Below are 121896 nucleotides of genomic sequence, written 5' to 3' on the forward strand. Positions count from 1 at the left end.
GCGTTGTCCCTGAAACCAACTCCGCAGCTGGGGTTGACTCACTATCGGCGTCAGCGGCATCAGTTAGTGGCTGCTATCTCTTCCCTCCTCCCTTTATCGTGTTGTCCGCTTGCTGCGCGCGCTTCTGCCCCCATCGTTTGCCGCTGGGTGTACACGCCGCCCCCCTCCCCCCTCTTCCTGCGAGTCTCCGGTTGTCAAAGCGCCGGCTCGAACTTAATTCCTTTCTTCGCTCCTCCTCCAATGCAACCCCTGTGCGGTGGCAATCAGAGAGCCAGATCGGTGGCGGCGGATCTGTATATGTGCACCGCCCGAGCCGAAATTGCCGCTGCCGTTCGCCACTGCGAAATTATCTGCCAGTTCTTTCTGAGCCATGAGCGAGACGACCGATGGAAGTCCTCCGTCTGCTGCTACTGCTGCTGCTGCTAAACGAGCTGCCAGAGCAGAGGCCCAGCGCCGTCGCCGTCAGAATCCAGAGGTGCGTGCCGCCGAAGCAGAAGCTTACCTAGTGGAGTCTTTGTTAAAGGAATACATGTGAAAAATAAAAAAAAAATTCTGTGATAGCGCATACATGTGTTGCTCGATTTCTTTGCCTCAATCTATCGAAAAGGTGAAACAGCTCATTTGCTGCGCTCAAATTTCGCATTAGGAAGTAACGTAATCGTCGGTAATTTTTTTTTCTGCCTTTTAATATTGAACGCTGACTATTATAGAAAAATGCATGACAGTATAGTTGAAATCATTTTGCGATGATGTCTTTAATCGAAATGTGTACATTAATTAACGCATAAGACAACTTTCTTTCATATCTTTGCAAGTTAAACGCACTGTTTAGTAAGATTTGATATATTTCAATTGTTTTTAGTTTAATTTTTTAAAGTGACGTCACTTCCGTGCGTTGCAGGAGTCGATTCTGCGTGGGGTCGTCTGGGGAGCACCGCGTCGCACGAGACGCTGCCTTGTCTGATTGAGCTCTACAACACCAGGCGGCTGCACCACACCAGCCTATCACGTTTACGCCCCCGACCATCCGGTAATCCGCCCAAACCGCCCGGTTTGCCGGAATAGCGGACAGACTAGCCCTTCGCCGTCCTATTTTCCGGACTTTTTGCCGCAACCGCAGGTCCAAAACGCCATTAATCAGAGCCACCACTGCCGCCGTTTTGATTAGAGAGTTTTAGAATAGAGGCCCCAAAAAAATAGCGTCGAAGCCACTGCGCATGCGCGAGACGCAAACTGCGTTTGCGCTATTTCCCCGATTTAGCGGGAGCCTTAATAGCGGCCCCAAAAGCTTTGCGGCAGCATACATGGCGGCACCCATTGGAGCGACGGCTCTAACCTAGCACCAAACTAGGTTCGATTTGTGGTAACGCGCAAAATTCACAACCTAGGAGAAGTGACTGCGGTTACCGCTTCCTCTCAACTAGCGCGTGTTATGAATATTGGTTCATTAGACGCCGCTGACTCCGAATTCGATTGTGGATTTTATTGCTCGTAGGCCTAACATGGCTAAGCTTGGCTGGTGAAGGCACGTAAAGTTGGTTTGCTCGAAACTAAGCGTGACTAATTGATTGCTGCTTACAGAATAACCTCTAAATTGTAATTAAACGCGAATACACGCAAGTCAAACCAGCGCTGGATTAAGGGGGGGGGGAGGGCTAAGGAGGCCGCAGCCCAGGGCCTCACCTCGAACAGTAGAAGGGGGCCCATTTATTCTAACCTTAGTATAGGAACCATGGGCAACGGAACTTCGAGCGACATGTATGAAGCGAAAAAAAAAAACAGAACGAGCAGACGGGGCCCCCTGCCTAATGTAACAGCATGCGTTTAAAGGGACACTAAAGGTTACTATTAAGTCAACGTAAACTGTTGAAATACCATCACAGAAACCTCGAAACGCTTGTTTCGTGCCAAGGAGAGACTTATTTTAAGAGAAAATGCGTTCTGAAGCGTCCGCGTACCTCTAGCGCAGTTCAAATCGCCCGCCCTCCGATCGAGGAGTACTGACATCATGGTCTCATAGTGACGTTGCGCCATCGGTGAGTAGAACGGCGTCCGCAGACGGCGCTACGGCTTTTCTGCGCAAAACGCGAACGCGCGGCCAGAAACAGAGCCAAGACAGAGCCGACAGCAGAGCGAAAGCGGGAGTATATGGTGGCTAGCGGAAGGAGAAACGAAATACGTCCCACATTACCTCCCACGGCACACGGAGAGTCCGTTTTCGTTAAACTATAGGCTGCGGCGAGCTCGCAGTGTGGTCGGCGTGGTCTATGAGAAGCGACGAGCGGCTGGATGGTTCGGGGCTGGCGGAGAGTGGTGTGTCCCCCGGGAGCTCCTCAGCGGGCGGGCCTATGCAAGCTTAACCGGCGGCTCAGGTCTGAATCGCAGCCCGCGATCAACTTCCTCTTACAGACGCGCGCCGCGTCTGTCTGTTACTAGCGCCAAAGTAGGCGTTCACATACGCATAGAGTTTATTGTACAAATTCCCCCCTTCTCCGTACAAACTCACTCCTCCCGTTCAGGTCTCGTCTTCCTATTGGCTAGGAGCAATCGTCTGTTCTGGGAGGATCTCGATTTTTCTTTCGCCCCGTCGAGACCGAGCGCGAGAACGAAGGGGAGAGGGCGACTCCTAGCGCGGGCGAAGTTCGCGCCCTCTGTCGCCTCTGAGTCATCTTTTTCTACTTCTTTCTGGAAAGTTCGGTGGCCAGTCTGACCTACTTTTTTTGACGAGCGCGCGCGAGGGTGCGCAGCCACTAGGCAGGAATGGGCCCTGGAGTCAGGCCTTTGTGTCCAGCTCTCCAACTTCCCCCTTCACTCTTCCACAACCCTAGCGCGAACAGTGAACATTGGATCCATGCCCCTCGGCACGTGGACAAAAACACCGTGTGACGTCTTCTTTCCTTTCCTGTCTAGACTCTGCCATCAGACTCATCATCATCTGCTATCGGACTCATCCTCCCCTGCCCAAATTACCATCACGGTAAAGAAAAGTCAAATGGGAGGCACTGTTGGGTACTGCAGCACATCCTTTCTTGAAAAGGACAGCGGCGGAACTATTTGAGAGGTGGAGGGTGGCGTGGTGGTGACGAGGGGCAAGGAAGATTTAGGTCCTCATCCCACATTACATGTTTTAGGTGTTTCCCCCTTGCCCCTCCTCTCCAGACAGCACTGAACAGGAAACCAAGAAAACTCTTCCAAGCAAACGCACCTCGCTTCGTAAGAAAGAGGGCCCCGCCGGGTTGGCGGGGGATTCCTGTTTTTGCTGTTCGACAAGCTCTCCCCAAATGATCAGGTTAAAGGGACACTAAAGGTTACCAGAAACTCAAGTTAAAGTGGTAGAGCAATGTTCTAGAACGTCTAAGGCGTCAATATAATCGCGAACAGAGCTTTAGTAACCGAGAAATTGAGGTAAGTGCATGACACGATTTGAGACCCCCCAGCGACATTCCGGTACTAGCCCGATGACGAAAGGACTCCTCATAATTTGTGTTACTAATACTCAACTACTCGTATTAAAAATATCATTTCATTCGATTATAAGACGGAAAAAAAATGCTACTTGTCTATGTCTATTCGATTCTAAGAAAAAATAACATTTTGACGTTACCCTTCAGTAATATGAGTGTTCGAAAGGTTTCGTTTTCGCTCGACTCTGCGCGCTCGACTCTGCGCCGCGCACGCTTTGGAGTTTCAGTAGTTTCGTTATCGCGTCGTGCTGTGAGGGTTCTGCTGGCTCGCGAAACTTTCATTTGGAGCAAGCAGCGAAAATGCCACGTCCATGTGATGTCGCGGGAAGCCCTCGTTGCTTTCCCGCTCCGGAGAGCCGGTGTCGAGGCCGCCGTCGTAGTACGCAACGACGCCGGCAGTGCGAGCCCTCAGCAGCAGGTCGCGCTCGTCGGTGCTCAAATCGCTGAAGTTGAGCCCACCATCGCGAGCCAATCTGTAGGTGTCAGGGTCCATTGCGACGAGCGTCGAAGTTAGCGTCATAGAATGAAGTACCAGCTTATGGGCGTCTTGCGCTGGAGTTTGAGGTATAGTAGCGGCGCCTGGTGGCGGTGCGGGAAACGACATCTGGGTCGTGCCAGCTTGGGTCGTATTGAGCCCTGGCTGTGGCGAAGCACGTTTCTAGGCCGAGTTTTGCGTCGATTCGCACATTTTTATGCCCTGTTGCGAGTGCGAAAAGGCTCGTCGCTTCTCATAGACCACGCCGACCACACTGCGAGCTCGCCGCAGCCTATAGTTTAACGAAAACGGACTCTCCGTGTGCCGTGGGAGGTAATTTGGGACGTATTTCGTTTCTCCTTCCGCTAGCCACCATATACTCCCGCTTTCGCTCTGCTGTCGGCTCTGTCTTGGCTCTGTTTCTGGCCGCGCGTTCGCGTTTTGCGCAGAAAAGCCGTAGCGCCGTCTGCGGACGCCGTTCTACTCACCGATGGCGCAACGTCACTATGAGACCATGATGTCAGTACTCCTCGATCGGAGGGCGGGCGATTTGAACTGCGCTAGAGGTACGCGGACGCTTCAGAACGCATTTTCTCTTAAAATAAGTCTCTCCTTGGCACGAAACAAGCGTTTCGAGGTTTCTGTGATGGTATTTCAACAGTTTACGTTGACTTAATAGTAACCTTTAGTGTCCCTTTAAGCGTCTTGTCACTGAGGCGTGCGTCTGCTTGTCCAATGCCGCGTGCGTCTATTTGTCGTACAAAAATCCCTCACGTGACCTGATCCTAGGTGCCTAGGGACAGCATCGTTTAGGGATTTTTGAGAAGGCGCGATGCTGGCACCGAGTGACGCCGTGTCGTGTTCGTCCTCGGCGTGATCGTTCTCTGGACCGCGCATTGTTCAACATTGCTCATGTGATCGTGCGTGCGTTGCTTGTGTGGTGGTTGTAGGTTCTGTGTTACTTGGCTGAAAGCCGTGAGTAGTGGCGGTGCGGCAGTGCGGCTTTGGCCTCGGTGAGCTCTGGAACTACAGAATCTGCGTTGTGTGTGTGACCCGTGCTTTCTTGAGAAAACCGGCGGTGGTGACAATTGAAATATCGAAGTGGCCTAGCGCCTCGGCAAAAAGTTCTGCGAACCGCGATGTGGCGTCGCCGTGTCCGACTTTGCTTAACGGACATCGAGGGATGTGCTGCTCGTTGCAAGTCATGTAAATGCAACTGCGTCGACCGCCCACTGTTCAGCGCTGAATGTGTGTTTGGTGCGCTGTGCTTGAAACGAGTGGTGCAGCCTGGCAGCTGGGGTGGCGGAGGAGCAGAGTGGCTTAGAGGCTCCATTTGCGAGCTCAGACATGTGCTCCCGTCTTGGTCTCAGTAGCGGCTCTCGCGGGATTGTGGTGTGCTATAGCTCCTTGCTAGTATGAAGTTTACGACGCTAACACACAGCATGTTCACGTTTTTCCGTGCTATATGTCATTTGCATGACGGCCGAGTTGAAAACGAGACATGTGTCTGTGTTCTTTGCGTTTGTGTGTTGTAAATCACTTTCTATTGTGGAAGTTCTGGGAGTCTTATTGCGCAAGGAGTGCGAACGTAAACATAAACACATATGCGTGTCTGAAATTTTGAATTACCCATAATACCCTTTACGACTGATAAGTCGGCCACACGGCCTGTGTGAATCAGCTACCGTATGTTGCGACGCTCTTCCGTGTGGTAAACTGATGCATGGTGGGCGTTTATTTCTGTACTGTTGTAAAAACCATTTGTTTATTCACATAATACAAATGTACGGCTTCTTCGCCGCAGTACATTTTAGTTACGCGGTGAAGCATACTAAAAGTGGGAGGGGGCCGTTATCAGCCAGCATAGTATATCCACTTAGGTGACCTGAGACGCGGCGGGTGCGCGAGTGTATAATTAAAGAACTCTTATTATGTCCAGTGACAGTGGCCCCTTTTCACTTTTAATATGCTTCACCGCAGTACATTGCTTAGGCTTCACCGCGAAATATTAGTGTATTGCGAGATAGATAATCGTAAAAAGCCTAATTATGCAACGTTTTTTTTTGTAGCTTGCTACACCGCAATACAGGGGTGTAAATAAGCATCAGGCAGTAAAGCGTACTAAGAGTGGAAAGGGCACATAGGTTTACACTGTGCTCATTATTTTCAATTGTGACATAATTTGCAAGTGCATCTGTGCTCGTGGTAAGCTTCATTGACAATTCTTTGTACACTACAAATTCATATTGCAGGGAAGCTTACTAAAGCACATTCGCCATTATGGTACGTGTTATTCACCTTCAATGCAGGAGCACAATGCGGATTCTTGCCCCTGCTTTCGGCTGGACTGCACATGCTCTTTGAGAATTGATTCATTGCTCATAAGTGCACTGGTACTTTACACTAAACTGGAGGGCTCAAGTTGATATTGTCACAGTCGGTAATGTGGAAAGAAGACGACGCTGATGGTGGTCTTGGAGACGACGAAGAAGTGTTTTAGCAAGATCGATGCTCTACGCTTGTTGGCTCAGCCATTAAAAGCTACCTGTAAATAGACGAACGCTTCTTCCTTCCCGTAACATCATTGGTGGACGTGCGGGGTAATCGAGCAAGACGGAGCTCCGCAGCGGACGTAACCTGGCCGCCATGTCTTCCGAAGGAGACAGTTCAACCGCGGCCCCGTCGTCGCCCCCGACAGTCATCCTGGCCCAGCCTCGCGACCCTGGCATGTTTTCCGGGATTGACAACGTTGACGTCGATGACTGGTTACAGAATTATGAACGGGTCAGCGCATACAACAGGTGGGATAACACGCTTATGCTGGCTAATGTAATATTCTACCTCAAGAAAACAGCACGGGTCTGGTTCGAAACACATGAAGAAGAGATTACGAGTTGGGACCAGTGCAAACAGAAGCTTAGGGATTTGTTCGGCAAACCCGTCGGCCGCCAACGTGCTGCAAAGAAGGACCTTGGGACCCGTGTACAGACGTCCACTGAATCGTACGTGGCCTATATCCAGGACGTCCTCGCTCTTTGCCGCAAAGTAGATAACAATATGGCAGAGGCAGACAAGGTCAGCCACGTCTTAAAGGGCATCGCGGATGACGCGTTTAACCTGCTTGTTTATAAGAACATCACAACGGTCAATGAGATCATTAACGAATGTCGCCGCTTTGAAGACGCGAAGAGTCGCCGCATAGTCCAACAGTTTACGCGCCTACCTAATACCGCAGCTTCGTCGACGTGCGAAGACATTTGTCCACCGCGTGAGCCCACCTCCTCCGAGAACGTCGTCCGTATCGTTCGGCGAGAAATCGAAGCAGCGTCTCCTGCCACGCCTGTGACGCAGTGCTTTGACGATTCCCGGCCGCTTGTGTCACTCATTCAGTCGGTCATTCGCCAAGAACTTGCGAATGTAGGTCTTCCATCCATCTGCTCCGCCAGCCGCCCTGACTTTGCTTCGTCTGCTGCCTCTGCCCCTGTTCACCGGAGCCAATACGGTCCGTATCCGAGCTATCGCAACCCGGCCGAATGGCGCACCCATGACGATAGACCCATCTGTTTTTACTGTGGACGTGTGGGCCACATCTCTCGCCACTGTCGAAGTTCCTGGCCAGCCCACTCACGACCAAGCTTTCCCGCCTACCGCCGCTCCCCACTGAATCCTCGCCCGCCATCACTCTCCACCGAGGTTGAAGACGCACCTGACAACGCTCGAGCCACCGCGACCAGCCGATCGCCATCACCACATAGTCGCCGCTCCCGTTCGCCCCAGCTGCGTCGCTCTCCATCCCCAGCTTACCGTCGCCGCTCTCCGACGGGAAACTAACTGGGGCAGCTCCTGGAGGTGACGCTGCTCTAGAACACCGGCCTGAAATTCCTCTGCTGACCCTGCCTACTAATCGGAACCTTCTGGACGTGGACGTGGATGGTTTGCCCGTTACAGCACTCATCGACACTGGAGCCCAAATTTCCATCATGAGTGCGGAGCTTCGAACGCGCTTGAAAAAGGTACTTACCCCTGCTCCGACTCGACTGCTCCAGGTCGCCGATGGTGGAACTCCGGCTGTGCTTGGAATGTGTACTGCTCGTGTCAGTGTCGCCGGTCGCCACACGTCCGTTTTGTTTAGTGTGCTTGAACGTTGCCCTCACAATGTGATCCTCGGACTCGACTTTTTGTCCGCCCATTCTGCTCTGATTGACTGTTCCGCCGGTGTCGTACAACTTGACTTACCCCTACCTGTTCCCATTGACCTTCCTGCTCAAGCTCCAGCTCAGCTTTGTTCCGCGGATTTTATACGCCTGCCATCTCTTGCAGCAACCTTCATCCCTGTTTTAGCCAGCCCACCTGTACCTGATGGAGACTATGTCCTCACTCCCGCGACGTCAGTCCTGCTTTCTCACAATGTCTCCTTCCCACACACCATCGTTTCTGTTGCGGACAATCAGACATGTCTTCCGATCCTAAATTTCGGACAGTGCCCGCAAGTAGTTCCTCGAGGCATGTCTCTTGCCACGTTGTCACCAACGCACGAGTGCCACATTTCTGCTCTATCTGTTGCGCCGTCTTCGACCACTGCTCATTCTGCGCCTTCTGCATCAGCCCCGACCGATGACTTTACAAAGATGATTGCACCGGACCTCTCCACCCAACAAGCCGCACAGCTCCGTGGCCTCCTCCAGTCCTACTCCGACATTTTCGATCTGAACGATCGCCCTTTGCGTCAAACTACGGTCGTGACGCATCGGATAAATACCGGCGATGCAGCACCTGTTCGCAGACGCCCATACCGGGTGTCGCCCTCTGAACGACAAGTTATCCAGAGCGAGGTTGACAAGATGCTTGCCAAAGGGATTATTGAACACTCTTCCAGTCCGTGGGCGTCCCCTGTTGTTCTCGTCAAAAAGAAGGATAACAGCTGGCGATTCTGCGTTGACTATCGTCATCTACACACGATCACCAAGAAAGATGTGTATCCACTTCCCCGCATTGACGATGCTCTGGATTGTCTCCACGGTGCCACTTATTTTTCATCTATAGACCTTCGCTCTGGATATTGGCAAATTGCCGTGGATGACATGGACCGTGAAAAGACCGCATTTGTCACACCAGACGGCCTATATCAGTTCCGAGTAATGCCATTTGGCTTGTGCAATGCCCCGGCGACCTTTGAACGGATGATGGACATGCTCTTGCGTGGTTTGAAATGGTCCATCTGTTTGTGCTACTTGGATGACGTCATCGTCTTCTCTTCAACTTTTGCGACACATCTTGAAAGACTTTCATCTGTTCTTTCTGTTTTTCGCACCGCTGGCTTACAGCTCAACTCGTCCAAGTGCCACTTCGGTCACCGCCAAATAACTATGCTCGGACACCTTGTCGATTCGTCCGGCATTCGCCCCGACCCCGCTAAAGTTCATGCTGTGCAGCATTTCCCTGTACCAACTTGTGCCAAAGATGTTCGCAGCTTTATGGGCCTTTGCTCTTACTTCCGCAGGTTTGTGGAAAATTTCGCCCATGTTGCCCGTCCCCTGACTGACCTCCTGAGGAAAGACGTTCCTTTCTATTGGGGCTCTGAACAAGCGTCTGCTTTCTCGCAGCTCATCACGCTGCTTACTACACCTCCTGTTCTCGCCCATTTTGACCCCTCCGCTCCGACAGAAATCCGCACTGACGCCAGTGGCTACGGAATCGGTGCAGTTTTAGCTCAACGCCAATGTGGGCACGACCGCGTTATCGCCTACGCCAGTCGCCTCCTCTCTCCCGCCGAGCGCAATTATTCGATTACTGAGCGCGAGTGCCTCGCCCTCATTTGGGCGGTGGGCAAGTTCCGACCCTACATATATGGACGTCCATTTACAGTTACAACCGACCACCACGCCCTTTGTTGGCTTTCCTCCCTCAAGGATCCCACCGGCCGCCTCGGTCGCTGGGCCCTACGGCTGCAAGAATACACCTACACTGTGGTCTACAAGTCGGGTCGTCTACATCAGGACGCCGACTGCCTGTCTCGTCATCCCGTCGATGTACCGGACGGTTTAGTGGATGTCGCACCGATCTGCGTTCTTTCCCTCTCAGCCTTGCAAGACATTGGCGCTGAACAACGACGCGACGAGTCGTTACGCCCCATTATCGAACGCCTGCTCTCTGCTCCGTCTGACCCATCCCTTCACATGTTCGTACTACAAAATGGCATCCTGTATCGCCGCAACATGCACCCCGCTGGGCCCGAGCTCCTAACCGTCATTCCGTCTCATCTGCAAACGATTGTACTGCAGCAACTGCACGACGTTCCCACCGCTGGACACCTTGGCGTCACGCGGACCTATGACCGAATTCGGCGACGTTTTTTCTGGCCGCGTCTCAACCGCTCCGTCCGGCGCTATGTTGCCGCGTGTGAGTCGTGTCAACGCCGAAAAAGACCAGCTGTGCCTCCTGCCGGACTGCTGCAGCCTTTGGATATACCGGCCGACCCTTTTTTTCGCGTTGGCCTTGATCTCCTTGGACCATTCCCTATATCCGAGGACGGAAATAGGTGGATTGCCGTCGCTACGGACTATACAACTCGCTATGCCATTACTAGAGCCCTACCGACCAGCTGCGCTACAGACGTCGCTGATTTCTTGCTTCACGACGTTATCTTGCACCACGGTGCACCTCGTCAACTTCTCACCGATCGTGGCAGATACTTTCTTGCCAAAGTCATAGACGACCTACTTCGATCATGTGCTACTAAACATAAACTTACTACCGCTTACCATCCTCAAACTAACGGTCTTACCGAACGCCTGAACCGCACATTAACGGACATGCTCGCAATGTATGTTTCCTCCGATCACCGGGACTGGGATATTGCTCTACCATTTGTCACGTTCGCCTACAATTCTTCGCGCCACGACACAGCTGGCTATTCACCCTTCTATCTCCTCTTCGGCCGTGAGCCGACTTTGCCTTTCGAGACACTCCTCTCGACCACGCTCGACTCGCCGACAGAGTACACTCGGGATGTAATAGCCACAGCGACCCAAGCACGCCAGATTGCCCGCATTCGTCTGTCTGCTTCCCAGACACGCCAGAAGTACCGTTACGACAAGCGCCATCACGACGTGAACTACGAACCAGGCGCTCTTGTGCTAGTATGGTATCCAGCTCGGCATGTTGGTCTTTCCGAGAAATTACTCTCGCGATACTATGGCCCTTACCGCATCCTTCGCCAGGTGACCCCTGTCACATATGAAGTGTCTCCGCTGAATGCCACGGTGCCTTCACCCCTCTCTGACATCATCCACGTCAGCCGTCTCAAACCTTACCTTTCTTCGACCGATGAGCCGCACCAATCAGGTGCTTTTTCCGACGGGGGTGATGTCACAGTCGGTAATGTGGAAAGAAGACGACGCTGATGGTGGTCTTGGAGACGACGAAGAAGTGTTTTAGCAAGATCGATGCTCTACGCTTGTTGGCTCAGCCATTAAAAGCTACCTGTAAATAGACGAACGCTTCTTCCTTCCCGTAACAATATGAAAGCACAATTTTTATTAAGGGGACAAGGTGTTGCCGAGATAGTTGCAGCACAGCTTTTTTTTTCTTCCAGGCACCTTTTCTACTTGAAGCTTCCATTGCAGTGTTTTGAGCCTCTTTGAACCAGCACATATTGTATATAAAAATTAGACTGATTGGGAACATCGCCTAAGTTGATGCCTATTTATAGTAAAAAGATGTAGCACGACCAGACAAAATAAAAGAAGGGGGTGGGCTGCAGCAATACTAAGTGTTAAATGGTGCTTTATCCTTTCCCTTGAGTTTTCTGTTTTTGTGCTTTTTGTGGATCTTCCGCAGTAACCACGCAAGTGCTGAACTTGAGCTTGTTGGTTTCAAGTCTCATGGTTGTTACTAACAGAACAGTGTGATAAACGAACAAGGGCTTGGAGGCATCCGTTCACCTTGCTTGCCTCATGGTGCTGCTTCATAAGCACCGTGAGCATCCAGGCCAACTAGGAGGGGAGGTTTGTTGCAATCGCTTCTGAACTGTATTGCCACCAAACCGACAGTGCTCTCAATGTCAGCTTTTGGACAGTAGAATGCTTGCACCCAGCAAAGTCGTAAGAAGGGAGCATTCAGGATGTGCAAAGTGGGCTTTTGAAGCTGGCAGCATTACTGAAGGGGCTTTGCCCATCTGCCCTCTTTATGGATACACAATGATTTCCTCTTTAAGAGGGATTGTTTCAGAGGTCATTACATGGCAACAGTGTTGGGTGTTTAGTAGCTTGTCTTTGCCCACTGTTAATAATCTGTTCCCTCTCGAGTGCCCCTGTGAAGTGCCTACTTTTTGGGCACAATGTGCTCTCCATGCATGCGTGCGTTTTTAGCTTGTAAAGACGTCTATTACCCCTTGCCTCAGGCTGGTCCTTGCTGATGTCACCCGAGGCATTGGGGAGCATGCCAATGTACACTTACAAAATACTGTTGATACCAGTGGCACCAAATTAACGGAGCTGCTGTTCTTTTTTTGTCCACACCATACTGGTTAGTTACAATGAGCAATGTCCGAAAAGAAGGCATATGTAGTTGGTCGTGCATAGCCTGCACACTAAGACTTGTTGGCATGTTATGACCTTAGTACAGTGTTTATATGTAAAAACCTTCTCATATATTGATGACTTCCTTCTCTTTATCATACTTTGCCTGATGGAGCCAGCAAGTGGGTCAACCAGATGTTCAACAGGCTTCCCACTAGTTTTCCCAGAGTCTCCTTTACCAGGGTTCTGCTCATAGATATCTGTTTTCTTGACCTTGCACTGCACTTCAACCATGGCCACACCTGCTAAACCTATAGCATGCAATCAAAAAAGTGCTATACATCATGTTGCTCCAAACTCGTGACATGTGCTACAAGGCCTTGAGGAACACCCTCATTTATTTACGCCCACATCATACTGTACGAAGCTTCGCATGATAAATGCGACAATTAACATCTGCTGGTTTTTCATTGTTATTCCTGCCCAGCTTGCTGAAAGCTATCCTGAGTGTTTCAAAAGCAAACGACCGCTGCTGGACAAGAAGTGCTTAAAACAAGGGTCGCTATAACCACATATGTCACACGAAATGAAGAAGGCCACTGAGTATACAGGCGGTTTACTTCATATCCAACAAGCTTGGTTCTGCCTTTGCTAGTGAGTAAACTCAACTTGCCGCGAATACATCGCCTGTGACAAACTATGTGCCAGATGATGTGTCCCCTGCAAAGCTGGAGATGTGTATGAGATCCTGACACCCTGCAGCGGCTTTTACACTGGGCAAACAGGCTACTATAAAAACGACTGCCTTTACTAATATGCTAATAACATGAAAATGGGCAGAAATTTGGCTATTCATTGGACCCAACTGCAGGTGCAAGCCCCTCTTCCACCAGGTGTGTGTTGTTCATAGAAACTGGAGCTGTACAAATGCATATAAAAACTATGATGTTTGAAAGTAGTAGAGTTGAACTATATTCTGCACAAGCAGTGCTACCTGCAGCGCTGGTACCGTATAGCCACAATTCATGGCTGCACCACCATGCAAAGGCACTATTCTTGAATTATTTACTTCTATTATATGTATGGTGGCCCCCATATATTGCTATTACATATCCGCATTGTGTGCAATATGGTTAAATGTCAATTATGATAGCCATTCCTAATCTGAAATGCAACAAAAGAGCAAATATAGGCAACAAATTGCAATTCAAAGAGACAAAAGACAACCAGTGCACAGGATAAGTGAGACTTCCTTTTATTGAAAAAGAAATGTCACACGTGTCAATGCACCAGCAGTGGGTAGTAATCTTTCAAGCTTGGGTGGCAGGGGTAAAACTTGGCAAAATGCTGCAATCACGCTGTATAACGGCCTTCGACACAAACAACCGACATCATATTGTACAGAACGAAAGGGCAAGACCATCTAAGAACAGTCTATGGCACCACATACTTGACATGGTGTAAAAAAGTTGACATGCCCGACCAATAAAGAAAAAGCAACTAACACAGAAAACACACCTTAAAATGCAATGTGCAGAGTCTGAAACCAAGAATAAACAACCCGAAAAAGGTTTCGCTAAGTCTTTCAACGATTAAAACTGTCAAACTGTCTCATCACTTCTTAATGAACCGGCACAGCAGAAAAGGAAGGAAAGCCCAATAGCAGGGCTGCAGAAAATGTCACCAAATAAATATACTTTGCTTACCAACGATACCTGTGGTTTAGTTGTCGTCTGTGTATAAACTTTTCTTGTTTAGAATGGTTTAGCAGATAGGGGAAAAGTGACCATAAGAGCACCAGGTGTATGCATAGTCTACGCACAAAAAGCGACTGCTTTCTTCTATTTTTTTTCTCTCTACTACTATTAATGAGTATTTAAGTGCCTTAATAGCTCTGCTAACATGCTACTGCAAAACACAATATTGGGCAAGTTGTGGCATAAAGAAAATTGCAGTTTCACTCATAATGTGAAACAATGATGCAGTAGCTGGTGAAATATGTGCAGGAAGCTTACTTCATGCAGTGTTTGTTGAAGTGAACACTTGCCAATGCAAGTCGGTAATCTCCTTAAAAAAGTCAAATAAGTAAGAGTCATATTTATTTGTGGGAGTTGTGCCTCCCAGTGTTGAAGTGGAAAGACTCGGCTTTTCTTCCTCCTCTTTCATATCCAGACTTGGCCACTGGTCTGCACCAAAACAACCCTTTAGCTTATTACTGCTGAATTCGATTTGGTTTTCTAAAATCTATACTTGGGCTACCCATTGCTAGGTCTCACGCTTAATCAAAGAATGAATCAATGAAATGAATCAATTCTCAAAGAGCATGTGCAGTCCAGCCAAAAGCATGAGCAAGAATCCGCATTGTGCTCCTGCATTGAAGGTGAGTAACACGTACCATAATGGCGAATGTGCTTTAGTAAGCTTCCCTGCAATATGAATTTGTAATGTACAAAAAATTGTCAATGATGCTTACCACGAGCACAGATGCACTTGCAAATTATGTCACAATTGAAAATAATGAGCACAGTGTAAACCAATGTGCCATTTCCCCTCTTAGTATGCTTTACTGCACGATTCTTATTTACACCCCTGTATTGCGGTGTAGCAAGCTACAAAAGAAACGTTGCATAATTGGGCTTTTTACGATTATCTTTCTCGCAATACACTAATATTCCGCGGTGAAGCCTAAGCAATGCACTGCGGTCAAGCATATTAAAAGTGAAAAGGGGCCACTGTCACTGGACGTAATAAGAGTTTGTTAATTATACACTCGCGCACCCGCCGCCTCTCAGGTCGCCCAAGTGGATATACTATGCTGGCTGATAGTGGCGCCCTCCCACTTTTAGTATGCTTCACCGCGTAACTAAAATGTACTGCGGCGAAGAAGCCGTACATTTATATTAAGTGAATAAACAAATGGTTTTTACAACAGTACAGAAATAGACGCGCACCATGCATCAGTCTACCACACGGAAGAGCGTCGCAACATACGGTAGCTGATTCACACAGGCCGTGTAGCCGACTTATCAGTCGTAAAGGGTATTATGGGTAATTCAAAATTTCAGACACGCATATGTGTTTATGTTTACGTTCGCACTCCTTGCGTAATAAGACTCCCAGAACTTCCACAATAGAAAGTTTTTTACAACACACAAACGCAAAGAACATAGACACATGTCTCGTTTTCAACTCGACCGTCATGCAAATGACATATAGCGCGGAAAAACGTGAACATGCTGTGTGTTAGCGTCGTAAACTTCATACTAGGCAAGGAGCTAGCGCACCACAGTCCCGCGACAGCCGCTAATGAGACCAAGACGGGAACACATGTCTGTGAACGCGCAAACGGAGCCCCTAAGCCACTCTGCTCTCCGCCATCCCAGCTGCACGGCTGCACCACTCGTTTCAAGCACAGCGCACCAAACACACATTCAGCGCTGAACAGTGGGCGGTCGACGCAGTTGCATTTACATGACTTGCAGCGAGCATGACATCCCTCGATGTCCGTTAACAAGCAAAGTAGGACACGACGACGCCACATCGCGGTTCGCAGAACTTCGCTGCCGAGGCGCTAGGCCACTTCGATATTTCAATTGTCACCACCGCCGGGTTCTCAAGAAAGCACGGGTCACACAACGCAGATTCTGTACTGCCAGAGCTCACCGAGGCCAAAGCCGCACTGCCGCACCGCCACTACTCACGGCTTTCCGCCAAGTAACACAGAACCCACAACCAACACACAAGCAACGCACGCACAATCACATGAGCAATGTTGAACAACGCGCGGTGCAGAGAACGATCACGCCGAGGACGAACACGCCGCGGCGTCGCGCGGCGCCAGCATCGCGCCATAGAATAAAGAAGATCGCGCCTTCTCAAAAATCCCTAAACGATGCTGTCCTTAGGCACCTAGGATCAGGTCACGTGAGGGATTTTTGTACGACAAATAGACGCACGCCTCACTGAGACCGCTTACTGGACAGAGGTGTTGAAGCGCGTAGTCGTTGTAGTTAAGCTTCTAGCTGAGCGCAACCTAGCGTTTAGGGGCAGTGAGGAGATTTTTGGTTCACCAAGAAATGGCAATTATATGGGAGTGCTTGAGGCTATTGCCAAGTTTGATCCTTTTCTAGAGGAGCACATCAAACGCTACGGGAACAAAGGAAAAGGTCATCCATCGTATCTGTCAAAAATCATTTGTGATAAATTTATCGAGCATATGGCAAAGGCTGTCAAGGAACGTCTCGTTGATGAAGTTAAATACGCAAAATACTTCTCTTTAATTGGTGATTCAACTCCAGACCTTACTCACGTCGATCAGCTGTCAGTTGTTTTACGATACTAATTAAATGGGGTGTACGAACGCTTTCTTGCATTTGTTCCAATGGAATCGCATGCCTGCTTGTATCTTTTCGATACTGTGATGTCCCTCTTGACAACCAAATTATCGCAATTGATGATTGTAGCGGCCAAGCTTATGATTATGCGATAATATGTCAGGAAAATACAAAGGACTGCAAGCTCAAAGCAAACACTGAACGAATTGGCAGTTTATATACGTCCCGTGTGCTGGTCATTGTCTGAACTTAGTTGGCGCATGTAGCGTTGACAGTTGCCTTGAGGCAGTCAAATTTTTCACTGCAATTCAGAGACTGTATATGTTCTTTGCTGCCTCACCTAAGCGAGAGATGTATCTTTTGGACAGCATGGGCGTAACTGGCCAGCAGCTTGTTTTGAAAAGTCGTTCTGAGACCAGGTGGTCAAGACACGCTGAATCATGTAAGGTCGTTCTGAAAATTTTCAATGCAATCTTGTGTTGCCTTGAAGCCTTATCAAAGAACGAGGAAGCAAACGGTGACACTAGGAACGAAGCGCACTTTCTCTTCAAGAAAATGACAAACTAGGGACTGCATTCATGGCGATTTTCTGGAGTGAAATCTTGGAGCGCTTTGACAAAACGAGCGTAGGACTTCAGAAACCAGGCCTAGACATTGCAACTGCTGTAGACCTGCTGAGCTCTCTAGAAGGCTTTGTTAATTCTTTGCGGCCTCTCTTTGATACCTTCGAAGAGAGAGCACGCACGCTGAGTACCAATCAATGTTATCAGGATGAGGGCAAACGCATCGTTTTGAGTAAGCACTCGGACGGAAAGAGCGATACCCAGGTAGCACACAAAGTCTTGAAAACGTCGTATTAAGGGATTCAACGTCTGAAACGGATTTTTGACCAAAATCGACGCATCAAAGACGTTCCAAACAAGATAGCTTAAAAACAAGGGGTGAATACGTTTTGATAACGTTGGAAGCCAGACAGCTTAAAAACGAGGGGTGAATACGTTTTGCAAACGACTCAAAACGCCACCGCCACGCCACGGCGCGTCAGCCTCTTTAGCGGCTTCTACAATATTCAACAACCCATCAACGCGATCCAACCTTGCGCAAGGTGGCGATACCGTCGTCAAATCATGTGACCAAGGTGGCCACGTGATTCGTGATGCCGGGCAGCCGGGCGAGCCGGGGCATAGTCGCGTCGTCATGGCGTCGTCGCGTCACCGCACTCGCATTGCGCTGTGGTGTGTTTGCGGCTGTTCTGAACGTGCTGCCGCTGCCCTTTGCTATGTAAGTGTTGCAGTGTTTTGCTGTCAAGAAAACGATATTCTGTGATCAGTTTGGGTTGTGCGATATGTTTGTGTGGTTTTAATTTGGAAATCAGTAGTGTTTTCAATTGTTATGTGATCAAGGCGGCCACGTTATTCGTGAAGCCGGGCATAGTTATGTTATCGCACTCGCATGGCACTATGGTCTGTTTGCGACTGTTCTGAATGTGCTGCCGCTGTCCTTTGTCATGTAAGTGTTGCAGTGCTTTGCTGTCAAGAAAACGACATTCTGTGATTAGTTTGGGTTGTGCGATCTGTTTGAGCCGGGCATAATAACGTTATCGCACTTGCATTGCGCTGTGGTATGATAGCGGCTGTTCTGAATGTGCTGCCGCTGCCCTTTGTCATGTAAGTGTTGCAGGGTTTTGCCGTCAAGAAAACGACGTTCTGTGATTAGTTTAGGTTGTGCGATCTGTTTGTGTAGTTTAATTTGGAAAGCAGTAGTGTTTTCAATTGGACGGCGCGGAGTGGAGGGCACTAATCAGCTCTTCAAGTTCATTGTCATGTTATGTGAGGCGCCTTTTCACTGACGCTGTAATTAAGGCGTTAAGGGCAGTATAAGGACGAAAGTTAGAGGGACGAAATCGTGCCTGTGTGTCCCTAGCGTCGGGGTCGGCCGCTATGCGTGATCCTAACAAGAAAACATTTTGCAGAATGCGAAGAAAGGCGGCAAAATTTCTGTCTGTGCGCACCTTGCCGATCTCCGCAATAGAGCCATCATCGCGGTATTTTAGTCTCCCGTTTACCAAGAGTGTTGCAGACAAGGGAACTGGTTCAAACAGGCTCTTTTTTTAATGATTCACTACTAGTGCGGTATCCCAAAAGGTGAGGTCAAGTGCTCGCCCCATTTTCTTCCCTCGCGCTACAGCGCACTGACAGAATTTTGCGTGCACCATACCGTGCTTTTATCGTTTGCGCTTCAGGTTCTCGATTGTGTTTTCGCCCCTTTACCCACGTGATGGGTATTTCATGGTATTACCGGGTACCACATGTGTCCATATATTGTGTCCAATATATGAAACGGCCAAATTCGATTTTATTTGACGCCTAAAATGGTAGTAATGTATTGAGTCCCTTGTAGCTTTGTGCTTGTTATCAATTTTACTATTTGGCGAATGGATACAGCATGTACGCTGCATAACTCGCTTGTGCATACTGCATACGTGAGTCGAGTATGCCCTTGGTATAAAATAACTTGTATGCTTTAGGTAGTACGATTGTTTGCAGTTTGGGACATGTGTCGGAATGTACGCTGTGCGCCCTTCGCGCTTTACGGCGGCCTGCCGAGTTCGTGCGGGTGCCATGTGTGCGCATGGAGTTCGCGAAGCGCTCTCGCAGTTTTTTTTAATATATATATACATGTGTTCTGTTCGCGCGCTTCGCACAACAGGGCATGTCGCAGTTCTTTGTCCTTGTGCAACACATTTTCCTAGCGTACGTCTGTGCATTATTTGATACCGGTTTCACACGGGGCTCTTTTAGCCGCTATCCAGTCCGTTACAAATCGAATTTCTCGGTCGTGATGGCTCCTCTGCGCAAGCTACGAGAGTGAGCCAGTCGCATCGATAATTTCGATCCGGATCGGGCTTGATCGCGATCGAGAGTGGTCGTGTGACACCGGTTTTACACATGGCTTCCACATAGGGAACACTTTAAGTTCAATGCTACTGAGTGAAGAGCAAGTGCATATATATGCCAGTGGTGGTATGTGGGCAAGTCTTTCTGGTGAAGCCAATACTTGTGCATTCAAAACATTTCAATTACCAGCGTAGTGCATCAATGTGTCTACTTCGACAAAATGGAGCACCAGTGCAGATATCTGAACATACCTGTCCAGGGCAGCAAGTGTGTCTAGATTGAAACCACTACCAGCATGTGCGGCAGTTCTATTTCCAGCAGCGGGACTGCACAATAATCAGTAGGGTGCTCTCAAGCTGTTTATCTATGAAGCTCTGCCTGGACTGTGTGCCAAATATTTTTTGACGTGAAAGTGGGGGTGAATTAGTAAACATCAGTGGAACTGTGCCTGGACTTTGTGGCAAATGTTTTTGGATGTGAAAGTGTGAGTGAACTGGCAAAGAATTTGCTCTGGGCTACATGTGTTAAACGTTTTTCTCATTCAGAGTGCTTTTTTTTACTTTAGGAGACTGGAGATGTGCCCAAAGTGTGACATGTGAGTGTGCTAATTAATGTATTTGCTGGTTTGAAAATTATTCGTTGCAACTTTATTTTTGCCAGAGAGGTACAACTTTGCCTCTTGTAAAGGGCTTTTTAGATAAAACACTTACTATTTATTATGACCATTGCTTCCTTTGTTACACAAATGCAGCTTCCAATGCATTCCAGTTTATTTCCATGCATGTTTATGTAAGTTTCTAATATGAGGCTTGCATATTCATTTCTCACGTTCTGGAGTGGCAAGATGCAGCATTACTGTCTCATCGTTCGCTGTACTACAGTAGTGTTCACTTGTTACACTGAATCCCCCGTTTAAGTATTCTGTAATAATTTCACTTTATTGCTTTTTTGTTGTATGGTTATTTTTTCTCGCCATTACCTTCTTTGATATATCCTAAAGGCAATATTTCGAATTTTGCATTGTTCCATTTTTTTTTTATTTCTGTCACAGGATTGTTTTATGATGGTATGCGGTGGTATTTCTTTTTGTGCTCTTTTCAAGCTTCTAGATGATTGGTAACATTGCTTGGAGGCAGTTACCATCCAATTCATACTCTTGCATTTTTCAGTCTACTTCTTCCATTCGCTCCGATGTCACTTCTGCATAACTCTAGTCCATCTAATAGCACGCGCACTTTACTATGATAAATTAGACACTTTAGTACACTCCAGGTTTTTCTGTTCATTTTTGTATGTGTACTTGGAATTTTGTTTATGTGCTAGTGAATGTTCAGTTTCGAGTTCATTACGAATCCTTTCTGCGATTTTTGTCACTGTTGATGTACTTTTATTTCTATTTGCATTTCTCACACAGTTTGTTCGAACCTTGCATAAGCATTACATTTTAATAAAGTGTTCTTGCTTTGTCACAATGTTCTCATTTCATGCACTCTTGGCATGAAGGGCTTGGTCTGGCCACCCGCCAAGACGTGGCCATTTGTTCTTTGCAGGATGTCATTCCCATTGTGGTTGTAAGCATCGTAGCTTACTAAAGGCGGTATTAAGGATTTATTATTCCTAACAGGCTCATTTCCGTGCGACTTGGTAGACGATGCGCCGACCATGCGGGGAACAGTGCTTGGCACTGCGCCATGGCTCTTACAGTGAACACCGACGCTTCTACTAATCTGGGGCGCGATTGGATATCGTTGTTCGAAACGCCCGATCAGTTTCACCTCACGCGATTGGCCTAGGCCGTGCCAACGGGTGCCGCCGACGACGTCTGCGCGGCATAGGCCAGTCGCGTGAGGCGAAACTAAACGAGTGTTTTGAACAACGATGTCTGATCGCGCCCGTCACCCGCGAAAATTAGCTTCAGATGATCGTAAACCTTTCAAGACCGCTTCTAGACCAGCTTTTTGATAACGTCCTAAAAACGTTTAGAAAGTGGTTACGAATAGTTTTGGCAAAGGGATTACTTGTGTCTTTCCCAATCCTATTTCTAGACCAGCTTTTCGAATACGCCTTGCAGACCTGTTCTAGATCGTCTCAAGAAAGTAATTAAGCCGGACATTAGCAGAGATATCCGACGTTTTCCCGCCGAAGTTCTCTCATTCGTGTCTTCTTTAACCCGTTTTTATCGTCTTGGATAAACGCTACGAAAACGTTACGTATCTCTTTTGTGCTACCTGGGTAGTGCGCTACAAGGTAGAAAAAAATTTATCGTAGAGACCTAGAATGTTGTACTTGACAGCCTAGGCTCTGCTTTGCGAGTGTGAAAGGCTGCCTACACTGAACTCTGCGAAAGTTCGCATTCTTAAAATTGCTGACAGAAGTTGGGAGCGAGGCCTCTCTGGCACAGCAGGCTGAGAAGTTGGTGAAAACCTACAAAAATCATTTGGAGCCAGCATTTCCCGCTCAAATCATTCAGTTTGCGAACTTTCTGCACAACTCTGTGTACCAGGAACGAGTCCCCTGGGAATAATGAAGTTGTTGCACGAAAGAATACTTATTGATGTGTTTCCGAACCTTTATTGCTTTGCGAATGTACTTAAGCATACCCGTGGCAAACTGTGAGACCGAACGATCGTTTTCCAAGTTGTCGCTGACAAAAAATCACCTTGACGACAAGGTGAACTCGCTTGCTATCATGTCCATTGAAAGTGACCTCCTCCACAATCTATCCTTCGAACAGACTATATCTGATTTCGCCAAAGCGAAGGCGCGAAAGATGCCTTTTTAAAAGAGGACTGTTTGCGCTATGCACGAATAGTTCCAATAAGTTCGTTGTGTCGCCTCCACGTTGCCAATGAAACGCTGAGCAGTGCAATTCAAGATATGCAAATCTTCGTTGTTCGTCTCTTGTTTGTTCTTCTTGCGATATTTAGCGTGCTTATAAAGAACTGTATTTTTGTTGTTTTTCGTAGTGCCACGTTTATTTGGTGTCGTCCTTGCTTCCCTTACCTTTAACGAAAATATATTCAAATAATGTTTTGTAATTACAGTTGATAAAATTTTCATCTGTATTCTAGTGCATTCTTATGGCGATTGTATGCCTTAAGTATTGTATATATTTATTGCATATTTATAGCGTAACATGTATAACGATTACTACGTCTGATGCTTGAATTTTAAAAAAAGAATGTTTTGGATACAACCATGCGTCACCTCAGGGAATTAAACTTAGTGATGCAAACAAAGCCTACCTTCGGAAGGATCGACGTCTGAGCTGTGTTGTCTTTTCTACGTTCTTGTTCGTCTTGAGTGCACTAAACCTTTCCTTAAAGCCTATAGCTTTTGCTGAAAACAGAATGCAGATTAATCACAAAGTGAACAAATGTGTTGGCGTTTACAACAGCACGCATATTTCAAGCAAGTTTTGTTGTTTTCCTCATAATAATCACAATAATAATAATCCCGTTGATCGCACTTCGTTCTTTTTAATTTGGTAGAATTAAAATGAAACAGGCATATTTCCAGTAGCGTAGCAGGCGACAGGGGGTCAGTATAGGGAAAAGGGGCCTCATGCGCATTAGCCCAGGGCCTCCATTTTTCCTAATACGGCCCTGGTAAAGATTACTGTTCCTATCATCAAATGGTATATTTTATTTATTTCTAATAGCTATTCTCTGACGCCGTAGTGTCGCTGTCAGCGCAAGACGCTATCCGCGAACGCAAAGCCCTATTCGAAAACTCTTCACTCCTGCATGCCCCAACGTTAACACCCGCAAAGATCTTTGGGGCCCCTAACTATTGGGGCCCCTATTCTAAAACTCTCTATTACCTCGCCACCGTGGTAATTAAACGCTAGGCCTAGCTGCTTCGACATTCATTATAAAGCTTCTTGCCATTCGGCGCCGTGTTTTTCATTGAAAGAAGTCACCGCTGTAAGCAGTGGCACTGACTCAGTCTTTGTGGTCCTCGCGATTGGCTTCGAACCTCGGAAAGTACGGCGCGTTGCACAATGCTGGTTCCCAAGTCAGCTTTGCCTCCATACAAAAGTGTTATGCGGTGAAGTATAACAAGCGTGGGCCTTAATAATACACGCGTCCATCCACCATCTCCTGTCACAGTACAGGCACCGATATGCTTAATAAGCATGCTGGTAGGCGTTTTTGGATGTGCCTGCGGCGAATTGAACCTTTAATGGCAGTAAAAGACATGCATTCCTTTTTACGGACTGCCCGATTTTACGGACTTTTTCGCGGCTCTTAGGGAGTCCGAAAAATCGGACGTTGACTGTACAGCAGACGAAGAGGATGCTTCAAATGGCCCGTGGCGCGAACGCGCGGTAGAAAGAGGACGAGAACAGAAAGGACCTACGCATTGAGGAATGAACGGGAAATGAAGCCTGCCGCCGCTTTTTTTTCAAGGAGCTTCAGCTAAATAAACAATGTGTTGGCTGACGCTTGAATGCAGGTGTTCCTCATCCAAACCGAAATAAACTCGCTAAAGAAGTGAAATGCAACATTGATTTGTTGTGCATGGGCTGAGAGTATGTCAGGAGAGTTGAGGTTGACACACCAGCTGTTGAGAATCTCAGTTGTGACAAAGTTCACACCTCACACCAATGAGCTTGTTATAAATTGCTAAAAGTAGCTCATATCACCTTCAGTCACGGCGTCCACATTTGTAGACGCGACCAGTTTTTGCCATTTCTGTGCAATGATAACAAGGAATAGAGCATGAACATTAAGTTAATGGCAAATTGAAGGTTCTGATAACCTAAATTACTTCCATTTTGCTTCTGAGTGATATGTATCGTTACAGAGTGAAGTTACAGGTGAAGGCACTACCAGCATGTTGATCATCTCCAATCAATATTGTCATCTGCCATTGGTGTCATTGTTAGTCTGCGTCGCTTAATTAATCCCAACCAAGGTAAAAATAATGCTATACAATGCTCTGGTGGTATCTGTCATGCAGTACTGCATCATGGTGTGGGGCACAACTGGTGTGACAAACTTGCAGAAACTACATTTGCTACAAAAAAAAAGTTGTGCGTTACTTAGGTGCTGTCCATTACACATACTCCACAGAACCATATACTTTTTTTCTAAATATCAAATTCTTCCTGTGTTTTGTTTTTACAATTATAGGTTGATGTGCTACAAAGGTTTAGTAAAATTTGGCATTTATGATACAATTCATCTGGCAAAACTTTGAGAGAATACAAATATTCGTCAGACCCGACATAAAGAAATGTGGTTCGTACCCACCCCGAGAACTTCCTATGATGAGCAATTTTTATTTTATACATTACCTTCACTGTTAAACTTATTAGACTGACAAAATTTTTATCCCTCCAGAAACCGAAACTCTTGCTTTAAACGTTTTAGTCAACTTATTTATTTGCAAGACTAGACCATGCCTTCTTATTCTCCTATTTTTGTTCCCCACTGTTGTTCATGTGTGTTGATTATTTCTTGCCGTCTTGTTTCACTCTGTATAACCTGTTGCTTTGTGATGCTTTGTTCATTTGTTTTGTATGACGGGCTGTCATCTTTCTGTTATGCCACCTTGCAAGGGGGCGGGACCTGGTCAAGCCATCCGAGCTTTTAGTCCCGTACTCCTCCTTTTTTAAGGAAATAAAATGATTGATTGATGTGTTATGTTACGCTTGATGGGGGCTTGTCGTTAGCAATCTTTATAAATATATATATATATTTTTTTTCCTAAAATGCTTGAGGCTAATGAATAACTTGTGCACGTAATTCGAGAGGGGACTTAATCCTTTTTATGAAGAAGCATAGCATGACTGACTTTACAATATTCAAATATTTATTTACTCTGTAAGGAAAACCTGTAAAACTCGGGGATTTTGCAAATGTCAACTTGGTAGACACCCTGTTTTAGGATTGCACTCAACTAAAGTCCTGTGATATCCATCCGAACTAGTATAACAAAAGGTGTATAGTACTATCTGTACTGACATGAACAAATAGAGACTACTTATAAACTATACTGGGTGTTAAAACAATTTTATGTGGCTAATACATCTTTTCTGAGATAATTGGATTCAAGTATTATTAGTGCCAGTAAATTATAGACACACATCTTCAAATTCTTAATGGACATGCTAACAAAATTTACTGCATTTTTTTTTTTAATTTGGAATCATGCCATTGCCAAACTGCTCCTACCTCATGCAGGAAGAATATCTATTTGACAGAAGCTTCACAAGTGGCACCAGTTTAAAAATATTCCAGATGCACTGGCATCCTGCTGTCTATTCTCCTGCATAACTATGTTTGTTCAGTGGAAAAATTTTGCATGCAACTTTTAATTCCAATACACATTTCTTGAAGCTGCTGCCAGTTAAGATACCTACTAACGAATACTTTCCCGACTGGCTAGCTTTGACTTTTGTTACTACATGGCCTCTAAAACTAATAGGTAAAAATCTTTAGCAAGCTGTTTGCATGTTCATAAGCAATTTCAAGATATGCGCCTGATGTCCACCACAGCAAATAATGGATTAGTGAAACAAATGTACAAATATATCTATCCAACTCTTTCTTTATGTCTACTTGACTGAAACGCACCGTAGGTATGAAAGATACTGCAGTGTTGCGACGTCCTGAGAGCCAGAGGGATTGGCATCCAATCGCAAGTTGCAGCACTCCTTGCGAAGCTATTGTTTCCACCAGAGCGAGAGGCCTGGACGCAAGTGAAGACAGACCCAGGTGCCTCCATCACGCCAAACAGCTCAAGTGCTGACCAGTAAGAGAAGCCCATGGATTGAAATGTATAAATCTGTTGCCATTGCAAAAGGTGCACCTTTCCTTGTGCAGTAATTCATTTATTTATTCACTGTATCTTGCACTCTCTCCAATGAAGCATTGCATAAGGGGGGTTACATGACCAATAATACATAACACTACATAACTTTCGTCACAAGCTTGACGTGAATTTTTTGCAATAGCGCTGTATCATGGATTAGTTGTTTAAGTCCATAATTTGTATATTTTGTGATGTGTTGCATTTCCTCCATCACTTGCAGTCAAATGCTCTTTTAGTGCTTAATTCACAAACATATTTTGTTGTGTTGCATTTTGTTTTTTGTTCACTTGCATTGGAACCTTGTTTTGTATTTTGCAATTTACTTTGTTGCGTTATGTTTCGATGTTCACTTGCTTACTAACTCTGTTCCTTACTCATTTGCTTGTACAGAAGACAGCAATCCGATCTGAGCAGGTCCATCGATTTGCTGGAATGCTGCTGCTTGGTCTGGTCAGAGTTGTCCAAAACAAGCACATGAGAAGGAGCAGTGACACATGACACATCACTTTTCCTTCATTTTTAATATGTTACGTACTGGATGCACTAGGTATTTGAGGACATGATGAAGACTTCAGGAACAGCAATGATATTTAGGCAAGGTTCAACATATTTGTTCCAAAGCTTTGCATTGTTTCTTTGACCACTGATTTCTAAGAGCTATCTCCGGCTTCGACTATAGACAAAATCTGGCTTTGATAACTGCTGCATGTTTGGATCAAATAGTGTGTGCTGATGTTGGGCAGTGTTTTCAAAATAGCAGCATTTAGGGAACCTTAAGAATTGCATGGCTGTTTGTTATCCTTTCTCTCAGCAACGCCTCTAATAAATAGCAGCATAGCAGTTTTCAATATAGGTCAGTGGGATGTAAACATTGAGGCTGACACGGCCATAGAGGGCGACAGGCTGCTGATTTTGGGTCGCACCGGCAAACAAACCAATAGTTTGCAGTGGTGCTTAATGACATTGGGCACAGAAATCTTGGCTGTTGACTTTGCCAGCAGAACCTGCTAGGCAATTACCATAACTGGCTTTACTGCGTTCACACCCACGATAACCCCCTCCTGGTGGAGAAACCCAACCACCTGAATGGTGCCTGACTACTGGCAGCACCCATTTCTTTGTCACAGATGAACATTGGCCATGACCTCTCGTTTCAATCTCTTGTTTCACCCAGAAAACAAAAGATTCCTGATATTCAAGAAGGTGCTGATCTCGAAAGTCGATGTGGTCGGTGCATAAGGTGACTAGGACAGTTCATGGCTTCATCTCCTGTGTCCGACTTGAAGTTGCTACCCTGGAATAAATATGCTAGATAGGTTACAGAGAAGCTGGTGAATGCAAAGTGTCTAGGCAGAATGTTAACATCTAAGGTTATTCGAAGCCGCATCCTCAAATACCTTGTGCACTCGGTGCTCTTACATTTATGATGTCATCTGTTATGCTAGACCTCCTTGCTCACCCACAAGCACGATGTGCTTATATAGTGTGGCAGCACATGTATGTGGATGCTTTTCTGCAGTTATCACTGTTAGTACAGTCGACTCTCCTTACGACGGACCCTGATAATCCAACAAAAAATGTGTTTTACCCGAAGTCCGTGATATCCAAAATGCCCCACTACCGAAACTTTGGTTGCGAAGTGCAACATTATTGCAAATAGTGAGTGATGAACATCCAAACAAACAAAAGTCACAGTTTCACCCGAAAGGCGATCGAAGAATCGATTGCAATAGCAAATTAGTACACAGCTATGCAAAGTAAGAATAGTAGTTTAATTGCCCGTGAATTGATCTTTGCGCTGTCTCTTGCTTCAAGGCAAACAAAATGTCGAAAGCACAGTGCATACAAAGCTACCAGCACTGTGCGCGATTTGTCCACATCGCAGGTCGCCTTGAAGATTAGGCCCGTGCGGGCACTTACTTTGTCCACAGTCCAGATATCTTTCAAGATACGGCGCCCGCGCGGCTGTGCCAATAACAGCAGCCACCAGAGTAGAGCTCCCCCTCCCCCTGTGCCTTGCACGTGACACACAGCTTGCTTTCACCCCACTCTCCTCCCTCGCACGCGCAATATTGAGCTGCGATCGTCAGCCGACTCTTGCAAGCCAGTTGCCAGCCCGTGTCGGCATGGCAAAAGTTTGTTTTACACGCCCTATCTCGACAAAAATGACCTCTAATTTTGTCTGTTGTAGCGCGGTCCACTAAAAGCAAACTTTGCATTAATAAAATAGGTAGAGCAAACAAAGGTTTCAATATGGTCCGTTATATCAAAGTCTGTTGTACACAGGTCTGTTGTAACAAGCGTAGACTAATTTACATAGAGGCGCAGTTTCAGATGCACAATTCAGTACAAAACACCTTGCCTGACAAGCCTCAAACTTTGTTACTTTAATGCAATAGCATTAAGGGCCCCGTCCTTCAGAAAATCCGGCGTCGGGCATCCCGCGTCCAGCGTTGGATGTCGCTTCGGCAAAAAGAATTTCAAACCACACATACCCAACCACACAGGCCCTTCATGTGGCGCAAGGAAATTACTGAACTAATTGAATTTCTCAAGGTAAAATATGTAAAAAGATCGTAACGTACGACTTGCACAACCTACAGGCATGATAGCATCGGACTAAAATTTGAATATACAAGACAACGTAATTCTGTTAGCGAGAAGTAAAAAAAAGACCACAAGCCCTTTTTCAGCCTTCCTACAATTCATAGAACGGTCATGGTCTCCCAGATTTGCGCATGCAAATATCAAAGACTATAAATCAGCGCGCCCAGTTTCTTGCAACATCTCTAGATGACGCTCGCCTCCGCCGTATCGTGGCCCACGCCAGAAAGCGTTTCTACCAGAAAGCTCGCCTTCATGCATAGCGTTCGCTGCCAGCATTTCTCGGTAAACATTACAGTTACATAAGCTGCGGTCGCCAGGAAGCGCAAGAAGCACTAGAGGATCTTTTAATGCTATCGCGTTCCACTCTTAAAGGTGAAGCTTAAGCATCCTCTAAATTTTTCCCTGCATAGCTGTTTTTCTCAAATTGCTCCCTAGCAATATTAGTTACCAGTTAGTCCCAAGCAGACACTGTCCAAATTTCAAGCTGTCACAATAAGCTAGTACAAACACTTGAATGCAGTCTTTTATGGCTTACCAATACTCGACTCACTGCGAACATCCCACTTTCGCATTAGGTCATAGGGCAAACAAAATAAACACTGAACTCCTCCTTCTACTCACTGTGCGATGGATCTTTCAGCGGCCATGTGATCAAGGTGTTGGTGATGAGTCGATAACAACAGCCTGCAAACAGCTTTACGGTCTTTGACGTATCATCTGCTTACATCGACATATATATCTGCAAAGGGCATTTGGCATTCCAGAATGGAAATTTATTACTCCAGCTGACAATAAAGCTGTTAGTGATCTCTGCCCTGATGTAGCTGTACTGAGAAGTGGCAACTATGGAATGAGCCTTCTGGTGGCAGACACTATTGTCATATTGTACTACTGCCTTTATGGGCATCAGGATTGACCAGAGAAATGTCCAAGACACAAAGAGCTGGAGAAGAAAAAGAAAGCAATGAAAAAAACGAAAGCATGCTTTATTAGGCAGAATGAAACATTTAATGATGTTCCACACTCCCAGCTCACTAGACACATGGAGCTTTTCATTGAATGCAGTGGGTAGTCATCACTACCCATAAAACAAACTTCCTAGTTTGATCTTGCAGCACCCCTTTAATTTTTATAATGTGTGCAACATAACCCAAAAGAAAATGTATTTTCGACTCAATATTCTTTCCACTTGTGCAATGCAAAAGCCACCACGCTGACAACTGCTTCAGTGCTTGAGGAATCAGTAAGCTCGATTGACAAGCACATTATTGAGGAACTGCAGTCATTATCTGCTCAGTGTGACCAGTCCGCTTGAACACCGCCAGCAAATGTTGGTTTACGTAATGCGAAAAGAACCTTACTAATTAGTGACAAGATGTGCAGTGTTGGTAGCATGAAATCATGCCAAAGCAAAAAAGTGTGACACAATTTCCACAAGAAACTACAACAAGAAGAGGTAAACTTGGCATGAGCAACTGTGAAAATGAAAACTGTGAGAAAAAAGAATGAAAAAGAACACATATGATACTAGCAACTAAATCAATGTTGCTGGCAGTAAAAGTAAATTTACGTATAAACTTGCCGAGATTCATACATGCAATGTGTCACAAAAGAGGGACTGCTAGACACTACACAGTTATTATCAATCACAACCTCCATGATTTGTGGAATGTATTGCTGCACTCAAACTGCAGTTGTCGATTACATGTACACACACAGCTAGCTTAATTCTCCAGGGGGTCAAAATGCATTCTCTCGAAAATCTGTTGGATGGGCGAATTCAGTGTCATGTTGAGAGAGTGTCACTTGATCAAGGGCTGCAGTCCGAAGTGAGTGGTGGTTCTCATTGTGGAGACCATCAGAACAATGAGTGTTCTACAAAGTATGTTGTCTTAACAGTAGCACTTGTAAAAGGTAAAAAAATAAAACAGGAAAAGCAACTGAAGAGCTTGGCACTTTTGTGCTAGCACAATTCCAATCGACAAAAAGAACAGTCTTGCACTTCCTATTGCTGAACTTCAGCAGTGGCTGCATTTTGCAGTACACTGTCATGCTTTATGAAAGGGAACACGCGAGCGCGTGACCTGCGCTCTGCAGCGGCTGCCTACAGCGCCCTCAACCGACAGCTAAAGAAAGCACGCCAGCTTTTGGCATCATCTATTGGCAAACAAAATAAAGAGCCATGGCCGGCAGACAAGCACTGCTAGATTGCGCTTCCTCTCCGCTCGCACGAGCGATGCCTGCAGCGCGTTGTCTGCTACCAACAAATCGAGCGTGGTACGTGAGCACAGTCATTATTTTGTTTGCGAATAGATGACGCCAAAAGCGGACATTCTTTCTTTGATGGCGCTGTAGGCAGCCGCCGCAGAGTGCAGGCCACGCACTCGCGTGTTCCCTTTCATAAAGGACGACAGTGTACGTGTACTACTGCAGAAATGCATCCCAGGCACGCAAAGGCGTTGCCTGTCTCAGCAGTTTCTTTCAGCGCCAGTTGAGATGCATATTTTATAATGAAAAAAAAAAGCAAAATTAAGGACAAATAAGAACAATTTTGAGTGCTTTTTGTACCACCAAACTGCTACTGCCATTACCTCCGAATGACAGTGTTTTGCTGTGTACCACCTTGACATCAAAGTGGCATTCAGCGAAGCAAACTACGCTAGCTCAAAGTGACCCTAAAATTGCCAGTCCAGGTGTAACATTCCAGCTTAAGGCTTGTAGCATGCCAGCAGATATTGATATGTATGCAGCTGACAAGCATTAAACATGAGAACCTGTCCATGTAATTTGTGAAACAGCCCTATATCGCATACAACGTTTGAACAATGTGTTGTTGCATTTTGACCCAGCACACTGCTGATAATGTAGCCCTTCGACCCTTGATGGGCTGGTTGAAATTGTGTGTGCATGCTAAAGAGTCACCACAAAACAGCTGAGTCCTGAGAAAACTACTTGCGAACACCAGTAAAAAGCTTTCTTTACAAGCAAGGGCGCAAAATAACCATACAAATGCATTAGCATAGACACTATACATTCAAGTTGCTATGTACACAGGCGCAATAAAATGGAGGTATTATAATTCTCAAGTGCATTCCCTTCAATATGTGCTGCAACATTCATGATTACCACACATATTAATAGTGAATCACAGACTTGAAATGCAATAGCCAAGCTTGGCTGATAGTTCATGCACCACTTTCATGCTAACCCCTAACTTCAGCTGTATGTTAATTAATAATATCCACATTGAACGATCTGCATGCCAAAACACTGGTACCGACAATTCGGAGTTGTGTGTGCCTGCTGATTAGTTTAGGGAGCACGTCACAACACACTTGCACCACAGAGAACAGAAGCATGACTTTTAAGTGATGCTAAGTAATTACAGCCCCAAATTCAGAACAGTGATGTAGAAGAAGCACTTGGCAAAGTCACGTGACTGAGCGAAATTTGTGACGAGAAAATGGATCACATGCATCAAAAGTTTCACACCACAATAGCCATTATTATACATGGGTGTAAGACAAAGATGCTGCACTGTTGCTACCCCTAACATCCTCATAGTCATGTGCTCAAGGCATGTAAAGGATCTGTCAAAAGTCGCCACAGGCATTCCTAGAGCGCCTGTACGGGCACTACAGCATGACGAGAAAACTCCAGTGACAAAGCCAGGAGTGAATATTCTTTCAACAAAATCAGAACGCTAGCACGGCAGCAGTTGCACATACATGTCAAAAACAATGCTGATCACTAACTGCTAAGCTATACTAAATTTGGTGTCACTACACACTACCAGCCATTTCTGAAATACATAGATTTAAAGCTGTATATACTGAATTCTATACTGCACTCGATTTCTGGATTGTTATCTCGTCACTGCAATTTATTAGTGCTGGTGTTATAAAAAAAAAGTGAAGGCCATTTAACTCAATATGTTTGCTGTTTTGACACTGAAAACAATGCCACCACTGGGTGGCACTGCCTTCACTCCGAATGGAGCTTTGAATGAAACAAGGTTTTCTAAAACTAAAGAGCACAGACTTTTGGGCTAGTTTGTTACCCATAGCAGATCACGGTCAAGCGCGCTTGACCGTGATCTGCTTTGTAAAACTAGTACAATGGGACTTTGCTGTAGTGCTTGAAGCCTTCTTTCAAGCTAGCATTGAGTGTAGTTAATTCTAGGCCAATAGATTAAAGCAGTTGCATATAGAACTGTTCCTCGTTGAATAGTCTGCCACTATCAATGCACGGGTGAACAGATCCTACTTTGTAAAACAGTGACTCTTCAACATCCAAGCACCTGCGATTTTACGCCACAAAGCTTTCAATGCAAAACCAATTCTGTTCCCACCCCCATTCCGCAGTAAGCACGAGGATTTTAACGTGTTGAACATAGCTCCAGCAGTGCCATCGTCACTATGCTCTACCAACATTATTTCATATTTATGAAGAGAATGCTAGAAGCAACAAGCAGATACAAATAAAAATCAAGTTAATTAGGCAGTCTTAATTGAACTGCAGGAAATATTCAAGGACATGGCAGAAAATGACTCTTCACCCCTTCAAGTGAATTAACATGAAAAAAAAAATGTGCTGATCGACATTCTCGATTCAGAAATCTGGATGTGGTATAATGTGAAGGATGCTTACAACAAACCGATAAAGCTGAGGTTACACATTGCAGGGTTTGTCACACGTTACTCAAAACAGCATTCATTCCATGAGCTAAGAACAGTCTTGGAACGTATTAAACAGTGGAGACACCGGTCATTAGTGACACGCACAGCCTAAACATTCACACATGCGTTTCCTGGGTGCAAGACAGGATGATAAGCCTTCAGTAGAGTAAACCACACTGTGGTTTAGATAACACTCCCTGTGGAGGGCAACACTAGTTTTGCTGCCCATCTCTCGGTACTACTCGACTATGCATACAAACAACATCACAGTTGCCTCAATGGCATGCCATCTGCCAGTGCAATGACCTGAATTTTTGTTCCAACTCTGAAAGGATTTTGTTAGCAGTATGTAAATACTTCAAATTTCGATACCAGGACACTAGTATGCCCAGTGAGCAGCTCTTTTTGGTGTCTGAAGGAATTGGAGAATGCAGGAGTGTGTCGCTGCTGAAATTATAAATTTCAGCTCACTGTGAAATTGATAATTTTATATTCACACACCCCTAGATTTCGTGCTTACAGCTGCCCTGTTTTCATTTAATTTTTAAAGATAAGGGTACATTTCTCGCTGCACATCATACAATAGAACACTTGGCGCTGCTGTTTGCCTGGAGTGTTAGTTGCCAAGAGGCATTAAACCCAGTCTCTATTGTGGCAGAAACACATGTGCATACAATGATGCTTTCATTTTCTTTTTCCACCAAAAGCAGCCAAGCCAAGTGTTCTGTTAAAGAACGGGAGAGCGCAAAATGCCACCTTGTAGTGAAATGTTAGGGAAAACAAAACAGCAGCAATTGCAAAGCCGTTAGAATGAAAATGCAGGTTACTGTCTGTGCTCATCAGAAGTGCGAAAGTCAGAAATGCAAGAACAGTTCTCAACAAATGTACACAACGAACGCTTAGCAAGAGTTTACCTGCTTACGGCCATGATGGTCAAAGTGATGCTCATGTTATGTGCCATGCCTTGACAGTTGCCATGGCCGGCACACATTGGCAAATTGTGAGCAGTGTCAAAGCAACTTGCATAGCAAATGTGCCATGGCTAGTTACCACATTTTCCCTGCAGTTCTGCAGCTCCTAATGCAAACTTGACGATAAAGCAGTGCAAGACTTGTCCACTCAAGTGCAACAGGACATCACCGAGACTTCAGGATAAGAATCATAGCTCAAGAAAAAAAAAAAAAAGATACGGTGCCAAATTCACAAAGCAATGGTACGAGATTTGTCAACTAAAGTGCACAAGCTTGTGGTGCACAAGACACCTGGAAGAGAATCATGGCTACAGCCGTGCAAAAAATGAGGCAACAGCATAAGGGGGACCACCCTAACTGCTCTGTCGATCCTGTCCCACTCATCATGTCACCCCAACGTCCTGCACTCTGCACACTATGACACATCCCGGCTTTCAGGAAGTTAATTGTGGGAGGTGTGCTTAGAATCCACGGGACTTCTGTGCAGCCACAAACTCGGGGTAGTCGATGAAGCCGTCGCGGTTGCGGTCGTCCATCTGGAGGATGGGGTCAATCATGGACTGCAGCTCGGCGTCAGTGAACAGTTTGGTGGTGCCGTGAGGTGTGGGCTGCTGCTGGCCTTGCTGGGCCAAGTGCTTGCTCTCCTCGACTGCGTAAGAAAGACAGCGCAAGAAACGAATGCTCACTGAACATCAAAACTGCGTTGGTTCATTTATGGCACACGCCATTTATTTATTTCAATACCCTAAAGGCCCAATGCGGGCATTACATGGGGGGGATTCATCAAAGAAAACTTATAGATATACAACACTGGTTATAAATGGCTGAAGACAGAAATAAACACGTGAAGAAGCCAGGTACAAGTTATTAAGAAAAAAAATGGCTAGGAACAGGAACGGGAAAATTGCACTTGTAGCAAATTCCACAAGAAAAAAAAAGCACCTTCAGAAGTTGCAAAACATGGCATCTAACATTTCACGGAACGATACAGCCGGCACGCACAAAAAAAAAGAAAGGAAAAAACAATGACGCACATCATTTTACGTTAGAATTTTCTAAGTATGCCAAAGAGCTGTTTGAGCTCGTTGGTTATACATGAAGAGCAGCGTCATCATTACATGAAGAGCAGCATGCTACTTGGGAATCGAACACAGGGACAACAAAGCATGAAAGAAAAACAAGACATGAAAAGCGTGTGATGTCAACTTAAAAATCACTTGAACTCCATGGTGGAGCAAGCGTGCCTGTTGCAAGATGTAGTCATGCACGTGACTGGCGGTGAACAGCCAGCCATTTTAAGACATTTTAGGTGGCAGTGCTCAGCCCCCAATCCCAGGCAAGCCAATGAACACAACTGTACCAGTACTGGGCAAGTGCTCCAAATTCTAATCCACCGAGCGAGAAGTCCCGCAGTCCGGAGGGGCTCAACAGAACCCCTCCATAAACATTTTCACTGACCAGGTTAAGTATTTGTTAAACCTATGCTTTCTCCTATGTTCTCCTCTCGAACTTGTCTCCTCAGCTTCTGCTTCTGAGCAGAAGCAACACCAAACTGTATTTATTCGATTACGAGTAGGGGTGTGCAAATAGCGATTTTTGTGATCGAGTAGAATACGAATCAAATAGCGCCAGAAGTGAATCAAATCATATACTGAATAGTTTTCCAATAATGAACAGCCGCCATCACAAGCAGTACAAAATGATGTGCACATTCTAGTATTCATAAATTCAGCTATTTCAACGGCGGCAACGTCAGCAGCGACAGTGACAATGAGATTGACAGTGGCTCCTTGACCTCGACCTCGATGTTCAAGCAAAGTGCACTGTCGTCTGTCGACTCCTTAATTGATTTTATGCATGCTAAAGGATTGCCGCCAGTGTTCGCCCAGCAGCTGGAATCCATGCACACCGCGGTTGTGAAGCTGAAGCTGCTGCAAAAGCAAGTGCAGATTTCGGACTATTTCGGTGCGCCTAACCCTTGACATGGTCATTGGCACTAGAAATAAAGTTTGTTTTTCACAGCCTGCGTTCTACATCATCTATTTATTAGAGCAAGTAGCGAATTCGAGTTCGGAGCTGCAAAAATATGTTCCGTGTGTTATTTTTTTAATAACTGCAGCCCAGATATAGCAATCATCGGTTATAACGATCATATTTTTCATCTTTCTCGATATCGTTATAAGTGGACTGCACTGTATTCCCAAGGAATGCATCTACAGAAGTAACAAGCAAGCATGGAAGACTGCTGCTATTTTTTAAGACTATGTGCGCCTTGTGGATAGACAGTTTGACGCAAAGAATTGGCAAGTGCTTTTCACAATTAACAACTGTCCGAGCCACGGGAAGATCGACAACCTCAAGACGATGGCTGTGGAATTTTTGCCTGCAAACACAACCGCGGTACTGCAACCGATGGATCCAGGCATCATTGAGACCACCCGGAAGCTGTACTGCAAGGCTCTTTTGCAGCGCATGCTCATAGTGTACGATGCCAGCAAGAGGTACAACATTGATTTGCTTGGTGCGATCCATTTGCTGAACTTTTCACGGAAAGAACTCGCATCTTCAAAGATCGCCAAATGCTTTGCGCACGCTGGCTTTTCCCGCGCCGTCGTCAGCGACCCTGACGATGACTAGCCTGCCGATGACCAGACCTGCAGCAATCTGTACGAGGCTGTTCATAAGATTGCCGGCCAAGAGGTAGAAGGCGACTTCGAGAAATTTGCGTTGGCTGACGCTGCTGCTCCCATGGTCGCCCCAGCGATGGATGCGGAGATACTATTGACACTGTTGGTGGCCCTGATGAGGACGAAGAGCCACGTGAAGTGCCAACTATAGGGCAGATGCGGCAGTACCTATGCCTGCCGTGAAACAAGATTCAATGCATGGGCGGCGACCACGGCCTCATGCGATGCTTGACCAAATTAGAGCAGGGGTTGCTCACACCCGGAACTTGAAACAGCTAAAGCTCACTGCCTTTTTTTGCACCTGAATAAAGTTTTGCTTCACTGAATACAATAGATTTTGACTTCATTGCAGTTGTGGTGCAATTAAAGCTTGACTGCTTTAGCTTTTCTCGAGTGGTCACTTATATCGAATTACCACTTATAACGAATTATTTCACCATCCTGCTGACTACGTTATAACGAGGGGTTGCTGCAGTTCGGTTCTTACGTTTTCCTGGTCGGTACGTTTTTCTCACGTTTTTTTTCCCAATACATATGAACGTGGTTCTATTGTAATTTATTTGCATGCACAGGACACTTCACAGAGTGCGAATGACTGCTGTATAGCCTGTAAAGTATGGCTACTTAAGCGACATAGCCTCTTCCAGTATGCAAGCTCCCATTTTGTCCATACTATGCCCATGGGAATGAAAATTCACCATAAGTATACTCTAATTCTATGGTTAATTGGGCATAGCTGACATTTCGAGATATTAAAAAAAGCATTTAAGAAATATCTGCATTGACAAATAGAGACTATAAAATTTGCTATTCAAAAGTTCTGAATATTTGCACACTTTTAATTATAAGCCTGTCATGTTTATAAGGTGAAGGGGCAGTTGGGGGACGGAGGAAAACTAAAATAAATATGCACATTAAGATAATGTGATGTACAGTAGCAGCCGAAGTATTCAGACTTGGCAGGGATTGCCTGAAAGGTTGAATGATCGGTAGTCCAAAAAAACAGTGGGTAAAGGTGCGAATTCCACAAGTAGCCACGTTTGCAAATACGGTACTGAGTTTCACTTTCGTGCGACTTGGAAGTGGATGTGTCAGCATTTACGACTAACAGCGTTTCTGATGCTGTGCCAAGCTCTTTATCATTGCACAGCGTGAAGAGTGTTGTCGGTCACATACTTCACCTTGTCCAGTGCTGATTCAGTTCAGTGCAAAAGTAAGACTATCTTCCAAAGTGATAGCCCAAAAATACCGCCCTACAACCCTTGGTGCAGCTATCTACTAATGTACCAAGCAATCCTGCATCAATGGTTACTTCAAGTAGGTTTGCTACATAGAAATGCGACATGCTTGTGTCGCACTGGTTTTCCCTTCTTCTGGGGTAATTCAAAAATCTGACTAACCTGAAGATTTTTTGCTGTCCAGCAAACTTCAAACTATAGAGGCTTTACTGTATTAGTTTCCAGCTCGGCAGGCTACTCACCAGCAAGCTAGTGAGAACATCTCCCATGATGCACACCCACTGCAATGCCCATGGGCAAAGTGTTCCAAGTTCAGCATACAAGTGAGCAGTTGTTCACAGACGAGTCTTCAAAGACTGCATTGCCATCTGCTGCTGCTGTGCAGATGTGCGAGCGTGCAACAGCGAGCAGCAGTGCAAGCAGAAATATTTGAAGCAGGACTGGTGCAAATCCATCACTTTGCAAAAATCAGCAGCATGTGGTTGGAGAGGCTTAGCTAGAATAAGCTTCAGCAGTTCGAGACACCTCTGTCCGTTGCCTGCTGCAGTCATCAAGTCCATGCTGTTGAGCAAGCCATAAACACATCCTATCCCACTGCTGTAGAATCAGGGTTTAAAAAAAATTAAATTATGGGGTTTTACGTGCCAAAACCACTTTCTGATTATGAGGCACACCGTAGTGGAGGACTCTGGAAATTTGGCCACCTGGGGTTCTTTAACGTGCACCTAAATCTAAGTACACGGGTGTTTTCTCATTTTGCCCCCATCAAAACGCGGCCCCCATGGCCAGGATTTGATCCCGCGACCTCGTGCTCAGCAGCCCAACACCATGGCCACTGAGCGACCACGGCAGCTGTAGAAGCAGGGTGTCTATCAACCAGGAAAATTGAGAAAACTGGGAATTATCAGAGATTTTGAGTAGTTTGGAAATACTCACGGAAAACTCGGGGGAATATATGCTTCTATCAGAGAAAATTTGCTGTAATTTCACTGAAAGGGAATGAAAGTCGTGGTAATGCTGACTTGAGTAACAGAGAGGAATAGTAACGAATGGTCTTTGACGCCATGTCACCAGCTGGAGGAGTTGCCAGTGTACAATCAACGACCACCAACTTTCCGGACGCCCGATAATTCGGACGACTTCTCGGCACCACCCCGTACCCCACAGGGTCAATGTATAAGAACGTCTGAAATTTCGGATGTAAGAACACTTTGCTGCCCGATTTTCCGGTATTTTTGCTATGACTGCAGGTCCGAAACGGCATTAATCAAAGCCACCACCGCCGCCATTTTGATTACCTTGCCCCCTCAAACCGGCGCTCTTGCATACAGATCCGCTGGCAGCCGTAGCCACCACCACGACAACGCTAGTCCTAGTTGCTTCGACATTCGCTATTAAGCTTCTTGCCATTCAGTACTGCGTTTTTATTGAAAGAATTTGCTGCTGTCGGCAATGGCACTGACTCCGCCTTTGTGGTCCTCACGACTGGCTTTAAAGCTCAGAAAGCACAGCATGTTACGTAATTCAGGACTTCAGGGATAAAACTAAAAATTTGAATTTTGAGCAACTGCAGCAAGCTCAAAGGTACACAGTTTAGCATTAATGAAGACTTCTCCAGGCAAGTCGTTGACATACGCAAGAAACTTTGGAAATCATCGGAAGAAGAAAGAAGTAAAGATGCCAAGGTTAAATTATTTTTTGACAAGCTCCAAGTTGATAAAGCTATGTAACTTGGAATGACGTAACAAATGAGCGGAGCAAGTGGCACGCCCCTCCCAATAAAACTACGGCATGAACTTATCACCCAGAACCCTCTGCTTTTAAGATCATAAATTTAAATGCCATAAGCCTGGTGAACAAGGCTGATGCTTTGGAACGTGCTGTTTTTACATTCAGGTCATTACAGAAACATGGTTACACACGGACATATACGGAAATAACACCTTCCAGGTACATAGTAATAAAAGATCGAGGGAGAAGGGGTGGTGGTGTTGCCATTATGATTAAAAGCAACATTTCATTTGCAATTCTGCCAGGTAAGAGTGATATTGTAACAGCCTGGATTAAAACTAACTTAGGCAGTCGTACAGTTTTCATATGTGGTGTGTACCGTCCCCCCGGTTGTCCCATAGACGCGTTGTTTCAACTTGGGAACTTTATGGATTCGAATCTGCACCAAGACGATAACATTCTGATCCTAAGGGACTTACCAGGGATTGATTGGCTGTCCCATTCCCCTGGACCGGTAGAAGTCGCCAGTTGTGAACATGTTACGAGCTAACCCAGGTTGTAATGGATTACACACAAGTATGCGGAACAACGTCCTCAATTCTTGATTTGGTTTTTGTATCGCCAGGCTTGATATCTTCTCTTGTTTGCTGTGAAGTTGCAGAGGGTCTATCCGACCATAATATGGTTATGTTATCTTTAAACGTTACTGTGAAAATACCTAGTACTGATTCAAAGAAGTTCATTCTAGATTTTCAAGCTGCTGATGATGTTGGTGCACTTGACTTCTTAAAACAGTCCCTCAACCAGTTTTTAGTACATTAGCGTTCCGGAGCCGGTACAGACCTGCTGTGGAACATTTTATCGAACATTGTACGACAGTGCATCGAACGTCTTGTCCCCAAACGCCGCAAAATTGTCAGGAAGAAAACTCCTTGGATGACAAGGGAAATTATACATATTAAAAGGAAACTGAAAAGGAAACGAAAAGCCCGTTCGCAAAACCCCACCTCACCCCCCCCAATATAAGGGACCCATTCGGCAACTAAGTAAACAGTTAAAACAACTAGTTCGGGAGAGCAAGGACAGGTTTTATAGCATCACACTTAAAGTATCTCTTGCAGAAGACCCCGGAAAATTTTGGCACCACATTAATCTTAAGGGTAAGCGACCACACGTGAATGCGAGCCAAAGTAACGATAAACAGGTTGACAGCTTTAGTGATTTTTTCTCGTCTGTTTTTACGTGAGATAACGGTACGTTTCCACACTTTGTAGATACATCCGATAGGGCCCCAATAGAGGATATAGTAATTAGGCAAAAAGGAATTCTTAACTTGTTGCTCAACATTAATATAAAGAAATCACCCGGACCAGATGAAATACCCAACGAATTCTTATACAGGTATGCGAAGTGGGTTTCAAAGTATCTTGCCATTATATTTCACTCATCTATTACTACCGGCTGTTTCCGCAGTCCTTGGAAGTGTGCCAAAGTCATACCCATACACAAAGGCAGTGCAACAGCAGACGTCAGCAACTACCGGCCAATTTCCCTTACCAACACGTATTCAAAATTACTAGAGCATATTGTATCAAAACATTTAATTAAATATCTGGATTACCATAAGATGCTATACAGCCGTCAACATGGATTCAGAAGGAAACTCTCTACGACAACTCAACCTATAGAAATTGTACATGACCTCTCCCAAACCATTAATTCGCGTAGCTAAACCGACATAGTGTACCTAGACATGGCGAAGGCATTTGATAAAGTTTCTCATCTTAAGTTACTACACAAAATAGATGCCATATTTAAAAATCCAGCAATCACGGAATGGTTCACGTCTTACCTTTGTTGCAGAGAACAGTACGTTCAAATTGGAAACTGCCAGTCTGTACCCTCACTTTTAGAGTCTGGTGTACTTCAGGGTACGGTACTAAGAACACTCTTATTTCTCGTATTTATTAATGATATGCATACCGATATCACTGTACCGTTGCGCTTGTTTGCCGACGACTGCGTCATTTATAACAAAATTCAATCGAGGCAAGACCAAGAACTCAAATCTACAAAAAATTTTAAAATGGTGCAACGATTGGCAAATGGCCACAAACCCACAAAAATAAGTCTTTGTGTCTATTTCATGCAAAACGCATACCCTTAGTTACTCACACTACATTGCTGACAACAAATTTGAGAACTTTGGAAAACACAACTGCTTGGGTTTAGCTTTTACATAAAATTTATGCTGGAATACGCACACAGAAAATGTGTGCATCAAATCGTTTAAAGCCCTGTGGTCTTTGAGGCAGAACCTCAATCGGGCAACCCCTGAAATTAAATGTCTTGCTTACAAAACTCTAGTTAGACCAATTATTGAATATGCTAAAACTGTTTGGGACCCACAGGCCATAACTAAATGTTCTAAACTTGACCGAATACAGAGGCTAGCTGCCAGGCTTATATTCATAAATATTGTTGCATCCATTCACCAATAGAGTTATGTCAATTAGCTGATCTAGCACCACTTGAGCTCAGAACTCGAAGAGTTCTGAAATTCCTCTTTGAAGTTATTCACAATCAAGTAGATATTAAACTAGATGATTATTTTGAGCTTCCTATGGATGCGTCAACGAGGCATCATCATAGTATGTACATTCCTCCTCCACTTGCCCGCAGTGCTTGCTTCAAGTTCAGTTTCTTTTCTAGGGCGATAAGAAAATGGAATTCGTTACCCGACTCTCTTGTAACCTCGATGTCTTCAGCTGCCTTTTTGGAAAGTCTTAAAAGCACAATTTTTTGTAATAAAACGTAGTGTAGTGAATTGCCCAATATGTATGCATTTACTTTTACATGTGTGACTCTTCTTGTGTCTATGACAAGGCGGCGCCAAATTCTGAATGGTTTCTTTATTATTTTCCCATGTATATTGTATTTCATACGTCTTTTCCATTCTAAGGCAAGCTTTGTGAGTCAAAGCTTGTAACTTGGTCACATTCTATGTTTCTTTTTGTTGTTTTTATTCTCCACTCCTGCAATAGCCCTAAGAGGGCTGACAGTATAAATAAATGAATGAACAAATGAATGAATGAATGCCGGTTCCCGAAAGTCAGCTTCACCTCAAAACAGCGATGTTACGCTGTGAAGCATATGAGAAACTATTTGTGGTGAAGCACAACAAGTGTGGGAACAGGCAGTTGCCACTGCACACAGTATGTACTGTATTTACTCAATTCTAACACGCCTTCGATTGTAATGCGCACCTGTTTTCAATGAGCAAAAAAAAAAAAAGAGTACAATACCGCACACCTGTTGCTTTCATATAGAAATACTATTTTATCTCATTTGGAAAAGACAGATTTATTCCCAATACACTAAAGTTGCGATGAATACAGCACAAATGGAAGCGGCGTACCTTGCCACCAAGATTTTCACTGCACCGATACAACTCACGTGGGGCAGTAGATATCACGTCTTCGCTATCAGACAACTCCTTATCGCTATTAACAGACCAAAGCATTTGATCCTTGGTGCCATCCATGGCATTCGAAATCCCGCACTTTATTAAAAGCCATGTTGACCATGGCAAGTGGGATCGTGCATCATGCATCTTTCACCCATCCAGCAAAGTCCTGCAGCAAGGCATGCTTCATTTTATTGGCGAGCATGAATTCATGGCAGCCACTGACAAGCCATTCGGTGTAGAGCGCCCGAATTCTATCTTTCACTGGCTTGTTCAAACATCGAGCGGCTGGAGCTGTGATGTCATGCCGCCGGGTATCGCAACAAGGTCGGAGTTACATGCAGCCAGGTATCGCAACAAGGTCGGTGTTACATGCAGCCAGCTTGTCCTTGATGTGCTGGTCAAGGTGGAACCTGAACTTGTAGAGCACAAGCATCCCATGCAGACCCAAACTGCCGCCGGGTCTCTCGCGCCACACGTTACCAATCCACTCAGCGACCAAGTCCGTGGTCCATCCTACCTTTCTCATTTGCGTGCACATTCACGCTACTCGGAAACACGATTCCTTTCGGGAGCGTCTTCCGTCTGAAAATAAGATACGGAGGCAGCTTGTGCCTATCCGCAGTGCAACAAAGCATTGCGGTGACTCTAGTTTTCTCGTGGCCGGAAGACAAAACGCGCACTTGCTTCGCCCCCTTCTTTTCAATGGTTGTGGTGGCAGGTATGTCAAAGTAGAGCGGCATCTGACTGGCATTTCCAATCTGTCCGAAGTGGTAGCCGTTTCTGTGGTGCAACTTCAAAACGTACTGCTGAAAACCCTGCAATTTCTCTTCGGGAAATTTTTGGAATATCCCTGTTCGCCTTCAAAGAGAAAAGCCTTTTCTTTTCATAAAATTTGATAGCCAGCACCTCCTTGCTTTGAAGTCATTCCGCATTAGCCCTTTCTGTAGGGCTAACTGCATCGGTCCACAGAAACCCTTTCTTGTTGTTTTGCTAGCGAAAATATTCTCTTTCTGTTTGCACCAGACCCGCACGCAAGTATCAGGAACTCCGAACGCCCGTGATGCGGCCTGATTTTAACTTTCCTTATAAATGCGGCCTCATGGTGACTTGGCATCTCTTCGCAGTCGACGCTTCCATGCTCACTGAATAAACGCAGAAAACGAAAAGACAGGCGGTAGACTACACCAGCGCCTGGTTACACATACAACATGGAGGTGTGCACATGGAGGAAGCTAAGGCAACTAGGCTAGTAGTGCGTATGAGCTGGCCATTTTTTTTAATGCCGATGGCGATATGGTAACGCCGATTTAGGGTTAAAAAAAATTAAATTATGGGGTTTTACGTGCCAAAACCACTTTCTGATTATGAGACACGCCATAGTAGGGGACTCCGGAAATTTCGACTACCTGGGGTTCTTTAACGTGTACCTACATCTAAGTACACGAGTGTTTTCACATTTTGCCCCCATCAAAATGCGGCCGCCCTAGCCGGGATTCGATCTGCAACCTCATGCTCAGCAGCCCAACACCATAGCCACTGAGCAACCACGGCGGGTTCCGATTTAGAGTTGTACTCGATTCTAACGTGCATGCAATTTTTGGACCCATTTTATCGGAACAAAGGTGCGCGGTGGAATCGAGTAAATATGGTACTTCTTAATTATACGCCCGTGCACATGCCATCTTCTGTCGCATCACAAGCGTCGATATGCCTGATAAATGCACTGGCAGGCCTCCAGAGCATTTTCGGATGTGCATGTGGCGATTTTAGCCCCTAAGGGCAGTAAAAGATATGCATTCATATTTTTTAACTGCCCGATTTTTGGATGTTTTTGCGGCCCAGAGGTAGTTTGAAAAATCGGACGTTGACTGTACAACTGCCGAAAAGGATGCTTCAAATGGCCCGTGGGGTGAATGCGTGGCGGAAGGAGGACGAGAACAGAAGGGGCCATTGCTCTAAGGAATGAACAGGAAAGGAAGCGTGCCGCCATTTCTTTGAAGGAGCTTCAGCGCAAGAAAAACAGTGTTGGCTGACGCAGAGATACAGCTGTCCCTCATCCAAACCAAAATAATCTCTTTAAAGCAGTGAAATGCAACACTGAGGGCTGAAAGTATGTCAGGACAGTTGAGGCTAACTTACTAGCTGTTGTGAATCTTCATTGTGACAAAGTTCGGGCCTCATACCAATGAGCTAGCTATCAGCTGATAAAAACAGCTCATCTTCGAACATATTTGATTCTGTAAGCATATTCTGTAAGAACATATTTGATTCTTATTCGTATTTGAGAATGTTCGACTTGATTTGCAAAAGGCAATACTATTTTTTTCAAAGATATTTTATTCGCTGTGCATTTTACTAAACCCTCCCTTGTGTTCTTTTTTTGAATATAATAAACACTACCATATTTACACGATTGTAAGTCGACTTGAATGTAAGTCGACCCCCCCATATCACGTGACAGAAAAAAAAAAGCATACCCGAGGGCGCATTCGATAACGAAAATTTACTAGTAGCTGACATGGTCACTGGACTACTTGTCTTCACTAGTGCTGCCATAGTCATTGTTGCTGCGGTCCCACAGCGCGTCGTCGTCCAGCGAAATTTCACATTTGGCAAACGACCGCACCACGACATCTTGTGGAACAGCAGCCCACGCCAAATGCACCCAATCACACGCAGCCGTCAGGGAGGCTCTTTTGACAGGTCCGGTTGGCGTAATTTCGCTATCTTCGGCCGCCAGCCACTCGTACTCACGGCGAGGTCCTTAATGACCATGTCGCACTTCACTGGCAGGGACCAATGACGCATGTCAGCGACATACGCCGCAAGCTCAGCCTACAGCTCCGGAAAGCATGCAAACTTCGGCATGTGGGAAATTTCTCACTTGCCGTCACAGGTGAAAATTTTGCTTTGCTGCAGTCGCCACTCTCGCACCACCCGTTCAAAACATCGAACTTTCGGCCCGCTGTGCAGTGATTTGTTTCTTTGGCGTAAAGGATGGCAGCCCCCTTAACGCTGCTGTGAACGAGTGCCGAATGATTAGTGGGCCTGGAGCACTCATGACGACTGAGGAAGCATAGAAGTAGCACGTAGCCGGCAGTCAAGTGGAACGCGTCAAACCCACGACCTACTGTATAAAGGGGCGACCTGCGCATCCCGTGGACGCCTACGGCAGCGCGCGGCCGAAGAAATACCACGTGATCATTGAGTAGGAACCAAGTGTGCCGGTAGAGGCCGCCAGTGCTCACCCTCACAGCAACGCCCGAAACGCTCCGGCCCTGCCTTTAGGAGTATGGCGATGACGGTAAAAATTCACAGAGAAGCTGCAGTAAACTCGGCATTTCACATTATTGACAGGGTGCAGCTAGAAAAAATGCGCGTCGATACATGCGATACATGCCCCAGATATTTGCTATCTTCACTGTGCAGTGCAATGAAATTTTAAACTACTTTGAAGGCACAGCCGCGCGGCTGCTAGGATGGAAATAGTGTAATCCCTTAGAGCTTCTTTTTCCCCTCATGGTCTGCTAAAATGTTGGTTAGTGCTGTGGTGCCAATAAGGTCTGGTGCGCACTTTCCGCGCTAACCAAGGTCTGAGTGCGCCCGCACTTCATTCTCCTGTAGGTTTCGCTAGTCCCGAGCCGGACGCAATGAACGCACTACGTACCGCTTTGCAGGGCCCACGCATTCCTTTGCTGCATTCGGCATGTTCACTGAAGTGACGTGCCGTTGAGAGCACGGCAGAACATGAGTAGTTTTAATTGCAGTGCATGCCACAATCGTAAAAATGTGCTGTTATTGACGTATTTATTTACGCCACTTTACCAAATGATAACGAAAGTCTAGCTTGAAAAATTCCAAGGGCGCTTCATTGTGCCATCACACAGATAGTCACTACACTTTAGGCACTTTTCTGGGGTTGGGCTTTTGAAACGAAAAGCTTCGCTACGCTAGTCAACACCGCGCTTCGCGCGAGTCTGCGTATGTCGGAATTGGCTCCGTAAGCGTGTTCGGAGTCTGCGCAGGTGGCCACTGCCGCGCGCTATGCGTCGTCGTTTGACGTTCGCCGCAAGCGCGTGTTTATCACGGAGGCCGACTATATAACTGCTTGCCAGAGAACAGGCATGCGCATTCAACATGGAAGGAGAAGAGAGTGATACTACCAATACAGAGAGCTGTGTTTATGGCTGTACAGAAATCGCAAGACAATGTGCCCAAGAACGATGAATAAAGAAGATTAATAATACTTCATAACTTATGGTATATATCATTCATAAGCAATTTGCATCACTACACAATAAGGCACACATATAGCATAACCATAAGCTTACCAAAGCATATCCATAAGTGAAACCGTAAGCAAATATAACCATAGGCTAAATCATAAAGCATAAGCTAAACCGTAAGAATAATCATAGGCTAAATCATAAAGCATAACTATAAGCTAAACCATAAGCATCATCGAACCTTTTCGCTTCGAGATATCCAGGCTTAACCTTAGCTAAGCCCCAGCCATTTTTTTTTTTGTTCAGGTTTCAACCATTGGTTTCTAATATCGGTCACGGGGAACTCGTGAAATGAAATTCCTCTTGATGCTCGGCGGCTTGACTTTCACAACGGTATGCCGAAGTAAACCATCGTGCATGAAGAAGCCGCAAACGCGAAAGCCGGCGCCCACGGAGCTGAGAATCAGTGTCACTGAAATAGAATCTGGTAATCAAGATCTAGCGACACCAACAGATCACCAAGCACTCAGCTAATCGATTGTTTCGCGCGCGTGCGTTTGCGTCCTTCTGTGCTCTCGCTGAAAATGCTTGCTGCCCGTGCGTGCGGCCGGCCACAGGATTGGGGTAGGTGGGGGTGAGCACTAGCGCCACTGTTCGCGGCGGCGGTTTGGAAAACTAAAAAAAAAACACACACATGCAAAAGCAAATCAGCGGCGCTGGCGCAGCGCCACACGCGCAGGTCGCCCCTTATACAGTAGGTCGTGGTCAAACCAATGCCTTTCAACAGAGAAAGAGAAACGCGCACGCGGTGTCTGCTCTTCCATGAACTACCGATACTCCCAGCAAGCACCGCTGTTCTGACGGTGCCGCTGCAAATGGGAACAGCGGCGCTTCCATCAACTATCGACCCCCCCCCCCCTTTAGTGTTGCGTGCACTGTAAAACTCTCAAAAATGTTGAAAAACCCTTCCAAAAAGAGAACAAACATGCGGGATAGTGAAAAGATGCGGGTAGGGCCATAGAGCAAGCATTAAATTGTAACGACGTTGTAGCTCCTGTTGGTGTCGCATTTTTGGTGGTGCCATGTTTCGGTTTCGATTGTAAGTCAACCCCCCTCCACTTCCAATTTTCAAATTTAGAAAAAGTGGTCGACTTACAATCGTGTAAATACGGTACTCCTTGCTATTCAAACTGGATTTAGTCGTTTTTCATCTATAGAGAGTGACAGCATCGGGAGACATGGTGTGAGCCCGTCTTGACATAAAACGAAGTTGTGTGTCACTCAGGCAATTTTGCAAAGGCACAGGGAAAACCTGGAAAACTATGGAAATTTGAAAATGTCAACTTGGTAGACACCCTGAGAATGTAAGCTTGTGCGGGACAATAGCTGCCATGCAAACTTTCTTCACTTGTTGGTTTGTCCCACCGAGTGTACGGGCCAGTTTTATTGCCCTCTCCCTTCCCCATGAAATCTACAACTCCTCATCTTCATTCATTTAACCATTGGTGTGTTTCTAACAGGGTGTCTACCAAGTTGACATTTCCAAATTCCCTGAGTTTTCCAGGTTTTCCCTGAGCACCTTTGCGAAATTCCCTGAATGAGCCAGAACTTTGTTTTATGTCAAGACAGGCTGACACCACGTTGCCCGATGCTGTCACTCTCTAGTAAGCATGCTGAAACAAAAAAAATGACTTAATCCAGTTTGAATAGTAAGGAGTAATATCTATTTTATTTAAAAGGAAAACAGAAGGAAGGTGTTAGTAAAATGCACAGCGAAAGAAATGGTAAAGCCCATTCCAAATTGAGTCAAACATTTTCAAATACGAATTAAAAGGAGATGCATACATAAGTAAATATTTTTTAATATCAGCTATTTCTATCAACTGATAGCAAGCTCATCTGTATGAGGTCCTGAACTTTGTCACAACTAAGGTTCTCACTCAGCAGCTGAGAAGTCAACCTCAACTGTCCTGACATACTCTCAGCCCGTACACAACATCTCAGTGTTGGGTTTCACTGCTTAAACAATTTATTTTGGTTTGGATGAGGGACACCTGTGTCTCAGCGTCAGCCAACACTTAGTTTTTTTAGCTCAAGCTCCTTCAAAAAGGCGGCGGCACCCTTCCTTTCCCGTTAATTCCTCAGTGCGTCGGTCCTTTCTGTTCTCATCCTCCTTCTACCACGATTTCACCACATGGATCATCTGAAGCATCCTCTTGGTCAGTTGTACAGTCAACATTTGATTTTTCGGACTTCCGAGGGGCCGCAAAAAAAAAATTGAAAAAAAAAAACGGGCAGTCTGAAAAAAATTAATGCATGTCTTTAACTGCCTTTAAGGGCTAAAATTACCACAGGCACGTCTGAAAAAGCTCTGAAGGCCTGCCAGTACGCTTATTAGGCATATCAGGGCTTGAACTGTGACAGGAGACGGGGTGCACGCATGTGTAATTAAGGAATACATACTGTGTCCCGCGACAATTGCCCCCTTCCCACGCTTGTTATGCTTCACCGCCTAACAATAATGTACTGAGGCGAAGCTAACTTTCGGAGACTGGCATTACGCAACGCGCTGTGCTCTGCGAGCTTCAAAGCCAATCGCGAGGATTACAAAGGCGGAGTCGGTGCCATTGGTGATAGCGGCGAATTCTTTCAATGAAAAACACAGCACCGCACGGCAAGAAGCTTAATAGCGAACATAGAAGCAGCTAGGCCTAACGTTGCCGCGGTGGTGGTTACGGCTGCCAGCGGATCTGCCTGCGAGAGTGCCGGTTCGAGGCGGCGAGGTAATCGAAATAGCGGCGTTGGCGGCTTTGATTAATGCCATTTCAGACCTGCAGTCAGGGCAATATACATTGACTATATGGAGTACGTGGTGGTGCCGCAAAACCGTGCAAATTATCGGGCATGTCCGAGAAATCGGGCGTCTAGAAAATCGGTCGTTAACTACTCTGGCAATACATCGTGCCGATGACACGGCGTCAATGACGATTCGTTGCTGGAGCCTCTGTTACTGGAGCCAGCATTAACACGACTTTCGTTCCCTTTCAATAAAGTTACAGCTAATTTTCCCTGATAGAAGCACAAATTCCCTGAGTTTTCCCTGAGTTTTTTCAGACTGTTCAAATTCCCTGAGAATTCCCGGTTTTCCCGTTTTTCCCGGTTGGTAGACACCCTGTTCTAAAGACTGGACCCACAAGTTGATCATAAGCACTCATTTGTGTCCGTTCTACACGTGTCGTTGTCTAAGCAGTCTGTCCACCTGTAATTAAGAACCAAAACCCAATTATCCATCCAATGACAGCTTACACAGCCTTGAGAGCCTTTGAACAGTGCACAATCAGTGCGTATGGACTGAATCTTTCCTTGCACATGAATTGCACATTTATTTTTTATTCTGTTAGCGGTGCCACACTGTGGAGATATGCAGCGGAGAATAATAACACAGTGGCTTACTTACCATCACACAATTAAATATGAGACACTCATGCAGAGAAATTTCTAGCATGCCCTTGCTAGGCTAGCAGTGCCGTCATTCAGCACCAACGCGGTGGCAGGGATGATAAGCTCCAGAAAAGGTGGCCAACCCGAACTGAAAACCACCATTTTCTCTTTTTCGTTTCCTTACGGAGTGAAAATATAATGCTCCAAGGGTGGAAATTTGGGCAAGCTGGTATATATACTAGACATCTGTGTATATATACTGCTCGTCTCAAAAATAAAAATCAGTTCAACTCCATGTTCTTTCTCCTCTGTACTTTTCCTAAAGCTATTCATGCGCTACACAGAACACCGCCATGCTATCATATTCCAGTCAGGTTCTGGTTTGCACAAAAAATGTTTCTTTGTAAGGCTTTCGTTTCAGTTACAGTTCAACATTTTGCACAAAGGAAAGTAACCTGCAGAACTGTATAAACATCTCACCATGCCAGTGAATGAGGGACTTGATAAGCTCGAGGCCATCCAGCTTGTTGTTGTCGTCATTGTCATGCAGCTTAAAGTAGTGGAACTGCAACTCCTCCTCGCTCATCTTGCTCATGTCCTGGTTGGGGCCCAGCATCTCGCTCAGGTGCTCCTGGATGTGGCTGCATGCATTACAGTTTCTGTGCTTCAAACACCCTGGCCAAGACAACTCGTTATAGTCTGCACTCTGCCTCGAGAGGGCAGGTGGTGCCACCTTCTGGTGAGTGGGAACAACGGGGGCACTAGTGGCAAGGAAGGCTTCTCAAAGAATGCAAACTGTGCCAGTGATACCCATGTCAAACAGGAACACCAGCCAGAGCAAGCATCGCTTGGAGTTAGCATCATTTGTAAGCTGTCACATGAGAAAGTTTATAACACTTGTTGCATGAGAATTCAGTGACCTTGTTTAATCTTACCAAGATCCCTTCAGGTACAGTCTTGACAACAGCAGCTGCAAGAGCTAGCAAAACCAGAAAAAAAAGAATACATGAACGAAAAGTTTGGTACTGTCATGAAAGTACTTTTCAAACTGCATTTCTTTCCCCTACCAACACAATACAGAAGTTTTGCGCTTGCAAGTCTCAGTTTCAGTGGATGATGCTACTGCTTCTTGGTGACACTTGAGAGAAACTTGTCACCTTCTTGCGGCTTAATGCTTTTAATGACACGATATTGATTGGTTGATATGCCTGGCAAATTTCTTGTTAATTGGATGAAGTTTCTTGCCAGTAGGCGAATTTACCCCGAAGGAAAGTGTAGGGAATGGCGAATATTCTAAATTTTTAAAATGAGTAGAACATGACTTTTAATATTCATATTGACACATGTGCTTGTTTGTCTTTGTTGGGAGACCACTTTTCACTGTTTAACTAATACTACTCAGTGCGGCATGTGCAGGCATGTATCGGAAGTTTCTCGAATGTTTCTTGGAAGCAGCTACCTATATGCACGACTGGTCCGATGTCCTTTTCAAACTGTTTTTTCCAACTTGGCTATCGAGTGGTATGTGGTACATCAACAATAAGTTTAAGTGTGTACATGCGTGGGCTGAGTAAAGCAGAAAAATCACACTATGAAAACAAAGAGTGCTTGCAGGACTGTCAATCCGCTCGAATGCAAAGATGATGAGCTTCGGCTCGATGTCGAACTACTTCCTCGTGTGAATCTCGCAGACATCAAGGACTACTTCGTTAATGCAACGAGCTTCATGACTCGTGAGCAACTGAAAGCCTACAAGTCAATGGAAGGCCACAATTACCGTATTTATTCGCATAATGATCGCACCATTTCGTCAAAAACATTGACACAAATTCAGGGGTGCGATCATTATGCGGGTTAAATTTCCCGCGAAAAAAAAAAAAATTTTGTTTCATCCCGCGTTTGCTGCAGGATGACAACGGGTCAACAAATAGGCGGCTGTCGTTGCATGTAGTGCGGGACACCAAAACAAAAATGGCGGCCAGCGAAGCAAGCTGAACGTGATTTTTTTCTTCTTCTCGTGAGTACATTACGAATCATTACGTAATGTTACGCAATTACATTACGTATCATTAGGTTACGCAAGTACATTACGTATCGTGAGTTTCTTCCGTATCAGTTATGAATCATATTGTTAATATCGGCAACTCTGCGGCAATAACGTAGCCATGTTCACTTTGAGGGGACAGAAACAGATGGGCGCGCTTAGCTGCCAATGACATAGAAACGCATGGCAGGCATGTAGCGGAAACTGCGGCATTTGTCTTCACTACTACCCTAATACGACACGTTTCCACTAAGGGTGGACAAATATCTTAGCTGTGCTACAAGCGTTGGCGTATGAATAGGGTACGCTTCTGACGTACCAGTGTAAACGTGGCTACTATCACAGCCGCTCGCGATTCGTTGCGTGCCCACGAGTGCAGATGAGAAGAATCGAAAGGCGCCTTTGTTGTTGTTGTTGACCACGACCATTATAAAGCCTACATATAATAAAGGCAAGTTTGGTTGGAGCTTTTTCTTGTCATGGAAGTGCGAAAAAGTGAGGAAAGGAATGAAATGGTGCGTCTGCTTAAGAATGTTTGGCACGTGCAGACCGCTTGGTTTGTTTTGAAGAGTCATTCGCGTAGCACTCGGCAGATGGTAGGCACGATCATTATTAGCAAGACTTGGCACACGACATATCGCTGCGGCAAGTTCGGGGTGCGATCATTACATGGGAAATTAAAAAAAATTGAATTTTGACGACAAAATTCAGGGGTGCGATCATTGTGCGAGTAAATACGGTATCTGATCAGTAGCTGGGTGCAGCAGCCATGTGTCAAAATGCTCCCATAACATGATCGCCTTCATTACGGAATTAACTGTGTTTTGTCCACCTGAATCATTAAAGGTAGTGTACTGAAAAAGGTAGCTTCACTGAAAAAAAAGATGAGAACTAAGCACTGTGATCCTACAGCCTTCGTCATTTTTATGTTGCGTCAATTCTGCTGGTCCTGCAAAAACAGTTTCTTTTGCCCTCCCAGGTGCGTCAACCACAATAATTTAATGAAAAGCCACTCACACCATGACTTCTCATAAAAGAAGATGGCAAGGTGCTGGTTGCACACTGCACCAGCAAGGCATGCTCGCACACAGCTGCTATGCTCTTTTATGCTGAGGCTGTAGCAAAGAAGAGCGATAACCAGGTACCGAGAACTACCCCATCTGGGCAACATTCCTATCACCGGGCTTCTTTCTCGTGCGATTGCTGCAGCCAAACACAGCACAGTTCAACATGACACCAAAGCTCTGTTGACACACGGCCACGGCGCATAGCCTGTCTGGATACACAAACATATTATGTAGGCCTATTCAATAAACAAATACTAATTTAAGTCCATGAGGCGAACGGCGGGCCCAAAGATCATACGAGAATGACCGCTAGCATTTTCCTCACGCTCTGTGACCGACGCAACCATAAACATGGCACGGCTGCCCTGGCGACGCTGTCGCCCCCTTACGGAATGAGCTCAGTGCAGAGCCCTGCACAGGCCTGATTTTTCAGCCCAGGCCCGCTTTATGAAGCCTTGAGCCCAGCCCCAACCCGCGATACCAAGCCCGGGGCTGGCCGTAGGTGACAGAGCCCAGGCCTGTGTTACTAAGCCTGGGCCCAAGCAAGGCCTTCGTTACTAAGCTTAGCCAGGGCTCGCATGTGCACAACCAGGCTCGGCTTGTATATAAAGAAATATAATTATTTTTGCTTATAGATTGTACCGTATGTGTCAGCCTCACCTTCTCAGTGTCTAATCAACTGCAGTGTATAAGCAATAAAAGACCAAACTCTCTGTTTCTCCCATGGCAACGTCAGTGATCTGGCCCATTGCCTGTGCTGTTATTTTTCCGCTGGTGCGCGTGCATTTGATCATATGATTTGGTCCTATGAGCTCATTCAGCATGCGAATATATATGTATGTGTATATACAAACAGGCAAATTCACGAGCACACAGCATAAAATAAACACACAAGTAGAAAGAGCTAACGCACCCTTGCGTTAGCTCTAAAATAATGTAACAGTATCGAGAGTTGTAATAGTGCAATCGCAAAAGCGATAACAGAAAAATGGTTTGTATAGCGGTATTCTGGGTAATTTATTTTTCCTTGCATGGAAACAATGTTTGTATTGTGGAAAAGGAAAGAAATTAAAACTTGAACTGTTTTTTTATTTCCTTTGCTAAGGCACACAAGAGCCAGCTCCTTCCTCGTGTCACTTGAGCTCGGCACAGGATGCCTTGGACCATGCAATGCATAATGTTCACGTGTTCGAAAGCACGACTTAGGCCCTTTAACCAGCGGGCCTGAGCCTGGCCTGGGCCCGCGGCTTCAAGTCTAGGCCCGGACCAGAGCTACCGAGAAACACTTCGGACGGCCCGGCCCCATGCAGTACTCTAGCTCAGTGCATACACCCTATAATGTCTTACTGACCCACATTTACAGTAAGAATAGTTATGTTTACAGTAAAAAGAAAGAATGCAATTGCATGTGAATACTTCATATAAATTTTGTATTTGTATTTTGTATTTATATAAATTTTTTATTTTGTACTAAAATGCTACACGAAAGCAGCCCCAGATATTTACCCATTTACTCGAATGTAACGCAACCACTATTGTAATGCGATGGTCGACTTCTCCACCCGCAAAATAACAAAAATTAAAAAAATAAAGGCGAAAATTTAACGCACTATGAATGAAAAGAGAAATGGTACCTTTATTCAAAGAATCAATTCGGAAATGACTACTCTTCGCTTATTACTGTTGTCCGAGAAGGAGACGGAGCTTTTCTTAGGCAATACTCTCAAGCAATCACTTCGGGAGATAGTTTTACTTCCTCGAAATTTCACGCAACCTGGCAACAAAAGCGCCCCCAACAAGTGTTTCTGGCGCTGTGCCAAGCTCGTTATCAGTGCCAAAAGCGCTGTCAGTCACATTCTTCGAGTGGTTCGATGCCAAAACGAGCCAAGTCTCACGAAAATGACGCTATTTCCAAAAGTGATCGCCCGAGAATCAAGTCATCCATGCTGTCGAGCTCGCTTGACATTAAGTACTTCTTAAAGGACTGCATTGGGGACAGTTCCAGGCCATGAAGGGGCCCTTCCGACTGGCCCTGCATTTACAAAGGGCACAAAGGGCCTCCCCATTGGCGGCACTATCCGAGATTCATCAACTCAGACATGGAGCCACCGAGGTGTTTAGCAACTCGAACAAAAAAAGAATTTGGCTTCAGTCGACTTGTCTATGGATTGAATCAAGAGGTAAAGGTACAGGATGCCAACTTAACATTAAAATCCGTGGAATTTAGAATATTTGTTTTAGGATCATAAATGTTGCTGTCATTCAAATGTCAGGCAAGGGTCAAGTTCAGGCAACGAAAGTCATTAAAAAAATTGTGTTACAATAGAGTAAATACAGTATTTAGAGTAGACTCAAAGTCAAAAGACATTACAGAGGGGAATGGTTACAGAAAATATTTGCAGAAATAGAAAACAGAATGTGTTATAAACGTGAAACAAAATGTTGCTACACATCAAGGAAAATTATTGTAGAAAGAATCAGAATGACCAAAAATAAAGGAAAAAAGAAAAGACAAGCTTAATAACTACACAGTCGCCGACTGATTTTTCGGACTCCAAAAATTCGGACATGCTCGATTATTCGGTCTGCTTCACGGCACCACCCTCCATTCTCCCCATAGACCATAATGTATAACAACTGCCGCAAGTTCAGACACCTTGCAACCTTTTGTCTTATTTTTTGGACACTCCTTGAGCCAACTCGATCGAGAGCATCGTGCACCGACTCTGACCGGTGCATGGTTCGGATTGCTGAACGCCATTTTTGTTTTGAACGGAGCCTCCTTGCTGCTCCACGAAGTGGCACTACTGCGAATCCCCGCTCATCATCATCGTTTCTGCCTGGTTCGTAGCTACAGTAGTTCCAGTTTCAGCTTAGTAAGCCACATCAAGACAATCCAGCAGCTGATTTGTTCCTTTCTTCGTGCACGACGCTGCGACTAGGCCGCGTTTTTCGTATGTGCGACTGGTGACGGCGTGACGGCTTGGTGATATTTGCTTTGTGTGCTTTGTCGAGGTTGCGGTGGTGCAACGCGGCATACGGAAACATCGCGCCGAGTGTCTAATGGCGCTGACAGTGCCCGCACAGACTGCGCTGGGCAATGCCGGCAAGCGGGTGCTGGGAGGCCTAGGATTTATCGCCTTCCGATGTGCTCCCTACTGACGCCGAAAATGTTCTGCCGAGACCTGCGCAGTGGTTGCATTGCGATTCCGGACACCGTCTCATTTGACAGTTTCACAGGTGCTGATACTGCTCTACTGACATGCGCAGACTCGACGATGGCGAGATCCTTCGTCAGGTTTCTGCTGCGCCGCCGGACGATGACTCCGAGTCGGAAGATAACGCTCCATGTGCTATGCTGCCATCGCATGCGGAGCGTGTACAAGCAGTGACTGTGCTTTCAGCCGCCTATAGTGACCGTACGACCCTATCCGAGATTGAGACTCATCTGATTGCGTGTAAACGAAACAGCGTGCGCCGGCGCATTCACGATTTCTTCAAGCCTACTGCCTAGCCCGAATAAATGCGTGAAAATAAAGGATTTATTTTTTTTTCTTAATCTGCTTTTTCGGACACCTGTTTATTCGGACATTTCCGCAGTCCCCGTGAGGTTCGAATAAACGGTCGGCAACTCTACAATGTTTGGCTATGTAAACAGCACACACACACACACACACACACACACACACACACACACTAGTACAAGTTACAAAAAGTAGTTTTCTTATCATACAATGTTAGCTAATACTTTTATGAATGGGTTGCAATGTTCAGTGGTGACTAGTGATGTGGAAAGATGATTACACTCTTTGGATACACGCAAATGAACATGAAAATGTGTGGAGATATGAATGTGAATATTGTCACAGTCTGTAATGTGGGAAGAAGAGGACACTGATGGTGGCCTTGGAGACGGCGAAGAAGAGTAAGTTTTTCACTGCTCTACGTTTGTTGGCTCCGCCATTAAAAGCCATCTGTGAATAGACGTATGCTTCTTCCTTCCTGTAACGTGTCCGGTGAAGGTGCGGGGACTTGCGCAAGACGGAGCTCCGCAGCGAATGTAACCTGGCCGCCATGTCATCCTATGGAGAGTCTTCAACCATGGCTCCGTCGTTACCAACCATGGTCCTCCTGGCCCAGCCTCGCGACTCTGGCATGTTTTACAGGATTGACAATGTTCACGTCGATGACGGGTTGCAGAATTACAAATGGGTCAGCACACACAACAGGTGGGATAACATGCTTATGCTGGCTAATATAATATTCCACCTAAAGAAAACAGCACGGGTCTGATTCAAGACACATGAAGAAGAGATTACAAGTTGGGACCAGTGCAACCAGAAGCTTAGAAATTTGTTCAGGAAGCCTGTCGGCCGCCAACGTGCTGCTAAGAAGGACCTTGCAACCCGTGCACAGGCGTCCATTTAATCTTACCGCATTTACACGATTGTAGGTCAACCCATTTTTTTTTTCAAATTTGACAATCTAATGTTGGGGGGTCGACTTAGAGTTGAAACAGAACCGTGAACCGCTAGTAACGGAAAGAGAAACAAGAAATCAGGGGCGCTACGGTGCGGTTACAACTTTGCACCTATGTTTCCATGGTTAAGGTAGAAGCGTAGCGCATTAATTTACCATATTGCATACATTTTGATGTCAACACAGGCGACCCCACTTTGAAAGTTGGCGCTCCCAATCTGTGCCCATTAGCCACCGTACCTAGAGCGACAAACCTCGCACCATCGAGTTCAGAAGCGTATTGAACAATGTGATACGATCGTGGCTACGTTAGCGCCGTGAATTGAACCAAGGAATTCGCTAATACTCATTTTGCTTATTAGAGACCAGCAAAACACTCCTTGAATGCGAGTAATGTACTCACAAGGTAAAGGAAATCGCATACGACTGCTTTCGTCAGCCGCATGTCGTTTATTTTGGTATCGCGCAGTGTGGCAGTGGCCACTTACGGTAGCTTAGATGGTCGTCATCTCGCAGCAAATGTGTTCTTCTTGCTAATAAAGTTTCATGCTCAACCCACAGTGTATGGTTATTCAACAAGCTTGTACAGAAGATTTTCTTTTTTTTAAGAAACATTTACTGCGCACACCGTGAGCACAAGGCTCTTGTGGGAGCATCGATCATTGAAGGAAGAGTCGCTGTTTGGGGGGTATTGGTAGTTGACAGAAGAGCTTCTCTTTGAGATACGATTTTTTTCGACGGCCACGCAATTCTGTCACTTCTATTGTGCCGGTTGTGCTGAATCATCGTGCCTGTCACGAGTGCCCTAGGTCCAAAGAACTTTCGGCGCTCGTTCAGAGCAGCATTCAAACGGGCTGCTGTCCTCCATGCCGAGGAAACTGCGCTGCAGGACGCAAGTTTTGAGTCAGTGAATAAGCGGTGTGGCAGTGGCGGCTTCAGCACGAGAAAATTTTCTCAAGCGACTCTAAGCACCGTGGTTTTCGTGGGCCTAAGTCGGGATGCTTTCTAGGGCTGGAGACAAAGCTTGCAGCATATGCGACTGATCTACGCGATCGATCCCTGTTGGTCACATCTGAAATGATCATGCAACAAGCATGCACCTTCGCTTCGGAAGCAGGGTACCAAGGACTCAATTCAAAGCTAGCCGGGCCTGGCATCTTAATTTATGAAAGAGGGCTGGCTTGTCCCTACGTAGACGCACCAGCGTGTGCCAGAAGTTGCCGGCCGCATACGAGGAGAAGGTCCTCACCTTCCATAGGCACTTCCCAAAACTTCACGACTCCCAATGATATTTGCTTGGCCAGATCGGCGATGCCGACCAGACTCCCGTATACTTTAACATGACCAGCAATATGACAGTGAGTGTTAAGGGAGCATGCGATATGAATCTACTAAGAACAGGCAATGAAAAGCTGCGTTTTACTGTCATGTTGTCATGCTTGACGGATAGCACCAAGCTTCGCCCATACATCGTGTTCAAAAGGAAGATGATGCCTAAAGAAGTACTTCCTAAAGGCATTAGTCATATCATGAGAAGCCAACAAACACTGACACCAAGGACAACATAGGGGAAATTAGTTGTGCTTAATAAATGGAATGAAGAAACGATAAATTAATGGAAATTAAAGTGGATGAAAAAACAACTTGCCGCAGGTGGGAACCGAACCCACAACCTTCGCATTTCGCGTGCAATGCTCTACCAATTGAGCTACCGTGGCGCTGTTTCCCCATCCACTTTCTTTGGGTATTTATGTGTACTAGTAAACCCTGGGAGTGTTAGCCAGTGTTAAACCCCTTTATTCTCGTTTATTACATAACGAGGGTCTCGAATCCGGCAACATTGATGCCTTCAGGTAGCACATGTGGGTTTATTGACTAGTTGCCTTCACGCAAAAAGATCACGTTCTCGTGACGCCTGCGGTAACAAGGACGTTCCACGTCCACCGCCAAGGTCTGTCAATGGTGGCGCTGGCTAACACTCCCAGGGTTTACTAGTACACATAAATACCCAAAGAAAGTGGACGGGGAAACAGCGCCGCGGTAGCTCAATTGGTAGAGCATCGCACGCGAAATGCAAAGGTTGTGGGTTCAGTTCCCACCTGCGGCAAGTTGTTTTTTCATCCACTTTAATTTCCATTAATTTATCGTTTATTCATTCCATTTATTAAGCACAACTAATTTCCCCTATGTTGTCCTTGGTGTCAGTGTTTGTTGGCTTTTCATGATATGACTAATAAAAAAAATCGGACCCGTCGGTTAACCCCCTTTCTTCTCGTTTATTCCTAAAGGCATTGTGGTACGGGCGAATGCGAAGGGCTTTATGACAGATGACATGGTATTGGAGCGGTACCGTCTAGTGTGGCTCCTGAAGCTGGGGGCATCCCTCAATGGAGACATCCCCAACCTGCTAGCGTAGGACTCATCCTGGGGCCACCTCACCGACAAAGTGAAAGCGGTGCTTCCCAAGGAGCACACCGACATACTCGTAATCTCGGTGGCTTGATGGGGCAGCTTCAGCCTCTCGATGTGGGGGTCAACAAGCCTTTTAAGGACCTGCTGCACTGCAAATGCAACGAGTGGATATCCAGAGAAAACCACAAACTTACTCCAAGCGGGCGTGTGAGGAGGGCCTCCTTGGCTACTGTGTACGGCTCTCTGCGTGGGCGGCGGTACCGCGCAATGTTGTGGTGCGGTCGTTCTCCAAATGTGGACTAACATTTCATGACGACGTGCTGTGGGACCGCAGCAGCTATGACGGCAGCAGCACCAGAGAGGATGACTCCAGTGACGATGAGTAGTCTTCATCAACCGCGTCAATAAACTTCTCTTGTGTGAAATGCGTTCGCACGTCTTTTTTTTTTTCCTTTGAGGCATGCGATTTTGGGGAGGGTCGACCTACATTCGAGTCAATTTCCAATCATGTAAATACGGTACTTGGCGTACATCCGGGACGTCCTCGCTCTTTGCCGCAAGGTGGATAATAATATGGCAGAGGCAGACAAGGTCAGCCACGTTTTAAAAGGCATCGCGGGAGGACGCTTGGCGCGTTGAGTCGTGCGGATGTGCTCCGTATGGGCTCCCGAGTTATTGGCCTTTTCCGAGTGACTTTCTGTACCAGCAGACCCGGACCTGCTCCCACAAGGTCACAGAGAGTGCCTGGAACCCTGCTGCTGTTTTTCGAGGCGCAGGACCCCTTTTTACCCCTTTAGGGGCACTTTCGTTCACCGGCCGCAACTAGCCGAGCTGGGCCTACTTCAGGCCTAGCGCGATTAGGGGCACTATCGGCGTCGCCGCCGGCCCCTCGAGCCGTCACCGACGCTGTCGCGATGGAGTAGGCCGTAGATGGAGAAGAAATCTCCCCGGAGGAATATGAAGACCGAAGCCTATGGATACAGGCTGCCATCAAAGCCCAATGATCGAGCTCGCCCCAAGCATGGGGACGCCAGTGCCCAACAGGATGCAGCTATGACACCGACGGACGCCACCGGCAAGGCCGCCCAGACCAGTGGGGTGAACGCATCGATAAGATGCCGCCCATATAAAAAGAAGCCGCTCCCGCGTCTGCCAGAGAGCGACTACAAGATCGTACACCGGCCGAGAGGCGGACTTCGGCTCCGTGACCACACGGCCACTACACTACTGTACGCCTTGTGCCTGGACATCGGAGTGAACTTTTGGGAAATCAAGCAACACGACCAAGTAAGGATCAATCCTTTTAACTCCTTTACCGTGAGCACCCCTTCTATGGAACGCGCAGGGAAATATGCAGAAGTACAGCATATCAAAATCCTAGACCAAGTCTATTCGACGTGTGCATACGTAGCGGCACCGGACAACAGCATCAAGGGGATTGCGTATCACATTCTAGAAGACCAAAGCCCCGCCGAGATCATGGACGACATCGTGAAAGTCAACTCACAGCTAGAGATTGTGGACGCAAGAAGGATGGGAAAATCATCAAAAGCCCTGCTCATCACTTTCGCAAACACCAAGAGAGTCCCGGACTCCATTCGATTCGGCGGAGGAATCCACAACTGCTACCTCTTCAGACCCAAAGTGGAAGCATGCTACAACTGTAGATGACCGGGACATCGCTCGGACGTGTGTCCGGAAGAACGAAGAAATCTCTGCTACTGGTGCGGCGATGAGCATCCGGTCCAAGACGAGCCCACGTGCACGCCGAGGTGCATCCTGTGCAAGGGAGAACACTTCACGGGATCCAACCAATGCAAGATCAGATATGACAGACCGCCCGCCAAGGGAAACAAGAAACGAAGTGGCAAGGCTCAAGTGGAATTTCAGCGACCGGAGGGACAGGGAGCACAACCTGCGCACCCGACACAGCAGCAGCAACAGCGAGGCAGAAGCAGATCGAGAAACCGAGCCCAGGGTAACGACCGAGGAAAACGAGACCGCTCGGAGTCCTACCCAGCGCTACCGAACGCCTGGCGGGAAGGAGCACCACATCAGGTGAGCGGGACACCGCAATCCTCCCACGAGAGTAATGAAATTAAGGAACTTAAAGCAATCATACAAAAACAGGAAAGAATAATTCAGGAACTAATGAAGGCAATAACACAACAGCAGCAAGAAAGTAAAACACATATTGCTCAACAACCCGCGATCTTAACACAGGAACCGCGGAGGGCATCCCTCCCTCCGTCAAACGCATCCTGTAGGGCACCCTCACCTGCAAGAGGGCCACCGGCAAAAAAGAGGTTGATGGAAGACTCAGAGAATCACGAAAAACGGAATCACGAGGAAGTAATGAGCCTATTAAGAACAGTGGCAACGAGATTAGATAAAACTGAGGAAAGGCAAAACAATATTGAAGCAAACATAGAAGCACGCTTCACAGCTATCAGAAACGAGACCAGGGAACAATATAAAGCCTTAGCAGAACAAGTAAGAGTCCTTACAAACACAGCAAAAGGCTACAAACGAGCTAGTACAGAAACATGACAATCAACTGGTTAAGGTGATGGGCAAACTCTTTCCGGCCCCAGGACCCATGGCCTCCATCACAGCGCAATCCATCTCCCTCCCTAAAGCCAATCATGGGGAAGGGCCAGACGGAGATAAGAATATGGCAATGGAACTGTAGGAGCTTCCGCGGAAAGCGGGGAACCTAGAGCTCCACATTCAAAACCTTGAAAAAGAAAAAATTCCCAATGTCATAGCCCTACAAGAAACCAAGAAAAAAGTAAAGGTTCGGGATTATAAAACATATGAAAATGGCAAGGAAGAAAAACCACTCACGGCCTTCTTGGTCCATAGAAATCTAACTGCAATAGAGCACGAAATTCAATCGAACGGTGCAGACTGCCTCCTGATAGAGGTCATACCCCTAAAAAGAAGCGAGGCCCCGCTCTTCATTCTAAACATATATAGCACCCCCAAGGCGGAATCCTCCCCCATAATAACAGCCATGAACGAAGCCAGAAAAATCAGTAAAACGAATGCCCTAATAGTAGTTGGAGATATGAATGCACAACACATGGCATGGGGTTACAGAACAAATTTAAAGAAGGGTACTAGCCTCTGGCAATATGTTCAGGACGAAGGATACACGCTCCTGACAGATCCGCTGGTGCCAACTAGGATAGGGAACAGTGTGCAAGCTAACACATGCCCTGACCTGACCCTATGCAAAAACATAGTAGATGCACAATGGCACAACACGAACGAAAACCTAGGGAGCGACCATTACATTATAGAGACCGCTATACCCAGCAGTACGCTCAAGAAGGAAAGAAGAAGGGTGACACGAGTGGTAGACTGGGATAAATTCAGAGAAAGGAGACAGGGTAACGCAGATGGCAAGAAGATTGAAAACCTAAATGAATGGATTCACAAACTATTGAACGACGCAGAGCACACCACTAAGACGATAGAGATAGCAGCCGAAAAGAAAGCCGCTGATAGCAGATTATTACACATGTGGCAGGCACATAATAGCTTACAAAAAAGATGGATGAAACAAAAACACAACAGAAAACTTAGAATTAGAATAGCCAAACTAGAAAGAGAAATCGAAAATCATTCTCAAAACTTAGTTAAACAACAATGGGGACAAACATGTGATCAAATGAGCGGAAAATTGGGGCTCAAAGACACATGGCACCTTCTGAGAAATCTTTTAGACCCAGAAAACAGCAGAGCCGCTCACCAGAAGGATGTAGCACGCATAATTCATGCAAGCCCACTTAATGACGAAGAAATGATAACAGAATTACAAAACCGATACCTATGCACAACGAAAAACCTGACGCTTCCCAACTACAACGGCAACCCCAACCCTGAACTTGACGAAAACATAACGGTAGCAGAGGTAAAGGCGGCCATGCAGAAACTTAGAACATCCTCCGCTCCAGGAGCGGATGGGGTGACGAACAAAATACTAAGAAATCTAGACGAGGACTCTATTCAAGGGATCACGGAGTACTTTAACAAGTGCTGGAAGTATGGGTGGCTGCCAGAGACGTGGAAACACGCCAAGGTAACTCTCATACCCAAGCCAGGCAAGAAACTCGAACTAAGCAACCTCAGACCCATATCCCTAACATCATGCTTAGGGAAGCCATTGGAGCACGTGGCGTTATCTAGATTACAAGACCACATGGACAAGCACAATCTCTTTGCGCACACGATGATAGGCTTCCGGCCCAACCTGTCTACGCAAGATATAATGCTCAGGCTTTCGGTAGAGGTAATAAACACACCGAATAACACCAACACTAAAGCAATAATGGCACTGGACCTCACCAAAGCCTTTGATAATGTCACCCACAATGCCATCATGAATGCCCTCTCCGACTTAAACGTGGGGGAGAGAATATACTCATACATCAAGGCTTTTCTAACCGACAGAACGGCTCAAATAACATTCGGAAGCATCAAGTCGGATACACTACAATTATGAAGCAAAGGCACACCGCAGGGGTCAGTGCTGTCACCCTTTCTGTTCAACATAACCCTCATACCCATGGCCAAGCTTCTTGCCGCCATACCAAACTTACCGTCGGCACTCTACGCAGACGACATCACCCTCTGGACAGTCAAGGGAAGCGAAGGTGATATTGAGAACACGCTACAGACGGGAGCGAATATAGTGACCGGATGCGCCAGGAGAGTTGGGCTAACGTGCTCGCCACAAAAATCCGAACTCCTAGTTATCAGACACAGACCTAAGAAAAACGATCCCCCGGCACAATTGGATGTTAGGGTTGATGGTACAAAAGTTCCAGAAGTACAAACCTTGAGAATTCTGGGAATGCACATTCAAAGCAACGGGAAAAACACAACTACACTAAACCAACTAGTCGCATGCGTTGGACAAACGAACAGGCTCATAAGACGAATAGCTAACAAACACCAGAGAATGAAAGAAACAGATTTGAGGAGGCTAGTGCAGGCTTTCGTGCTCAGTCGTATAGTATATTCTCTCCCCTATCTCAAACTTCAGGCAGCGGAAAAGAACAAGGTTGAATGCCTCATCAGACAATCGTACAAGGCAGCCCTTCATCTCCCTAAGTATACATCAACAGAAAGGCTGCTAATGTTAGGCATACACAACACGCTTCCCGAGCTTGTCGAGGCGCACAGAATCGCACAGTAAGACAGGCTAACAAAAACACCCACGGGAAGACACATTCTAAGGACCTTGGATATCAGGCAAGAATGCATAGGGACGGCTGCCGTGCAAATGCCTAGAGACATACACAAGTATCTGAGAATAGATACAATCCCGAAAAACATGCATCCCGAACATTGGAAGGCGAGAGCCAAAGCCCTTCACAGGCAATATTCAAACCATAAGGAGGCAGTCTGTACGGACGTTGCAGAGCTCTGTAATCACCATGCCTTTTCGATAGGCGTCGTGGGCATGGACCTAAAACCAATCTAAGCCACCTCTGTGCGGAGCAAAAAGGCACACGAGGCGGAGGAAGCGGCCATCGCCCTAGCCATTATAAGCACTAAAGCAAACACGATCTTTAGCGACTCGAAGACAGCCGTTCGAAACTTTGCAAAAGGGAGGGTCCACAAACCCGCCAAACAAATCCTAAAACCGCAAAATTTCAACGCCAGACCCATTAGAATCATATGGGTTCCGGCCCACGCGTCGCATCCTGGGAACGAGGCGGCCCACAACTTAGCCCGAGGTTTCGTCAACCGGGCAGTGGGCGAGCCGGTCCTGAGGTCGGCCAGAGAGACCTTGACCACCTACCACGAGATCACATTACTACAGAAACAACGGAAGGACACTCCCGCCGCCGGACAAAAGCCTTAGTAAACATCAACAAGTGGCCTGGCGGAAGCTACAAACTAACACCTTCCCCAACCCCTATATATACTCCAAGGCCTACCCAGGAGTCTACACCCCCGAATGTAAGCTCTGCAGGGTCACAAAGGCAGATTTAAAACACATTTTATTCGATTGCGACAATCTAAAACCGAAAAGAGAATGGCATCTCTCTAACGAGCAAGAGTGGGAGGATGCGGTGCCCAGCTCGGACCCAGCGGTTCAACTGCAGGCTGTCAGCTGGGCTTTGGAAGTCGCCGACAGACAGCGCCTCACTACCATAACAGGTGGCACTAGAGGAACTGATCGGACGGCCACCTCACGCACCCTGGAAGCCCACTAAAGTTAACCAAATCTTTTCTGTTGACGAAATAAAGTTGTTACCACCACCAAAAGGCATCGCGGACAAAGTGTTTAACCTTCTTGTTTACAATATAACGACGGTCAACGAGATCATTAATGAATGTCGCCACTTTGAAGTCGCAAAAACCCGCCACATAGTTCAACAGTTTACGCGTCTACCCAATACCGTAGCTTCATCAATGTGCGAATACATTTGTCTACCGCATGAGCCCATGTCCTCCGAGAATGTCGTATGTATCGTTCGACAAGAAATCGAAGCAGCATCTCCTGCCACGCCAGTGACGCAATGCTTTGACGTTTCTCGGCCGCTCGTGTCACTCATTCAATTGGTCATTTGCCAAGAACTTGCCAATGCGGGTCTTCTGCCCATCTGCTCCGCCAAACATCCTGACTTTACTTCGTCTGCTGCCTGTCCCCTTGTTCACCGGTACCAATTAAGTCTATATCCGAGCTATCACAACCCAGCCAAATGGCACACACATGACGATAGACCCATCTGCTTTTATTGTGAACGTGTGGGCCACATCTCTCGCCACTGCCAAAGTACCTGGCCAGCACATTCTCGACCAAGCTTTCCCGCCTACAGCCGCTCCTCACTGAATCCTCGCCCACCTGCACTACTCTACCGAGGTTGAACATGCACCTGACAATGCTCGAACCACTGCGACTAGCCACTCGCCATCACCAAACAGTCGCCGCTCCCGTTCGCCCCAGCTGCATCGCTTCCCGTCCCCAGCTTACCATCGCCGCTCTCCAACGGGGAACTAACTGGGGCAGCTCCTGGAGGTGACGCTGCTCTATCACCCCGGCCTGAAATTCCTCTGCTGACCGTGCCTACTGATCGGAACCTTCTGCATGTGGACGTGGATGGTTTGCTCGTTACAGCACTCATCAACACTGGAGCGCAAATTTCCATCATGAGTGCGGAGCTTCGAATGCGCTTGAAGAAAGTACTCCTGCTCCGACTCTACTGCTCCAGGTTGCCGATGGTGGAACTCCAGCTGTGCTAGGAATGTGTACTTCACGTGTGAGAGTCGCCACACGTCCATTTTGTTTATTGCGCTCAAACGTTGCCCTCACGATGTGATCCTCGGACTTGACTTTTTGACTGCCCATTGTGCTCCAATTGACTGTTCAGCTGGTGTTGTACAACTTGGCCTACCCCTTCCCATTGACCTTCCTGCTCAAGCTCCAACTCAGTTTTCTTCTGCAGATTTTATTTGCCTCCCGTCTCTAGTAGCAACATGCATCACTGTTTTAGCCTGCCCACCTGTACTTGACGGAGACTACATCCCTACTCCCGCGACTTCAGTCCTGCTTTCCCATAATGTGTCCTTGCCACACACCATTGCTTCTGTAGCGGACAATCAGACATGTCTTCCCATCCTAAATTTCTGACAGTGCCCTGATGTACTTCCTCGAGGCATGTCTCTTGCCACGTTGTCACAGTCGCACGAGTGCCACATTTCTGCTCTATCTGTCGCGTCGTCTTCGACCAGTGCTCACACTACGCCTTCTGCATCTGCCCCACCTCACGAATTTGCAAAGATGATTGCACCGGACCTCTAAACCTAACAACCAGCAGGCTCCATGGCCTCCTCAAGTTGTACTAAGACATTTTTGACCTGAACGATCGCCCTTTAGGTCAAACTGCGGTCGTGAAGCATTGTATAAATACCGGTGATGCAACACCTGTTCGCTGAGACCCTACCAGGTGTTGCCCTCTGAGCGACAAGTTATCCTGAGCGAGGTTGGCAAAGCGCTTGCAAAAGGGATTATTGAGCACTCTTCCAGTCCATGGGCTTCCCCTGTTGTTCTTGCGAAAAAGAAGGATAACAGCTGGCGATTCTGCATTGACTATCGCCATTTAAACATGATCACCAAGAAAGATGTACACTACAATCTCGTTACAATGAACTTCGGGGGACTGCAGAATTTAATTGGTTAATTTGAATTATCGTAGTACTTAAAAACCAATATTTTCATGTCGGTAATGTAACACAGCGAAAATTACATACCTTTGCAGCAGATGCTCGTTTTTGCACGTAAATAATAAACGAGAACACTGTGCACAGTTTAACTATAATTCATTGCTTGAAGAAGCCTGTAATCATCTTCTGGCGAGTAGACAGCAAGCGCTGCAGGATGAACGCCTCCACATTCTCAACCTTCCTCTAAACGTCACTGGGGACACCTTTACAGCGCCTGAGGAATGATCACATCTTTTCTAGAAAAACTAAAACATCCAAGCTGGAAACAGTCTCTTCCTCTTCATGTGTTGATCCAGTGTCGGCATCGTCTTCGTAACTACTGCAATCTTCTTGCTCACGCACTTTATTCACGATGTCTTCGTTAGCGAGTTCCACGGATGTAGCCGCCGTGCTGTCGCTGTAATGTAATCATGAAAGGTCACCGCGGTGTCGACGGAGAGCTTTTTGGTAAGCTCATTCCACAGTTCTGGGTTGAGCTCCTCTGTGTCCTCGCAATCTTGTGGCATAGGTGAAGCCTTTAAAAGGCCTGCCTTTCGCAAGCAGTTGCTGATCGGGCTTGCCTTCACGTTCCACCACAACCCTGTAAGCATTTCTGCAGCTTGATGGATGTTTACCTGTGTGGGCAGCTTCAGTCGAATATTGATCAGGAGGCGCTGCACAAGACGCTTTCGAAATTCGGCCTTCACACATCTGATGATGCCCTGGTCCAAAGGTTGGAGCAAAGAAGTACAATTCGGGGGCATAAATTCAAGTTGCACATTGCTCAATCGCACGTTCACGATAAGTGCCAAGCAATTGTCAACGATGAGGAGAATTTTTCTGTCTTTCTTCTTCATTGTGTCGTCGAGCTGCAGCAGCCACTGAGTCTCGCGTCATCCACGCTTTTTTGTTGGCTCTGCAGTCGCAAGGCAACGAGACGTTTTTCAAGCAGCGCGGTTTAGCAGACTTGCCAACAACTAGCGGCTTGTGCCCGTGGAATTACAGCAGAACAGAACCAATACGCGGAGAGGCAATTTCTTTCCGCCCTTGCACCTGTCACCTTTGAAGTTCATTGTTTAATCAGGCAACAAATGATAAAAGAACGCCGTTTCATCGCCGCTGAAAACGTCGTCTGGAGAGAGACTCGATCTCTTGAAAGCGCTTGTTCCGCCAGGCAACCGCACTCTCGGCATCTGCTGCCTTTTCTTTGCCACAAGCAACCTGCCACGCAATGCCTTTCCTTTGCTGGAAGTGGTAAAGCCATCCGGCACTTGCATCATAACCAGAGATGTCCAAGGCGGTCTCGAACTGTAGCCCCTTCTTTTGAATAATTGGGCCTGACAATGGCACATCGTTTTGTCTGGCATCCTTAAACCATGTGAGGATGGCGTCGTCAACGTACTGGTAGTTGCCAAGCCACAAGCGTTTTCTTGAGGGAGCCAGCTGTGACTCTCGACGCAATTTCATGATCTTTTCCCGATCCTTGAGCATCGTTGCCATTGTTGATGGGGAATATCATGCTCCTTGCCCAGGTTGACTTGCTTTCTTCCAGCATTCAGCTGCGTCAAAATGTCCACTTTTTCTTTGAGCAACAACTGGCATCGCACCTTTTTAAGGCGGGGACCAGGAGAACTCTTGTCAGCAAAGCGAACGCACCAACACAATCACAGCGCCGATACCTTCACAGCTCCTGCCGATTGCTATCAATGTGGCGACACTAGGCCTGCGCAGTAGTAGGAGAGTCCAAACATGACCATACGTTACCATTGGCTAATGCCGATGCTGCTGGGGCTGTACCCGTTGAAACAGGTTCCCCAGCACATGGCTGCTGCTGCTGCGGATGACGATAATAGGTGTAAGCCTCAGGGATTTGGTACCAAAACTTCAACAGAACTTCGTAATAACGAAGCATTTTGGTGATTACGGGATTAAATTATGTACGTTATTCTGAAATATTCGGTAATCTGAAATTCTCAGTACTAAAAAGTCTTTTGCATTGAAAATATAGGCATTTTGGCGGGGATTAAAAAAATTTTTAAATCTGAAAAGTTCGTTAATGTGGTGTTTGTAGTAACATAATTTTACTGTATATCCACTTCCCCACATTGATGATGCTCTGGATTGCCTCTACAGTGCCACTTATTTTTCATCAATAGACCTTCGCTCTCGATATTGGCAAATTGCCGTGCATGAAATGGACCGTGAAAAGACCACATTCGTCACGCCAGACGGCCTATAGCAGTTCAGGGTAATGCCTTTTGGCTTGCGCAATGCCCCGGTGACCTTTGAACGGATGATGGACATGCTCTTGCGTAGCTTGAAATGGTCCATCTGTTTATGCTACTTGGATGACGTCATCATATTCTCTTCAACATTTGTGATCTACCTTGAAAGACTCATCTGTTCTTTCTGTTTTTCGCACTGCTGGCTTGCAGCTCAACTCGTCCAAGTACCACTTTGATCACTGCCAAATAACCATGCTCGGACATCTCGTCGATTCGTCAGGCATTCGCCCAGACCCCACTAAAGTTCATGCTGTGCAGAATTTCCCTGTACCAACTTGCGCCAAAGATGTTCGAAGCTTTATTGGCCTTTGCTCTTACTTCCGCAGGTTTGTGGACAATTTCGCCCATGTTGCCCGTCCCCTGACTGACCTCCTCAAGAAAGACATTTGTTTCTGCTGGGGCTCTGAACAAGCATCTGCTTTCTTGCAGCTCATCATGCTGCTCACCATGCCTCCTGCTCTGGCCCCATTTTGATGCCTCCGCTCCGACAGAAATCTGCATTGATGCCAGTGGCTACGGCATCGGTGCAATTTTAGCTCAACGCCAATGTGGGCACAAACGCATTATCGTATATGCCAGCCGCCTCCTCTCCCCCTCCAGCCGAGTGCAATTACTTGATTACCGAGCGCAAGTGTCTCCCCTTTATTTGGGCGGTGGGCTAGTTCCGACCCTACATATATGGTTGACCATTTACAGTTACAACCGATCACACTCTTTGTTGGCTTTCTTCCCTCAAGGATCCCACCAGACGTCTCTGTCGCTGGGCCCTACAGCTACAGGAATACACATATACTGTAGTCTATAATTCGGGTCATCTACATCAGGATGCTGACTGCCTGTCTCGTCATCCCATCAATGCACCGAACGGTTTAGTGGATGTCACACCGATCTGCGTTCCTTCACTTTCTGCCTTGAAAGACATTGGTGCTGAATGATGCAATGAATCGTTATGGCAGCTTATCGTACACCTGCTCTCTGATCCATCCGACTCATTCCTTTACATGTTTGTGCTACAAAATGGCATTCTGTATCGCTGCAACATAAACCCCGACGGGCCCGAGCTCCTAACCGTCATTACGTCTCATCTTCGACAGATTGTACTCCAGCAACATGACATTCCCACCGCTGGACACCTTGTCGTCTCTCAGACCTATGACCGAATTCGGCGACAGTTTTTCTGGCCCCGTCTCAACCACTCCCCGTCTGGCGCTATGTTGCCACGTGTGAGTCATGTCAACGCCGGGAAAGACCAGCTGTGCATCCTGCTGGTCTGCTGCAGCCTTTGGATATACCAACCGGCCCTTTCTTTCACGTTAGCGTTGATCTTCTCGGACCATTCCCTATATCAAATGACGGAAATAGGTGGATTACCATCACTACGGACTACACAACCCGCTATGCCACTACTAGAGCCGTACTAACCAGTTGGGCTACAGACGTCACCGACTTCTTGCTTCGCGACATTATCTTACGCCTTGGAGCACATCGTCAACTTCTCAACGATCGCGGAAGATACTTTCTTGCCAAAGTCAATTTACATCGATCACCTGCTACTAAACACAAGCTTACTACCACTTACCATCCTCAAACTAACGGTCTTACCGATCACCTGAACCACACATTAACTGACATGCTAGCAATGTATGTTTCCTCCGATCATCGCGACTGCGACACTGCTCTACCAATTGTCACGTTCGCTTACAATTCCTTGCACCACGACACAGCTGGCTAGTCACCCTGCTATCTCCTCTTCCGCCGTGAGCTGACTTTGCCTTTCGAGACTCTGCTTTCGGCCACACTCGACTCACAAACACGTCAGCCATCTCAAACTGTACCTTTCTCGAACCAATGAGCCGCACCAATAAGGTGCTTTTTCTGCCGGGGGTGACATCATAGTCTGTAATGTGGGAAGAAGAGGACACTGATGGTGGCCTTGGAGACGGTGAAGAAGAGTTTAGGTTTTTCATTGTTCTACGCTTGTTGGCTCCGTTATGAAAAGCCGTCTGTAAGTAGACGTATGCTCCTTCTTTCCTGTAACAATATTCCCAAGAATGTGTTGTACATAGTGACAGAGCATCTAAAAACAGCAGCATGCCTAGAACTGCCACTGCACAACATGCAGTGAGTACAGAACTCACGCCCGGTCCTGGACATGCGCTTTCTCGCGCATCAAATTGCTGCCTGCTGGCGCCTGGGGGACCATGCCTGGCTGCTGGGAGACCATGCCTGGCTGCTGGGGGACCATGCCTGGCTGCTGGGGGACCATCCCTTGCTGCGGCGCCCCATAGCTGTGAGAAACGAAAGAAATAAAAGAAGAAATAAAATGCATGTTTGTATAAACACGACACTATCAAAACATGTGACAATGTCTTGTGATGTGTCTAGTACTAGATGTTGTACTAGTACGGCTAAAAAACACCTCTATTACTCATTAGTACGCTCCCACATTCATTACTAGGGCTATTTCTTTTTTACCTACATTGGCTTCACAACTGTAGCTAGTGTAGGAAGTCGCCACTTCTTTCACTTGGTGTGGAAAAGTGTAGTTCCGCCCACCTACACGAAGCCATTTTTTATAGCTGTGGTGTAGCATGAAAACTACTTTCTAGACTGTGGTTTTGATGAGTGTAGGCAGCAGATGACAAACAAGCAGGCTAGCATTGCAAACACTTGGTGCCATTTTGTCTGTGACTGTTGGCGCTGATATAGCAACGATAGTGAATATTCGCTGCAAGGATGGTAGCAAATGCTGGCATGACCATGTGTCACAGAAGAAGGCTAGCTAATTTTCCAAGAAGATAAAATTATCTTACTCACAGATGGTGCAGGCTGTTTCAGACTCCGCACTGTATTATACATACGCATTGAGAAGTTGTCTTCATGAACTGCGCATTCGTGATGCATTTTACCACAGTTTGTCTAAATTTGTTGACGGAAGGAAACTCGTACATTGCGTTTAGTTTCAGGCAAGGGCACATACACAGCCAGTAAGTTCGGAGTTGGACATCCTTCGTCTGCTGGTGCAGAAGACAATGTGCTGTCTGCTTCAATTGGCTATAGCCCAGTGAGTCAAGTGCAGCACACAACATCGTAGCATCTGCCCTACACTAAAGTCGTCTACAGGAGCCTGCATGAAGTGTAGGTAAAAAAAATAGCCCTACTGTTTAGTACTTGCATGCAGTGCTATGAGGAAATAAAATATTGATGGCATTTGTTTGCTTAAAAATTAGCCTTGTGCAAATTGAAGGTAGATTGATGTCATATAGCACTGATCTCTAAGCGACATCAAATACAGTAGAACCCTGCTGATACGTTCCTTGTTCATCCATTTTCCCATGTAAAATGTCGCCAAATCCCGGTCCCTGCAAAACGCTCGTAGACCTTTACGAATTAAAATCCCCTTTGATATGTTTTCATTCCCCTTACCCTCCCACAAAACACACTGCAACATTTGCACATAATTTCATTTTATTTAATGTGCAGCCTTAAAGGCCCGAAGGCATTACATAAGGAGGCAAATACAGGCTAGTAGAACTGTTTGTGAAAGAAATACACAGGACAAAAAAATACAGGAATGGTGAGAAAATACAGAATGGTGAATGTCTTCTTCAAGTGGCGTTGAAGAAGACAAGTCCACTTGTTGAAACGTTGGCTCCTGCTTTCACCTTGTTCTCGTTTTGCTTATCGTTTTGAATTTACACTCCCGACTTTCCCATTTTCCCAGGAATGATGACTGTAATTCAAGCACATGTATATTTTCGTAAAGAAAAATACACATGCTTTATCCATATATCAAAAAATATATATAAATATATATATATCAATATAAAGAACCAGTCATCGTAAACTCACCAGGCAGTATCTCACACATTGCAACATGTTCAAGTATTCATTCTTTCCTTGGGCAATCGAAATGTGGAATGTATTGCCAAAGGAAATTATCTGGTCAGATTCTGTGGATGGCTTTGTCACAATATTGGTGCCAAATTTTGGTTTTGCATGAGAGTTGTTTAGTGCGCAGTTTGCAATATAATGCGTAGGATGAATGTTTGGGCAAGTGTACATGTGTATTTGTATGCTACTAATGATTTGTGTTGTACCTATTGCAATGTACATAAAAGTAATATTTTGCTGAAACCCTTGTAACTGCAATAATGTCACACAACTAAGAGTGCAATTGTGATAACCACTTGTTCCTTTTTTGATTGTTGAGAAACAAAAAAAAAAAAACTGTCTTGTGTTGAATAGCAGTGTTAATGCTTTCTTTTCTTTTATTCTCAAGCTCATTTTCACAAGCTACTTCCTGTATTGGTCTGTGCAAAAAGCTGACAGCGTTGTTAAATAAGAACGAAGAAATATAGCAACCTGGTAAGTGACAGTAATTATACAAGAGGAAGTATTGCTATTGTACTACCACATTTCTTCGTTCTTGTTTAACAATACTGTCAGCTTTTGCACAGGCCCATACAGGAAGTGGATAGTCAAAATGAGCATGAAAATAAAAGAAAAGAAAGCACTAACACCATAGACTCCGACTAGAAGGGGGCTACGGGGCACGAGCCCCCTCCGGAGGTTTCTGGGGGGGGGGGGCAGAGGGCTCTGCCCCCCCTCTGCTACGCCGAAGTCTAGCCCCCCCACCCCCCTCGCATAAAGTGTGAATACCAGAATTTTGTAACTCGCATCATCTGAAGTTTCTTTTGACTCGTCTTGACCTTTTCATTACAATTTTATTGTAGCTAATATCTTACTGCATTACTGTTGGCGCTGACATGCACAGATTTTAATTCATACTTTCGCTTTATTTCTGAAAATCCTGACAATAGGAGGGCAAGCACATTAGAAGCACCAGTGGTGGCTGCCTCGTCCGTATTTTCTCACTTCAACATTGTTTTAAATTTCCACTGTAAACATCATACACATACCAAATATATTTAAATATATACACAGGTCAAAGTTTATTACATTTTGGATGAGAAGGGGTTAGCCAATTAACAATTATTTCTCATCATATGGATTCACTATGCCTAGAGAATGAATATTTTGCTGTATGTTCACCTGCTTCACTGTATGTTCAATTGCTTTGCAAGCTTTTTTGACCCCGAAAAAAGAAAAAGAAAACCTGTAAACTACAGTGATGCCTTAGGCACAGTCTTTTATCAACGGCATTGAAATGCAACATCAAATCAAATGTTTAAAGGTGTGTTTTGTTTCATACCAGTCACAATGTATTTCACTAATGAGCAGAAGGAAAACATGATCTTTGCCTTGGGAGCTGCAAATGGCAACAAGAGGAAGGCCACAAATATATACATCAGTCATGGAATTGTGGCGGTGGAGCAAACGCGTCAACTATCATCAGAAATGATGAAAACCTGAGACAAACCGGCAGCTTCAACAAACAGAGGCGGAGCACTCCATCTTTGAGTCGTAGCCTACGCACGGATGTTCTAGCATTTATGGCCTCAAACCCTCATGCTATCGTGCGGGACAAGGCCGCACAGGTACCAATTTCCGAGTGATCAGTATGGAGGATTCTAAACCACTCGGCCTTGCACCCGCACCATCTTTACCTGAACTAATGCTTGGAAAATCAACACCTGCAGAACCGTCTAGATTTCTTGAATGTGGTCCTAACAAAAGCCGATGAGTCACCAGACTTTTTAATGAACATCATGTGCACAGAGGAAGCCAATTTTTGAAGAAACGGCCAGGTAAATGTGCATAATGTATATTATTGGAGCGACTCTAATCCACATTGGGCAAAGTGCACTCGACACCAGTACCAGTGGTGGTTCAACGTGTGGTCCCCAATTTACTCGGGTACTCTAATCGTTCCCATCTTCTTCGATCAGACACACTGACTGGACAGCATTATGTGAACAAAACTCATCCACCATTCCGGTGGACGAGTTTCTCAACGAAATCTCGCTGTCACGTCTTCCACTTCTGCGGTATCAGCAAGATGGGGCACCAGCACACAGCAGCAGCTGAACACGAAAGTGCCTGGATGCGACTTTTCTATGCAATAGATTGGAAGGCATGGGCCTACATGTAAATTGACTAGCTAGGTTGCCTGACCTCTCTCCATTCGATTTCTTTCTTTGGGGTTATGTGAAAAATCGTGCTTACATGATCGAGGTTTGTTGAGCAGATTTGTTGAAAGATGGTGGGCAGATTGTTCTAGAGAAACTGGCCACCCTGTATACACAATGCCTCATGACCTCGAGCATACCGGAACCTTGGAAGAACGCTAACATAATCCTAATTCATAAGAAAGGAGACGCCAAAGATTTGAAAAATTATAGACCGATCAGCTTACTGTCAGTTTCCTACAAACTATTTACTAAGGTAATCGCAAATAAAATAAGGAACACCTTAGACTTGTGTCAACCAAAGGACCAGGCAGGATACCGTAAAGGATACTCAACAATAGACCATATTCACACTGTCAATCAGGTGATAGAGAAATGTGCGGAATATAACCAATCCTTATATATAGCTTTCATTGATTACGAGAAAGCATTCGATTCTGTCGAAACCTCAGCAGTCATGGAGGCATTACGGAATCAGGGTATAGACGGGCCGTATGTAAATATACTGAAAGATACCTATAGCGGCTCCACAGCCACCGTAGTCCTCCATAAAGAAAGCAGCAAAATCCCAATAAAGAAAGGCGTCAGGCAGGGAGATACGATCTCTCCAATGCTATTCACGGTGTGTTTACAGGAGGTATTCAGAGACCTGGATTGGGAAGAAGTGGGGATAAAAGTTAATGGAGAATACCTTAGTAACTTGCGATTCGCTGATGATATTGCCCTGCTTAGTAACTCAGGGGACCAATTGCAATGCATGCTCACTGACCTGGAGAGGCAAAGAAGGGTGGGTCTAAAAAATTAATCTGCAGAAAACTAAAGTAATGTTTAACAGTTGCGGAAGAGAACAGCAATTTACAATAGGTAGCGAGGCACTGGAAGTGGTAAGGGAATACATCTACTTAGGGCAGGTAGTGACGGTGGATCCGGATCATGAGATGGAAATAATCAGAAGAATAAGAATGGGCTGGGGTGCGTTTGGCAGGCATTCTCAGATCATGAACAGCAGCTTGCCATTATCCCTAAAGAGAAAAGTGTATAATAGCTGTGTCTTACCAGTACTCACCTACGGGGCAGAAACCTGGAGGCTTACGAAAAGGGTCCTACTCAAATTGAGGACGCAACGAGCTATGGAAAGAAGAATTATGGGTGTAACGCTAAGGGATAAGAAAAGAGCAGATTGGGTGAGGGAACAAACACAAGTTAATGACATCTTAGTTGAAATCAAGAAAAAGAAATGGGCATGGGCAGGATATGCAATGAGGAGGGAGGATAACCGATGGTCATTAAGGGCTACGGACTGGATTCCAAGGGAAGGGAAGCGTAGCAGGGGGCGGCAGAAAGTTAGGTGAGCGGATGAGATTAAGAAGTTTGCAGGGACAACATGGCCACAATTAGTACATGACCGGGGTTGTTGGACAAGTATGGGAGAGGCCTTTGCTCTACAGTGGGCGTAACCAGGCTGATGATGATGATGATGATGATGATCAAGACGGATGTCAGATTACTTCAAGGCAAGGACAACGAATGTCTGCCCTAAAATTCCAGTGTCAGTCATCACGAAAGCCACTGATGATGTGATAAAGCAGACTTATTAATTAGTATTTTTGGCACAAGGGCTACAGCGGCCAAAGAGCACCAGCAACAATGTTTAGTAGTGCAGTAGAATGTTATAAACATGACAGCGGGTATAATGGGTTGCAATGCCTGTGATGTACTGCGGTGGCTGTAAAGGCCTAGGAATTAAAAATATAAGGCTTGCATTTCTTGGAAGAATTTAGGATAATTATGTAGGATTTCGGGTCGCGTAGGGAAGATGAGTTTAAAAGCGGTAAGATATATTCTTCAAAAAGTTCACATCATTACGATAACTTAACAGACAGTCGAGGGGGAACATCGGCTCAGCCGATAGGAAAAATGCTGGGTGCATAGGTAAATTAGTGCGGTAAAGTTCAGGAAAGTATTTTTTCGCGCGGCTTCCATCCCAGGGCATTGTATGGATGACTGTGAGTTGATTTCCACATCTAATGCAGACCGGTGGATCAGTACCAGTTAGCAAGTATGAGTGTGTTGCATGTGTGTATCCTATCCTCAGTCTCAACATGATTACTTCCTTCTGTCTATGCCAGTGTACAGGTGTTTGGGTAATGTAGGGTTGGATGATGTGAAGTTTGTTATTATTTTCTGTGTCCCAAGCTCCTTGCCATGCGTGACTCAGTATTCCTCGAACGACAGGTTTCATATCTGTATATGGAACATAACTTACACCTATTTGGAGCCTTAGACCTGCTAAAGCCGCATTTGCGTCTGCCGCTTCATTGCCAGGTATACTAGTATGGCCAGGTACCCAGCAGATTATAATATGTAGCCCTCTCTTGTAGGCTAAGGATAAGCTGCTGATGAGAGTGTTTATCACCGGATTCTTTCTTTGTTTTTCTAGGTATATTGTCCGGACCACACTTAAGGCATCTGTGTATATTATCGATTGATTGATCTGTTTTATTGTTATTTCTTTAACTGCGAGGAGTATAGCATGAGTGAGCTTCAGCAGTGAAGATACTTGTGTAATTATTTAATCTTAAATGGGCTACAAAATCTGGACCAATTGCAGCACATGATGTTGTTTCAGCAGTTTTTGAAGCATCAGTGTAAAATTCTGGACACTTGTACATACTCTGTAGTGATAAGAAGTGTTGTTTTACAGCTTCTTGGGGTATATGCTTTTTGTTTGTTTCTGTGAACGAGAAGTCACAATGTATGGTGATTGATTCCCATGGTGCTACTAACTCGTTAGTGTTATGCAGGTGAACGTCCGACAGCAATATGTTGTTTTCTTGACATAGTGACAGTGCTTTCAGTGGAAATGGCTTTGCTAATGTTGGCCGCTTTGCAAAGAGGGTTTGCGTTTCTGTGCTCTTCAATATTTTGTAACACGGGTGTTCTCGGTTGGAACTAATCTTAAGTGGGTACATAAAACTACAATACTTACGTTGTCGGTCTAGGTTCCACTGATTAGTTTCTACGTGTAAACTTGAACAGGGCTAGTACGGAATGCACCTAGGGCTAGTCACATGCCAAGGTTATGTACAGGATCCAGCATTTTTAAAACAGAATGTGAAGCTGATCGGTAAACGATGTTCCCGTAACCGATATGTGTTCTAATGAAACTGTTATACAGCGAGAGCAAGCATTTCTTGTCAGTTTCCCACGACTGGTGCGAAAGAATTTTGAGGATGTTCATAGTTTTTAAGCATTTCATTTTTATGTATTTTATATGTTGCACAAACGAAAGCTTATCATCCAATATAACGCCAAGAAATTTCTGCTCCTTTTTTACACTAAGCACATACCCGTTCATCGTAATATTCGGTTCAGGATGTATGCCTCTTTTCAAAGAAAATAACATGCATGTCATCTTTTCTTCATTAAATCGAAAGCCATTCTTGTCAGCTCATTTTCAAAGCCTGATCACTCCCAGCTGAATCTGCTTCTCGCATATGGACAGATTGCATGATTGAAAGCTTATCTGTATATCATCTACATAGACTGAGTAGGATATAAATGGTCGGAGTGTTTTTTGTAGTGTGTTCATTTTAACTAAGAATAGTGTGCAGCTGAGCACTCCTCCTTGTGGTACACCGTTTTCTTGCACAAAGACTCTCGACACTGCAGTTCCCACCTTTACTCTGTACTTTCGTTTGGACAGGTAGCTTTTTATTATGTTAAACATGTTGCCTGACACGCAATAGGACGCGAGGTCTTGCAATATGCCATACCTCCAGGTAGTGTCGTAAGCTTTTTCGAGATAAAAAAATACTGATAGACAGCATTGTTTATGAACAAATTCGTCTCGTATATAACTCAAGTAGGACTAGGCTATCTGTTGTGCACCTTCCTGGTCTAAAACCGGCTTGGCGGGGATCCAGAATTCCATTGTATTCCAAAAAGTACATTAATCGGCAGTTTGTCATTTTTTCAAACACCTTACATACACAGCTTGTTAGAGCGATAGGTCTGTAGCTCTGTACACAGGAGGGGTCTTTTCCATGCTTTCATATTGGTGCTACTATAGTTTCCTTCCAACAGGACGGCAATCGACCACTGCAGAAAATTTTATTGAACAGGTATAAGAGGCATTCAAGTGTTTCCTCGGGTAGGTGCTTGACCATCTCATAATTAATACTGTCTAATCCTGGCGCAGAGTTTTTGCAGTTGCACAAAGCTATTTTTAATTCTTGCATCGTGAATGGGCAATTGTACCTATCGCTATGGGATTTTCGGAAGGAGAAGGGTATTGACTCAGCTAATTTTTTATATGTTAGGAATGCTTTTGTGTAATTTGCGCAACACGATATGTGTTCAAAGTGTTCGCCTAAAGAATCTGCTTGCCCTTCTAATGTAGTAGCACTGTCATTTACCATGGGCAAGGGTAGTGTGGTATTCCACTTCAGCCTTCGAACCCTACTGTTCACTTTCTGGCTATCTTTGTACGAGTTTATTGAGCCGATATAATTTCTCCAACTAGCTCTCTTGGCCTCCCAACGAATACATCTTCCATTTGTTTTTATACATTTGAAATTTATAAGGTTTTCTTCTGTTGGATATTTGGAAAACGGACGCCATGCTTTGTTTTGTTCTTTTCGTGCTTCCTTGCACTCTTCATTCCACCAGGGCTTAGGATTCCCTGTTTTACCAGAGGTTTGTGGTATCGATTGTTTCACGGCATGAATAATGTGTTCAGTTATATAGGCGATCTTTTCTTCAATGTCAAGATGCCTTACGGATTCAAGGGACATACATGCAAGCTCCTTGAATTCTGCCCAGTTTGCAGCATTTAGCTTCCATTTCTTTGGATTTACAGGTGGGTCATACGTATGTATCGCCTCTAAGAGAACTGGAAAATGGTCGCTTCCAAAGGAGTCTGTGAGAGCTCTCTATTCAAACAATGGCAGAAGTGTTGCAGAACCAACCACCAGATCTATTGAGGAGTAGGTGTTATGTGTAGTGCTATAATAAGTCGGGAACGTTTTGTTAAACAGGGTTGCTGCAGAGGATCGAAGGAATTTTTCAATTACGCAGCCTCTTGCATCACAGCGTGAGTCCCCCCAGAGTCCACTATGAGCATTAAGATCACCAACCACAATATACGGCTCAGGAAGCTGGTCTATTAGTTTTTCAAACTTAGTAATGTCGAGCCGCTTGTCTGGTGGAATGTACAAAGAGCATATAGTAATAAGCCTATTAAACAAAATAGCTCGTACGGCTACTGCTTCATAAGGCGTGTTAAGTTGGAGATTTTGGCATGCAACAGTCTTTGATATTATTAATGCCACACCACCTGATGCAGCATGTCCATCATCACGGGTCTTTCCGAAAAATTCCAAACTGAGTAAGAAAGTTCGAGTCACTTGATTTTAAGTGCGTCTCCTGAACACAGAACACTCTAGGCTTATACGTAGATAACAATTCTTTGACCTCATCTAGGTTATGCAAAAGCCTTCTGGCATTCCATTGCAATATCTGAACACCCATTATGACAAAGGTGTTCTTGGGAGTGTTCTGTGTAGAGTGATAATGTTATTTTGATTTTGGTGGAATCATTCGAGTTTTTTTTTTCTTTTTTACGTCCCTCAAGCAAGCCGCGCTTGTCTTTTGGTGCCGCTGGCACCGATGTACTTGCATCAACCTCCATCTCCTTCTCAGAGGCGGTGGAGGTGGGGTCACGAGGCTCTGGGAGACGTGTCTCGGGCCTCGGTTTTTGCACAGTAATGCAGCCCTGCGAGAGCAAGGTCTGCGTGTTGTTGGATTTGGCAGCACTGGGTGCTGCCTCTGTGGGGGCAGAAGTCCCCCGTGGTTCACTGCATGTGACCAAGGCAGGCTCTTTAGGCCGTTGTGAGAGGGCGCCCTGCCTCGTTCCCCCGCAGCGGCAAAACTTTCGTTGCGAGGAAATGTAAGTCGCCTTCGCGCTTCAGAGAATGTGATGTTTTCATTGATCTTAAGGGCAATAATTTCTGTTTTTTCCAGATTGGGCATGACCGTGAGAATGCAGGATGATCCCCTTCACAGTTCGTGCAGTGTGATTCAGCATTACAATTATCAGATGGATGATCGTTAGCACTACATTTGGCACACGTTAATTTTCCTCTGCATGTCTAAGAGCTGTGCCCGAACCTCTGGCATTTGAAACAACGTCTAGGATTGGGGATATAAGGCCTCACATGGATTTTCACATAGCCTGCTTCGACTGAGTCTGGTAGTGTGGTGGAGCCGAATGTTAGGATTGCATGTTTTGTGGGAATTTCGATGTTATTCCGACGGATCATGATTCTTTGAACTTTGGTAACATTTTTTTCTGCAAAACCTTTAAGCAATTCTTCCTCACTGAGGTCAAGCATCTCTTCATCAGAGATTACCCCCCGAACACTGTTCATCGAATGGTGCGCCGTGACAGTTACTGCAATGTCACCAATGAATTTGAGGTCTTAAAGCTTTTTAAGTTGCTCTTTGCCTTTCAGTTCCAGAAGGATGTCGCCACTAGCCATCCTTGTAGCTTTGAATCCTGGGCCTAATGTGTCTCTTAGGCACTTTGAAACTTTGAAGGGAGATAGTTTTCTGGCTGTTATAATGCCGTCACTGTGGATCACATGGTACTTTGCAAAGTTGTCGTAGCTCTTAAGAAAAATCGAGTGGTTGCTTCGTTGCGCCCCCCTTTTAGAGGACGATCAGTTAGGGAAATGGAAGGAGTAGCCATAAAAAGCATTTGTCTTCGGCAGCAGCGCCAGCCGCCCACCACCAAGCTCAACATGGGGACGCCACAAGGCTTGTATCTCAAGACTTGCGCACGCCAGCTGTACGCCACCACTATAACCGTACATGGTGTAACCAAGGCTGGTTAGCCACACAAGGTTAACCCTTGCCGCCAGGAAATTAGAATGGAAAAAAAAAGATAAGGAAAGGAGTGGAGAGAAGGAAAGGCACAGAAGAAAGATTATAGATGGAGAGGGAGACAGGAAAAGGTGACTGCCAATTTCCCCCGGGTGGGTCAGTCCGGGGGTGCCATCTATGTGAAGCAGAGGCCAAAGAGGCGTGTTGCCTCCGCCAGGGGGCCTTAAATGTCCAAACACCCGGCATCGGCTCAACCTCCAGGATCCCCTTTTCCCGGACACGGCTAAGCCGCGGACGGCTACACGTGGGAGGGTCCAACCCTCGTGTGCTCGGGTACGTGGTGTCGCAACACACCAAACGCCTGCTGACGCAGACGCCCCTGCGGGGATAAAGCAGACTTAGTACTGCGTAGCTGCAGAAGGAGACCAATTCAAACACATCTTCTAGGCAGCCACTGGTGTTCAACAGTACTTACGAATCTATAGTTAATAAGGGCAAACTCAAATCTGACGTTTTTCTTTATTTTGCAGGCATCCCAATTGCCAATTCATTTAGAAGTGGTATATTTACTTTCTTGAAAGCATCAGTTTTGCCTTTCCTCTAGATGTGGGTCACTTCCCAGTCTCTTTACTTCGCTTTCACTTTATGCCACGAATCTGTTTTAGCAGCACATATATACTCGCATACAAAATAAAACCATCACTTGAATTTGGCCTTGCTCCAAAGCAAGCTTCTAGTGCAAAATATAGCTGTGCGTGTACTCTTTCGATGCCGTAGTGTGACGTAGAAATTAAAGAAAGGAATAGCTGCGAAGCCATGAAATCTGCCATAGGTGCTCCTTCCGTATCATTATCAAAGCGATGCGCCGTGTTTTCGGGTTCACCACAGGCGATGCAGTTGCTTTCAATTAGTTTATTTGAGGGTGCTGCTTCATGACGAGTGTTGCAGTGCAGTCATGTGGCATTTTTCATATTTCGCGAGGTTTCTTTGATATTTGGAAATAACTGTATGCAATTATTATGTCACTGAAAATGCTGCAGTCAGATGTCATTTAGGGGTGCCTACAAATGCCTAGTTGACACCTTAATTGCAAGATTATTAATTGCAATTACCAAATTAAATCTTGCTAGAGAAAGAATTATTGCAGCTGATTGACCGTACTGGGAACAATATGCACTATGTTTTCCTCGAGTAACGCAACGGCTCTTTTTTTAGTTTTGGTGCATGACAGTTGGGGCACTTTGTATAATTCCATAACCAATAAGTAACCAAAATGAGGTCAACCCAAATCCACTCAAAATTAGAATCAACAGCAGTCATGCACAGTAGCACTTATACTCGGACTCGCAGCAAAAGAAAAAAAAAGAAGAGAGAGATACAGAGGCTGCAGTTTTGCCAGAAAGGTGAAGCAGTATTAGTGACAGCAAAGTATATGAAAATTATGCAAAGGAAGATTACACCACTGAGAGACGCCAGATTTTTGGTGGTGCGAGAGTACTCAGGCTGTGAAATTGAACCGTCTCCTATTATGAGGTCTTGTAAATTCTTATACAAGGCCGTCACTTCAGTGAAAGATTCTTCGAGGTCACAGGAAGTTTCTCCAAGTCCGATTATATATATATAGCTCTGGTGTGCCACAAGGCATCATCCTCGGCCCCTTACTCTTCTTAATCTACATTAACAACTTACCCACCCAGATTACTTACTGTATGCGCCTTTTTGCCAATGACTGCATAATCTACCGTCCTATTCACACGACTGACGATCACTTGGCACTTCAAGCAGATCTTAACCTTATCGCTAGCTGGTGTAACAAATGGCTCATGACACTAAACTTTACAAAGTGCAAGGTGATGTGCTTATGCCGAAAATGTGCAAATTCTAAATTTTTGTATCACCTTAATAACACTATGCTTTCCCACACTTCATCATACAAGTACCTTGGCGTTTTTCTCACAGAGAATCTTTCATGGGTCCCACACATCGCTTCTACATGCGCCAAAGCATCACATTCTCTTGGCTATCTACGACGAAACTTGCAAAATGCCCTGACAAACATTCAAAAGCTCACTTTCCAAACATTCATTTTGCCACAGTTACAGGGTTCATGCTGGTGTATATGACAAAAATTCATGGGTTTTCAAGGATTTTAAGGCTTTGTGTGTGGATTTTCAAGGATCACATTCTCTGTTAGAAATCTAAATAGACAGATGGGTACACAGAGGCTCGAAATGATGAGAATTCACTGAAAAAGGGGATTGTCGCTGCAGCCAACATTTTAACAAAGAAACTTCTCATCAGACAAAACAATGGCTCCAGCGATACTTTAAACGCATGAGCACTTTCAGTGCGTTAGAAGATGCAAAGATTTATTTGCTAAAGCAGATCAACTAAGCAACAAACACTCCCTCAGTCCTTATAGGTGGCCTCATTTTGCTTCTTCTGAATTTCTACGCCAATGTCCAAGATCTCCTGCTGCTTGCTCTTGGCAGTCTTCTTTAGGCTGTTTAACATCATTATCCAAGTCGGGTCACTGGTTGCCTCCGCTTTTTCTGCATACGAGTCTGCTGAAGCTGTCAATTCTGCAACAGCGGCTTCTAGTTTATTTTTCTTCCTTCCGAGAGTTTCAACCTCTTCATCAATGCAGCATTTCTTTCTGTTTCGCACCTTCATGCTCCTGCTTGTTCTGCGTTTCCAAAAAGGCAGGGTATTGGTTCTTCGCAGAAGCCACAGATGCTCTCAATTCCTTGGTGATGGGTACATTGAAAATGCCACCTGCTACGCATACAGCATCACAGATAATGTGCTGTGAAATGTGAGACACTTCTTTCATGTTCTCTACTGATACCTGACGATTCACGCTGAATCCTCTCTCTACACTTGCTTGGCCATGACTAAGTGTAAGAAGCAGTTTTCCAACCTTCCAAGGCTCAGCATATGCTGAGCCAAGCTTTAGAAGTTCATAGAAAAATTTGTCAAGTGTATGCAAGGTCCTTTCAAATTGCTGCAACTCATGTTTGCGCTCCTGTAGCAGCTCAATTAAGTGTGCAAGCACATAATCTCTTGAATGCTCATGGATTCTCTTTGCTGAAATGAGTGCATCCAGAACTTTCTTTAAGCCTTCCAGACACTCATCCAGCTTCGATGACATCTGCCTGGGGTCTAGCGAAGAGAGGCATCTCACAATGGGATATCACAGGGGGCTTTTCTCCAAGATCTTTATTGTGACACTTAGAAGAAACTTCTTGCACTGCATGCTAAATGCAAATGCGGCTTTCACACTTACTGTGTGGCTTTTAAGAAGCTGCTTGGCTGTGTGACCAACATCTATCTTCTCAAGTGGCACATGTTTGTTTAAATATTCAAAGTCAATCTTCAGGAGGCCACTGATTTTCACTGATGAACAGAGAACAGAAGACTTGAGAAACTTTGTTAGCAGTTCTCTGACAATATTCTCAAGGTCCTTTGCCAAAAAGAACATAACTATTTTATCTGTCTGAAAGTGTGTCAAAAATGGCTGAAAGTCACAAACATTCTGAAAAGAAGCACACTTGGGAAGGTTCCCTTTCTTGCTTTTTGCCACTTCCACATACTCTTTGACGTCATCTCAGAGAACCTGCGTAATAAGTTTAGCACCGATCCTCAGAACTTTGAGCATCAGGTACATGAACGAAGAAACAAAACAGCTGTTATCCCGTACATTCATGGACTACCCCACAAGCTTAAAAAAATAGGACAAAGAGCAGGTATTGACGTTGTTTTCTCTGCTCCAAAAAAACTTGCCCAGCTTTGTGTCAGAACCAATCCTGCTGCAAAGAAACGTAGTATTTGCAGCATTAATCATAGAAAAAAGTATACAGTTTGTTCGAAAGGTGTTGTGTATAATATACCTCTGAAATGTTGTAGGTCTTATATAGGACAGACAGGTAGATGTCTTAACGCTAGGTTGCAAGAACACAGCAATAAAGGGCGGGAAGGCTTTCTAGGTGTTCATTGTGCACAATGCAGCTGCGTCCCAATTTTTGAAGAAACCACCATCTTAGCTAGGCATTCTAATGAATGTACCAGACTTATCATTGAAGCAGCAGCGATTGCCGATGGTGACTCAGTTAGTAAGCCATCAATTGCATTAACAGACAAAGAACTGGTTTTTCTGAGGTCACACGTGCACTCTCGTTCATCTTAGGTCATGAATTTTGAATGCATACTCCTGTCGGCTTGACGCTTCGTAGGTGGCGCTTTTGTCTTGGTGTCTCAGGATATATACGTTTGTTTCTGAAAATAAAAATTAGCTGGAAGTCAGCGCTTGTCTTCGTCTTCCTTTTTGTCCCTCGTCTATGTATGCACTGTAAGTGACGATTGATGCCTTTATCGGCCGCACTGTTTGCAGAACAGCGCACTCAGGCCTGCTCACAAAGTAGTCACCGAGTGCTACATGGCTTCAGGAACAACATGCCGTCCCGAAGAAGCCATTAATAACGATTCGCGATTCACGAAACGCACAACTGACGCGCATTCAACGTGGGCGCAGGCACACAAATCAACCGCCGAAAGCCCCGAGACCCTTCCAAAACGTTTTCAGCGGCGTGCGGCAGAGGGAAGCACAGGAAAATGAAAGAGGCGGATTACAAGGATGACAAAGGCGGAGTCGATGACATTGCTGACAGCGGCAAATTGTTTTAATGAAAAACACGGTGTCGAACAGCAAGAAGCTCGGTAGCGAACGTCGTAGCAGCTAGGCCTAGCGTTGCCGCGGCGGCGGCTGCTGCTGCTAGCGGATCTATGTGCGAGAGCGCCAGTTCGAGGCGGCGAGTTAATCAACATGGCTTTCATTCGTAGCTTTGATTAATGTGATTTCAGAGCTGCGGTCATGGCAAGAAGTCCGGGAAATAGGACGGCGAAGGGTTCTTGCGTCCGGAATTTCAGATGTTCTTATACACTGACTATGGGGCTCTTGCATTGCCCAGGGGGCGCTGTGAAAATTGTGCTAAAAAGCACCCTCTGTTCTGAACTGAGTAGTACCAAGCTCGGTCGTCTGCTTCAGAAAGCACGTTTACAATATGGACCCGCCACTTTCGGTTTTGTTGTACCACGGCTTGCAGCGAATATCTGGCGCCGAAGATATTTCAGGGGTGGCACGTTGCGTAAAGGCAATAAATCATGCAACGCCGAATACGTGAACACCTTTCAAGAAATAAGCGGCGAAGTTTTAGAACGGTGTCAATCACAAGTGAAGCAAGTCGCGTACGAAGTTGAACTTCAGGTAAGGTTTGCACGCTGCTAGGTTCAGGCGCACAAACACGAGGAAATGCTTGCTATAAATGAATTCACAGCAGCGATAAGCAGACATCATGTATATGGAACTTCTCGAGCGCACAACGGTACGCGCTGTGACGGCAGCGGTCTTTCAGCATGCCGCGATATACGAACTGCTCGAGCGCATGATCGTACGCGCCGCAACGGTAGCGGTGTTTCAACATGCCGCGAAACGGCGGGCCTCCTGCAATCTTTGTTGACTACATGCCGCTAGACAAGTAGCGGCCGTCTGTCCCTTTAGCAACTGATAAATAACTGATGCAATGCATATGAGCTCACAGTAACGTACGTGCGAATCGCGCTGCAGCGCGAGCTCGTGCGCTGCTCGCTTGACGTAACTTAATTTAATGACAGCGCTCAAACATCAATGTGCTGTAATCTATACTATCTTGCTGCGCTGCCTCAATGTGCTGGCTTGAGGTCAAGGATGAGCACATTTAACTCTCAAACCTGTGCTGCTCATAGTGGGGTAGTTATAAATTGTCGCCGAATCAGCCCGACCATTTGTGGTCATTTGCACACACCTGGTCACTTCACCAGTTCGCACCAGTCGAATTGTTAATTGTCGCTGTGGCCGGGTCTCCAATCGTGAATCACAAGGCATGCCTGCTGCTATGTCGGTCTGCCGTCGGGACTGCAGGTGCAAAAGACCGAATTTTGGAACACAGATAATCAAGCAAGCTTCAAGACAGGCGAAGCAGTCAGCATGGCGCGGCTTATCCAGCGCGCTCGGCGCTCCGCTTCGCGAGGCTTTGAAGGAAAATGGTAGAATCTGATGTTGGGATTCAGGCCTTCTTGTTCATGGCAGCCCACGGCGCAGAAGTAACTATGGTGATGCTTTTTCGAGGCCGAGCTAGGTCTCTCCGGATCAGTGTCTCCGATTCCTTCTGCTTCCAGCATTACGTCTCACGGAGAGTCCGTTTTCGTTAAACTATAGGCTGCAGCTAGCTCGCAGCGTGGTCTGTGAGAAGTGATGAGCCTTTTCGCACTTGCAACAGGACAGAAAAAAGTGTAAAGCGACACAAAACTCGGGCTTGAAACGTGCTTCGCCACAGCCAGGGCTCAATACTACCCAAGCCGGTACTACCCAGATAACATTTCGCGCGCCACCACCAGGCGCAGCTACTATGCCTAAAACTCCAGCGCAAGACGCCCATGAAGTAGGTGATGGTGCCGCGAAGCTGTCCGAATTATCGGGTATCCGGAAAGCCGATCGTTGACTGTACACTGGAAACTCCTCCAGCCAACGACACAGCGTCAAAGTAGATTCTTCATGATTCCCCTCCGTTACTCGAGCCAGCAATACCGCGACTTCCGTTCTCTTTCAAAAAAATTACACCCAATTTTCCCTGATACAAGCACAAATTCCCCGAGTTTCCCGGAGTACTTCCCCCCTCCAGACTATTCAAAAACCGTGAGAATTCCCGGTTGGTAGACACCCTGCTGATCCTACTGGCTTCCTTTCATCCTTTCCCTACCAAGCAAAACACTTTTTTGAAATTTGTACTGTTCCTACCGAGGACGAGCTGGGCCCTACTGAACTAAAACCTGCAAGTACAAGTCTGACTTCACCGCACATAATTTAGCTCAGCTTCACTGTATGCATTTTTTCAACGTTGCACTAAAAGTGATGCGTCACAGCAGCTCTGTACTTGTACTGGCAATTAACTTTCCAGAATGACATCATCTTGTCCAGGCTCCGATTGAGAACTTCTGATCTCAACCTTACAAAAAAGAATGTAAATTCTCAGCTCCTTATGCTGTGGCTTGTTTTCAGTTACTTTCCCAAGTACAGCTGGCATCACCCTTGTGTACAGCGAGGGAACGGCGGCTGCCAGGGCGCTCAGGATTCAGCGAGCAACGTCCTACAGTAGTTGCTGGGTCCAAACATGCCCAGCAGCTACCGTTAGAGATCGCTGACTGCTTCAGGAGTGCCCAGGAGGACACCCTTTCCGCGCTGTACAGAAGGGTAGCGCCGATTGAACATTGTGCCAATTGCTAAAAACCAAACGCCAACAAGGAGCTGCTTCGCATGGTCAAGACGATCCTCACTCAGGTGATGAGGAGAAGCACTCGAAAGGAAACCAGGACCTGGTACAAAGACTGCGGCGTGGCGCAGCATTTGCTTTGAAGCGTACCAGACAGAGGCCAACTTTTAGAATGGTCGAAGCCAAGTTATACAGGCGTTCTTCAAAGTGATAGTGTCACTCAATTTTAGTGCAAAGAAAAAATATGGGCCGATACCAAAATTTTCGAATAAGAATAGCAAGTATTGAATATCGTATAGTCAACCACAGATGCATATACATATTTACAGCAGAAATATTTATTTCTACACATTAGGTACTGTGCCTGTACTCAATCATTAGTAAAAAAAGCCAGCTTATTACCTAGGACAAATAATTAGTCTTAAACACAAAATTACTAATTTTCATTAAAAACTACACTAATAGACTCTCAAAACCTCCAGAACCAGCTTGCAAACAAGCTTTCCAAAAGTGAATGGCTGTTATGTCAATTATTAAGGAGGGTGTGTCTGTTCAGGCCCTGAAGAAAAATGTACAGTAAATTGCAAAGGCTTAGATATCAGTAAAAAAAAAATGAAGTGCTATGCGTCCACACGAAGATAGCACAATGAGAGAAGACAGTTGGGCTAGTTGGTGACTGTTACAGACTTGAGACATTAGCTAGTGCAAAAAGGACATAGGGTGACAGCAAGAGGCACACAGGACACTCGAAGCGTGTCTCCTGCCGAGGCCCCAGGTCAGGAAACGAGACAGCAGTGGGGTTGGTGAACCCAACACGAACAATTCAAAACAATTCGCATTGTCATATATGCACTAATATACAAAGTTGCAGCCAGTACATAGGAAATTAACAAGGAAAAGTAAAACACTTGAAACAATACAGGTTACAAGCACATTTAAAGTCAAACAATGGATAAAAACAACACAACTTCTTCAACTTGGGTCAAAAAGCAATCTTTCTTTCTGAATGTAGGAACGAATATTGCTCACTTGTGCAACATGCACTAAACCATAATAGGAACTGCATAGAGCTACTATTTGACGGGCAAGTGATTGAGTGCCATAATTTGTACTTAGCTGAATCGAGGCAAGTGTGCTCATACTGTCTTGGTGAAGTGACGAAGAGCAATGCAGTGTCAAAACTGTGAGTTACAAATTTAACTCTGTACTGTCGAACATGTGCTCGGCAGAACAGCTAACACTTAAGCACAACGGCAGCAGCGAGAAAATTTGGTGATTGCCGAGAATCTGATCAGCAGATCAAGTGCGTCGGCTGTTATACATGACTCTTTGAAAGTTCCAGCATAATTGCTGGTGCTCGCACACCTTCCAGAAAGTACAACGCTTTTTGCTTCACGCATGCTATGTGATTACACAAGGTTCGGCGAGAACGTGCACAACAGATAGAATCAACGATGTCATTCAAGTAAGTTCCGAATCATGCGGGCACATCTTGTGCTGAGTGACAACGCTTAGCAATTATTAGCAAGTGAAAAGCAGTCACCAGTAAAAGACAAAGTACACATGTCAATACAGAAGCCATAATGTACACTTCAACTAAGGTACAGGTGCAGCCACTGCTAGCGGGAACACTGGAGCCCATGGCATCACTCCGTAGAGTGGCCCACCACCAGTGCCTCATGAAGTCTTACAGCGCAGACGTAATCAAAGTGACTAGGTGAAAAGTTTGAAGAGTTGTCTGCTATGGCAAGTCGTCTGGCAAGACCTCAAAAGGTGCCAGTGGTGGCACTTCACGGAGTGCTGCCAACTTCCATGATCCCGCTAGCAGTGGCCGCACCTGTACATGCTACTGAATGAAGAGATGCCTTGGTTAACATGATAATAAATAAAAACTGCCAGGCTGAGCTTGTAGTATTCATGAAAAATGCATCACATGAAAAGCAACAAGTTTCCATGGTTATCAGGACTTCCAAATGAAAGTTTTATTGCTTTTTCTTTCATAGTGTCACAGTCGGTAATGTGTGAAGGAGAGGACTATGATGGGGGCCTGAGAGACGATGAGGAAGAGGGTAGTTTTTTATTGCTGCTCTACGCCTGTTGGCCCAGCCATTAAAAGCCATCTGTAAATAGACGCACGCTTCTTCCTTTCCGTAACATCATTGGTGGAGGTGACGCTGCTCTAGAACACCAGCCTGAAATTCCTCTGCTGACCCTGCCTGCTAATCGGAACCTTCTGGACGTGGACGTGAATGGTTTGCCCGTTACAGCACTCGTCGACACCGGAGCCCAAATTTCCATTATGAGTGCGGAGCTTCGAACGCGCTTGAAGAAAGTACTGACTCCTGCTCCGACTCGACTGCTCCAGGTCGCCGACGGTGGAACTCCGGTTGTGCTTGGAATGTGTACTGCTCGTGTCAGTGTCGCCAGTCGCCACACGTCCGTTTTGTTTAGTGTGCTCGAACGTTGCCCTCCCAATGTGATCCTCGGACTCGACTTTCTGGCCGCCCATTCTGCTCTGATTGACTGTTCCGCCGGCGTTGTACAACTTGACCTACCCCTACCTGTTCCCGTTGACCTTCCTGCTCAAGCTGTCAACTGATGTCAATTGATGTGTATTGGTTTCGTTATACCAGACCTATACTAAGTTGCAGTAAGTGAGATGCCGAGTGAACACGAGAAAAATACAACTGTCTTTTTCACAGTATGAAAGAAGATTGTTATGCAATTAATTATGCCTATGGTTTGAGCCATTTTCATTTTTAAGTTTACTGACATGATCAGTCCAGCCCATATTGCTATTAAAATGCATGCCCAGAAACTTGCAAAAATTAACATGCATGTTTTCCAAATCAATAAAATATAGCTTCCCTCATGAATCTCACGACAAGGGTATCAGGTGCAAACCACTCTCAGCTGTCGGTGCTTAACGAAGACAGTGATGTGTGCTTGCTGGTCAGCCATGTTCAAAGATGTGCTTATTTTAGCTAAGAGGTACCCTGACATTTAAGATTTACAGTATCTCTAACCATGGCATCAGCATGCCATTCATACTACTGTCACTTAAACTCGAAAACCTACACAGACTTCGACATTTAGGTTTTCGTAAGTAATGCAAGTCCCCTGCTTTTTCCCGTTATTAACTACACAGGCTTGCATAATTGTCTGTCACATAAGATTGTCATGATGGTTGTTCACAGTTTTTGTAAGATGTTAGAACAGGAATTTCTTTATGTTTGCTCAAACAATTTATTGACACCTTGTTTCAAGACTCACACGGTTAGAATATAAGCAAAATAGTGCCCTCATGGAAAGGAACATGTGAGTGTGTCTACAATCCGCAGCCACTAATCATGCCACTACAAGGAAGTTGCAAAAAGCTTTACAAGTGCTATCACAAATGAGAGGGGCTGGTTTAAGCTTTTTTCATAGAGCCCTAGTCGTGGCTTGGTGTTCGTATTTGTTCTGGATGCCAAATGCTGGCTCCAGTAGCTATTGACCCTTGCCTAGTTGCCTGCTGGTGGCACCATATGTAGATGACATGAAGCGCAGGCCACATGCTGGCACGTGCCCTTTCATAAGAGCCCTCTGGATACAGTTGATCCCAAAATAAAATTTCACTGTTGAAAGCAAGCGCAGCATACCTGTTGTTCTTTCTGTGTCCATGTCCACGTTGTGCTACCCTTCATCCCAACTGTTTAGGTGCTGTATCAGAACAGCGTCACTTTAAATTGTGAGACTTATTTGTTACCTGCACACACAAGGTTTTTGAGAGTTCATCACATTTAAGTGTTATGCCTATTGGCGGTGAGCTCCACCACTGGAAAAGCTGGCGCCACTGTCGGTGTGACGTGACATGAGGGATCACGTGGAGAAAGTGACCACATCGACTGCTTCGGAAGCGCTGAAGCGAACTGAAAACGAAAGCTTAAAGTTCCACCTGTGCCGCGGTTCTGATTAAGTGGCAAGGCTTTCCAGCTTTGGAGGTCTGCTTGACAACATTTTAAAGAACTATAATTGGTAGTGGCTGCCTTTGGAGGCGTGCAGCACAGTAGGCTACTGCATGCTCGTTGCCCCAGTGCTGGACATACGCAACGGAGCCCGGCGTCAGCCTTATTCGCACGCAGCCGCAGGAAAAGAAGCTGCGTGAAGCTTGGCTCGTGAAACTTCGAACCGGCAAACAGCCATTGGCTACAACTCAGGTATGCAGCAAGCACAGACGCGATGATTTCTGCTACGGCGCCGAGTCTGCGATGTTCGGTGAGTGGCAGAAAACGCGCACTGAGACGGTCGCTCGCGCTCGCTGCCCCTCTGTCATGACGGTTTGTTCTGTGAACTTGTTGATGCTAGATACTGGCAACTTCATTGGAATGGAAAGGGAGCGGTAAGAAGCACATTAAAAAAGGCATGGCATATGGTCATGTTTGTGTTATGAATTAATACACTGGTTTACGAAAAAGAAGCAGCGGGAAATCGCACGCTGAGAAGATTGATAAACATACAGTGCAATGCAACTTGAGAAATGCTATTGAAACGCCCAAGAATTTAGAAAAAAGAAAGACTGAATCGTCGCGACGGCACATCACAGTCGCCATAGGCGTAGAAGTCTCTAAAACAAAATTATTTTTTAACAGCTCTGATAGCATCCACACAACAATGGTTGCTTGTGTACTGTCAAGTGCTCATATTCTGCGGCCTAAAACTCGCAGCACGGTGCGAAAACGCGCAAGCAGCGAAAGCGAAACATTGTGCGCGGACATGCACGCAGACGTACAGTCGGTCGCTGCGAACCCGTGTGATTGCTGCATTGAGGCTTCATTCTGTTATGCTCCATCTGGTTATGCGGACAGCCTACTATAAGAAAATAATTCACATAGTTTGCTCTCAACGTTTGCCTACCTTTCACGCAAGAAACCGGTTAGGGAGACTCCATCGCGACGAATGCGCACAGCTGCGTTCACTGTACCTATTTGGTAAAGAGATAGCGTCTGTAAACGATTCTGTGCTTTCAGTTTGCCTAAGATTATTATTTCGGCAGTTAGAAATTTCCCTTGTTTTGAGATTACTTACAGAAATGTCAAGGAGGGCTGCTGAGTGGTGTTTTTATTGAGCGCCATAAGCCAAACCTATGAGGAGCACACTGCGCGATCCCTCATACTACGCAAGAGAAGCCCTTCCGACAGATGGCAACTCCGTAAGTCCTCGCCCCCAATGCAATCAAAGCTGTTCCAGCAATCATATTTTTTTCCACATTCAGCAGATTATTGGAACTCTTTGTCCTGTGCTACTGTACAGTTTATTATACTGTTGATGCTCTTTAATATAGCCTATGAACACCTTAAACGTCCCCTGCTTGGGCAGCTCTAGTTGCTTGCAGTACAGTCGAACCTCATTATGATAAAACGGGATGTAACGGACATAACAAAGTAAATAAAATTCCCATTGAATTCCCCATAGAAATCCATGTATTTAAAACCTGAACGAACAAAATTTCCTGCCAATGGGTAGGTATAATGAACTTGATTCGTCTCTGAAACCAAAAAATACACGACTGTTGCATGTCAATAACACCGCTTTCCGCGGGGTTTAGCACTCATTCACCGCGGCAGTTCAAAACTGCTGCATCCCCGTATCTAATATGTTGTCGAGCAACACTGGTATTTTTCACCACAGCATGTAGCTGCACTAGACTGTACTAGAAAATAGTCGAGTGGGCTGAACTACGCCTTCTCGCTTGGGGCGCCGTGTGCGGAAAAATTGTGCGGGGGCATTGTGAGCGAACTGGATTGGGGCGGAGATGTGCTTCGCGGCATATTCAATGTACTTTCGCTGCAGGCACTGAGACCGATTTTGTGTGTATGCTCTTATAATGCTGCTTTATTTCAACTGCAAATTTATAATGGCACCTTTTTACTGCACATACGTATTATTACGATATCATCGAGCGATGGTCAAGAAACGAGCCGCCGCGAGAACGACGAAGTTGGTCGGTGCGCTTGGCGCGAGCGAGTGTCGGCCTGGCTACCTGGCACCAGTGTAAATAGCCTGTAAATAGCCTCTTCTGTCTGTGTCTTTCCACACGCAACAATACATTTGTGGATTTTGATTCCACGCTTTAGAACTGTGCAGTTCCCTTGCATTAATCAATTATTGGACTGAGATAAGCCAACTTGTAAACGTGACTTTCTATTTCAAAGATGATTTCTGAACAATTTCTATACATGTGCCAGCCAATTACGTTCGCTCGTTTTCTATGACTTAATTCAGGGTGTAGGCGAACTTCTTTCAGTGTCTGCGTCTCGGGGGAAATGTGTTTATGAACGCTAAGACACGCTAGGCAAGTGCACTGCAGTTATGTTGACGCAACTTGCACTGAATTAGGTTTCTTTAAAAAGTATGGTTACATTGTATTGCTTTAAAAAAGTATGCGAGAGATGAGCAATATGCAATCTATATATAGTTGTTTCTTGTTTTCGGCTATACTCAGTGACAACCAAAGAATTCAGTGCAAGCTCCACCAGCAAAACTGCATTGTACCTGCTCTCTGAGCCTCTACATTTCAAAGCACTTTCTTGAGAAACACCTCCGCTCCACCATTATAGAAGAGCTCCACGACGCACCAATGGCAGGACATCTCAGCGTATCTCGAACCTATGACCGTGTACGTCGCCGTTTTTTTCTGGCCGGGTCTTGCCCGTTCCGTACGACATTACGTCGCCGCTTGTGAAGTTTGCCAATGACGCAAGAAGCCTTCCCAGCTCCCCGCTGGTTACCTGCAGCCGCTTGACATTCCTGCGAATCATGTCGGCTTAGACCTTCTCGGCCCATTTCCGGAATCTACATCAGGGAACAAGTGGGTTGCAGTCGCGGTGGACTACGCGACCCGCTACGCCGTAACCTGTGCTCTTCCGACCAGTTGCGCAAGTGATGTTGCGGAATTCCTCCTACATGATATTATTTTGATGCATGGTACTCCGCGTCAATTGCTAACAGACCATGGCCATACGTTTTTGGCCAAAGTCATCGATGACATCCTGCGTGCCTGCTCAATACAGCATAAATTTACCACCTCCTACCACCCCCAAACGAACTGCCTCGCTGAGCACTTGAACCGCACCCTTACAGACATGCTATCCAAATATGTTTCCGACGACCACCGTGACTGGGACCTGGCTCTACCTTACATTACCTTTGCATACAACTCTTCCCGTCTCGAAACTGCTGGCTTTTCCCCGTTTTACCTCTTGTATGGCCGCAAAGCAATGCTACCACTGGACACTGTGCTTCCGTCCGCCACAGCTTCAACTAGCGATTATGCCTGTGATGCAATCGCCCATGCTGACCATGCTCGCCAACTTGCACGCGCTCGTCTACAAGTGTCTCAAGATAAGCAGAAGCAACGCTACGACCTCCGTCACCGTGATGTCCATTTTGTGCCCGGCAGCCTCATGTTGCTTTGGTCACCTTCGCGTAAAGTTGGCCTATGTGAAAAACTCCTTTCTTGTTACACAGGTCCATATTGCGTGCTCCGCAAAGTGACCAATGTAACTTATGAAATCGTTCTAGCCACGCCCACTACGTCCTCCGCTGTGCCAACCAGTGACATTGTCCACGTAGCCCCACTCAAGCCCTACAACTCTCCACGCGCCTTGGATATTTAACAGCACTGTGACGGTGCTTTTGCCGCCGGGGGGGGGGGGGGTAGTATTACAATATCATCGAGCGATGCTCCAGAAACGAGCCGCTGCAAGAATGACGATGAAGTTGCCTGGCTGCCTGGCTCCAGTGTAAATAGCCTGTAAATAGCCTCTTCTGTCTGTGTCTTTCCACACGCAACAATATTTTAGGCATGAGTTATACAACATGACGTCTTCAATTTTGCTATTGTTGTCAAGTGCGTCGTCTGCTAGCGAGCACGCATTCATAGCGCGGACACCCAGTTTTTCTTGCACAAAGTCTGCAGTAAAATTTTTTATGGTTTTACTTGCTTTGGTGTTCCCGTGACTCTTGTCAGCTAGTACCAATTGTACTTTTAGCCAGGTGAACTGCTGTTTTTAACACTGTTTTCTAAACGTAGCACATAATTTTTGCCACAGAAACCGCCTACCTCCAACATGAAGCTACATAAGAAAATTTTATTAATACAGTGAAAGCTCGTTAATTCGAACTTCAATAATTCGAACTGTACGATTTGGTCTGGCCAAGCTCCACAGAAGTCCACGTATAAAAAAGCTTGTCAATTCGAACGCGAGAAGGTTCTGCCATGGATAATTCGAACTACGCTCACCTGGCACACGGCCAAAGAAACGCGGCTAGTGCCTACACACAAGGCTGCGTTGCCTCCGGAACGGAGAAAATGGCGAGAGAAGGCAAAATTGGAAAAAATCTAACCACCACGGGGTCGGCCAGAAGGCAGCGGCGGCTACCACCTCTCCGTTCAACGTAACCTCCGAAACTACTTGCCCGTTGCGAATCTCGGAGGCTTTACAAATCTTGTGCAGCTGCTAATGTTGTGCAGCAGATGGCGCGGCAAGCACCAAAACACAGCGAATCAAGTGCGTCGCAGCTGCGCTTGCAATCAAGAACCAATGAATCGGGGCCTTCGCCACTTTCACATGTTCAGCGTCTTTGTCTCAACAGTCTTCATCGGTTCTGCATGTCTGTTTTCAGCTTAGAAGGTATCGGCCGTCGCAATTCTTTGTGATGGTGTTAAGCCTCGGTTAACGTTCGCTTCAGTGGACATCGGTGGTGTGTCACAGTCGGACCCAGCGCGTCGACTAGAAGATGGCGTGTGCCCGCGGCACACGCCAACAATTTCTGACACGCCAAATTTCTGACATGCCCTACTGCTTCCAAATCGCAGTGTACTGTTGCTCTCCTTCACTTTCGTTAGTTCGAACTTTCATTAATTCGAACTGAAGCAGCTTCCCCTTGTGGTTCGAATTTACGAGCTTTTACAGTATTGTGTCATTTTACGCGCGCTTCTTGTTGGTGCAATATTCATCAGGGACAATGATCAAAGAAAACAATATTGTAGTGAAATAAAGCAGGTTTATTAACTGCATAGTGCGAAGAGATGCTGATGACCAGTGCACTTCTAGGTATGGTACATAGGTACACTTCTAGGTAAGGGTACATAGACATATATATATACCCGACATACACGGTGTTCTAGCTAACTGAACTTTAACTTCTAACTTTAGCCAGAGTTTAAAAATGTGTGAATGCCACATAGCTGGACAGAACCAAGGTAATCTTGTTTGCCGTCGCCTTGGAGATACTCAAATTAGTTTTTTTTATTCTGCCTAATTAAATCATTAGACTTAATTAATTAGCTTCTCGACTATTATAATTAGATGAAGAGAGAATGAGAAAATTGTACAGTGACTCGAAAAACTCTTGATACAGCTTTCTGTTGCTCAATACATGCTACATAAAAGAATTTTTCTGCCCATGAGGAAAGCCCGCAAATGCACGCAAAATTACTGTGCAACTGGCCGCTGGAGGCACTTGTCTGCACTCGCTCGAGCCGGCGAGGCTCGAGCGAGTGCAGTGGATCATGTGATGTGACGTCACACCTTCACACGTGCATGCCGACGGCTGAAGGTCAAACGCGCGCCAAGATTCATCTTGGGAGTTGTACCTCAAGGAGTAGAGCTTTCGCTCTAGAATTAGTGCATTCACTTTTCTTTCTCTATGGCATGCCGTGCACGCAGCTGGTACTGGGCCTGGCCTGAAGAGTCCTCTGGGCGCTATCTCAGGGGTCACGCCCAGGCCATGCATTCACGTCTCCCTCTCTCTGTGATGGGTGGGCTAGCAGCTGGGTGTGGCCTCAAAGATCGCACTGGCATCGGTGCAATCTTGGATGCCACAAGCCAGCCGAGCCAAGCCGGCATGGCGCAGTCCGCTTGGCTCCTCGATCACACAGCGGAGCACTGTGTTGTGTACCATGTGCTGCTCGACTTCAACGAGCCAAGTGGAAAGCGGACGCGAAAGACCATCACAACGGAACAGAAGGCAGCTATGTTGCATGAGGTGCTAAGCCACATGCTGCACAGCTGTATTTTGTTCTTTTATTCAAATTCCATCGCATCAATGGCCTTGTAGTGGTTCCGCTGGCTGCAAAGCCGTCTTCTGATTTCCATGTTTACAACTATGCACTCCATTGCGGATATAGTGCAACGAACGGTAATAATGCATGTAATGAAGTAACATCTATAACAAAGTAGTTTCAGCTGCCCCTTCAACTTCACTATAATGAGGTTCGAGCGTATTTGTTAATAAACAAACAAATTAATTAATCTAATTAAATTCTCTATGTGTGTGCTTACCCTGGCTGCTGTGGCATACCAAACTGCTGCTGCTGCTGCGGCACCTGCTGCTGTTGGTAGCCAACTTGCTGCGGTTGCGCCATCTGCATCTGCGGGACCTGAATCTGGGGCACTCCACCCTGCTGTGGGTGCATGCCAATCTGCTGATGCATCTGCGCATGCTGCTGCTGCATCTGGCCGCTGCAACCCAGCACCAGAGCCACAAGGAGGGTCCAACAACGCGGCATCCTCTGCAGAGAGTTTGTGGAAAAGCAGAGATATTTGCTCACATACTCTGCAAGGGAAGAAGGGAGAGAGCAAGGCCTCAGGAGAAAGACAAAAGAGGAGATGCACACTCTTGTAGAGCAAGGGTGCATTCATGTGTGCATTGCCACATCTTTCATTGTCGGAGCATTGTTTGTTTGCTACACCACTGTCTCTTCTTCCATCTTTGCACCATTTTATAAACAGAATCTTGCAGAGAATGTTTACAAAACGGTGCAAAAGCAAGACAGCTGAGATATCATTACGTGCAAGGCTGCCTATTTTGCCAAGTTCCAAAGGTGCCTCTTTTACAAGGGTTCACAGCGGTTTTGTGTAAAAAAATTCAGGCAGAATGCATCCTTTGAGAATGCTTATTGTCATTACTGGAATTAACAGTCAAGTGGTGGTGCACATATAATTTGGTGGAAAAGAATTCATTATTGAGAGAATTGGCAAAGTCTTAATTTCATCATCATCATCATCATCAGCCTGGTTACGCCCACTGCAGGGCAAAGGCCTCTCCCATACTTCTCCAACAACCCCGGTCATGTACTAATTGTGGCCATGCCGTCCCTGCAAACTTCTTAATCTCATCCGCCCACCTAACTTTCTGCCGCCCCCTGCTACGCTACCCTTCCCTTGGGATCCAGTCCGTAACCCTTAATGACCATCGGTTATCTTCCCTCCTCATTACATGTCCTGCCCATGCCCATTTCTTTTTCTTGATTTCAACTAAGATGTCATTAACTCGCGTTTGTTCCCTCACCCAATCTGCTCTTTTCTTATCCCTTAACGTTACACCTATCATTCTTCTTTCCATAGCTCGTTGTGTCGTCCTCAATTTGAGTAGAACCCTTTTCGTAAGCCTCCAGGTTTCTGCCCCGTAGGTGAGTACTGGTAAGACACAGCTATTATATACTTTTCTCTTGAGGGATAATGGCAACCTGCTGTTCATGATTTGGGAATGCCTGCCAAGCGCACCCCAGCCCATTCTTATTCTTCTGATTATTTCCGCCTCATGATCCGGATCCGCCGTCACTACCTGCCCTAAGTAGATGTATTCCCTTACGACTTCCAGTGCCTCGCTGCCTATTGTAAATTGCTGTTCTCTCCCGAGACTGTTAAGCATTAGTTTAGTTTTCTGCAGATTAATTTTTAGACCCACTCTTCTGCTTTGCCTCTCCAGGTCAGTGAGCATGCATTGCAATTGGTCCCCTGAGTTACTAAGCAAGGCAATATCATCAGCGAATCGCAAGTTACTAAGGTATTCTCCAATAACTTTTATCCCCAATTCTTCCCAATCCAGGTCTCTGAATACCTCCTGTAAACACGCTGTGAATAGCATTGGAGATATCGTATCTCCCTGCCTGACGCCTTTCTTTATTGGGATTTTGTTGCTTGCTTTATGGAGGACTACGGTGGCTGTGGAGCTGCTATAGATATCTTCCAGTATTTTTACATATGGCTCATCTACACCCTGATTCCGTAATGCCTCCATGACTGCTGAGGTTTCGACTGAATCAAACGCTTTCTCGTAATCAATGAAAGCTATATATAAGGGTTGGTTATATTCTGCACATTTCTCTATCACTTGATTGATAGTGTGAATATGGTCTATTGTTGAGTAGCCTTTACGGAATCCTGCCTGTTCCTTTGGTTGACAGAAGTCTAAGGTGTTCCTCATTCTATTTGCAATTACCTTAGTAAATACTTTGTAGGCAATGGACAGTAAGCTGATCGGTCTATAATTTTTCAAGTCTTTGGCGTCCCCTTTCTTATGGAATAGGATTATGTTAGCGTTCTTCCAAGATTCCGGTACGCTCGAGGTCATGAGACATTGCGTATACAGGGTGGCCAGTTTCTCTAGAACAATCTGTCCACCATCCTTCAACAAATCTACTGTTACCTGATCCTCCCCAGCTGCCTTCCCCCTTTGCATATCTCCTAAGGCTTTCTTTACTTCTTCCGGCGTTACCTTCGGGATTTCGAATTCCTCTAGACTATTTTCTCTTCCATTATCGTCATGGATGCCACTGATACTGTATAAATCTCTATAGAACTCCTCAGCCACTTGAACTATCTCATCCATATTAGTAATGATATTGCCGGCTTTGTCTCTTAGCGCATACATCTCATTCTTGCCAATTCCTAGTTTCTTCTTCACTGTTTTTAGGCTTCCTCCGTTGCTGAGAGCATGTTCAATTCTATCCATATTATACTTCCTTATGTCAGCTGTCTTACACTTGTTGATTAACTTCGAAAGTTTTGCAAGTTCTATTCTAGCTGTAGGGTTAGATGCTTTCATACATTGGCGTTTCTTGATCAGATCTTTCATCTCCTGCGATAGTTTGCTTGTATCCTGCCTAACGGAGTTACCACCGACTTCCATTGCACACTCCTTAATGATGCCCACAAGATTGTCGTTCATTGCTTCAACACTAAGGTCCTCTTCCTGAGTTAAAGCTGAATACCTGTTCTGTAGCTTGATCTGGAATTCCTCTATTTTCCCTCTTACTGCTAACTCATTGATCGGCTTCTTATGTAGCAGTTTCTTCCGTTCCCTCCTCAGGTCTAGGCTAATTCGAGTTCTTAGCATCCTGTGGTCACTGCAGCGCACCTTGCAGAGCACGTCCACATCTTGTATGATGCCAGGGTTAGCGCAGAGTATGAAGTCTATTTCATTTCTAGTCTCGCCGTTCGGGCTCCTCCACGTCCACTTTCGGCTATCCCGCTTGCGGAAGAAGGTATTCATTATCCTCATATTATTCTGTTCCGCAAACTCTACTAATAATTCTCCCCTGCTATTCCTAGTGCCTATGCCATATTCACCCACTGCCTTGTCTCCAGCCTGCTTCTTGCCTACCTTGGCATTAAAGTCGCCCATTAGTATAGTGTATTTAGTTTTCACTCTGCCCATCCCCGATTCCACGTCTTCATAGAAGCTTTCGACTTCCTGGTCATCATGACTGGATGTAGGGGCGTAGACCTGTACAATCTTCATTTTGTACCTCTTATTAAGTTTCACAACAAGACCTGCCACCCTCTCGTTAATGCTATAGAATTCCTGTATGTTACCAGCTATATTCTTATTAACCAGGAATCCGACTCCTAGTTCTCTTCTCTCCGCTAAGCCCCGGTAGCACAGGACGTGCCCGCTATTTAGCACTGTATATGCTTCTTTTGGCCTCCTAACTTCACTGAGCCCTATTATATCCCATTTACTGCCCTCTAATTCCTCCAATAGCACTGCTAGACTCGCCTCGCTAGATAACGTTCTAGCGTTAAACGTTGCCAGGTTCATATTCCAATGGCGGCCTGTCCGGATCGCAGCGGTGGCGTAGAGGTAGAACACCCGCCTCGCGTGCAAGAGGTCCGTGGTTCGAATCCCAGTGCCGGCAATTTTCCACCGGATTTAAAAAAAAAAAATCCGCGTGTTGATAAAATTGCACAAACAGGCCTGGAGTGTGGCCTGATCCCGGTGACCAGAACCGGTAACGCACTCCCTCACCAGAGCAGGATTGGCCACCCTGGTGCAGTACTTGGCCACAACCTCCTATGAACACAACAATCTTAATTTATTGCCATTCTTTTCTTATCGCATGATTCGTTTAAACATTTATAGAGAGAAATGAAAAAGCCACCACCGAAATTTGTCATGTACGAGCGGTGCACCGTGGCTGGGTTCCTCTCTCGCGCTTCCTTCTGGAGACATCGAGTCGTCTGGCAAAAAGGATGGGCCTCCAAGATTGCACTGGTGGTGCTCAGAATTAATCCCTCACTGCCCGACCCGTGGCCAAGTTGATACAGCGTCGGCTGCTGTACTCGGGGACCCAGGTTCAATACCGACCAGTACCAATATTTTTAGTCTTTCTTTTTATTAGAAAAACCGCTGGCGTAAAGAGGCCAGAAACGATACAAACCACAAAGTGCAGCTAGTAGGCTAAGAATGCTAGCCACATTAAAAGTTACTGACTCTTTTTGCAAAGCAGTTTGCTCTAGAAAAACAAGATTCAATTCTGGCCAGCATGGGAGACATTCTACGTAGACAGCTGAGACAGCTTTGAGGCAATGTAATGGAACAGATTTCTAGCCGTCTGAACGATGTATGGCAGACGCTTCTGCCTGCGATGTGACGTCGCCCCGCGTCGACAAGAAAAAGTTGAGAAAAGCATACATTATTTCTGTATTTTGTCTGTGCGTACAAACCTATGAAAAACACAATATAGCTTACATCAGGGGCATATGATAGCGTGTCGAAGTTTTATTGCATGCAGACAAGCTTCCTGTTGGCTTTCCAAGCATCCTGCTCAGCCACCACTTTGTTTGGACAGGAAAGTAGCCTGCATCGTTTTTGACTGCGATGCTGTCTTCATGAAGCAGCCTACTTTGACGTCTTCGTAAGAACTGGAAGAAGACTTAAAATTGCTGCTGTCTGCATAGCCATCTTAAGCCTTGCCACCTACGGCCAGTATTGGAACAAAGCTCATGCTTCTGCGAGACAGTCTCACGAGGCCTAGGAGCAGCACACCAGAATGGACAAACATGAGCGTTCGAACGCACCACCGTTTGCACGACCGTACACGCGGATGCCCAGGCGTCATGTCCAGGGATGACCAGGGATGACCAGGGATGACCAGGGATGACCAGGGATGACCAGGGATGCCGTGTCCAGCATGGAGGAAACATATTCGCTCTATATCCAGTCGCGGTGATGTGGACTTACTAGATTTATCACGCACCCATTGGCATGTACTGTAGATAGAAATTCAGCAAGCAGGCATTAGCGTATGAAAGGTGCAATAAATACCCTTGTGATTGTTTGCACTACTGCGTTGTTCCTTTGTCCCAAGAGCACGGGTGAGACCCCACAGGGTGCATACTTGAATCAATGTGCCAAAGTACGGGTGACGGTGAATACATTGACAGCACACGAATGTTCGAAGCTGAATGTTTCGTAACAGTCCACACAGTAAGCGAGTGACTAGTGATGTATTTGCTACAAGCTACTACAAAATACAGAACATCGACATAACAACCCTACCCCCCCCCCCCTGCCCAGCAATAACAAACCTATCACAACTGAGCACAACCGCGACCGATCAGACAATTAGGTAGTTAGAACCCGGGCAACCTTACTAACTCGGAAACGTGACAAGCTGCCGCTTAAAGGTACTTTCTAAGGAAAGAACAAAGAGCTAAACACACTGATACTGATTCAATTCATAAGAAGGAAGTTAGGATCACTCGGAATACATTTTTAGGCACACTTCTATTACAAGCACCATTTACGCTGCTGCTCACGCCATTTGGACCAAGCGTAATGAGCTCTAAAAGCACTTGCATGTCTTTTGACGCTATACCCAAAGGTTCGCGTGTCATCCACCCAGTCACCATCTAGGATATCCGCAGAAACAAGTTTGCAGAGCCGCACTGGCGTCATGTACATCCATCGTAAACAAAGAGCAAACGGAGGCAGATGAGGCAAGCAATGAACGCGTTACCATGTGATCAAACAAGGCAGCGCCCACAGAATCGGCATGAAAAGGGTCAAGAGAAAAAAAGGCAAGAGCTTTGAAGAATATGCAAGACCCTTTAAAGTGGCCAGGACGCAGTCGTCCAACTGTTCGAAGTTTGCTGTTGTAACTGAGAGAAGAAGGGCCAATATGGTAGTACATAAATAACTTGGACTCTTAGTGCACATTTTAACTTGAAATTTCAATTTGAAATCGCTGCCTCTAAGTCCCTCCAACCAACAGTGACTGGTATTCTGGCATGGAATGTGTAACGTTGGGAAGCGCAGGGCCACATCTGTGTCACTTGCTCCTAAGCAGTCCAAAAAACACAGCATAGTGTGCTTTAACTTCATTGCAGTGAAAAAGAGACATTATTGTGCTTTGCTTCAAACACTGCAGCTTCTTTTGCACAAGGTATGATGCTTATGTTCAAAAGCTCTCACAAGAATCCTGCAGAGCCCTCACATTCATGACCGACTTTCAACTACAGCTTTCGCCATGTGGTCTGAAACTAACGTGCACTGAAACAGTAATATCCATGTCATGATCCCCCCCCCCCCATTATAGTATGCCATAAACTTCTGCGGTACTCTTTCAATGGCCTTCTCAGAACAGGCAACAAGTGATCATCTCATTCCTCGTGTACAGGTAGCAATAGTGGTTGTCTACTTCCTCAATGATCACTCCTTGTCTGTGCCCAGAGAAATATGAAAACTAGGCAATGTGAATACTGTCGAGCTGCTGTTGATACCACAGCGGCAGAACTGCCCGATGGATGCGATTTTCCTGACCATTTTGTTTTGACATGGTTGTTGGATTTTTCCTGTTTCGTACGTCGGATAACAAATGATGCCGCTGCTGATAATTTTGGTTGCCTTTCCATTTAACTCCAGTGGATAAAAAGAAATTCCATTTAGCCTAAGTTTGCTAACATTGTGCCTTTGGGTGGTCAAACAACCAAATACAGTACCACTGTTCCATTTTATCAAGTAATTCCGCTTAAGTGGGCTTCGTTTGAGTTCACTGCACACCTTTTTTCCTCCCACAAGAAACAAGGCTCGACGCAAAGACGACTCCTGTGACATGTCCGACCTTTACATTTGATGCAAAAACGTACAGCTATGTCCAACACAAATGGTACCACTGGTAGGTGGCTAAAGATAAGAGACTGGATGAGAAGTCCTGCACTCACTGGTCGCCAGTTCCAAGTGTTTCTTTCCATTTTCCTTGTTTACTTGTTATAAGTGAGAAAAGCGTAAATGTAAGTCACATTATGGGCAACCTAAGAGTTGCTATGAAGAGCCCTGACTGCTTCTCACGCCTCCTGGCAACTGAAGCGTATGTAATCAATGTTTCCTGGGAAGCAGTGGCTGCGAATGCTATGCACAAAGGCGGGCCTTCTGGTAGAAATGTGGCCTCTTGAGTGGGCCACGATGCGGCATAGGCGAGCACCATCTGGAGGTACTGCAAGGAACTAGGCGCGTCCGTGTCCTCCAAGACACTCACACGCTGGTGTGAGCAAATGCGGACACCATGGCTGGTCTATGAATGGTAAAAACACTGGAAAAGGGGTTTTTGCGTAACAGAATTATGTTTTCTCGTATAGTCAAATTACCATTCGACGCTATCATGTCTGTAGGTTGTGTGTAAATCGTACTTTATAATTTTTCTACATAATTTAGCTTGATAAATTTAATTAGTTCAGTAGCTTCCTTGTGCCACAAGGAGGGCCTGGGTATGGGTGGTTCAAAAATGTTTTTGCTGAAATGACGTTTGACACCGGATTTTCTGCGACACGACACGGGGCCCTTAACGATATCGTGTTACAACTCAATGGCAAAAGGGGATACAAACATGGCCAGCCTCCGGACAAATATTGCCACATCTTAAAACTAGACTACTGAAAACAAGAAAGTGAGCAACACTCGCATCAACCTTCGAGTGAAGGTAAAGTTGGCACTTTAGCCCGTCAACTATAGTGACAATGGTTACATACATTTATGTTTGCCAATTGACTGTCTGTCTTTATGACACTAGAAAGCACAAATAATTTAATTCTACACCTGTCGCTATGCCTCCTCCTTCCTCCTCATGTCAAAGAAATTTATTTTCTGTAAATTCCTGGATACTGTAAGCTTGCGCACAATAAGACTGAACAGTTTGGCAAAAGCAGCACGTGATGGGCCCATATGTTTTTTTTAACACTTAACTGCTGGCTGTGGCCAGAGCTCCGCCATTCAAGCAGCCCTTCTGCTGACAAAATGGTAATGGCCAGCCCTACTCAGGTGACCAGTCACTATCCTTGTGTTCCAGACATCTTGCATGGTGATGCCCATGTTGCTCACCTTGTTGTCCTCGACAGCCTCGTTTTAAGATGCAGCAATATTAGACACTCCTGTACATGCTGACTGCCATTGCATGCACTTCTTGAAACACCCACTGCCATTTTGTTACGATGGAATGTGAAGCATGATGGTCATGCACCAGATTTCTTTGGACATCAATTAGTACTTCCACCTAGAGCGAAAATTTTTCTCTGCCATGCTATTATTGCTCTGTGGCCACTCCACTGCTACCAGATCGGGAAGCACGTGGCAGAGAATGAGGCCATCTCCAGTATGGTGTGGCCAAAACACAGGCGCTATCTTCTTTCACATTTCTTCTCGGATGCCATGCCCTGTCTCGGAAGCCTTCAATAAAATGGAGATAGTCTAACCGACCACTATTTCACCATCGCTCAATTCGACTTCATCAGAAAAAGATTACAAATGCACATTAATTTAAAAATTATGCAGATCCCACGCACTGTGGGAATCGATGCAAGCAAAGCTTTCTGTGCTGGTTGCTTTGATTGATGATAGTTAGCGGCGATGTTGATGCCAAAAGCTTAATTTCTTCAACGTTTGGTCTAACACAAGAGTGGAGAGTTGATGTTACCTTGCGTGCACCACTGCTGTTTGTCTGCGTAGTACACAGAACACACAGAGAGAGGTGTTTGCTTAAGGCGTTGTTGAGTGCCATATTTAATAACCTCCGAGGGTTGAGCGTTGTCATTGCCTAGCATGGCACATCACATCGTGGCAGAAGTATTGAACTTGAATTGGATTATGGGCTGTATGTGCCAAAACCACAATTGGATTATGAGGCATGCCATAGTGGCAGACTCCTGATTAATTTTGACACCCCTCCCCCCCCCCCCCCAAGGTGTTCTTTGATGCGTCCCAAAATCTAAGTGCATGTGCATTTCCTATTTCACCCCCGTCAAAATGTGGCTGCCACAGTCGGGATCACATCCGTGACCTCTAGCAATGCCATAGCCGCAAATATACCGCGATGGGCACAGAAGTGTTGATTTGACGGTTGAATGCTTCTGTAGTGTCGCCTGGATCCTGCGGTGCACTTTAATTAATGCAGCTCTGCTACTGTGCATCTTGCATAAGTTGTGTACTTGACATACTTACACGGTTTTTATTTTTCTGAAATAGCAGGAACACACCGTACCTTGAACTTAAGCTCATCCAGTTTCCCTGCAACCGATGTTGTATAGTAGTAGGGGTTTCCTTGCCTTTTCATGTCACCTCCCCCACTTGTATGATGGGAACTGCCTCTTCTTCCTCCTCTCTGCTCACTCCTGTGATGTATACACACTCCTCCCCCCCCCCCCCCCCGCCGACGCCGTGTGCCAGACAGCAGCAGCCACAGCAACAGCAGTGGGAAAGTCAAAGGAAGAGGCTTCGCTTTTAAAAAGCACAATAAATGATTTCAGTTATGACACTTGGTCTTTAGCGATAGCAGTGCAATATGTGCTGCCTCCTGCATAGCACACAGTGCCATCACCACTGCTGTGGTGGTGCCACCTGAGGGTGGGAAAATGGCCATCTACTGCAAAAGTTTACAATCCGGGGCACACTGCAATTAAGACCCTGTGGTAGAACTGCTGCTGATGGCTATCTGACAGAATACATCTAAAAGCTATACAGTTACCCAAGGTTTTACTCTAACAATAGAAATTATTAAGGCATACCTTTATTGTATTACCCCATGCTGGAACTTTAAAGGTATACTGAGGGAAAATATTAAGCCAGGTTAGATAGATTATGCTTCTGTTATAATGTTACCTCTCATGTGGAATCAGTACTGGCCGACTCACAGATGTGGGGATTATGACAACTCGTTCATTTTGGCATGGGCAATTCAGATTGAGGAGCAGCAACAGAACCACCTTCAGTGGCAATTTACTAAGCAACAAACTCATATATATTGGTACACAGAAAACAATTACTTAATAGCTTATCAATCTAACCCGAACCTAATTTTCCTTTAGTGGCTCTTTAAAACGTGTACATATATTCTATGAATAAAATTACTTGAGAGTGATGCCTCACCTGTCCTGTCTTTTCTCCTTATGGTTTCACATCTTTTCCGCCACAATTACGTTGTTTCACTGTATTGTAATGGCTGTGCTGCATTTTTGAAACTGAGTTGATAATTCACACATACCATGTCAGTCATGCATGCACACGTTTGAGTAAAGTGCCTTTTAAGTCTAATGCTCTGACCTATCACCTCTTCTTTTTGTCATTTTTGTTTCTTCTTGTTGTTTCTGGGTGAAATGCATCACCTAAGGCAACGTCAACAACCTGTCCAAAAAATTTTTCTTGATGAAGAATCCTAACATCAGCCCAGCAACCTCCCATTTCTTTACTGCATCATTGTCTGCATTGCAATATAACAGCACTCCACAAGTATTAACCATTTGGTCATGTGCCTCAGAACAATATGGGATTTGTGAAACAAGTGTCCTACATTTCTCTCCTAGGGAGTTCTGCTCAAGACCTGCTGTGGTGGCTATTGGTAGAGCTCTCCAACAGAGTAACAGAACATAGGTGAGGGAAAGAAAATGCAGTTGAGGTTGGCGGAGAAGTAGGTGGTGCAATGACAGAAAATTTGCAGGCTTAATAAAATCAGACTGAGAGAAGCCTCGCCCCACACGAGACATAGAACAGGCTGACAAATTGATGATGAATGGGTTTTAAAACCTTTTCAGTGTAATTGACGTACCAGCACATTTCTGTACTGTCCCGCCATGTCACTGACGTACCCGTACGTTCTCCACTAGCTCCTCCTCAGATACAAAGGGTGCATTTTTCATTAACCATGTAATCTTATTTTCCTTCTACACCACCAAAAAAGCACTTTGTTCGTTTTACAATATCTCGAAAAAAGAAAAACCTAACACTGAAAGGGCTAACGTCCCAGTGCAACACTGGGGCTATGACAGACACAGCAGTGAAAAACTCCAAACTTACGGCAATTATCTGTGAGAGAGAGAGATTGATTTGAAGTAACAGCCTACAAGTCTGCACAAGAGGAGAAGGGTATGAGGAATGGCCATGAGGACAGACAGAAGGCTTGTGTCCAAAGGGCCCGTTGATGGCCTTGAGTCTAGATCTGCGTTAATAAATATTCTAAGAGAGCCTTGATGGCTTGCTTTCTTGATATTATGTCTGGCCAAGGGCCCAGTAATGTCTTCACTCAACAGCCTGTCACATTAATTGGTCCTAATAAAGAGGTCAGTGCCTGCAGGTCAAAATAAAAAAAGTTATATTTGGGAAAGAAAACAAGCATGTGCTCCACTTGGTCAAGTGTATTGCACATATCACAAGCTGGCAAGTCTGCACATCATATGAGAGGTACAATATTGTCTAAGCATGTAGTTTTAAAGGGAAACACTTAATCAGTTTAGACTGACAAAATATTCTCATTAATTTTGTGGCATTATTAGAAAAAGAAATAAAAATCAAAGTTCAATTTTTTTAAATATTGTGTCAAATCTTTAGAATCAATATGTTAGTTATAAGAGTTGGGGTCGGGCATGAAATAGATGGTAGCTGGCCCATGCCGTCGTCCGACTCATCCACGCTAAGGACATTGTTGAAGAGAGGGACTTCTCATCGAGAATGAGGAATATGGGATTTATTTACAATATCTACATGAAGGGTGGAAAACGTTACATTTCGTCAGTCTAGCATGACTGAAAGAGAATACACAGCGAAGAGCCGACAACGGTTGCTTAAGAACACTCTGTCCTCCACAGATCTCTAGGTGAGGGAAAACTGCCATTCAACCTTCGTCCAATGGGAGTCACCGTAGTCGACCCGCCCTTGAGGGGGAGGGTTCACACACACTTCCGCACTTTGGTTTCACTGAACGCACCGAGGCGAGAGGGTTCTTGTAGACAGGGGCCTTGACCCGAGCAAGGCACCTCTTGATCCCAGAGCTGACCCCGCAGTCAGTGGCTGCTGCGTCTGTCCATTGACTGTGACGACTTCTGGTGCCCGTGAGATCGCACCGCAAAACACCCTGTTTCAGGAGTTCTCTTGCTCCAAGCAAACCGTGAAGGCAGCAGCGAATCGACTAATACTTGGCCCGCCGAACGTGGTTAGTCATGCCGGCGCTGTTGGGCTGTTGAGGCGGCGCATTGCTATCTTTACAAAGTGAGTCATCACAGCGGGCTGGGAAGGGCTTGGAGGTCGCTTCTCTGAAGATTGCTAGCCTCTGCAGGCCAATCGTAACAGTATAATATCATGGATCTCAAATTATATTTTAGCATTTAGGCCAATCATGGCTCCATGAAGTTTTTAACACTTGCCACTTTCACTTGCTAGCTCTTTTAGAATGACATGCTCCATTTTTTTCTGATAAGAAATCAACTATACCTGAGCAGATGCTATCAAAACCCACGTCAGGGAAAGCTGGTGCAGAAACTTCAGGTTAGTGTCATCCCCATCTTCCATTTTTGCATCTATGCTGGCTCACCAAACAAATCCTGTGTGCTTAGAAGAGTAAGAGCGTGTGTGCATGTGTATATGTGCGTGCGTGTGTGGTAAGGAGGGTAGTTTAATAACCACAGCTCTAATCAATTCTCACTTGTGGGGATGCGCGACTCTCACGCGTCCCCTTATATGTTGTTTTCCCGCACGGTGCGTCTCCTGCAATCCAGCTTCGCCGCGTGGCCTGGCGCCCGCGGCGGTCGGAGGAGTGGTTGAGGCGCAGTACGAGAGAGGGCGCGAGTGTTGCGCTGCTAACGCCGCCAACAGGCGGGGTTACTTGGGCGCCGAAAGACAAGGCGCTTCCTCTTTGGTTCGGGACAGCAAGCAGTGCGGACGTGCCGTGCCGCGCGTGCGCCGATCCATGCTTCTGCGAGACTGTCTCGCGTGGCCGCCTTGGGACGCGCCACTGTTCGCGTGACCGTACACGCGAACGGCCAGGCGTTGGGATCCAGCATGGGGCGAACATATTCGCTCGTTATCCGGTCGCGGTGAGTCGGACTTCCTAGATTTCTCGCGCACCCATCGGCATGTTTTGTGGATAGCAACTCGGCTAACAGGCATTGATCTATGAAAGGTGCAATAAATGCCCTTGTGATTGTTTGCACTACTGTGTTGTCGTTCCTTTGTCCCAAGAGTACGGGAGAACCCCACACCCTCAACTGTCCCACTAATGTGCACCAAAGGCTCAACACCTAAGTGTTGCTTACATTAGCCGCGTTTACATGAATGCGACAGTGTCGCATCGGATCGCATTTCTAGCGCATCACATTCATGTAAACAGCAGTAATGCGTAGGAAGGCGCATCACATTAATGCGCCAGACGAGGGTAGATTTACGGGCGCGAGTCGACTCTCGCGGAGTATGTAAACGCAGGATCGTCGCATTAGGAATGATGGGAAGGAATTAGCCACCAACATGGCGGCGGTCCCGGCTGCTCGCTTCGAATTGAATTTAGCGTTGCTTTTGTAAAATGCACTTCGTTCGCAGCAAATGATTAAACGGCTTTCGCTTATTCTCAGGCCGCTTCGACGACAGAGTATTATGGATAATCTTGTGGTGTTTTCGAGATCGCTTCTCGTTTCGAACGAGTCGAAGCCTAACGAAAGAAACATTCGAGATGTCAGCGCTACCTAGCGCTAGAGTCGGAAAATAGCCGCAACGACGGCATATGGCCTCTGAGATCCGAAGATCTTGCTGGCCAACTAAAGCTGCAAAGAACGTGCGCTGCTTCGCGTCCGCTACACTGTAGCGTATAGCGTATGCTATAAGTTGCGTACGCTAAACTAAAACTGTCAATTTCTCGGCACTCAACCACCAGCGTGCACTCGGCCAACTACCGGAAACCAGTTACACCGGAAGTCAGTTGCACTTCCCTTATACGATACCATGTGACACTACGTTCTCGTGAGAGTTAAGGCGCTACATGTAAACGGCGTCGCATCGCCTTTCCCAAATGCGCTTGGAAATGCGATGCGCCACTATCGCATTCATGTAAACGAGGCTATTCTGCTCCAGCTGAAATGCGGGCCCTGTGGCTGGGAGTCAAGTACGCAACCTCAAGTTTGGCAACAGAATGCCATAACCACTGAAACACCATGGCGAGACCCTTCAATTGAAAAGGGTTGATTATTAGCCAAGGAACTATACTATGGATGTTTTACTTAATATTTTGTGCCCAGGCCCCCATCTGTGATGTCAGAGTGGCATCATACATTTATTTGCAGGCCATTCTCGAGCATCTAGAATGCGAAGGAAATCTTCAAATCAGAGTGCCTTTTGCAGACAGTCTCAAGTCACGAGCAGCTCGCCAATATCCTTGAAAAGAAGAGTATGCAATTGGTGCATTACACCAGTACCAACTTACAGGACCCAAAACATGTATAATAAAAAAAATCTGAGAAGATACCAAGGGCCACACAACAAGAGATGGAACGAAAAATTATTGCCACAATTGAAGGACAGGAAAGCAGCTGTATGGATTAGGGTGGCAACACAGACAGCTGATGTGAGATTAGGAAAGTGGTGTGGGCCATGTATTTCACTGGGCAAATTAGTGCTCTATTAAAGTAACGCAACTAGTATGAAGGCAACAAACGCAGCCAATGATGGCAGAGAACAGGGTAATGAGGCTACAAAGTTTGCTGCCATAGGGTGAAGTCAGCCACGCATGACTCGAAAAAAATTAGATCACTGGGAGAGCCCATAATTCATATTGCAGCACTTAGTTTCAGATTACAATTTAACCCTCCGTTGATAAACAATTAACTAGCTCCTAGAATATGTAGAAATTCATGATGCCATGGGAGTTACTGCAGAAATTTTAATGTGCATATTTATTCTTTTATTTGTGCCTCCTTCTTGCCCAGCTAAGCTTACATTCACTATGAGATAGACATAGAATCCCCAAGTGGGTTCTATCAATCTCGTCTAATTTGAAATAACCTGTTCTTGGGCAAACTGCTTGATACTTGGTGAAGCCATTGTAGCACAATTAAAATAAGCACAAAGTACAGAGGACTGAAAAACCATGTGTGCTACACTTAGAACCAATTTATTGGTCTGAGTGTAGCATTGTAGTAGTATTATTGTAGTAGCATTGTAGTGTAGTATTATTCGTTCTGAGTGTAGCAACCAATTTATTGGTTCTCCAACTGAGCAAACAAGACTTATAGAATAGTGTGCAAGGGCACACAGGTTAAGCACAGCAAAGAAAAAAAATCTTACTTCCAAACTGGCAGATAGATGTGTTGCTGATGTGACTATTTTCTGGTATGAAGTGCCTCCAAAAGCTTGCATACAGTGGTTTCTTTGCTTCTGTCCAAAATCTTGGAAACCAAAGTTCCCACTTAAGTGGTGGGAATGCCCTTCAGCGTTTTGGAGCAGCCATTCAAGCAGGTTTAAGCCTTCTATGAAAGTGCACGGAAAAAAATCGAAATATAGTTTGGTGCTCTCTTTAGTTCACATAATCATTTACTCATTAAAAACTAGGAGCAAAATAAGCGATTCACCGCAGCAAGCTAAGATGGCAGCAGCAATCGTACATTATAAGCAACATGCAATCGGCGGCACTGTGCAAAACCATGCAAGTAACATTAAAGGGACAATATATAATGAAACACTTTTCAGTTTTATGGTATTAAGTAGACTATTAGAACAACAAATGAAGTTCACAGTGCTCAATAAAATTTGGCTGCAATACCAGCGCTAGCTTGACGTCACGAATTTCAAAGTACTTTTCTGTATTTGAGCCGTTGTGGACCTGTAAAAGCTCTTGAAATTGGCTAAGTAGTCTTCTGCGGTTGGAATGTAGTTAAACTCCACTGAAGAACAGTTACCAGGGCCTGAGCAGTTGCCATCAAAATCCGTGTTGTTAAGGTGAGCTGGGGCGGGCAATCAAAGACGGGGTCGCCACTTGTCATTTGTCCTAATGCTTCTTCTGGCTTACGAAGCCTGTTTTCACGGTAAGAAGGCATTATACCAGTGCAGCTGAAATTAGTCTTCTTTTATTTTCCCATTAAGGAAGGGGTCGACCCCTTCGAAGGTTTGATATTCTGCACATTTAGATTTTGTTTTATGAACAATATCAGGGCAGTGCAAGCACGTAATTTTCTTTATTCCGCCACAGATGTGCACTCGCAGGAAAGATTTATTGGGCAAGACTACTTGCCCATTCGCGTTCAACTTTTTTACCACGAGCTGCAGCAAAGGTGCATGCATTACCAAAGACATAGGTGACAAAGAGCATGAACCGTGGTCTAGTACCTGATTACTGTGCATTTGGTTGTAATGCCATATGTTACATTCAACTGCCTCAATTTCTGTTCAAAAAGAGAAGTTATACAGTGAAACTAATAAAGTTGCAAGCAAGCAATACGAATAAGTATTGTAATAATACTGCACTTAGTAGCTTCACAACACAGACTCCATTTTGTTCTATAGCACTTATTCTTTATTCTCTTTTCTCCCCATGCCCTTTATGTTGTTTCAACTTCTCCTATTTGCAAGCCATCATAGGATTGCTTCAAGTACAGTGGACACTAACCACCTTTTTGTCTACAAAGCACCATCGAGGGTCAGCCCTTGGTGCGTAAAACTACTGCGTTGATCGTGCCATCGCAAAGCTAGCACGGCCAACCATTGTAGCCTCGTGCACACCTAACAGTTGATGTGTAAAAATGGGAATCAATTAAATTCTGTCGCCTGTGACAGTGCCAGCCTTGTTGGCTGTAACGCCCTGAACGAATGCAGCCAATGTATGCAATGGAGCCAGTTCGTTTTGTATTAGGTGAAAGCTTAGCAATTTTCACCCTGCCATAACTACACTGTGGTGCAACAGTGGTGCAATTTAAATGAAAAAGACACTTTTGGAGCAGTGTGGAGCAACAAATTCCTGTCGACGCAGATTGGCACAATTGGGGCAGGATTCCCACCAATACACTAACAAACCAAGCAATGTGTTGGGAAGATGGACACTGACTTTATTCTTGTTTAAAAGTTTGTGCTCCTGTGCTTTTTCATTACTGCAACGTCCAGTTTATCTGTATAGGCTTTCCCACATGACAGCGTTATCAAGCAAACCTTGCTAGTCACACATTTTACGTATGACCTGGTGTGCTTCTTCTGGCATCCATGCTTTCTGTTCTTGCATAAAATATGTGGGCCACAGGCCAGCAAGTTTATGTGGTGCTGAAGAAATTCCTGGTACGCCACCTCAACCGAAGCGAAGAAACTACTGCATGCAAACTTTTGAAGGTTTTCCATATCAGAAAGAGAGGCACAGATTGCATCAGTGATAAGTCTAGCCGCCCATTTGGGAATGAGATTCGGTTTTTAGATTCTTTTTCTTGGCTGTGCTGAACTTGTTTACAAACGCATTATTGTGCATGTTTTTTCCGATTGGCTGGGGCACTCCAATAAGTGAGCTGTGAGTGCAACACTCGTGGTGTCCTTTTAAAACGGCACGATGTTTGTGTTGGTTGAGCATACGCATGTGCTTCTGCAGGATCACAGGAAACCTGTTGCATGCAGTGGTCCAACATTGAGCAATTTTGCCAATGAATTAAGTGATTGACGTATTGCAGCACATTAAACTGTCACAATGACAATTATCTCAATTACTTCGGTTCCTTCCGCATTTAATTTATCCCAAATCTATCAACAGAGCTAATGCCTGGTTCTCTATTTCTATAAAGTCTCTGGTAAGCCGTTGTTTGAACCATCTCTCCTGAGCTGGATGTTGCAAAAATGGTGTCTCCTGGAAAGCCATTTATAATGCTTTATAACGCCCACAAATTAATGCATCAAATGTGGTGGGAAAACATCTCAGATGGGCACATTGTTAATAAAACACAGCCACAATTAGAAGATTCGACAATTTAATATTACGTTCGGGAAAGTTAGTATTGTGATATCGATTGCGTATTCAGCAAAATCTTAACACGCGTGGGATAGTTATATTACGTCTAAGCATGATTTAAACTGGGAAGACTAATTTTTGAAAAAATATGTTCGGAAAGCCGTTGCCTAAAATCGACGTTTAGAGGAGAGGGAGATACCGACCAACAGAAAATAGCTTGACTGTACAATAAGCTGTCTGTGATAAGATATAACGGAAAAGAGTATGCAATCTTGTATGTATCATGCACTCCTGCTTGGGCTTGCAAAAGGAAGTCGGCAGTATTCCTAAATAACTATTAAAAAAGTATATTAAGATTATCAAAACATAAGAACACACGGCAGGCATTCAAAGCTTCATCTACTTCGCACACTGCCGAGATCAGTGTTCGGCCGGAGTGAGTTAAGGGTGGTCACACTGCGACGAGAACTAAAGCGAAGGAAATTGCGCCAGCCTCGAAGTTCCACGTGAAAAATAACGGGGCTTCACTTTGGAGATAATTGAAGGCATGCGCCGTGTGTACTGCAGGAAACTGATGGGCCGACCCTTAGCGGGTAGCGTATCCAGCTGGCGAGGGTCACTTGGGCCACGTGTACATACGAGCGGTCCGAGAAAAAGAGGACGATGGAGGAAGACGACAAAGATGAAAATCCCGCGGCGGTGCTGCAGGCGCGTTGAATGGGCGCTCACCTGTGACGTCTTTCGAATCGGTTTCGACACGTGCCAGCAGCTGCTCAACTTCAGATAGCGCGCTGACGCCGGGAACTCGAGCTCCTCGATCCGATGACAGCCGGCACAGCGGGGTCAGACACACACTCGTCACGCACACGCTGCACACTGCTCCATTTCTGCTTGTTATTTTTATTTTAAATCCGTCTCTGATTCTACCTGCGGCCGCACCGCAAGTGTAGCGCCCCTTACCATGCCAACACATTTTAATGTCTTCGTTATACCCGGAAGTGGCAAATTATCAGGCACTATCATTTTATTTTATCACCATCAAAATTTCAAGTGTGCCAGAGCATAGAGTTTCCTACAACAATTACTAGAGGGAACTCTGGCGCTAGTCTCTACGGTAGCTGCAATGGCAGCGGTTGTCCCATAGAATTGGTTGTCCCAGCATTGAAATTATGGGAAATACATGGATTACCCTAAACTTCGTCTTTTTGGCTTCAAACGGCTTGGTGACTTTGTAAACTCGTCATTTTCAACAGTATATTGCGCAATAAATAA

The 121896-nt window shown here is 45.7% G+C and overlaps 1 protein-coding gene across 2 annotated transcripts; it reads right to left on the reverse strand.

The window, feature by feature from the left end:
• Positions 1-30083: 30083 nt before the first annotated feature.
• LOC142587365 (uncharacterized) lies at positions 30084-121492 on the reverse strand. 2 transcript variants are annotated; one of them, XM_075698313.1, is made up of 6 exons: positions 121354-121467; positions 117993-118171; positions 102680-102909; positions 74209-74358; positions 52041-52201; positions 30084-35417 (listed from the first exon to the last, which is right to left on the reverse strand). In XM_075698313.1, exons 2-6 carry the CDS (start codon positions 118062-118064, stop codon positions 35230-35232), a joined length of 801 nt encoding a protein of 266 aa, XP_075554428.1. In that variant the 5' UTR covers positions 118065-118171; positions 121354-121467; the 3' UTR covers positions 30084-35229. The 2 variants fall into 2 exon arrangements, with proteins under 2 accessions (XP_075554428.1, XP_075554429.1); XM_075698314.1 differs by lacking the exon at positions 117993-118171 and having other exon boundaries at positions 121354-121492.
• Positions 121493-121896: the final 404 nt, after the last annotated feature.

The sequence above is a fragment of the Dermacentor variabilis genome, chromosome 7 (assembly GCF_050947875.1).
Source record: "Dermacentor variabilis isolate Ectoservices chromosome 7, ASM5094787v1, whole genome shotgun sequence".
NCBI lineage: Eukaryota > Metazoa > Arthropoda > Arachnida > Ixodida > Ixodidae > Dermacentor > Dermacentor variabilis.

Bases quoted from the DNA above. Each gene is read 5' to 3' on its own strand.
- LOC142587365 (XM_075698313.1), bottom strand. From the start codon at position 118,064: ATGCAAGCTTTTGGAGGCACTTCATACCAGAAAATAGTCACATCAGCA. The intron at 74,359-102,679 runs GTAAGCACACAC...CGTTTCTCACAG, and splicing joins GGTATGCCACAGCAGCCAGG to CTATGGGGCGCCGCAGCAAG. The intron at 52,202-74,208 runs GTGAGTTCTGTA...TAATGCATGCAG, and splicing joins GCGCATGTCCAGGACCGGGC to CCACATCCAGGAGCACCTGA.